General features: G+C 43.8%; 14 protein-coding genes and 1 long non-coding RNA gene across 68 annotated transcripts; 7 read left to right on the forward strand and 8 right to left on the reverse strand.

Annotated features, from left to right (window-relative positions):
• LOC8060475 (late embryogenesis abundant protein 3) lies at window positions 10396–11350 on the forward strand. Its single transcript, XM_002463835.2, has 2 exons — window positions 10396–10844; window positions 11028–11350. The coding sequence occupies exons 1-2, from the start codon at window positions 10431–10433 to the stop codon at window positions 11199–11201; spliced, it is 588 nt and encodes a 195-aa protein (XP_002463880.1). The 5' UTR covers window positions 10396–10430; the 3' UTR covers window positions 11202–11350.
• On the forward strand, window positions 11951–13155 carry LOC8085942 (late embryogenesis abundant protein D-34). The gene is made up of 2 exons (XM_002463836.2): window positions 11951–12673; window positions 12763–13155. The coding sequence occupies exons 1-2, from the start codon at window positions 12035–12037 to the stop codon at window positions 12928–12930; spliced, it is 807 nt and encodes a 268-aa protein (XP_002463881.1). The 5' UTR covers window positions 11951–12034; the 3' UTR covers window positions 12931–13155.
• LOC110431787 lies at window positions 13925–19037 on the reverse strand. Of its 46 annotated transcripts, none has more exons than XR_002449203.1 (10): window positions 17939–19037; window positions 17826–17859; window positions 17218–17457; window positions 16686–16795; window positions 16368–16493; window positions 15836–16035; window positions 15572–15746; window positions 15106–15486; window positions 14105–14874; window positions 13925–13939 (listed from the first exon to the last, which is right to left on the reverse strand). It is a non-coding gene; the product is annotated as an uncharacterized LOC110431787 (long non-coding RNA). The 46 variants fall into 46 exon arrangements; XR_002449216.1 differs by lacking the exon at window positions 13925–13939 and having other exon boundaries at window positions 14606–14874; window positions 17783–17859; window positions 17939–18015; window positions 18209–19030; XR_002449218.1 differs by lacking the exon at window positions 13925–13939 and having other exon boundaries at window positions 14606–14874; window positions 17783–17859; window positions 17935–18015; window positions 18209–19030.
• Window positions 19767–23082, reverse strand: LOC110432062. Of its 2 annotated transcripts, none has more exons than XM_021452060.1 (10): window positions 22911–23082; window positions 22664–22723; window positions 22520–22559; window positions 21933–22111; window positions 21352–21390; window positions 21183–21269; window positions 21004–21064; window positions 20441–20565; window positions 20277–20368; window positions 19767–20192 (listed from the first exon to the last, which is right to left on the reverse strand). In XM_021452060.1, exons 1-10 carry the CDS (start codon window positions 22956–22958, stop codon window positions 20072–20074), a joined length of 852 nt encoding a protein of 283 aa, XP_021307735.1. In that variant the 5' UTR covers window positions 22959–23082; the 3' UTR covers window positions 19767–20071. The 2 variants fall into 2 exon arrangements, with proteins under 2 accessions (XP_021307735.1, XP_021307736.1); XM_021452061.1 differs by having other exon boundaries at window positions 19816–20189; window positions 22911–23081.
• LOC8085943 lies at window positions 38240–44492 on the forward strand. The gene is made up of 7 exons (XM_002463837.2): window positions 38240–38578; window positions 38689–38919; window positions 40311–40513; window positions 40720–40892; window positions 42494–43029; window positions 43221–43293; window positions 43670–44492. Exons 1-7 carry the CDS (start codon window positions 38240–38242, stop codon window positions 44176–44178), a joined length of 2064 nt encoding a protein of 687 aa, XP_002463882.1. The 3' UTR covers window positions 44179–44492.
• Window positions 45130–47914, reverse strand: LOC8085944 (uncharacterized protein DKFZp434B061). Its single transcript, XM_002466421.2, has 4 exons — window positions 47404–47914; window positions 45999–46960; window positions 45759–45911; window positions 45130–45661 (listed from the first exon to the last, which is right to left on the reverse strand). The coding sequence occupies exons 1-4, from the start codon at window positions 47912–47914 to the stop codon at window positions 45395–45397; spliced, it is 1893 nt and encodes a 630-aa protein (XP_002466466.2). The 3' UTR covers window positions 45130–45394.
• LOC8060476 lies at window positions 50166–51177 on the reverse strand. The gene has a single exon (XM_002466422.2). It carries the CDS (start codon window positions 50923–50925, stop codon window positions 50512–50514), a length of 414 nt encoding a protein of 137 aa, XP_002466467.1. The 5' UTR covers window positions 50926–51177; the 3' UTR covers window positions 50166–50511.
• On the forward strand, window positions 56821–58699 carry LOC8060477 (40S ribosomal protein S27). The gene is made up of 4 exons (XM_002463838.2): window positions 56821–56972; window positions 57114–57215; window positions 57897–57925; window positions 58252–58699. The coding sequence occupies exons 1-4, from the start codon at window positions 56970–56972 to the stop codon at window positions 58376–58378; spliced, it is 261 nt and encodes an 86-aa protein (XP_002463883.1). The 5' UTR covers window positions 56821–56969; the 3' UTR covers window positions 58379–58699.
• On the reverse strand, window positions 60048–62641 carry LOC8085945 (40S ribosomal protein S27). The gene is made up of 4 exons (XM_002466423.2): window positions 62482–62641; window positions 62282–62383; window positions 61560–61588; window positions 60048–60415 (listed from the first exon to the last, which is right to left on the reverse strand). Exons 1-4 carry the CDS (start codon window positions 62482–62484, stop codon window positions 60289–60291), a joined length of 261 nt encoding a protein of 86 aa, XP_002466468.1. The 5' UTR covers window positions 62485–62641; the 3' UTR covers window positions 60048–60288.
• Window positions 62819–66252, forward strand: LOC8060478 (tRNA (guanine-N(7)-)-methyltransferase non-catalytic subunit wdr4). Its single transcript, XM_002463839.2, has 10 exons — window positions 62819–63075; window positions 63458–63622; window positions 63845–64025; window positions 64204–64260; window positions 64354–64424; window positions 64586–64661; window positions 64742–64801; window positions 64931–65034; window positions 65122–65182; window positions 65657–66252. The coding sequence occupies exons 1-10, from the start codon at window positions 62942–62944 to the stop codon at window positions 66050–66052; spliced, it is 1305 nt and encodes a 434-aa protein (XP_002463884.1). The 5' UTR covers window positions 62819–62941; the 3' UTR covers window positions 66053–66252.
• On the forward strand, window positions 72451–74193 carry LOC8085946. The gene is made up of 2 exons (XM_002463840.2): window positions 72451–72976; window positions 73109–74193. The coding sequence occupies exon 2, from the start codon at window positions 73150–73152 to the stop codon at window positions 73933–73935; it is 786 nt and encodes a 261-aa protein (XP_002463885.1). The 5' UTR covers window positions 72451–72976; window positions 73109–73149; the 3' UTR covers window positions 73936–74193.
• LOC8085947 (autophagy-related protein 16) lies at window positions 75595–78676 on the reverse strand. The gene is made up of 5 exons (XM_002466424.2): window positions 78456–78676; window positions 78222–78354; window positions 77824–78005; window positions 77545–77740; window positions 75595–77115 (listed from the first exon to the last, which is right to left on the reverse strand). The coding sequence occupies exons 1-5, from the start codon at window positions 78659–78661 to the stop codon at window positions 76105–76107; spliced, it is 1728 nt and encodes a 575-aa protein (XP_002466469.2). The 5' UTR covers window positions 78662–78676; the 3' UTR covers window positions 75595–76104.
• Window positions 78717–87479, forward strand: LOC8060479 (ATP-dependent RNA helicase SUV3, mitochondrial). 6 transcript variants are annotated; one of them, XR_002449086.1, is made up of 18 exons: window positions 78717–79038; window positions 79606–79723; window positions 80176–80297; window positions 80371–80561; window positions 80755–80895; window positions 82138–82260; window positions 82795–82872; window positions 83217–83385; window positions 83519–83631; window positions 83747–83827; window positions 84589–84654; window positions 84891–84955; window positions 85074–85119; window positions 85202–85318; window positions 85672–85763; window positions 85849–85959; window positions 86499–86619; window positions 86844–87479. XR_002449086.1 is itself a non-coding variant. In XM_021450952.1 (18 exons), exons 1-17 carry the CDS (start codon window positions 78969–78971, stop codon window positions 86536–86538), a joined length of 1743 nt encoding a protein of 580 aa, XP_021306627.1. In that variant the 5' UTR covers window positions 78717–78968; the 3' UTR covers window positions 86539–86573; window positions 86844–87479. The 6 variants fall into 6 exon arrangements, 4 of the variants coding, with proteins under 4 accessions (XP_021306627.1, XP_021306628.1, XP_021306630.1 ...); XR_002449085.1 differs by having other exon boundaries at window positions 86864–87479; XM_021450952.1 differs by having other exon boundaries at window positions 86499–86573.
• LOC8060480 (pentatricopeptide repeat-containing protein At3g22670, mitochondrial) lies at window positions 87492–96405 on the reverse strand. Of its 3 annotated transcripts, none has more exons than XM_002466426.2 (9): window positions 96133–96405; window positions 95752–95828; window positions 94819–94965; window positions 94325–94447; window positions 92034–92287; window positions 91798–91908; window positions 89416–91441; window positions 89095–89150; window positions 87492–87785 (listed from the first exon to the last, which is right to left on the reverse strand). In XM_002466426.2, the coding sequence occupies exons 5-7, from the start codon at window positions 92082–92084 to the stop codon at window positions 89768–89770; spliced, it is 1836 nt and encodes a 611-aa protein (XP_002466471.2). In that variant the 5' UTR covers window positions 92085–92287; window positions 94325–94447; window positions 94819–94965; window positions 95752–95828; window positions 96133–96405; the 3' UTR covers window positions 87492–87785; window positions 89095–89150; window positions 89416–89767. The 3 variants fall into 3 exon arrangements, with proteins under 3 accessions (XP_002466471.2, XP_021306625.1, XP_021306626.1); XM_021450950.1 differs by having other exon boundaries at window positions 95966–96405; XM_021450951.1 differs by lacking the exon at window positions 92034–92287 and having other exon boundaries at window positions 95752–96405.
• Window positions 97560–101793, reverse strand: LOC8060481 (serine/threonine-protein kinase HT1). Its single transcript, XM_002466427.2, has 6 exons — window positions 101557–101793; window positions 101005–101364; window positions 99448–99560; window positions 98654–98850; window positions 98214–98520; window positions 97560–98113 (listed from the first exon to the last, which is right to left on the reverse strand). The coding sequence occupies exons 2-6, from the start codon at window positions 101360–101362 to the stop codon at window positions 97898–97900; spliced, it is 1191 nt and encodes a 396-aa protein (XP_002466472.1). The 5' UTR covers window positions 101363–101364; window positions 101557–101793; the 3' UTR covers window positions 97560–97897.

Here is a 102955-nt window from a genome sequence, read left to right on the forward strand (position 1 = left end):
GGCCGCCAATGACCAAGATCCTAGTTGATGGTGGAGCTGCTATTAATATTATGCCGTATGCAGTATATCGGAAGCTTGGGAAAGGGGATCAAGATTTGACCAAGACCGATATGATGCTCAAAGACTTTGAAGGAAACGTGCCTCCAGTCAAGGGGGCGATATGTGCAGAGTTGACCATCGGCAGCAAAACCTTGCCGACAACTTTTTTCGTGATCAGCGGAAAAGGTGCCTACAATTTATTATTGGGGAGATATTGGATTCATGCCAATTGTTGTGTCCCATCTACAATGCATCAGTGCTTGGTTCAGTGGGTAGGTGACAAGATTGAGATCGTCCCAGGAGATTCTTCTTATGTTATCGCATCGGTAGAAGCGGATACTTACGAAAGGACCAGGTGCATTTCAGGAGAAGCTTGGGAGAAAGATTTTCTCAAAGTTGCCGATTATGAGATTCCACCGATCCAAGCAGTCGGTTCTGACGACGGTTTTTAATGGATAGATTCGCCGATGATGGAAAATTAGGCCAGGGATTCACATCGGCCGATGATTTGGTAGAAGTAGATATTGGTAGTGGTGATAAGCCTAGGCCTACTTTTATTAGTGCTAAATTAGATCCTGAGAGTAAGCGACAATTGATTAGTTTGTTAAAGGAATATAAAGATTGCTTTGCTTGGGATTATACAGAGATGCCTGGTTTAGACCGATCAATTGTCGAACATCGGTTACCCATCAAGTCTGGATTTCGGCCACATCAGCAACCAGCCCGCCGATGTAATCCTAACATTCTACCTGATATTAAGGCCGAAATCACTAAACTTATTGAAGCTAAGTTTATTCGGCAGTGTCGGTATGCCGAATGGATTTCCAATGTTGTTCCGGTTTACAAGAAGAACGGGAAGCTTCGGGTGTGCATTGATTTCAGGAATCTCAATAAAGCTACACCGATGGATGGATACCCAATGCCTGTCGCCGATCTACTGGTTGATGCTGCGGCTGGCCATCGGGTCATCAGCTTCATGGATGGTAATGCAGGTTACAATCAAATATTCATGGCAGAGGAGGATATTCCAAAAACCGCATTCAGGTGTCCTGGTCATGTTGGACTATTTGAATGGATAGTCATGACTTTTGGGTTAAAGAATGCTGGTGCTACTTATCAAAGGGCTATGAATTTTATATTTCATGAGTTCATCGGCAAGCTCGTAGAGATTTATATTGATGATGTGGTGGTTAAGTCTGGAGATTTCTCAAAGCATCTTGCCGATTTACGAAAAGTGTTGGAGTGCACAAGGAAGCATGGATTGAAGATGATTCCCAACAAGTGTGCATTTGGCGTATCGGCAGGGCAGTTTCTTGGTTTCATGGTACATCAGAGGGGTATTGAAATTAGTCGAAGATCTATTGATGCCATCAATAAAATAGTGGCCCCTACCAATAAAACCGAGCTCCAATCCTTGATCGGCAAGGTGAATTTTATCAGAAGATTTATATCGAATTTATCTGGGAGGATTCGTGCTTTCAGTCCTCTTCTTAAATTGAAAGCCGATCAAGAGTTTGTTTGGGGAGAAGAACAGCAGCTGGCTCTGGATGAAATCAAGAAGTATCTAGTAAATCCTCCAGTTTTAGTTCCACCTCAACAAGGGAAGCCCTTCAAATTGTATTTATCTACCGATGGATCGGTTATCGGTTCAGCTTTAGTTCAAGAATTTGAAGGGAAAGAGAGGGTAATTTATTATTTGAGTAGGAGGTTGATTGATGCTGAAACCAGGTATTCGGCCATTGAGAAACTGTGCTTATGCTTATATTTTTCATGTATCAAGCTGAGACATTCCCTGTTATCGGCCGAATGTGCTGTTGTTTGCAAAGATGACGTGGTCCGATACATGCTATCTATGCCGATTATGAGTGGTAGGATCGGTAAATGGATTTTAGCGCTGTCGGAGTTCGATTTGCGTTACGAATCGGTTAAGGCAGTCAAGGGGCAGATTATGGCCGATTTTGTGACTCAGCATTGCGGTCTAGTGGAAACCTTGGAAATTGCACCCTGGACGCTCTTCTTTGATGGATCTACCTGTGACCGGGGGGCAGGAATCGGCATTGTATTAGTTTCTCCTAAGGGGAGGAAGTATGAGTTTTCCTTGCCGATTGTTGCTACATCAACAAATAATCAGGCTGAGTATCAAGCTCTGATCAAGGGATTGGAGTTGTTAAGAGAAGTTCGTGCTGATGCTGTTGAAATATTCGGGGATTCTATGTTGGTTATAAATCAATTGGCCGGAAGCTATGAATGCCGAAGTGAAGTTCTCATAACCTATTTCGAGAGAAGTATGCAACTGTTAAAGGAATTCAAGGACTTCCGATTGGAGCATGTTCCCCGATTGCATAATGAAGACGCTAATCGGTTAGCTCAGCATGCCTCGGGATATCAGCCAATGATTAATGCGACATCGGCAGTCGGTGCCGGTGATTGGAGGAAAGAAATTATTGATTATCTAAAAGATCCATCCAAAAAAGTTGAAAGACGGGTTCGATTTCAGGCAACCAAGTATGTGCTCCTTGAAAATGAATTATATTATCGAACTATCGACGGAATTCTTCTCCGATGCTTGGGTGATGATGAAGCCAGAAGTTTGATGGGGGAAATCCATGAAGGAGTGTGTGGAGCGCATCAGTCAGCTTTTAAGATGAAGTGGATGATTCGAAGGAATGGATATTTTTGGCCAACCATACTTGAAGATTGTTTTAAATATTTCAAGGGATGTCAAGGTTGTCAAAAGTTCGGTAATATCCAGAGAGCACCCGCATCGGCTATGAATCCTATAATAAAACCTTGGCCGTTCCGGGGATGGGCCATCGATCTGATCGGCCAGATTTATCCACCATCTAGCAAAGGGCATAAGTTCATTCTAGTTGCCACTGACTATTTCACTAAGTGGGTCGAAGCTATTCCTTTGAAGAAAGTCACATCGGCCAATATGGTTGATTTTGTGAAGGAGCATATTATTTACCGATTTGGGATTCCCCAGACGATTACTACCGATCAGGGCACCATGTTCACGTCGGGGGAGTTCGATGAATTCGCAATCGGTATGGGAATTAAAGTGTTGAATTCTTCTCCTTATTATGCTCAAGCCAATGGGCAGGCCGAAGCGTCTAACAAAGGAATTATCAAGCTTATTAAACGAAAGATTGAAGAAAATCCTAGGCGGTGGCATACATCATTAAATGAAGCATTGTGGTCTTATCGGATGGCTTGTCATGGATCGACCAAGGTATCACCCTATCAATTGGTGTATGGACATGATGCCGTGTTGCCTTGGGAAATTAAGGCTGGATCTAGGCGATTATCTCTTCAAGATCAATTAACTTCCGACAATTATGCCACTTTGATGACCGATGAATTGGATGATCTAGCAGGGCATCGGTTAAAAGCTTTAATGAGTATAGAAGAAAATAAGAAAAGAGTTGCTAGATGGTATGATAAGAAAGTGAAGGCTAAAGAGTTTGCCGATGGGGATTTGGTATGGAAATTAATTTTACCAGTTGGGACCAAGAGCTCGAAGTTTGGAAAGTGGTCTCCTAATTGGGAGGGTCCTTATCGGATAAGTCGATCGGCTCCTGGTAATGCCTACATTCTAGAAACCCTCGAAGGAATTGAATTTCCCAGAGCATTAAACGGCAAATATTTAAAGAAGTACTACCCCAGTATATGGGTCGATGCATAAAAGTTTAGGTGCCGATAACACTCCTATCGGCTGGAGCCAAATGCTTGGGGACAGAACTTGGTGTTTCAAAAGTTTAGGCGCCGATAACAGTCCTATCGGCTAGACTAAAAGTTGAGGATAGCCGATATAGCACGTACCCGAATTTGGTTGGCTGCTTCTATCTCCTTGATGTCGTCATCGGCAGAACCTTCTATCGGCTTTAGCTTCTTCTTCAGTTGGAGTGCCTTGCGACCATGAACATTTCGCTCGTGCTCAAGAAGCCTGATGGTCTCTGGCAATTGGTTCTCTTCCTGTTGGGCTTGGGATAAGGCGTTCTCCACTTCCTTGAGTTCTGCCAACAGGGATTCTCTTCTTGCCGATAGATCGGATATCTTCTGCTTCAGCGCATCTCCTGAAGATTTCAGGATACCGATGTTCTTGTGCTTCTCATCGGTCAGGAGTTTCTCTTTCCTCATTTCATCGGAGAGTTGAGTTTGAGCGGCTCTATCGGCAAGACGCCGAGAAGCTCTCTGGTACTGCAGCTGGCGACTCTCCAGATGAGCGGCTTGGAACAGGATTTCTTCGACGTCGGCTGGGATTTGGCCTCTGAGAGTTCTGAACAGGGTCTTGGTAGGGTCGGAGTCATCGACCAAATGCGCTGTATCCTGGTGAAGGAGAACTGACAATTCTTCCAGCCTGGCCCTGGTCTCTGCCGATGTAATGCCAACTGTCTGGGAAGAACTTGCTTCTTCGCCTTCTTCTTCAGAGAGATCGATGGCGAAGGAAAACAGGCTATCAGGAGAATCTTGTTCCTGGGAGGGAAAGCAAGGTTAGCTCATATTCGGAGAATCGGCAAATGGTGCTGGCGGTAAACAGTGACTTACTTGCTTCAAGGCGATCTCTTGCCTTGGACTGGGAGGTGCTGACGGAGCTGCGGACTGACTGGCCAAAGATGCCGATGGAACTGCAGGTTGATCGGCTAAGGTTGCCGATGGGACGATATCGATTGAAAGAAGACAAGAAAGGTTATGAGACTAAATGAGAATGAGTTCATCGGCAACGGTATTGTTAAAGTGTGTTACCTGGAGGGGGAACAACGGTTGTCTGAATCGGGAGAGCCGCCGGTGATATAATTGGACCCACCGGACCAGTTGCTTGTTCACCCACATCAACTGATGTACTTTCTGTTTGAGGCTCTTCCTGCTGGGATTCTTCCATCTGTGGTGCATCCTGCATTGGTTGGGGAGATGGCACTTGCTGTGTCTGGACTTCTGGAGAAGAAGGAGAAGATTCTACTGGGATTGGAGATACCGGAGGAGGAGGGGGAGCTGCCACTTTTTGGCGTTTCGTTTCGGCCCTGGTGCTCTTGACACCCTTCCTCTTTGGCTGGCTGGACTGGGTGGCATCGGCACCTTGAAGTGTGACCTTTGCCGATGCACTGGTTTGCTGCAATAACGAACAAGGGTTTGTAAGTATAAATAAAGCCGATATAAAGATAGTCAGCGTAAAAAAAATAGAGATTTGACAAATTGCCTTGAAAGCCCGCGCCAGAGTGGGAGCAGCTACCGTTGGTGATGTCTGGGTTCTCCTGGTAGTAACTTTCCTGAGGCGCGCACCCCGATGCACGATGGAAGCCAGAGTGGGAGCATTGTGGCCGATTGAGGAAATCGGGCCTGATGGAAACAAGTCGATCGGTTTGCCACTCCTGCTAACAATGGAGGAATATTGTCAACCTGCAAAAGGAATACAAGGGTAAGCTGCCGATAGAAGTAATAGTGAGAAAATGAAACGTTAGTTTGAGTTACTTACAGTGTCATCGGGAACTTCGTATTCGGGGTCAATCATGCCGCGGTATGAAAGTGCCGATCTGCAGAATAGATGCTCTTTCCATTCTGCCCACCATAACTTGTATGCCTGAGTGATAAAAGCAGCCGGAACCCATTCTGACAGATTTACATCTACATCGGCATTTGGTGGTAGTTGGGCTACTCGGGTCCACTCAAGAAGATTGTTGATGGTTTCTCTGGGTTTTATCACATCGGCATAAGGAAGTGCAATCGGCAACTGGCCGAAAGCTAACTGGCGAGCTAATGCCGATGGATTGTAAAATTCGTAAGTCTGGGGAGAAGTTTTCGTGCTACCGAAGAAATTCACTGGAATGGCTCTGGGAGTCACAATTGCTATCATCGCCTCATTGTCCCTGTCGAGAGCTTCATCAAATGGATTGAAGGTCAGAGGGAGCATGCTATCTGGGTCATCATAAGCCAGCCATGGTCGTTCATCTCTGGCCAGACCCTCATACAGAGTCTCGAAGAATCGGCCGATCTGATCCGGATTGTTCCCTGAACCGGGTAAGACTATAACGGCTTCGCCAAAGTTCAAGGGGGCACGCGTTGCCGATTCCTCTTCACCCAACACATGATTTTCGGCTATATCTCTTGGGAAGTGCTGTGAGAACAAGTTGAAATCAAGGCGCTTATGCAGGTGCAGATTGAGCCACATATTAATAAACCACCAGGGGCCTCCCAAGTTGCCGATGGATTGGCCAAGCAGGAGTTTCTGGGCTACCTGATGAAGAAGGTGGTAAACAACGCTGAGCAAATATCGGCCGAGAGGAAATTGGCCACCGTTAGCCAGTCTTTCTGCTGCCGATAGATAGACAGAAGTCGGTCCTGCCGATCGACCACAGAATACGAACTTGTCCAGCCACATGTTCAGAAAGGTGGTTTGCTCCTTTATGGTGACAGGCCCTCTCCCGCGGTACTTCTGGATGTACCCTGACCAACCGCCGATAGCGCGAGTCTCCACTTTGGCACTGGGGGCAGTATCAAAAAAGTGGGTGCTATCGGCAGAAGATATATCTAGCCCAGTGAGCATGGCTACATCGGCAAGGGTAGGAGAAGCAGGGCCGTGGCCAAAAACAAAAGCATTGAGAGTGTCTGACCAAAAGTAGGATGCAACTATCAGCAGTGATTCGTTCCTGTGCATATCGGCAATGGATAGCCTAATGCATTAGGCTAGCTTCCTCTCACCCCACTGGACTTCATAAGAATTGCTGACCCTCAAGAACCAGTCTTTCCACCCTACGGTAGGACTGGGCCAAGAGCGAAAAGTGTCTTTCCATAGATCTACAGAAAAGTTTTCAGCCCTAAAGGGGATTCTATTGGTTTCTGCGTTGATGAGATTGGTTGGATCTGAATCCCCTAGAGGACCGAGGCATTGAAGGTGTGGTTGATCGGTGGGGATGACAATTTTATTGGACAACTCCTAGTGATTTTGGGGGAATAAAAACACAAAGAAAAAGGAAAAGGAGAATATTCAGTAAGATGAATCGCGGATGAATAGGAATATACACAGAAGATGAGATGGGAGTCTGACCTCAGGGACGACGAAGCCAATGGCCATCTTGTCGTGAAGAGGACGTTGGAGGGCACCGGAGTTGATGAAGAGGAGTGCTTGTCGGAGATCTTGAAGGTTGTAAATGGCGCCGCCGCTGGAAAAGCAAAGTTGGATAGTAGAATGGTGTGATGGGGGAGGAGTACCCAAGAAGGAACTATTTATAGGACAAGATGGGCAAGGGCAAATCCGACTTATCTCTTTGCCGCATCCGAGAAGCCCGAGGGTACTCAGGTGGATATGGTAACTGTTCGCACGGTAATCCAGGGATTGTGCAGGTGATTTGACGGGAAGCGGTCATTATCTGAAGATATTTTACTGTGCGAGATCTCCTGGTCGGTCCATCGGCGATATTCTATAACGGTCATCTTGCCGATGGGCGGATAGAGGGGAGGTAACCGTTTTTACGAATATCCTGGTCAGAGCATCGGCAGATCTTTGTAACGGTATTGTTGCCGATGTACGACCAAGAAAGATGCCCGTTTAGGAAGTTGGGGATTTCGAGGAATCTGCGGAGGATTAGGATCAGAGTTGTCCAGATTGAGGTTGTCGGTTACCAGATTAGGAGCATTAATTGCGGAGAAGGCATCATTACTGCAGAGAATTTCGGAGCATTAATAGTTTTATACTCCGAAACTGGGGGGCATGTGTTGACACCGTTTTTGGGCACGTGTCTAGGATGGCAGGATATGGTGGCAGTACGATGCGGGTTGCTGATGAGGATGGTTGCCGATGAGGGAGAGGTTGAATGTGACTAAGTCCACAGGCAGTAATATGGTGCCGATGGCTGGATAAAAAGGTCTGCCGATGACTATGGCAAGAGGATTGCCGATGATGCAAAGGAGGAGTCCGGAAGCTGCCAGTTGTCATGTGGAGGAGTTTCGGTTTGTCACGAAGGATAGTTTTATTATTTCCTTAATTATTTGCATCGTTTTGTATACGGATTCCGTGTAATTTGGAATTCGAATTCTAATCGTGTCTGGTTGTAGCTCTTTGAGCAGGGTATAAATATAAACCCTAGGACCTTGTAATAATCAATCAAGAAATCAATCAAACACACGTTTTTACTCATATTCCAGCATCTACTTTTCGACGACTTCGTCATACTTTTTTCTTTTTATTACGAGTTCTTAGGAATTCGTCGACTTAAGCTCGGCGTGTTCTCGAGTTCCGCGTGAGTACCTCTTAGCCGTGACATCCGGGCGCATCGCTGTTGTCAGGACTAAAGTATTCGAGTTATCACCTTTGCCGATAGCAAGGTCAAATCGGCTGGCACGCCTTAACGTTTGAATCGGGTATTAGCCCTTTGTGTTTGCAGATCAGTTTTGCATCAACACTCACTCAAAAATTAATGAGTTATGCGGCGAGCATGCATAGGTAGGCAACATATATTGTATGTCTCTCATATCAACTAGCTCAATAGTTGGTGACTCACTTGTGTATTTTAATTAATGAATTTTATGTAGTGGGGTGTGCATAAATGGGCTAGTAAATCAGTAATGATGGTGTCACATGTTAGCTATAGAAAAAAATCACATAAATAGGGTTCAGTTTTAGGGTTGCAAAACATATCTGATTAGCTACTTTGTGCAATTAGTTAGGGGTTAATTATTGTTCCAACATCACATACAAAGGTACATTATCAAATTCAAACTTTACACTAAGAAGTGGTACCAAAGTTGCATAAAATTTATTTATAAAAAGTGATTAAATAAATTCTCAAACATTGAACTCACTAATTGTTATTCACAAAATTACGTAATAGTATGAGTACTGTGAAATATATACATGAAAGTATTTATAAAACATTGAACTCACTCATGTTAGCTATAAAAAGTATTTATAAATCCATAACTATATAAGATCTAATGAGTATGAAATTTTTACTATAGTTTAAACATACAATAATTAGCCCACTACAAAAATTTCACCATAATTAGAACATAGAATCTGCAGCTATAAATTAATTATAGAAATACATAGATCTAAAGCTACAAAAAAATATACTAAAACATACCATAATGTATTCATAGAGTCTAAAAAATAAAATTTCTATATTATGATTTTTAATGATTGTACTATATTTTTTTCAAATATTTCACCAAAATAAATAAAAAATAAAAAAAGACAAAATCGTCTTTGAAAACCACTTATGACGATAAAATGAACAGTTTTAAAAGTTTAGAAGGTGGATTATCTAGTTTTAGATTTTGGAAAAAATAGATTTTCATAAAAAATGAGAGAGATAACCTGAAAGACGTAGACGATGTCTATTCAGCCATGAGCCTCACCAAGCATTACCTTTATTCAGTTGATCCAGTTTCACGTTTTCAATCGATTTTCCCGATTGATTTTTGAATTATTGTTACTCAGTTTTTGATAGCTGACACGCTACGTGGCTTCATCCTATTGGCAAAATTTTACTGACTTGCGAAGCCATTACCACAATAAAACTTTGAGACAGGACTACAGGAGTATAAAAGAAGAAGAAGAAAACGAAAAAAAGCTGCCTTACCCATGGGCCGTGACCGTTTGTGTTGTGGGCCGCTTGGCTGGATTGCTGGCAAAATCTGCTTGGCCATCTGCGTACCAAGTACCGCGAGATATATTCATAGTTCTATACTCCCCTCGTACATCTAAAGAAAATTGTTTTAGACATAGTTTAAGTTTAATATTAAAAATCTAATAAATCATAAATTATTATTAAGTTTAAAAATATAAAAACCATATGAATAGATTTATTCTAAAAATATTTTTATATAAATTTACACATTCTACTTTTTAATAAATATTTTTATAAAAAATAAGAAGTCAACGCATGCCGTTGTTTCTTTAGTATATCATTACAAATTTTTGTTTGTTCCCTATAATTCACTAAAAGTTTTAATTTTCCTTTATTGCCGTTGCTTTAAAAAAAATTATATTTTGTTACGGAGTAGATCGTACGTGATACTATTACACAGAGTACATTCTTAGGGCCTGTTTGGTTTCCCTTGCTAAATTTTAGCTAGCTAAAACTATTTTAGCTACTTTTAGGTGACTAATGAAACTAAACTATTTTAGTTCATTTTAGTGAATGTGTTTAAAACTTTAGCTACTAATCTAGCTAAAATTTTAGAAAAGGAACCAAACACGGCCTTATTGTCTCGGTCGCCTTAAACTACTGTGACGCGTAATGTGGCATGTTGCACTTCTCCACATCTCCACGTGTCATTCTTTCTCCACCGCTGAACTGCTACGTCCTATACGACGATATAAACGCGGTGGCACAGCTCACCGCCGACGACACACACAGCCAAAGCCAAATCATCCCGGGCCTTCAGCTTCAGCGATGGAATCCCGACCCAGCAGGATAGAGTGTTCAGAACTCTCCAAGCAGACCGAGCCGAAGAACCCCGGCCGGGTGTTCCACACCGAGCGCGTCGCCCCGAGGGACGCCGCGGAGTCGGTAACCGAGCAGCTCGCGCACGGCGGTAGCGGCGACGACGGCGTGATCGACGAGACGTACGACAGCAGGGTCAAGATCGGTGAGGCGCTGGAAGGGTCGGCCAGGGCCATCGGGGACAAGCCCGTGGAGCGGTCCGACGCCGCGGCGATACGCGTCGCGGAGGCGAGCGCCCTCGGGGGCGATGCGGAGCGCGGGGCGATCCCGGGCGGGGTGGCCGAGCGCGCGCAGGCCGCGGTGGCGACCAACGCCCGCGCCGTGCGCGACGAGGAGAAAGTCACCATGACCGACGTGCTGACGGTAGGCCGGTGACCATGCCTTTCGCACGGCTGATCCAGCCGCGTTGCGCGGTTGATTTTAAGTGTTTTTTTTATTGGCGTGCAAGTGCCGACCGCCTTGTTCGCAGCATTCAGCTGTGTTTTTTTCTCATAAAGTCAGTAGGCGTAGTACTTATCAGCCAAGACGGTCGTGCTGCCTTTTCAGTGGGAGGCAACGATGAAGCTGCCGACGGGCAAGGCAGTGACTAGCGAGGTCGCTGCGGCGGCGGCAGAGGCGGAGGCGGCGAACGATCCACAAGCGAAGACGAACCCCCGTGGGGTGAGCGCGGCGCTGGACATGGCGGCGAAGCACAATTCTGAACACGAGCCCGCGGCTTGAATAGGACACGGCCTTTCCGGATTTAGCAGCTATAAGCAGGATTAATATTGATCATAGTCCAAACTCTGCCCATGGACTTCCTCAACGCTCGAGTCGGATTGTATACTACCGAATGATGAAGTAATCTTTGCACTATATGCTCGTGGAAAAATGAGTGTTCTACTGTTCTTCGTTCTTGCTGCTATGCATGGAAGATGGAACTCGCACAATCGTGGCGACGAATTTTGTCGCACTAATTCGTACCACGCCTTTGCCTAATCACGACTTATCCACTCTGCTCGATAACTAAAATTACGATCACAGTTCACAACTGCGCTCACACAAACGCAACACGCTGCACTGTAGCGCGTACGCCGAGAGGTAAACATGATGAGGTCTATCCAATGGCCGGCCAAAACGGCGACGCCGCACCGCACCGCACTTATGCAGGGTACTGCCCGCGACACGACGAGGGTCCGGGCGCTCCTTTTCGAACGCATGCCTCCACTCCACCCGTCCACCGCGAGCGTTCCGTAAGGTTCCGCGTGGACGGCACCTGTCGGAGCAAGGGAACAACGGGCATGTCGTGGACGCGTCCCACGAACACCAAACGCCACAGCGCAGGTCCACGCCCCCACGTAGCCCCGCCGGGCTCCCTTGCGTGTCTCCGCTCCACGCCTCCCCTATCCGGCTATCCCTACCCGCCGCTCTAGCACGCACAGCCAAGTAGCCAACGTATATATCTCGCGCCCCAATTCGACCAGAAGCATGCAGGCGGTTCTCAAACACGAGACACTTACTAGCTAGCAGCCCGTACGTGCGTGCTACGTGGTGTTCCGGAGAAATCGATCGACATGAGCCAGGGCCAGCCGAGGAGGCCGCAGCAGGGCGAGGACCTGCAGCAGCACGCGCAGGAGCAGCCCGTCAAGTACAGCGACGTGCTGGACGTGTCAGGCGAGCTGGCCCAGCGGCGCGTGGCTCCCAGGGACGCCGCGCTGCTGCAGGCCGCGGAGCAGTCCGTGCTCGGCGGGACGCAGAGGGGCGGTCCCGCCGCCGTCCTGCAGTCCGCGGCGACGGTCAACGCGCGCGCGGGCCACGTGGGCAGGGCCCAGATCACGGGCCCCGTCGCCGACGCCGGCGCCACCGTCGTCGAGGCCGAGCTCGGAGGCCGCCGCGTCGTCACCGAGTCGGTCGGCGGGCAGGTGGTGTCGAAGATGGTGACCCCGCCGCACGTGGCGATGACGGACCCGCCGGGCGCGCTGGACAAGGACGCCGTCACGATCGGCCGCGCGCTGGAGGCCGTGGTCGCGATGGCTGGGGACAGGCCGGTCGACCAGAGCGACGCGGCGGCCATCCAGGTCGCGGAGACGTGCGCCACCGGGTCCCACGCCACCATCCCCGGCGGCGTGGCCGCGGCGGCGCAGTCGGCGGCTGATCAGAACGCCCGCGCCGTGCGCGACGAGGACAAGGTCAAGCTCCGGAACGTCCTCTCGGTGCGTGCGATCGCTACTCTGCTCTTTGTCATCATTTTGAACTGTCAGTGGTGGTGGTGACCCCGTGAGTTGCGTGGTCGTACGTGCAGAACGCGAGGGAGAGGCTGCCGGCGGACAAGGGGGCGACGCGGGAGGACGCCGAGAGGGTGGTGTCCGCGGAGATACGGAACAAGCTGGACATGACGACCACGCCGGGCGGCGTGGCGGACGCGGTGACTACGGCGGCCCGGCTGAACCAGGAGCGCCCAAGGCCATAGGTCGTGTGGCCTTATCCCAAGTGGAGCACAGGGAACAGCGGAAGAAGCATGCCATGAGAAGACTCTTCTGCGTGCAGACGAGCGCGTGCAGTTGTAATGAGTTTATGACTACTACTACGTTAAGCAACACCACGTCCGCTTTCAAAACTTTCTTGTAAAAATACGCGAATGACACTCTGTCCGCAGTGTGTAGCAATAAAAACGTTGCGAATCAAGTTCTGTAAATTGCGTCTCCGTTTCAGCGCCTACGTGAAAGAAGGAACGAGAAAAAAAAATCGGCAGAAACGGGGTCGAAATTAAAACAGGTTGGATCCCGTATTTCATCGGGGAATTCCTACTCTCTCCTACCTCTCGACTGTCGTCCTCATCTGCTGCCGCTCCTCACTTGCAGCCACATCTTGCAGCATGTAGCTCATCCCGCTTGCGCAGCTCATGCCGAGGGATGATGCACAGGCGGCAACTGCAGGTGCACAGCTCGCAGGCTCGTGCTGCTGCATCTCCGTACTGGAGTCTTGAGCTCGGCCCTCTGCCGCTCAAGTTTGCTGGACGAGGGCACGAGGCTATGGGTGGACGGAGATCCACCACCGGAGATCACCAGTAAACCGTGCCCGAATGGGTTCATGACTTATGGCAGCAAGGAACGGAGGAAGAAGGCGGCCGTAATAACATAAGACAATGACGGCGGACTACTCGCCGTGCCGCTTCCAGCCACCGCCGTGCTTCGACGCGCGCTCCGCCGCGCCGTGTCGAGTCGAAGGTGATTTTGCGGAGGAGGTGTTCTCGACCGGTGGTGACGAAGATGGTCGGCACATCGGGATGCACGGCGCAGGGGGCACCGTGCTCGCGCTTGAAGGGTGGCTCGGGGAGCTCTCGCCACGTCCCTCGTCGCCGTACTCAGGCCGGCGGCAGCGTCTGAGGGTAGAGCAGCGAGAGCAAATGGGGTCGGCAGGGTCGCTCAGACCGAGGGCCAGCCAGCTGCCCATGCAGTCTTCGCCTTGTTTACTTCTACCTAAAATCCAAATTTTTTTTTCAAGATTCTCTATCATATTAAATCTTTAAATACATGTATGAAGTGTTAAATATAAACAAAAATAAAAACTAATTGCACAGTTTGGTCGAAATTTACGAGATAAATTCTTTGAGTCTAGTTAGTCCATAATTAGACAATAATTACCATAAATAAATAAAAGTGCTATATTGTCGGAGAAAAATCCAGCAAGGAACTGTTGGGGGTCGCACTCTGTTGCAAAGGCAAAATCAAACATGGCCTGGGCTGGGGTCGCACTGTTGCAGCTCCTGCTAGGCAAAGGTTGCCTGGAGCCCTCGCCTCGTTTAGTTTCTGAAGAAAAAAAATTTCATTACACTATAACAATTTCGTTTATTTGTGGTAATTATTGTCTAACTATAGACTAACTAGATCAAAAGATTCGTCTCGTTAATTTCGACCAAACTGTACAATTAGTTTTTATTTTTGTCTATATTTAATATTATATATATGTATTTAAAGATTTGATGTAATGGAGAATTTTAAAATTTTTTGGATTTTTAGGTGGACTAGGTAGTATGCCCGTGCGTTGCTACGGGATAACTAACATTTTATACTTAACACATACAGATCGCACACGATAAAATAACAATATTGTGAATTAAATACCGACGCTAAAGTGACATTTAATCGAAAAAACAAAGTTCGTGAAATTAACAAAGAGATAGACCTTTCCGTGAAATGTCAACAAGAAGAAATCTCTAATATTCATTTCTTTCGTGCACCAATAAATTCATGAATAAGTTACGCCAAAGGTATCATCCTGTACATAAGTTCGAGTATATTACCACGTCGTCCGTATGTTGCTGCTAGTAGATAACCCTTGCTATGGTTGGCATTTTCGATGCATGTGAAAACAACGAAGGGGAATCCATATATAGGGCCCGCCCTTCCTCATCCTGCTCGTTGTTTAGGATAACAAAAATTAATTCATAGATATACATACTAATCTCTATGGTTTATGTAAAACAAACAAGTATTGCAGGGCTCTTATCATTTGGAGGAACTAATATCAAAAGAATCGAACGTGTTGATTGCTAAGAAGTATGTCTGTGCTAATGCTATGATAAAACTAAGGGGCTCTCATTTGGAGGGAACTAATATCCTCTCGTAACAGCTCTTTCTCTTACCTGTGGCTTGCCAGCGACCGGGAAGGAGAGGACGAGGCTGTGGTGGAGCTCGCGCCCACCTTCAAAAAAACATATAAACAAACTTCTCGGAAAACTGACACACCTCTTGTAGATGTTTGCAAGAAGTCGGAGATGCACGAAGTACATGTTTCTTTGTTACCATCCAAGCTATGACTTGCACTATGATTTTCATCTGGCGGATAGCTCTCTTTACTTACAAAGACAAATGGTTGTAAAATAATTATCTAATTGTTCTCGACAAACCACTAAGAAAGACAAATACCTTTTGGTATGTCTCTTGATCAGTGATCTTTTTTGCCATTGACTCAGATATGATGACCAAAAAAAATCTTCATAATCTTCATCGGATTTAGATGACGTCTACAAACACAAAGGAAATGCACATCAAGTAAAAACAGTCATGAACACCAAGCCATAATGCCTCAAACAAGGAGCAGATGTGTACCTTCACTTTATCCATGAAAGAGAGTGATTCCTGTAAAGAATGGTGGTCATCCTGGTAGGGATCACCTGCTTCGACAAGGTGACGGAAGCCTTATAGGACATAAGTATGGCCAACAAATACTTGAGATAGGATTTCTTAGAATTTTTGTAGTGTGATTCCACCTTCAGGATTTAAACTGCAATAGAAGAGAAGAACATATGTAACCAGGAACAAAAAAGATGGTTCGTAGAGTGCAGATAACACTATTATACTGCATGTCTATACCTTTGGTCAGCAATGTCCCATGCTGCCTCGATGAGCTCCTTGCAAGCATTGTTGCTCAGTTTGGCCTTTGTAAACATGAGGACCCCCACAGCCTCATGAGTCCTGACCATGCATCTATAGCGCCCTCTTGAGCCAATCTTCATCACCAACTTCCTCCATTGTCAGCAGGCAATGTACCGCCACGGTTTAGCATGCGGCATCTGCAAGTTGAAAGTTCAAAACTCGAAACAGAAAACAACACAAATTCATCCATTTCTCCAAGTACATCTCACGATCTCTTTTGTTATCATGTGAGAAAATGTCTGCAAGTGCCTCTCAAGTTTCAACAGCTCTATAGCAAGTTGATATGCAAGAGCTTAAACAACATATCTGCATTTTCTTTCATTTAAATGGCAATAGCACATGATTGATCACTCATGAAGAAAAAGTTGAGAGCACATAGCTGCCACTCTAGTTCAAACCCAAACGAAAGAAAATAATGGAATCCACCTCAAATTCACTAAAAAGTCATCAAGAAACTAAAACATATTACCTTGAGGGCATTTCAGAGAACACTTCCATCACCTCAGACGCAATACTCTGAACCCCAGCAAAATGACCATCCTTGGCAACCTTGCTAAAATCACCATTCAACCACCTTCTTCCCACATACACATACCTGCAAGATGGAGAAAATAATACAAGAAATTAGCAATACTCTAAACCCATTAACATAAAAGGAGATAGGTCTTACACGAGTTTTGTTAGTGTATTCTAAGACATATATTTAAACATATAATTTTAGGATTAACAAAATCATGGATAAGAATCTGAACCAGAGAATAATAGTGCTTACAATCCAATTCCTTACTTTGGGAAGTCACCAGGCAAGCCCACAGATGTAGTATCACTGCATCACTCTGATCCTACAAGTCACCAGGCAAGCCCACAGATGTAGTAGATCACTGCGCCACTCTGATCCTACAACAACATCAATTTAGACTCCCATATGTGGCCTGACAACAAAATACAAAAAATCCATATCATCTCCTATTATCAATTTTACAGAAAATACATTATTAAAGAGCAGCAGCCTACTATTTTGAGTGTTTGAATATGCAATCCATTATTCTAAGTAAAAACATAACAGGAAGCCAGGATCTGAGAAGCCACACAAGCATCAATGATTCTAGAAATACAATAGAAAGAATTTTGCACCTCAAAAATAATTGGGATTTAAAATAAAGGCAGAACAAACAAAATAAACTGTGCACAAAGTATATTATAGTTACACTTGGAAGTTCATCCATTGCCCCTATTATCATAAACATTAGTTCCCAAGTCCCAGTATCACACAAGTCATTGCATACAAAGAATTAGGAAGGCTGAGCTGAAATGCAAACCTGCAGTAGAAATCGGCAATCTAGGAAGTTTCTTTCAGGTGAGATCCCATCATTTTGAAAGCAAATGAAGATTGCATCATTGAAGAGGATTCAGAAAAGACGTTAGCTTATACCTCGACTAGACACATGGTCACTAAGGTGTTTGTCCTCGAACTAACCTGTTCAGATCTCCATAAAGCCCCACAAAGATTCCAGTCATCCTTGCCTCCCTTTCATCTCTTATAAAGAGATAAGGGCATCCTGCATTTTAATAAAACTAAGATCTTTTAAATTTCTGTTCAGGCTGACGAAAATGAATTTGCTTCGAATTTGAACAATTTAGATACGATAACTAATGAGAAATCACTGAAATTTCTTTTATTATAATTAAAGTTGGCCACAAACATACGCGGCCTCTCAATCTTTATTTCCATCAGTTTGCTAACAGATAAATAAATCATAAGTGTTAATATATTTTTTTACATAATTTTATATTCTGGTTGAGTGACTTAACATATTATTTTTGTTTGGAGACCTTTGGTACTGAATGTTTTTTTTGCCTAAAAATTACTCCAGCATTGCATACCAAAAATCAAAGGAAAAAAACATGGATAAGAATTGGCTCGCACCAAGATTTTCATGTGCTCATCTTGATACCGTTACCTAAATCAAACAACACACTCTTATTAATATTTTCAACAGACAACTTGAGGTTAGAGAAGAATAAAACATACGCACATACATAACTCATGGAGTTGAGAGGCCATGGCTCGGAGAACCTGCAATTGGGAGCCGGCCAGGTGCAGCAACGCAGACCATCTGTCAGGCATGGGCATGGAGCATTAGAAGCCTGGAGGAGGAGGGCCGCTGCTGCCTTTGCCATGTGACTCCATGACTGGCAGACTGTGGCACCTGCTTGGTGCCTGACGGAGCCCGGAGGCTGGAGCTAGCCTATGCCTTGCACTGTGCCGCAAACCATGCCAGGATTGCACGAGGAGGAGGAGTTGCTCACCGGATCTCCTGCCAATGGCAGCAGATTGGGGCACAGCTTCCTCTAGAAGAAGCAGATTGGGGGACCTATCAGCACCTACCAGGGGAGGGGGCGCAGATCCAGCCCACCCCAACCTCCTGGCATGGCCACCGCAGGGACGGGCGAAGGTGTAGGCGCGTAGGCCTGCTCGGTCGCGGCTTGTGCACCCCAACCACAGAAACAGACAGGGGTCACGGGAGAAGATGTAGTCGCCACCACCCTTGATCTGGGCGGCCTCCACCGAATCAGGGCACCTTTCTGCTAGATCTAGGCACCAGGCCGTCAGATCGAGGCACTGGGATACCAGATTGGGACGTCCGCGAGGGCAAGGAGTAGTTGCTGTCGACCACTGACACCCTACCGATGAAGAAGGACGCCAACATGCGAGTGAAAGGAGAGGTGGAGCGCCTTGAACACACGCGCTGGCGCCATGGGGGCTGGGGCTCCGGCGAACGAAGGTGGAGGGCTGTGGTAGGGCGACATCATGATGGAACGCGAAAGGGTGGAGGGGAGAAGCAAAGTGCGGCTGGCGGTGGTGTAGGGTTACGAAAAAACCGAGTCAGGATAGGGGCGAGGCGTGGGGAAAGCGCGGCCATGGCATGGGCACGGTGTCGATCTGTGGAATGGTGGCGGTGTGGGGAGGGCGCGGCGGCGACATGGACGAGCACGTGGAGAGCCATGCGATCGCGGAGAGAGGAGAGGCGCGTGTGCCATGGGAAGGGAGGGCGAGGGCATCGCGGGGACGTGGTCCCACCTGCCGGCGCTTCAAAAGAAGAATAGTCGCGGCATCGCAAGGGAGGAGGCAGACGGACGAATCAACAAATGTTACACCAAAAATTGTCCACACTTTAGTCTTTTTAGTTGTAGGAGAAGTAAACGAGACCCTGGAGGATGGCAGTGGCTGGTGCCGCTTTGCTGCACCACTGCAGCTGGTCATCGGGCCGCCGCTTCGGCATCCTTCTTTGCTGCCTGGAGGCCCCGCAATTCAGATCCGTTGTAAAGGCAAAATCAAACAGGACCTCATTTAGATGTGAAAAAAATTTAGATTTCGCTAATGTAAATATTGTTTAATTATAGACTAACTAGAGTCAAAAGATTCATCTCGCGATTTACAGACAAACTGTGTGATTAGTTTTATTTTTATCTATATTTAATGTTTCATGTACCGCAAAATTTGATGTGACATAGAATCTTGAAAACTTTTTGGTTTTTGGGGTGAACTAAACAAGGCCCAGATCCCCAATGGTATTCTTGTTGCAATTTAACTCGTCAGTCTGAATGGGGGCCAAAAACGAGAACGGAAGAAAACGAAATTACAGTTCCATCCCAGAGAGAGGGCCGCTGGATAGAGGGTAAACAGATTAGATTTTAACCTAATCACCTGACTATAGGTGCTTCTTGCTTCGTCGAGAGCGAAAAGACAAGATCTTAACCTAAACTCAAGCAAGAGGAAAGCATGTCGCCTGCATTGGAGAATGGGAAATCTCGAGATGATACATCACATTCAACATGAATACATGACTGATGAAGAACACACAACTGTCTCCAACCAAATCACCGATTCAACTATTCAAAACGCAGAGCACCAGTTTAGAGGAGGATAAGTTACTGTATATTCACCATATGCTGTGCAACTTGATTTTGCTGTCTTACTCTTTACACGCTAACCAAGAAGAAACCCGCTCTCCCTCCAAACTGTTACAAAAAAAAATTGAAGAACTTTCGGCTAAGGTTTCTAACAACAGTTTGTGAAATTCCTTCTCTTACATCTACATTAACATTGGAGAGGTAGCTTTAACTCTTTGATAACTTGTCTAGGAATACATCAAAAGCTCGCTGAACCGCCTAAACATCTGTCAGAATTATGGATGATACAATCATGACATAGGCCAGGAAGAAGAACATGACAATCTGGATGAAGAACTTCGGGTTGTCCCTCAAACTTGGGCCCGCCACTGATCTACTGCTTGATAATACAAGAATAAACTTTCAGTCATGTACGCTCAGTGGCAAGTAAGAACAACACAACAGATACGTGGCTTTATCATACCTGGCGATCCGCTGTGAGAGTCGATGGAATGGCAGACTCTGAATGAAAACAACACCTGGTCCCGTGAGAGATGTTGTTAGCTGGTTATCACCCTGCATAATATGATGTTTCTTAGGGGTTGAGCATGAACAACTAACAGGGAAACATGAAGGACTGATACTGACCCCAAAGACTGCTCTTCTAAGCTGGTTAGGGTTCTTCAACTGGAAGTTAATGGTGGTTGTCATAGCCACAATACAAGCAGCATCAACAGTAATAACCTCTCGGGGTGCAAGGATTTTCTGCATGACTGAAAATTGAATAGCAAAATATTCCCAGTCACATCCCATCCACATGTTACCAGTCAAGAATAACCAGCTAAAGTGAAAAAGAATGATATGAGATCACGTCTTGTTCATGGAAAACAAACTGAGGTACCAAGTGGCCAGTCTGCTATATTTAAATTAATTGTAGTTATCTAATGATGTACACATAAGCTAAATATATCACTGTACGTGTTTGCCTTGTTAACAACATTCGTATCTGTTAATGCATAATGTGCCAACCTAATGTTGCAGTACAAATCATATAATATTTCAGTGTAAACCATTTACAGCAATGAAGCTCATCTTTTAAGCCCAATACTTTGCATCCGTCCAATTTGAATTGCTACAGTGTAGATGGCATTGCATTCTCATATACTGATATATACTATATCACTATGTGACAAGTGCGAAACAGTCTGTACCTGATCCACCGCCAACAAGAAAAGCCATCCCCTGGCCCCTAAGCTTTTGTTTAAGGATCATCTGGAAAAAAAATTGTAGAGCTTCAAATTCCATAATGCAACTTAGCAAGAAACCATTGATACAAGAACAAAAAAGGTCATATCCAAACTAATAATATAACTCAACAAAGTTAACCAACCTCTGCACCAATCTCAATATTCCGTGGTCTTGGCTCAACTGTACTAGAGACTGAAACTTCATTGACTGAACATAGAAAAGCATCTGCCTGCGATAATAATTAAGCATATGAAGTTCTCTTATTTTTCAAGCAAAGTTCTCTTGATTTTCAAACAAATTAAGACAGTAACCTGGCAAAGAAGTTCTCCACCAAAGTTTGCTAGATCTACCTGTAACAAACACAAGCAACAACGATCAGACTAAGATACAATTCTAGTATTATATCAATGCAATTGTAATGCCAATGCCTCCAATACTGAGCACATTCCATAGCTGCAGGCATGCTTTACATAAATCTGGTAAGAGATAGCTAAATGGCCAATTGTGATGCATTCTTAATACTTTGTAATCATATGTATACGGTCATACAGTTAGGTTAGGGAAGGTTGGTGTTTAATCTAATGAAAAAATGTATTCAAGTGGATGGTTAAAGTTCAACAAGAGGATTAACAAATTCTCACCTGACATAAAAAAGATCACAATTTACAAGTTGTAGAGGAATAACCAAAATCAACAGCTAAGTAGCTAACAAATACAGTTTTGAATTTGTTAGCATAAGAGGACAATAGTGATTCATTTCACATTACAAAATTATCGCATTGTTAGGCAGGGGAGCAAGGTAGGGGGTAGCAGCTCATAGCTACATTGCACAAGAAAGAAAAGGTGATACTAAGAGAAAAGTTAAAACATAGAAGAGAAGCAAAATACTGACCGGCAGTATCCTCCCAGGAAATGGTGCAGCAATCCCAACATATCCATCATCAGATCCAGAATTAAAGAAAACGGTGCTGCTTACACTTTTCCCAAAAATCCACTGCCACACGCCTCCATCATTTTCAGGCAAGTAATTGTTGTCCATCTGCATGTTCCCAGACATGTAGCACATTGTACCTAAAGAAAACAACAGTGATGACTGATGAGATAATCGCTATTCACATGCTAACAATTTCTAGGGCTACATGCCTATATGACAAATTTTTTTTGTTACACAATATATATGTAAGTATGTAACAGATAATTCTCAGTAACTACCAACCATAAGGTTATCATTATCAGTAACTACTGACCAGAAGGTTAATCCGTTCTGAGTTACAGGCAGGGTTACAGCCAAAGGAAAAAGTAGACACTAGAGCTGCATACTTTTGTACGAAGATATAGAAAACATACAATTTGTCAATCCTGCCACATAATGACTAGTTAGCACCCTGTTTACTAGGTTTGGTTTATAGCTGAAGGTCACAAACAAAGATACTTAGTTGAGCAGGTAAGCTGCAGAGCATAAGGACTGAATCCAATTACCTGGTTTGGCAGTCAGCTTCTCCTGAGACTTCAGCATCACCTAATAAAAATCATTTGTCCGCAACAATTCCAGGTGATTGCGTTCAATTCATGTGAAGAAAGAAGCTACAAGTGAGCAGAACAGATTTGAGCACCAGAAACTACCTGCAGGACCTGCACATCTCCACCGGATATCTGAAACGCCGTCACAGATCCTTGCTGGCTCTGAAACCATCCCACACAGTTCAAATCGAATCAGACGTGACAGACACAATCGGAGCCCATGAACAGCGGATCGGATGGATCCAGCCCCGCGAGCTCGAATCCAACCCTAACATCCTACGCCGAGATGAGACCATCACTCGAGAAAAAAAAAAGATCGGATCGTCCAGGGGAGAGCAGGAGCGCGGACCTGGTAGACGTAGGGCTGGAAGGGAGTGGAAAAGAAGGGCGCGGCCATGGCGGTGACCTTCTGGAAGCTTCTGGAAGGGTCACTGGGCGCCGGCTCGGTGAGTCGTCGTGGGGTTCGGGGAGGTTGCCATTCGGCGAGCCGGCGAGCTGCTCTTTTGGGTTCTCTGAGCTTTTTAATTACGAGGAGAACCTTTTTGTTGTTTTTTTTTGGTTGCCACGTTGGTTTATCCAAGCCGTTGATTGTACGATGGTGGTGCATGATGCGCGGAAGGTGGTATGGTGGTGCTCCCGTGGCCTGTCCACGCAGGCTTCCTGTGAACGTGGCGACACGCCATTGGTCTGAGTAACTTGCCACGACGTGTCCAATGTACAAACTGCTGCGTTTTCATGTCAATTTGTGGATCTTTATCATGGCCTGTTTAGTTGCAGAAAATTTTGTAAAATGTTTATTGTAATATTTTTATTTGTATTTAATAATTATTGTTTACATGTAGACTAACTAAGCTCAAAATATTTACCTCGCAGATTATAGGTAAACTATGCGATTAGATATTTTTTACCTATATTTAATACTTTATACATATGTGGTAAGATTTTTGATATGACGAAAATCTTGAAAAAAATATAAATTTTTTGAGAACTAAACAGCTCCTTAGTCTTTTCTCGCTTCTTATTCGTTGTATACGTTATGTTTGTCTCTATTATTGCCTCAATAATGAAAATAATATAAATATAAACGTAGTGGCACATAATGCAAAGAATTTGGTTTCAAAGAAATACAATAGGAAACAAGCACCCTTCAGCATCAATGGGTCAGTAAAAAACTCATATGTTCGCTTGGTTAAAAAGCTATCACGAAAAATATTGTTGCTGATTTGTTATAAGAAAAAATTGCTATTGAATGACTGCCAAATTCAATTAATAAGCTAAAGTAAATAAGACAACCTTCTATTTTAAATTATAAGTTACTTTAATTTCTTATAGAGATTTTGCTATCTATCTAGACATGGCAAATTTGATGTAAAAAGTCAAAACGGCTACTAATTTAGAACAGAGAGTAGTTATTTTTTGCAGGGACTACTAATAATTAGCTCCTTTAAATTTAAACGGTTCCGGCTAATAATCTATCTAATTGTTACTCCCTTCGTACCTGTAAACAAAATTGTATTGGATAAGGTTTGAGTTAAACATTGAGAATATAAATTATGGATAACTTTAAAGTTGATGAGTTTGGAAATAGGAACACCAAATAAATAAATTTATCTTGAAAGATACTTTTATAAAATATACATATATTATTTTTTGATAAATATTTTTAGAAAAAACAATGAATCAAAGTTAGATTTTTAAAGACTGCGTCACTATCCTAAATGACTTTTACAAGTATGAAGGGAGTATCTAATATACCTAACAACTATCTTTTAATTAAACCAAATTAGCTAAAAGAGAATTTATCCAGGTTCGACCATCGTGAGGACATAATACCTAAGGCCTTGTTTAGTTACAAAAAGATTTCGGATTTCGGTAATGTAGCATTTTTATTTTTATTTGATAAATATTATCCAATCATGGACTAACTAGATTCAAAAGATTCATCTCGTGATTTACAGACAAATTGTGCAATTAGTTTTTGTTTTTATCTATATTTAATGCTCCATATATGTACCGCAAGATTCGATGTGACGAAGAATCTTGAAAAAATTTTGGTTTTTGGGGTGAACTAAACAAGACCTAAGTCTTGTGTCTGATTGTTATTGATATGAGTTGTGATGAGATGATCTGTTGTCCCCTAGGGGACCCCTCCTTATATAATGTGAAGGGACAAAGTTACAAATAAAGTATCATGTTTGGTATAACATTGCGGTGCAGGTCGACCAGCGTCGTGCGCACGTCCATCTTGTGAGTCGGGCAACTTCTGATGGTGTGACCTATGTCGAGCCATGAGAGTATAGGGGTTCATACCCCCACGGCTAGTCCCCGAGATCCATGTATTGTGATGCGATACGCCATCTTGAGCTTCTTCGACTAGTGAGGCTTGACGTCTCCGACCAGCAGGGAAGTTGTCTGAGCAGTTGCGATGGTATTTTAGCCAGCTCGAAAGACAGTCGATCACCATTGACACCAAAAAAGTAGGTTGTCCGAATAATGTATAGTGCACTTGAAAAAAAAGATTTCTTGAAGTGTGTTTGCATTACTTTTTTTTAAAAAAAATATAGGGTTTAAAAAAGCAAGCATATTTATAGTAAGGTGAAGTGTGCCCACTTAGTTCCCGAGCCTAGTAGTAGGTGGCGTAGGCACGTGTGCTAGGGTCTAAAAAGAAAAGTCCATGTAGAAATTCTAATACTAAGATGCATCATACTGATATAGTCCCTGAGTTTGCTAGAAGGCGAAGTATGAGCCTTGTAGTAAGGTCAAAAAATTAAAATCGCACCTCAGTGTATATGAGTCTAATTCATATGTAACCAAGGAGAGCAGTCCCCAAATTGTGGTCGGAGAGTGATCGAAACAAGCTCCGAGCACAGCGTAGGAAGTGATTGATGAGTCCTCGAGCACGTTTGAGAATGTAAACGTGCTCGGTGGTCGACACAATCCCAAGCACATCGTAGGGACTGGTCGACGAGTCCCCGAGCGTGGTTGAGAACGCAAACATGCTCGGTGCCTCGGTGGTCAGAGCAGTCTCCGAACACAGCGTAGAGAATGGTCGACAAGTCCCCGAGCGTAGCTTGTTGACTGAGCCAAGCTCCTGAAAAATAAGTATAAAGAATAGATAGTATATGATGTATAAATAAACTATAGAGAGAAAAAATCAGCACTGACATAAGTTTTTAGCTTTTATGTTATATTAAAGTTAGTACGAGTAGTTAATTTATCATAGAGCTTGTATCAGCTCTGGTCTGACCAACAATCTACAGCATGAGGCGCGGAGCCTAGACACGCGTAGGATTACCAGCCTCGCTAGAGAGCTATTGTCGACCACCCAGAACGCAGAGGATAAATCTCATGCACGTGTGGGGAGGAGTCGGAGACAGTACCGGCTCTGAAAAACTTGTGTAGGAGAAAAAACTAGTCGGCTAACTAAAAAGTTGTCTGAAAGATAATTATGTCAAGCACATTATGGAGAATGTTATACCAAAAATAAATAAAATATTAGAAGTGCACTTATGTTTGGACAGAAATCTGGTCGATGGCGATAAAATTATGTGGCCTTCGAGCTCTCCCATATGTTGTCATGACAGTGGTCGCAGTTGTCATAGCGTCGTTCTTCGCGGTGATTATTATTGCAACCCGACAGGTGGTCAGAGCAAGTAGGCCAAACAACTTGATCGATAGGCTGAGCAGATCGGTCGTCGATCTGTCTCTCTTTGTAGTAGGCTAGCGAGCGACGCGTTGTCGACGTAGTCGGGGACGTTGCTAGAGTGGTCGGAGACGTAGCCAGCGTGGTCGGAGCCATAGCCGATGTTGGTAGAGAAGTGATCGCGCAAATTGGATCTGTGCCTCCTACATGGTCGTGGCAACAAAGTTGTTGAGGCTGGTGGTACAGGTGATCTGGCCGACGATGAATGTGAGACAGTATGCCACGGCCGCGAAGTCAGGGATGATAGTCATCTGGTTCATTTGGGGAGCTCTATGCACACCTCCTACCTGGTGCACCACTGTCGATGAATTATGGTCGACAATCTACCTAGGGATACGCCTAAGGTAGTAGATTGTCGGCAAATAGGTGCACAAACTACGAACTAGATAGTGACGCAAGACTGAGGTAACGATTTTATCCAGGTTCGGCCGCCGTGAGGGTGTAATACCTACGTCATGCGTCTGATTGTATTGATATGAGTTATGATGAGATGATCTGTTGCCCCCTAGGGGACCTCTGCCCCTCCTTATATACTATGAAGGGAAAGAGTTACAAATAAAATATCCTATTTAATACAATATCTTCTTGTAGCCTTTCGGTACACGCCAACCAGTGTCGTGCGCCGCACGTCTTATCTTGTGAGCCAGACCACCTCCGATGGTGCGGACCATGTTAGCTATGAGCTATTAACCAGTTTACTATTAGTAGCTAATAGATTCAAACATGATCTTAAAATGTCATCATCTTAGAGTATCTCTAAGGGATTTGACATTTGTTGTTGTTTACCAACTTGCAAAACCAAATGCAAAGTCTAAAAATAGGTCATCTCCAAAAATTTTGGGAAACTGACTTGGCATTTACCTAATTGTGGACCCACTCATGATTTTTGGCCGCCAATTTTTCTTTCCGAGCGTCTTTCTCTCTGTGCGCCTTTCTTTTCTGTGAGTGCGTCGCCGCCACATCTCTTCTATCACTGTAGAATGTTTGTCGTCTGACATTGTCTGTCCAACAGTGTTCCAGAATCAGGTGCAGTTTGACGGCCGGCAGCATCTTCTCTGTCCTACAAGGACTTCGACCAATCAGGCAATGAGCAACAGGCAACAACAATTTATATATTTCTACCGGTGGAGCAAAAGCATGTCACACGTAGAAACACGTCGCTTGCTGTTATGTGTCTGTCACGTCGCCAATGATGAGCAGCAGGAGACCGGGACTCGCGCGGGATGTGCGCCGATCTGCGTTTGCCAAGTCGTTCGGGGTTTGGGAAAAATGCCAAGTTTCCTCTCTCATTTGCCAATTTTACCAAAATACAAAACTATTGGATACATCAATTTGAGTTTTTTGGCAAATTAGTCAAATACAAACCTCAATTGTAAAAATATTGGAGATGCTCTTAAGATCATTAGCTCTATTTTTTATGACTTGTTCTACTACTTATTTAGCCTTCCATATTCGATAAGATGTAAGAGGATTTGTCCACGAGTCCGCAAATACTCACCATGCCATTTTAAAGGTAGTTAATCTACCCTCATCCACATATATCCCATGTTATGTGCGCACTAGAGTATACGGACTGAAAACCATAATTTGTGGAGCCCTATTTGTAGATTCTTTTTTGATATGGGTATTTATAGCTCTAGGAAATCATAGATCTTTTTTAAGAATTACACAATAACGCAAGCATACTTCGGCATTCGGAAGCAGAGGCAACTTGGGAAATGGAGGATGATCTGAGGAAATCCTACTCATATCTGTTCGAGTAAGCACTGTTCAATCTCGAGGACGAGATTCTTTTAAGGAGGTAGAGTTTGTAACACCCAAAATTCGATTTTCAAATAATAGGAATAAATTTGATCTATTTAAGAATTTTTTTTGTGAGCATTTGAATCTAGCAAAATAAATAATTTTGTGCAAATTAAAATTTAACATAAATCTAGAAACCTGCTTTTTGCATTCATGCTGAATATGGCATTTATTTTGTGTTGTGTGTTTCTGTTTTCTCTTTTGTTTTGTTTGTTCCATAAAAAAAATTAAAAATTCTTTAAAAAAGCTTTAGAAAGGAGATTAAAAAAAAGAGAAAAGAACCAGCCAGACTCGGCCTGGTGACCAACTGGCCGTGAGGCCCAACCAAACCCCCGCCCCGGCCCAGTCTTTTCTTTTTTTCCCGCAGCCGAGCGGCCCAGCTCGCCAGGCAGCGGCGCCCTCCCTCCTTTCTGCGACTGACAACGCGGGCCCGCCTGTCGGTGTCCTGTTCTTCTTCCTCGTTCGGAACCGAGCCGGACTCCCATCGCAGCCGCGTTCGATCCCGAAAACGACGGGATTTCCTTGCTTTTTCGCGCAACCGACCCCTATTTAACCCCCTAGCGTCGCTCGCGTGTTTGTTTTCCGTCCCGACGCGAGTCTTTAGCCCTAGCCGCCTGGTTTCCTCGCCGTCGGGATCTTGTCGAAAGCCAAATCCGCCACCGCACGCCGCGCGCCTCTCTCGCTACTCCTCGGCCCTAGCAAAACACTCCAGCGAGTCCGTGGTGAGCTCCTCTATCCCATGGCGTATTCCTTTCGCAGTTTGGTGCGCAGAAGCGAGAAAGCCGCAAGCTCCGGCGAGCACGGGCCCTCCCGCCATGGCGGCCACCGCGCCGGAGAGGAAGAGCCAGGCCGGCCGCCGCCGAAGCCCCCTGGAGGCGATCTCAGCCCTCGGATCGGACATCAACGGCCCCAAACACAACTTACCCTTTTGCCGGCATTTATGTTAAAGAGTCCCTGGATAATTTTACAAATTACCCCGCGGTCCTTGGCGCCCCGAGCAGGTTTACGCTTTCCAAATTCAGAAAGCGTATTCTCTGTCGGTTAAACTAAAATACGTTTTCCAGAAATTACAGAATTGCCACTGATTTTATAATGCTCATAAAATATTCATTTTAACTCCGTTTTTGTCCGTTCAAATTTCGTTGGATTCGTATTTACGAGCACTACATGTTAGAAGTAGTAGTTTATTGTTTTGAAACTTTTTAATTCTGCAGTAGCATTTAATTAATTATTTCTCTATAGGAAATCTTAGAAAATGCATAACTTCTCCGTTTTAAATCCGATTTTCGTGAACTTTACGTTTTTGTGACCGTAGCGCTGCGTAGAACATTTTGATAAACTTTTATATTTGTTTTACCACTGTTGGTGTAATGTTCTAATCATAGCTTGTTTGCTTTGTGTATGATTGTCTACATTGGATTGCGTGTTGTTGATTGATGATTGGGAATAGACGGTGAGCCGTACGTTGGTGACCAAGACCAAGCTTTTGAGGACCAGCGGGCTCAGGAGAGCTTTGAGCAAGGCAAGTATAACTTGGGATCATCCTTGTTACCTATTCACTTAAGTACACATATATATCATATGCATGCTATCACCTTGTCGACCTTAGCAAAATCATAGATGATTGTTACCTATATTCCTTGCTACCTACTTGATATGCATTTGGTGTAGATGTGCTAGTGTTTGATATAATCCATGATCTTGTAAGATGATTAATAGCTATGCAATGAACATAAAAGAATGACAAATAACTGTATGAGATCTTGTCTGTACGTGATCACCCGGGATAACAGTGCAACCATGAGGGCTATAATGGCTCTGGCTTTAGCTCAGTATGAAGACCTTTTCTAGCTTGTTAGAGGTTACTCGAAAGGGCGGAGGGGCTGAACCGTTTTGGGTATAGTGCGAGCCCCTGTCCTTATGTGTATAGGCTGCGCGTCATTGTGCCATTCGGAAGGGGGTATCTATATCTGCGTGCAAAGGAAACCTTGCGGCCCTAACATGTTAGACGAACTTTTGAAAGGCTTCATAGTGATCCCTGCCGACCTCCCTAGGAAGGGGTTAAGAGATTAGCTACCTCGGGCGAAAGGGTAAATCATGACTCATGGGTAAAGATGTACAACCTCTGCATAGTGTAAAACTGGTATACTAGCCGAGCTCACGGTCAGGAGCGGCCTTGGGGACATCTACACTAAGATGATGAGCTTATTATGTTATTATGATCATTTGATTATCGTTTATGCTATGAGTTAATTATGCTTACACTTGATCATGTGATTAATGGATTATTTATGCTACCTTGACAATTGCTATTTAATTATGAACATGCTATCCACCATTAAAAGCTAAATGCAGTCAAACCAGTGTCAGCTATTTGAGCCTCATGAACCCCTGGTTATACTTGTTGAGTACGATATGTGCTCCTCTTGCAATTTCCCAACACCTCAGGATATGATAATGAAGATGACTGGAATGAGGATTATCGTTATGAGTACTAGGTTTGGAGTCAACCAGTCAACAGTGTCTCTGTGTGGAGCTTCCGTCGAGAGCGTTGTTTACTTTATGCTATCATTTTTGTATGAGACTATGTGATATTTTATATTTTCGCTATGTAATAAACACTGCAATAGTACATTTGAGATTTGTCAACTTATGTGTGCGACTGTTTCTGGGGCACATATGAGTCTTTTATGCATCCTATTTTGTTCTTAAAATATGGGTGTGACAGCTGTCGATGGAGATATTGTCTATCACTAAAAGTATGGCGGCATTAAATTCTAAAATAAATTCAGAATAATACGAGCACTCGTGCTAAGTCAAGGACTTAAACCCGAGTGGAGTAGACTCCACCACAAGGAATCTAACCAGATGATCTATGATCAATTTGCAAAAAAGGGGAAAACATGTCAAATTCATGTAACTCATCTAGTTTAATAGATTAAATATATAAATATTTAAACCACTTTATTTCATCCTAGAAATTGTAGATCTAACATGAATGTTGGAGCTAGGGCTATGCCAAACTAACCCTAAATCGACCACAACAAAAAGTAGACATTTTAATAGAGTTAAATACTTAAGTTTTTGTATCAACTATATATGTTGCTTTGGTTGAACCAGAGTATCCACCAATCACAATGTGCAAAATACAGATGACTTAAACTCACTCCATCAGAGTAACATGAGTCACACAAATGTGTATGGAAAATATAGTGTATATTTTGTATACAACTTTATTTCTAACCGAGTTCATAAGAAAAAAATATTGGCTTATTCGCCCAACGAATAGTATTTTCAGTCATGGCTTATGATCTTATCAGCTAAACGAACAGATTATATGACTTTTATGGGGTGTGCAGAAATAGTAAATTACGTCAATTCAAATTGTAGAAGAGAAATCCCACTGATTAAGTTGGAGAAACTAAACCTCACTATTTTAATAGGGAGGAGAATGTTTTATGCATTTTCAGGTAATTCCTTTAAAAAGACAAATTAAATATGCATTTTAGAAACTATTCTTCTTAACAAACATCCCACTCAAGACATGCTATATACTTCGTATAAACCAGCTTGAACCTTTATAGTAAGAGTCGATAAACACGTGAAGAAGAAGATACATTCCATAAGGTTCGTATAGTGAGGACAAGTAAGTAGCAACCGCCACTACACTGCTTCTCGGTTGCTAATTTGTCATTTCCGATGCTGACAAAGCTCCTGTGATGAAGCTCCCAATTCAAAAGTGTTTTTTCCAGGTAATATCATCAAACATTTTATAAACGAAATTGATTTGCTCCAAGCAATGTCATCAATTGTTCCGGATGATTTTTGTTGTGGACTTGTTATCAATTGTTCCACAAGCAAAATTCAATCATACCAGCACGAAGAGAGAGATAGAGAGCCACACAATAAGAAAAAAGTAAGGCCCTTTGGTTCCAAGTGATTTTTTATCACCCATCACATCAGATGTTTTGACATATGTATAAAGTACTAAATATATACTATTTGTAAAACTAAAACAAAGCTAGAGGATAATTTGCGAGATGAATTTTTTTAAGCCTAATTAGTCCATAATTAGACACTAATTATCAAATAAAACAAAAATGTTACAGTCCCTGTTAAATTTTACCACCCCAACCAAACACCCCTAAGTAGGGATGAAACTAAAAAATTATGTCTATAGGCTCATATCAATAAAAGATAATATATTTTATAATTATTTTTTAATCAACATATCTTATATAGAATGCATTTATTGTAATTGCCACTAGATAGTGAATTTAATAAAACTGTTTTTTTCGATCAACTATCAATCGTTCTTATCCCTTCTTTGCAGCGAAGAGTGGTTGTACAAGCATGGAGAAAAAGAGCAACCGCAACGATGCAGAGAAATTAGAGAAAAAGAAGGATAAGTTATATTTACCCTCATCAACCATATTCCTAGTACAATAGTTTTCTCTTTATATGCAAAAACAAATAATAGTTTCCTTAAACTATTGAAACCGCATACAACACTACCTTATTTAGAAGTGGATTTTCAGTCAGATTGAAAAAGATGTGACACTGCAACCAACCAACATATAAAAAACGGACATCACTTCCTTATCAGCACATAGCAAAACCACTTACACATTTAGGCCATGTTAAAGAAAAGAAAATACTTCTAAATAAACGATGTAGTAATTTATGGGATAGTTTGAATAAGATAAATCAATTTTTTGTGTGGAAGAAAAATACGACCTATTGGCCTATTGGCCCATGTGCGAGGAAGAAAAAAAAGATAGATGGAGAGCCGAGGCCTCGGTGATGGCCTTCTTTCTGTCTACGCGGACAGCCGAACACACAATGAATAGTACCCTTCATCGGTCATCGGCGTATCCATCCGTATCCCTTTTCCGTCATCTATACTATATACTCCCTCTATCCATGAAAGCTTTAATTCTTAGAATCTGTGTCAGTCAAATTTGTTTAACTTTAACCAACTTTATAGAAAAGAGCTTCAATATGTATAACATAAAATAAGTATCTTATGAAAATATATTCAATGATAAATCTAATGGTATTAATTTGATACTATAAATCTTATCATTTTTTTCTATAAATTTGGTCAAAGTTTTAAAAGTTTGATTTAGGACAACTTTAGAAGTTGCAGCTTTCAAGGACGGAGAGAGTATTATACATTAAACCTAGGGGCTAGGTGAAAGCCCAAGTTTGGTTTTGGTAATTAATGACACCAAGTTGCTAATGCATTGTGTTTAAGTGATTTGAGTTAGGCATAGCAACACATGTGATGAAGGTGCATGGTGGCATGGAAAGGTGGCCACATGACTACAAAGAGATGAAGCTTGATGTGGAGATCATGATGATAGACGAGGAGCAAAGTTATCAAGGCAAAGGTATAAACATAGGGTTTTACTTTTGCCGGTCTAAGATGAGTAGAGAAGTGATTGACCGGGTTTAGGATAGATAGCCGACTATCAAGAGGGGAAATCACGGTCATCTCTTGAATCAAGTGCTACTAGGTCTACATCTTGAGCATATGCACTAGGATCTAGTAAAGTGCTAACTTAACTCCTTTGGCGAAAATGTTTGTGAAAAGCTAACACACGTGCACTTTAGTGGTGGACACTTGGTGTTAGCACATTTGCAAAGGAGGTGGAGTTCCTAGGGTTGAGAGGGGTTTGGGTTCAAGCTCGGCGGGATTCAGCGTTTTTGAGAAAATTAAGTGTATATTTTCTATTGCGCCGGTGGGAAATTTGGAGAAGTCGCGGGAGTGTTTTCTCACTGAGAAACACTCACCGGACGCTAAGTGAGGAGGCACCGGATGCTGGCCTCAGAGTCCGGTGTGCTGTCAGTGCTTGGCCCGGTTAGGGTTGAGCACCGGACGCACTGCACCGGACGCTGGGTGTTCCCTGTTCATGCGTCCGGTGTGGCCTGACTTAGGCAGAGGGTGTCTCTTTGAGAGCACCGGACGCTCTTTGTGCGTCCGGTGGTGTGCGTTCAGTGTGCGAGCGTTTTGCGACCCACTCTGCGCATGGGTCCGGTGAGCACCGGACGCTACCGGTGCTGAGCGTCCGGTGACTCTGCGGTTTGCGGAACTCTCTACGCATGGGTCCGGTGAGCACCGGACGCTACCGGTGCTTAGCGTCCGGTGACCCTGCGGTTTGCGGAACTCTCTGCGCATGAGTCTGGTGTGCACCGGACGCATCCGGTGCGGACCTGCAGAGCGTTCGGTGTGTTGCAGGTAGCCGTTAGAACCTGACACGCGAGATTCAAAAGGACACGTGGCCAACCTCTGAGCACCGGACGCTGGGAGTCGAGCGTCCGGTGATCACTTGGTAGCGTCCGGTGCCCCCGTTTTCAGCCCAGTGAAAGTGGCCAACGGCTAGTTTCTTTGAGGGGCTTATAAATAGGAGGTGGTCGGCTTTAGGAGGTTCTCTCTGGCACATTTGATTACTTGAGGCATACATTGAGCTAGAGAACACTCCCTCCACTCATCTCCTTGCTTGATTGCTAATTCTAGTGAGATTGAGTGATATTCAAGTGCTTTGCTTTGAGAGTTGCATTTAGTGGCACTTGATTCTTGAGTTTGCTGCGGATTTCTTGTTACTCTTGGGTGTTTCCTGATGCCCTAGACGGCTTGGAGCAGCGGTGGTGTTGAGCTCGTGATTGGAGATGGTTTCGAGCCTCACCAAGTGATTTGTGAGGGGTTCTTGAGCCTTCTCCGCGGGAGATCGCAACTGGCTACTCTAGTGGATTGCTCGTGGCTTGGAGGATCCCCATCTTGTGAGTGGATGTGCAGCACCCACTGAGGGTTTGGCTTTGGATTGCCAATTAGCTCGTGATCCATCAAGTGGGTGTATCGCCATAACGAGCAGTAGCTTGCCGGAAAGCAAGTGAACCTCGGTAAAAAATCTTGTGTCATCTCTTGCCGAGGTATCTTTTGTGATTGTGTACGTGATTGATTGGATATATCTCTTCTCTACAACGTCGGTATAACAATCACTCTCCTCTCTTTACATACTTGTCTACCTTGTTAGTTTAGCTTGTGTAGTCTAGTTCTTGTTAGTTTAGAGTTGTTGTGTTTTAGTGTTTAGCCTTCTTGCTAGACTTGTATAGGTGGCTTGCATAGCTTAGTTGTGCTAGTGCTAGAATAGCTTCGCCACTTATTTTACTAACTCACTTGTTTAGTAAAGTTTGTAGATTTTTAAATAGGCTATTCACCCCCCCTCTAGCCATTTGGACCTTTCACTAGGGCCCTACCAAACAACAACTGACCCTCTCTACTCTCCGCTTCTGCTCTCGAGTAATCCCTCCATTAATACATCCAACTTCGCTCCAGAATTAGATGGTGTCCAATCAACCTTGGCTCTCATCATCACTGATAATACTCTTGAACCTTTACTCTGCAAAATTCTTTATACTCTCTGGTTCATTTGGAAAGCCAGGAACGATTACCACTTCAACAGAAAGGAATGGACGCCGCCTCAGGTTCACCAAGCAGTACAAGCCTATATGACTTACAATGAGCACAACCCTCCTCAGTCATCGACCCAGTCTGCTCAACCTCCAGGTATTCAAATCTCGGTTTTGCAGGAATCCACTCAAAACCAAGAAGCACCCCCGCACTTCTGCCCCTACCCTGCAAGCCTCCAAGACTCAAGATGTTATGTGGATGTTGCTGTGGTACCAGACAACCAGAACATAAACACTAACAATGCATTTGTCAAAAAAAACACTAACAATGCAGGACTATGCATTTTTATTCTCAATTTTCAGGTTCAACCCCCTCAAGCCATCTATGTCAAAGCGCAACTGCACAATTGCCGATCTGTTCTCATGGGTGAAGCAGCAGCTCTCGCTCTTGGAGCAACTATCGTCAAAGCTCTTCAAGTCCAATCCTGCACCTTTCTTTCAGATTCCCAACAACTGGTGCACTTTCTCCATCAGGAGCAACAAGAAAAACCTCCTCAGTGGAGAATCAAACCTTTTACGCAGGCTTACTCTAATATCGCAGCCATCCTTTAGGCCCATCTCTTCAAGATCAACAGAAGACAAAACACAACAGCAGACACTTTGGCTAAACAGGCCCTAAACTTTCCGCTCACAACCCAATATTGTAATTGTACTAGGTCTCATTGTGAACCTATTTGTTCTTTGTTTCAGGCTCAACTCTGTCACTATTATAGCAGCTTCTTGCTATGGGTAATAAATATATCTTGCATGTTGTCAAAAAAAAAAAGAGTCTCACCCGGTCGCCCCAAGCCCCAACTCCGCCAACGCTGAGCACCACCGTTGTCTCCGTCTGGTCCTCCTTCGGCCGCTCCTCAGTCAGTTCCGGATTCTCCCTTGGCTCTGGAGTGGAAATGTGGAATGCCGGTTAATCTGGTAATTGGGCGATTTCCTCTAGACTCGTGAGTAACCGTAGGTTTAGGTGGGGGATTGCTCCAGGGACGCGTTGGTTTTGAATTTTTTTATCTGTGATTTGGTTAAGATTTTCTTCCTCAGGTAGCAGTGGCAGACCCATAAGTTTTTTTTGGAGCCTGAGTAAAACATCATACTAATATTAACAAGATAAACATAATATAAGATTATAAAAGTCATTAAGTGCTAAGCGAGCAATAACTCACCGCCCAAAGTTTAAGCGTGCTTAAGCGTTCCTACTTCCTAATCCCTTGAGTTTTGTGATGTAGTAGATATTTAGAATTTTGATCTTAAATTGAACAAATAAAAAAGATTGAGAAAAAGCAAATGAATCTATAAGTCCTTACCTATCTCCTTTCTTTCCTTTTTATAGAAAATATGTGAGGGGAAATTTTCATAAATTCTCCTAGCGTGGTTTATATTTTTAAAATATTGTTAGAGGTATCATTATCTCACAATATTATGTAATTAGACCCTGGAGACACTAGTATGGCCCCTAATATATAATGCACCTCCAACACAGAACTCAAAGCATCCAAGATACATTGAACTAGATGATTTTTTGCGTGTTTTGCTGTTAGAATTTAGATGATAATAATATCACTTTGGGTCCACATGATTCTTCGATGGTTGTCTAGCCCGCCCATCCATTTTCTAGTTTCACGTATGGTATATAAAGGGGTTTCTTTAACGTCACAAATTTAGGTGCAGTGATTTGATGATTACTCACCAACCTTAACACTAGGATTTCGTAAAAAAAAAACCTTAACACTATGGAAGGAAGTTCACGATCTTTTTGAGGTGATTTTCATCCAATGTTGTTTGGGGACAATCAGGGAGAGGCAATGTCAAGGCCACGAAAGAGAGGGCAATAAGGATCAAAAGTATCGTTACACATTTGACAATAAAATGACATTGATCAAGGTGGGGTAATGTTGACAACTAAGTCACAGTGGTGTAAGTTAGTAGTGAGTTAACGAGTGTTATGATTGGGTTGATGTTTGAGGCGATTGTGTCTTGTAATAAAGAATTGAAACTTTAAAATCTTAAAGAAATCTATCTTTATTCTTCGTCCTTATTTTTGTTTTTCTCCCTAAATCTCTATTTCTCCAGCAATTTGTCTGATTTGTTATGAAACCATAACATGAGCCTAGGAAGCCCAATGGATGTCAGTCGAAATTTAAAATCAGTCTTTTAATAGAGTAAGGAATTTAATTAAAATACATGGGTCAATAAAGAATAACAGAGACCAATGTGGACTCACAAAATTACTGGTAAATATATTATTCTAGATATATAAATATTGATTATATAGGTGCTAATTTGTCAAAAGATGTTAGAAAAAATAAAAGTTACTAAACAAAGAAATAGAAAAAAAAAAGAAAAAAAGAGGTTGTATGTGATTTTATTTAGTGGCTCCATCTACAAATCCATTCAATTAGCACAAACCCTAGCACCGCCGCATAGTTCCTCGGGCCCCCAGCGACGGAGGGGCAGTCCCACGCTCGGCGGCGGCGTCAGCGGCTCCCCCTCCCGCCCTCGCGCCCTCGCCTCCGTACTCCGCGCACCGGCCGGCGACCCTGTGTACGCACCTCCCTCTCCCCTCCCGCCTCTGCTGTACCGTGGGAGCTCGGCCAGCTGCTCAGGGTGGCCGGGCCTTGGCTCCGCCGGTGTCGGGTAGGATCAGCACAGCCGGAGCTCAAAGGCGCCTGCGAAGTTTATTAAAGAATTTTAGGTTCAACGGAATCCCCATGTCCCCCAATAAACCCAGCCATGCTTCAGGCCGGGACGCGGTTTTCTGGTCACAAGGAATGAACGCATATCTTATTGATAGGCTGCTTTACCATCAAGACAATGGGAACAGGGGTGAGTCTAAATTCTCATCGGTGGCATATGATAGCATCATCAATGGTGTCGGTGATAAGTTCGGGGTGACAATTGACCGGAACAATATAAAAAATCGCCTCAAGTATATCAAGGAATCGTTCCATGAGTGTAGGAACCTCCTTGGTGAAGATAGTCGGTTTAAGTGGTGCTCAGAGACCCGAAAATTCAAGGCTGATCCAAATGTTTGGAGGGAGTTGATCCAGGTTTGTGTGTGCTATCAGTCAGTCAAGAATAGGCGTTGACTTATCTGTTCAAGAGGAGAAAGACATTGAAAGCCCCTGACCCACTAAAAATCGTCTGCTTTGTTTTGTAGAGAAAACCGGAAGCAAAAAAATGGATGATGAAGACAATTGACCATTATGATAGGTTAATGCTGTTATTTGGTAAGGATAGGGAGAAACGTCCAGATGTCGAGAATTCAAAAGGTACTGCGAAGAAAAAGGCGCGAACAGAACCACCAAAGGGGAGACTTCATCGTACTCCATTAAATGGCAATGAGTCAGCTGTTGATGAAAGTTTAGATAAGAAGGTGGACAAAATTGAGGTATTGATAATTATTAACCATGTTTAAGTTTATTTTACTTGTTCTCACTGGTTGAGCAAGGAAATTGCTTTGGTAATATTGATCCAGGATGCCTAGTTTTGCCACCTTTAAATTTAGGTGTGCCATGCTTTCTTTGGCAAACGCTTACTTGATTATGAAAATTATTATGGCCCACCATGCTTCATTATCCTGGTGATTCGCTTGCTACAAACTAAGTTTCTTTACCAAGTATGCTACAACTGTGTTTTTGTGGCAAACCATACAGTTTTGCCACACTTGGTTTACTTTATTTGCAACAAGGTTCTATGAGCCAAGTGTCAAAGCAAGTCCTTTTGCTCACTGGATGCTTGTCTGAACACCAAAGCATGTATACTTATAATAACATCATGTATCTGTTCTTGCACCATCGTGGTACTGGTACATAACAAAGTGCTTACTATTTCGTACATGCCAACTTGTCTAGTTCACTTTTATGCACTACTTATTTTGGACGGTTGTGTCTTTTATATACATAAAAGGTAGCACAGCTATTAGTGGTAAGTTAGATACCCTTTTATACCGTTTTATGATGCTTACAGTTTGTTGATGCATGCATTATCGCTAGTTTTACTGTAAACACTAGTAGTTCTGTTCAAACAGATAAGTTATATTAACCACTACCTATATGTCACCTGTTGTTATCTTGCAAAATTTTCCGTTAACAATTTCATTGATATATTCTATATATTAATTGTTCTGTTGATTTCATTCGCTCAACCAATGAAGGATTGATTGAATGCTTCTGTAATTTGTGAAAAGATATTTTTTTTTCTCGAATACAGGCTTTAGAAAGATCATTATGAACCATTGTAGTTACACTTGGTGACTGAAATGAGTTTAAAGTGTGTTTGGTTTGCATCACTGCATGGTCCAGAATCCAAAAACCTAAGCTAGCCATGCTGTTGGGTAAACATAAGCTGTTAAACATGTGTATTTCTGTGACCATCCGGCTCCTCGGAAATCAACGGACAACCAATTCCTCCAAATCAAAGGTCTGTCCAATCCTTGCTAAGGTGAATTCATGAGGGATCAACTTATTCCACACTAGATGATTCCTTAAACAAAACGCGCTGTTAGGGCTCACTTGGTGACTGATATAAGTTTCCTTTTATCCACACTGGTATTATACGTGTAGGATTTTCTAACGAGATATTGACATCATGGGTTTTTTTTTGTTGTATATGAGGCTGTTTCGTTTTAAGCATGTGTCCTGTGATAATTTTGGCCTGATTTCTCACTTGTGAGGATGAAGCCGGATATTTTCTTCCATTATCTAAAAAAAAGTATCACCATGTTGGCTGAATTTAGTGCAATTTTAACCTTGCTCTGATTGAGACTCTTTCTTTGTCCAGATCCCTGATGCGAGTATAACAAATTTGGAACTTGATTTGTCAGAATTGTGCAGAACTGATAATGGCATTGTTGCCATACCTGTTCGTGCCAATTCATATGGTAAAGGTTTGCCCTATGCTCCTGAAAATTGGCCACACTCTGGAGACATATGGCACTGGAAAGTTGGAAGCAGGTCTTCTGGAGCAGGCCATTGGGCTGACAGGTGATGCTCCTATCATGTCTGAATATGTTTGATATGAATTTAAGTAGCACTATGTAAAGAGTAAACATGAATAATATGTATCAATTCCTTATTTTTGCATTAGGACAAGCTAAGATTTGCGGTCAATTTATTTGTTCTATGTTGATTGTGCCAAAAAAAAAACTGTGTCTGCTGTTGACTATTTTGATGGATCCAACTGTGAACAGGTATCTTATGCCACCATCCCGTTTTCGTGACGCTACTCCTAAGAAGTTACGATTTGCAAGTAGAGTACAAGTTGAAGAATTTGTTAAGAGAGAATTTCCGGATGTCGATCCTAGCACATTCTTTTCTATGTTTATCTGGAGGATCCCTGCTGAAGGATACAGGATCCAAAAAGGTTAAACCTTTCTGTTGCATTTTTATGTTGTTCAGTTGTCATGTAATTAGTGTGCTTTAGATAGTAGTTCATTGAGGTTCTGAAAGCTGTTATCAATAGCTGTTTTAGCGAGTATGTACAGTTGTGGGGTTTATAGCAGGACCTGCGGACACTTCTTTGGAAGCCAATTGTTTCATAATTATTTCTTTATACATCTGCGCAATATTAGGTATAGTAGAGGGTGTGTAGATATGTTGCACCAGTTAATATGTAACACTGCTTTCTGAATATGCCCTTCCACTACTTTAATTTGTTGTAGTGGCCTTAGTTTATTAGATCTTATATTATGTTTGTAGGTGTATATGTACATCTTACTAGTCTTAGTGAACTTCGTCTTCCTACAACTGTAGCTACTGTGTTGCACCTAATGCATCACCAATTCACCATAACTCCACCTTACGCATCTGCAGACCATATAACTCAATTCCCCAAGCTAGGTGACCCATTTTGCCAAGTTGGGCATTTGATTTTACAAAGATAAAAACCAGGGGTTGCATATCCAATTGTGCGCGGTAAATAATAAAGTTCATGAGGAAGTGGCCACACAGTCATGTAGTATAACATTTCTTTGCGATACGGCTATTCTCTCACCCTTTCCACATCTGCAGTTGTTGTGAATGGAATCTCCTTTTACTATTACCTTTATTGGTGGATACAATTTAGTGTCCTTGCAACATTTCTATTTAAAATCATGTCTGACTTTGGTCTGTTCAGAAAGCTTTCTGTGTTCGCATCTTATATGGGAAGTATTTTGATATTTAAATCGTTTTTAGATGTGGGCTTGTTTGGGCCCCTGTCATTGTATAAGTTTTGGGCCCATCCTGTATTCTCCGTGTCTTGCATGTTTTCGACACTTTTTTTTTGCATGTATAAGTTTTAAGCCCATACAACATTCCAGTGACCTTGTACTTGTACTCTATATATGGTTGGTCTACAGAGCCCTCCCTTACATCTCCCAATCCTCAAACCCTAGCCGCCAATCCTTCCACCCGCTGCTTCCGACCAACTCTTGCTGCCGATGACGCCCTTCTACCTAGTACCACGCTCCGAAGTGAAGCGGTGCTATCTCCTTCCCCAGCACAGGAGATCATATTTTGCCTGTAGGAAATATCTGATCTGATTTTCTATTTCCCCCCCTTTGTACATCTAGACTAGAAATTGCTTGATGTTACGGCCCTGTTTGGAACTGCGATCTGCGACCGCGCGGTGCGGTATCCCATCCGTGGCTCCAAGGCCGCGATACGGGAAATCAGCGGTATAGTTCATTTCCCGATTTTCCCCCTCACAGGCAGTCGGTAGAATCACAGCCATCATGAGGTGTTTGGTGGGATTTTCCTGATTCTCGCGGTGGGGCGCCCAGGAATCCGATTACAATCGGTTCCAAACAGGGCCGTATATCTGGTGAATGGTGATTTGTGTTTGTGTGCGCGCACACACGCGCGTGGGGTGGGGGTTAATGGATCACAAGATACATCATGTACACAGTTGTTTCTATATGGTTACTGCTATTCTTTTTCAGATTGCTTCCTTTATGCTGCTCGTTAATACCTAAGTATTTTCAGGCACCCAGCAAGTGTGGCACAATGAACCTGAACCTGTGGTGGCTGATCCAGGTGGTCTCTGCAAGGCTAGGAATAGCTTGTGCAACCTTGAAAGAGAAGGTTTTGTTGAATCATCACCAGCACGGGCTTGTAATATCTGCTGCAAAGAGCCTGGTTTCTGTCGTGAGTGCTGCTGCCTTCTCTGTAACAAAACCATTGACTATTCTTTTGGAGGTTACAGTTTCATAAAATGTGAGGCAGTTGTGGAAGAGAACTTAATATGTGGGCATTCTGCACACCTTAATTGTGCTCTTCGAAGTTACATGGCTGGAACTGTTGGGGGAGTTTTTGCCTTGGATGTCCAATATTTATGCAGGCTCTGTGATAACAAAATCAACTTAATGACGCATGTGGAGAAACTCATGGAAACGTGCCAATCTCTTGAATCAAGGGATGAAATCGAACCTATGCTGAATTTGGGCTTATGCCTCTTGCGTGGCTCAAAACAAATGAGAGCAAGAAGCTTGGAGAACCAAATGAGATCAGCAATGGAAAAGGTATACTGTGATATTGTGATCTATTTGATCATCTGTTAATAGCATATTTCCTATTGTCATAATTTAGTGCTCCTTTGATTGTTGATGAACTGGTGATACCACATACAGTCCATTTTGGTCCTAAAATACCCTAGTTGGACTTATCTTAAATAATTTCAAGCCATGGATTGATGTTTTATTACTTAATGCAGCTGGAATGTGGATTTGACCTTGCTGAAGTCTGGAAATTTGAAGGTGACGAGGGCAGGGCAACACTCAGTGCAGGTAAAGTTATTTTAGGAGTGCAACTAACTGTAGGAAGATTGAACTCTATTTAGCCCCAACCATGTTCTAGGACTTAATGTCAACTTTGGCCTTTGGTGTTTAATGTAATTCTTAGAAATTTCAACTATAGATGGTACAGAACTTTGGGATCATATATGCCAAACCTGTCTGAAAATGTCCTGTAGATCTTATATTAGAAGTTGCCATGTATAGCCCCAATTGGTTGACGCCTATGCTAGTCTCAGTGCTGTAGAAATGACTAATATTTGCTATTAATTTAAGTTATGACATAAAGTTGGATAACTAGTGTATTGGCATTGGGATTTGTTCAATTTTTTCTTGTTCATAATTGGGTTATTTTCTTGATATAATGCAGGAGAGAATTCCCCACCTACCAGTGGTGTGACTGTGCTTGGGGCTCACCAAGTTCCTGAAACGGGTGCACTTACAGGGCATCCTGATCTGATAGATCCACTGGGTGATAATGACTTTGAAACAGATATAGAAAATCTTCCAGTGTTCATTACTGGAGATCAGAATGTTGCGTCTGCCAAATTTGAGGATGAGATAGATCTTGCTCTTGAAGAACTGAAGAAATCTCAGGAAATGGAATATAACTTGGCAGAGCAGAAGCTTTACGCTCAGAAAGACCGCATCCTCTGTCTGTACAGGGAGCTTGATACTGAAAGGGCTCAGCTTGCAGATCCCATGCCCTTGTCTGATGCTTCAAATTATGGCGCAATGCTCGCTAATGTTCTACGCCTTGTGGACCAAATCAAGCGTGATGAGGAGAAATTTAAGTCCATGCTGAAAGTTGCTGGTGGATTTGCGAAAGCACCACCAAACGTCATCAAGGAGCTGTTCGGGTTACCTGCTGATAAGTAGTTCTAATATCAGACTTGCTTGGAACTTAGCTATCGGTAGTTTACCATAGAATCGAACTTGGCTATGCTGTTGTATGTAGTTCTAATATCAGACTTGCTTGGAACTTAGCTATCGGTAGTTTACCATAGAATCGAACTCCTATGCTGTTGTAGCTGTTGTAGTTGCATGAGTTGTACATCCTACCAACGGGTTACCCCATAAGTCTGGTTTGGACCTGCTTGTGTTAAGAGTCATTAAATGTGACGTTCTAAATGGACCGAATCTGAACCATATAATCTGCTGTGGATCCAGGCGACCAGGCGATAATTATGTTAGACTTGTCTAGCCTGTGTTTTATATTGTGCATTAACAGGTTGCTGCAATACTTCCTCAGAGCAAAAGCCTGAGCTGGATACTTGCGAATCTAACAGAGGAGGCTGCTGCTGCGCTGCCCAGTGCAAGTTTTTCAGGGATTTTTAGGAACTGCCAGAGGCAGGCGATTTTCCTATTTGCAGTTGTTACTTGTGATTTAGGCTCCCTTTTAGAATGTGTGAATTTCATAGGAATTATAAAGGAATTTCATTCATAGGAAAAACACCGGAAACGTGAGGAAAAAAAAATCCCCCAATCCAAAGGAGCCTTAGTGATGTTTGGAATTGTTGGATTATGGAATGTGTGAATTGTTAAAAGAAATCGTCAATAGAAACATTTTGGGTCTTAGCTTGAGCTGCTCTTTTTTCCTCTCAGCAAAACACCGTATGTGCAGCAGAGCAGGCCTGCTGCAGCAGCAACAGCCAACAGTTTGCTGCCGAACCACACCTTTGCCGCCGAACCACCTGGGACTCGACACAAGCTATTCACTTCGACAGGAATGATTTTATTCCTGAAGGACGAAGAGAACTCTGGTTCAACACAGATGATAGGCGCACGAACAAAAACTTTAACAGGAAATGATTCCATTCCTGCAAGACGTGGGGAAAGAACGAAACGCTGTTGTGCCATAACTTTGTGGCAGAAGAACATATGATAGTCACAATATTTTGTTTATGATCCTAATAACAAGATTAGAATAATTCCAGCGTCCGCCTACACCTCGCTGCAACCATGCAAAAGACACACAGAAGTCATGATCAATCTCACAGGAAATGAGATGAAGCTACTTGTGCTAGCTAGAAGCCATCCTAGAGAGCAATTTGATCTCCAACAATAGAGCAGTTTGATCTCCGGCGACCCTGATTCAGGTTGGATTCGCCTGCGCACCACCAAAAAGCCGCCGCCTGCCCTGCAGTCTGCGCCGCGCTCGCCGCGCCATCGTCGAGCACCTGGACGCGATCAGCTCCGCGGCGGCCGGGAGCAGCCGTGTGCCCTCGAACAGCGCGCTCCTCTGGTACTCCAGCACCCACGTCTCCGGCTCCAGCCGTACCGCCGCCGCGCTCTGCCGCCGGTGGGCCCAGGAGCTGCCGTTGCTCGCCCGCACCGTCGCCCACACCCTCCCGTCGGACCACTGCACGCAAAAGAGACACACGCATGGGGGAGTTTCAGCGAGCTGGCGGTGTTTGGTTACGGCAAAACAAGGGGGCAGGTTCTTGGCGGTTAGTTACCTCGGTGATCTCGCCGGAGAGGAGGGTGAGGTGCCGCGCCGAGAGCGCTCTTGGGAGGAGGCCGGAGGTGCGGAGAGGGCTCCCCCAGACGCTGACCTCCTCCGCCACGGATTTGTACATCGTGCAGCGCCAGTGGAACACCTGGTGATCATTCTGCACAGACAGATTGCAAAAAAAATTTAGTCGTTGATGAACATCAAGAACGAATGAGACAGGGCTAGAACCGCAAGAATGGCGAACCTGTTGGAATCGCCAGACGGAGTCTCGCGAGCTGCAATTAGCGATCCCCTCACCGCCGACAAGCTGGCGGACCCTGCGCTCCAGGATGCGCAGCTTATGTTCCAGGCCGCCAGGCGCGAGGCGCGCATCGGCCCCCACCTGCGCCAAGGCTTCCGGCGACAGCTTGGGCCCGAACCCCCTGGCCGCGGCCTCCGGGACGAGCCCCGTGTCCACCCACAGGAGGAGCAAGAACCCAAGAACTGTGGCCGCGTAGAGCGGCCAGTCGTGCGACCTATGCCCGCCCCTCGCCGCGCGGCTCCTGGCCGGAGCCGGCTCCCGCACTGGCGCCCGCCTGGACTTGGCCGTGGACCGCATCGGCGGCGTCCACGGCGGCTCGGTGGAGTCGGACCCCGTCCCCGCGGCGCGGCCGCCGAATAAGAGCGCGGGCCTCCGGTCCCTGGCGGCGCCGGCGAAGAACCTGCGCGCGGAGGCCGCCTCGGGCGCCCGCACCAGGTCCCGCGTGGCGTCGATGCTGGCGAGGCATATCTCACAGGCGCAGTTGGCGTCCTTGCGGCAGCCGGGGTAGTAGCAGCTGTCCCCCGCGCCCGCGCGCGCCGCCCACTGCACGACGGCGGACGGCGGCGTCCCCGTGCAAGCGGAGGCGGAGGCGGAAGCGGAGGTGTTGGAGTTGGAGGAGCACGAGGAAGGCATGCTGGAGCCGCGCGACGCGGTGGGCGTCCCGCTGGCGGTGGCCGCCCTCCTGGGCGCCCCCGCCCCCGCCGCCGGATCCGGATCCATGTCCCTCCTCTCGTGCGTGGGCTCGTCGGCTGCTGGTTGGTTGGTTTGGTTGGCTGGTGGGGTTTCTCGGGTTGGGATCGGTGTTCTACGGCGGTGGGCCGACGAGGGGTTCGAAATTTGAAGCGGCGTGCCGGCGCAACGGCTTCTGCGGAGCAACGGTCGACTCGGCTCGGCTTCTTCAATTTCTCATTTCCTTGTGGTGATGTGTCAGGCACGGCAGATCTGATCTAGCCATCTGGGCTCCGCCTCCAACGAGCAACGCGAACGTGCAGTGGGCCAGTAATCGAGATGGGCCTTGATCCACTTAGATCTTTGTCGTGATAACCGGCCCGGCCCCTGCACGTGGTGATGGCACCCGGAAATTAACAAGGGCTCTGTTTGTTTTGTGTTTATAGATAATCAAACTCTCGGTGAAAAAAAAAATGTGAGACTCTCACTGAACACCTTAATTAGTTATTTATTTTTCTGACCTCCAGTTTAGAACATTTAAACTAGCACAATCAAGAGTCACGAATATCTCACGGTACGGATGATTATAACCGGAAAATGATTAGAAGAGCACGGTTGCTCAGACTCCATCCAATCACGTGCATCTATATAATCGACCAGTGAAAAATCTAAAATGTACCTATCGCGACGGGCGCACAGCGGACGGACGCGGACGCTTCCCACAGTCTGCGACGGCACGACGGTGACGCGTGGCCGCGAACGCGAGCAGGCACGCGCGTCGGCTCTCCTCTGCTTGATCCTATCGGCGGGAGGCGGGGCAAGGCACCTCGACGCGCGCGTGCAGCCGCGCACGGCAGGCAAAACAGGGGATCTGCCTGCGTGTGTCTGCGCCTCTGCACGTGTGCGTCGAAGCGGAGCACGCGCGACCGGGCTGGTTGTCCAGACCCGACACCGTCGGGCCTCGGCGACGTGCACGCGGCCAGGGCCATAGGCCTCGCATCGCATGGGACACGAGCTGGACCCCCGGCCCGGCCTTCGTGTCTTCCGCCGTGCCTCAGTGACGTCGCGGCGGACACTGGATTGAAGAGAACAACTAGCGCGTGGGCGGCGTATCGCGTCTGGCGATCTGATCTGCACCTGCATACGTGTGGCGCTCCAGCCTCCAGATTAACGCCGACCACGGCAAGCATGTCATTGTCGGCCCAATTATCTTAAACATGCATCTCTCCGATCCTCGGTCTCGTGCCAAAGCTCCGGCTCCTAGGCCTTGTTTAGTTCACCCAAAAAGCAAAAAGTTTTCAAGATTCCCCGTCACATCGAATCTTGCGGCATATGCATGAAGCATTAAATATAGACGAAAGCAAAAACTAATTACACAGTTTAGCTGGAAATCGCGAGACGAATCTTTTAATCCTAGTTAGTCTATAATTGAATAATATTTGTCACAAACAAACGAAAATGCTACAGTACCGAAATCCGAAATCTTTTCGGAACTAAACAAGGCTGTCAGCGGAGATAATCCCTTGGATTTCTTTTATAATCTTTGGAGCTAGCGTCGGTCTGGTTTGCTCCATCACATCGGAAGCTGCTTCTTCTTCTTCTTCTTCTTCTGTATATAATGTATATAATGTGGCTTCTCAAACAAGAGTCTTCTGTCGCTGTCAGTGAGGCACGGTGCAGCTTTTGCTATATGTATCAGTTTGACTGGGATCGGATCACATAATAATAATAATAATAATCACATCCATCCTTTGCTCTGAAGGAAGCGATGACACTCAGGACTCAGAAATGGTTAATTAGCTTCATCGGGCTAAAAAAAATAATGTCGACGTGTTACGCGTGTGCACGTACTACGGCTGTGACCTGCTCTCACTGTCTCCACTCTTTTCAGATCCTTATCTAATTCTGCTACGCTTTCAACTGCAGGCTATAGATTCTTCAGACAGTCGTGTTGCCAATTACAGGTTCTTGGAGGCTTTTCTAAGTAAAGGTAACACTAGCTAGTACTATTATTTTGTGAGTGCTGCAGCTTCTTGTCAAAAGCATTCGATCATTTGAGGGTATGTCTGAGGTATGATTAGTATACGTACTGAGGAGACTTCAAAGCTCAAAAGCATGCGTGCACTTTCTTCAGGCTATTACAGATCAGAAGCATGCCTTGAGTCTTCAGGATCAGACAGGCTTGCCGCACACACATTATCACCTCGGAACCTGCTCGTCTTTTTGGAAATCCACACATTTATCCGATGATGAGTTCACACGGTAGAGTAATAGATAGCACTACAGTGGTGTGAAGTGCAGGAATTCAGAACCGGCACAGCGTTGTGTGGTCAAATTCAGAAGCAGCACAGTCCTGTTGTCAACGTCAAGACGTAAATTTACAGACGCTTGGTTTCCTCGTTGTTAATATCAATCTTGACCATCACTATGTCGTAGTGTGAGTCATAATCAATTCATCAATTGCCCATACCACTCCATCAACTGGTTGATTAATAAACAGCAATCTGTCGCGGAATATATATACTACTAAAGAAAAGTATATATGTTCAGACGTTCTCTTGGACATCACCAAGGCCTTTCCTTGTCTAGCCCATGGCTAACCAGGTGTAGGAAAGCGCGCAGTTGCCACTCATAGTCATAGCAACATGCATGTTGTACCCTAGTACGTCGTGTAGTTATTTCCTTTTCCAAACAATGGAGATGGGTGAGGTGTCATGGCTGCAGACTGGTGGTGGTTGAGAGAACCTAGCCGAGGATAAACCTGTGGAATTTCCGATTTGTTTCAAAAAGATTAGGAGCTAGCAAAAAATGGGGGAAAAAAAGAGATTGGATCTCAGTCTATGGCTCTATATATGCGTGCGTGTCTGTACTTCTCTCCGAGAACGAGGGATCGCCATTTTTCTGCATGTGCGCTGAAAGCGAGAACTCTGAAAACAACCGAGATGAAATTCTCACGAACGAAGAAAAAGCGCCAAGCTCGATCTCTCTCGGCCGGCCGGGGACACAGATTCCCGGATAAAGACCTGGTTCTGCTCAAGCAGTGCGGAAATCGTGGAAGAAGATCCGCAAAAGAACGAAGCACGTTGCATTCAGACGACGAGGTAGGCAGGAAGCGGCCATGGGAGCGACAGAGACAGCACCGGAGAAGGAGCCCAAGCATCCAAGGGCCGATCCAGGACGCTAGATCGCGTGATCCAACGGCCGAGGTTGAGGACGAAGCATGTGCTGGCCGGGAAAAAAAAACGTGCTCACGACGTCGTACCATCTTCCATCGAGAACGGCCACTGTTCGGCGCCGGCGGCCGAAGAAAGCCTCTCGGAAAATCGCGCGCGTTCTAAGGATCGCATCGTCGCCGGAGAAGATCACGACGGCGGTGCTCTAGTTTTTAACTCTTAGCTTATTCGAAAACCAAGAATTAATCACCAGTTCGATCGTTTGATATATCCGATGCATAAACGCCTTTTGATTTCTCAATTGATCAAACTAAGCCATCATATCAAAGGCTTGATTGGTGGTCCGATCCTTACATATATCATATATATACACACTGGATCAAAAAAAAAAAAACTTACATAGAAGCTGCGAAGATCGATCCATGGCGGTCTAGCTAGTACTAGTCAAGAACGCCGGTAGCAGTAGTGCCCTAGGCCGAGTAGCAACAAGTTGTCGATCGAGGAGAGAAAGGAACGCGAAGCTAGCCAGGGTTGCACACCTCAGTCAAAGAGAGCCATGCGCATGCATGCAGCGCCGCCGCCTGCCTCTCGGCCCCGGTCCGCGGCGCGCGCGATCACGATATCAGAGGCCGACGGACAGCGGCGAGGCGGTGGAGGCGCGGTGGTGGGCCGGCCGGGCCCCTCGGCGACGACGCGGCGGCGGACGACGACGACGACGCGGTCTTCTTCCAGGACGCGGTGCGCAGCATCTGGCACATGCCGTCGGCGACGCGGCCCGCGGGCCCGCCGCGGCCCTTGAGCGTCCGGCAGATGGCCATGTGCGCGCGCACGGCCTCCTCCACGTCGGGCGGCGCGGCGGCGCCGGCGCCGGCTCCCCGGGCGCACTTGCCGGCCTCGTACTTGACGGCCTCCGAGCACAGGCCGCACAGCCACCTGCCCCCGAAATAGGCCCGCACGCCGCCGATGTAGTCGCCCGTGCACTCCTCCTCCAGGCCGCAGCACTCGCAGCTGACCGCCTCCACCTCCATGGACACGACGTGTCGGGAGAGGCCGGTTCTTGCTTGCGAGAGGTGCGATCGATCACAGATGAATCGAAGGATCGGCAGGAAATTTTAGAGTCGATCGTTCGATGAGATGTTCTTGCTTGCGAAGCGGAGCTAGCTATATGCGCTGTGGTGCTTCTCCTCTGGGGCTGGCTACCCTTTATATGGTGTTGGCCTCCGTCGTGGGGAAGGAGGGAGAAGAGGGCGGAGGGGCAGCTCTGCTACAGTACCTGACGCCGATGCTTGCATGGCAACCGTCGCTGTCCGGCGACCGGCGCAATTAACCGTATTGTTTTCGACGGCATATTTTTTTGGCACATGGAAGGCGCCATCAGGTGATGATGCTGAGATGCATGGCTGGCCATTTAATCACTCTAGCTCGCAACTATTCTCTCAATCTCACTGCACGTAGCGTAAGTAGTACTGTACGTAGCAGACGAGAGTCGTACGCACAGGACAGGCTGCCGGATCGTCGTGTGGCCTCGGCAACAGGGAGCAGAGAAACACACCAGACTGTTTCGTCTTGGAGTAGTAGGAGTACCTGCTGCTAGTCGTATTAGTCTTTTGATGATCGCGTCATTAAGATTCATTGTCCACGCACGCATGGTTATTGTACATGATGGCACTTTTGTCAAAGCTGAGCTCTAGTAGCTAATAACTTTTGGTCAAAGTATGACGAAATTATGTGGTCGCTGCCCTTGTTCGCAGGAAAAGGGCCGGGCCAGCTGCAGGGTGCTGAAATGTTGTTCTCCCTCCCAAGTCCCAACCCATGCTTGCCCTTGCAGCGTTGCTTGCCGAAAAGGGCATTTTGGCGCGGTGGAATCTAGCTCATCAAAACAATACTAGAAACTTTTGAAAAAGTTTGGCCGACATATCCTCGATTGAAATTCGGAATTGATCGAGCATGCATGCATGCATGCAAATTAAAAGTCTGCTGCAGCAACAATGAAGCACACATCATCGCCGGCCGGGCGGCTATACACCTGCTGAGCTATCAGTATGTACTTCAGTATGGCCAACAAAATGCTGTACCGTGTAGCTGGCAATGGCACCTAGCGCTGCAGGGAGGACAGCAAAACAGGTTCGGTGCCCATGCCCTGAACCGGCCGGGCACGACGATGAGCAGCGGACCGGCCGCCCGGCCGGCGATATGATGGCGGCCACAGGCGCGCGGCATCATTTGTCGGCTGACACTTGGCAGCAGACGCTATAGTATAGACAGTGCAGGTTGGTCGTCGCAACAGTTCACCAAACCCTTTTATCCTTGTACTGTTGTTGTACACGACCTCTGCCGTGCCCCATCTTCGCGTAGGGCTATAGTTGCTGATCGATTCAGTGTATCGGTCTCTAGAGACAGAAGGGAGCTATCGAGATAGGATCGATGGAGGACTCATATATCACTACGTCTCACCGAACCCGCGACGACACGATATATCCTGCAGTGGGCGATGATGTCCACTCGATCGTTCTAGTGATGCTGTGTGCAACAATTAATGGATTTGCTACGAGAGCAACAAGAGGAGGACACATCGTATATCTCTCTCTCACTGGTCGGTCGGCTTCGCCAAGCATCTATCGTATGTATCGATCAGGTGACATGGCGCTGCATCCATATCCATGGGGACGCGGTGCTCATACGCTTAGCCCATCCCTTGAAAGCTAGCGACCGGCATCATCGCCCCTAGCGTCGTCGTCGGGTCCCGGGTCCAGTCGCCGATCGGGGACACGGCCAAGTCCAGCCTCCAGGTGCCGGCCGGTCACTCACTGGTGACAGATGCTTGACCGAGAGCGGCAGAGCCGCCCGCGCACCACCACTCCCCACCAGAAAAAAGGTCGTGCCTGTCTCATGCATTCTATCGTCTCACCATTCTCACGTACTGTACGCCTGTTGTTGATGATCTCCCGCTGTACGTCTCATCAGCGCGGGCGTTCTTGTCAGGACGACGCATGGGTTCGAGTGGATACGGCGCACAGTGGCTGGATGTACGTGACCAAGCCGACAGCACTCTGCGGTGTGCCGCCGAGGCTGCCTACACGCAGCGCGCCGAGTTGTCCCTTGTGGCCTTGAACTGACCGGCCGGCAGACATGCATGGACGGTAGACAACTGAACGGCAGACATGGACGGCCGCCTTCCCCCAGTGGATATCTCGTGCCATGTTGTCACGTACTCGCGCCCAATCTGTCATCTTGCACAGTGCAGCAACTTTTTTTATATATATAGAAAAAAAATGAAACATCTCATTAAGCGAATGAAAAGGTCCCAGTAACCTCTACCGCGCACAGTGCAGGAACTTGTGTGCTGTGTCTACATGTATATCGGTTTAGATAAGTTTTGTGACACACAGATTGTGATTGTGGTTCTCGCACAAGAGTGACTAACCAAGGGGTTGTTTGGATTGTGGCTATAGCTTGCCTCGGCACATTTCGTAAGGCTCCCGTTTGATTTACAGTCTTGATTTACGGGTAGATGAAGACCGCCACAAGAACATCACACTCCGCTTATTTTGCCGCCATACCCTGTGGCGAACGTTTTTGGCGTCACCACCACGAACTCGCCGCAACTTAGTATATAGTGGGGCTCATAACCAAACATCCCCCAAATAATACCAAATTTTATCTGCAATATTTAAATTCAGGTCATCGTTACTCTTCTCCGAAGTTCTTCAATTGAAAACGTCCCAACAAATTCTCATTCAAAATACATTCTCCAAAATGCAAAATTCAAGGATAGAACTGTATAATGAAAATTCACAACAGAATTAATAACACAAAAAAAATGAATAGGGCTTTTCAGTTACATAACGTTAATTACAAAAACGGAATTATTGCAACGGAACAGAAACAGACTCGAAGGCTACAAATACTACAAACTTAGGAGTAGGCGTATCTAAAGACAGTCTCAAGATCAATAGAAGTCAAAATGTAACAGCACACGGTCTTGCCACCCAGGCAAGGTTATCTTCTTCATCTCGACTTCAAGCTTCTCATGCTCTCACCATTTGCATGGCAATCACTGTCCAGTTAGATCTTTCATGCTAGCTGCAACCTGGGGCATTTTGAACTCCTTCATGTAAACTGTTCTTGATTTTATTAGTACATTGTTAGTTATTTCTTAAAAAGAAACTCATGGCAAATCATGAGATAGATAATTAACCATGTCGCAACGCAAATGCAATTGTCCATATATAGAAATTTAAACTAAAAGGTTCAACGTAGACTAAAAATTCAAGTATTCCATTACATGCTAGTCAGTCACATAGCCCAACAGAAAGGCCAAATTTCTGTTAGCTGATCTAATCTTCTTCCTGATCCTGGGAAGGCTAGCTAGATTGCTAGAAGGGCCACCAGCTTTCCTTTTTGTTCTCCAAAACTGGTGACTCTGCAGCAACGGATAGTAACGAAATCAAACCCTCAACAAACCTGATAAAAAATACTAAATGGTGCTCTCTAATATCCCCTTCTGGAAAGATAGAGGTGTAGTGCACCTCATCCCAAAAACTCAATCATATAACTGCAACAGCAAGACTTTAGATAGCCAAAGCATGCTCACTTCTGCCCATCTATAAAAACAACCAAGCAAAAATATGTAAGAAAAAAAGCTTTACTATGCCAGGGCAGCCAGCTAAGTTTCACTGTGAAGTCCGTAAAATATCTGTTGAATCTAGTATACAAACTCGATAACAATCAATTTAGAAATAAGCACTAACTCTTCTGGATTTCTCAACAACAGGAAGAATCTCAATGTAACATATATCTCTGAATGTTGCCAGAATGAAAATCTTTACACTGTACTGCAACACTAGAGTTTCATACAATCTATATAGAATCAAAAGGGACCAGTAGCACACTACGATCCCAGTCCCAGTCCCAGAAAAATAAACAAGCCAGATAGACTCCTTTGAAAAGTTTGTTGTCCGATGAAAGAAATTCTAATATACTCCTACACCAGCCATGCAAAGCAATTCTGACAATGTCCGACCAATCAGCTAGCTTGCAAACACATAACAGAGACAGCATGCTAGCAGAAGAAACCAAACTGTAAAAGATACTTGAAACAACAGGAACGTTGGATAGAAGGATCAACCAATTACATGAGCAGCAACTGTGACATCATCAATAGCTTAATCTTAGTTGCTGATTGTGGCTTCATTGAAATGCACTGCATACAGAAGTTCATATATGGCTGACACAAAACTAGTCTTTTCGAAAATACTAACCTGCTTCAGCACTTGTTGCCAAACAAATCTGTGATGTTTAGAAGTGTGGTAAAATTGATCTGACAGCACTTGAAACTGTTTAAGATACCACACACAACAAATAGATACTGAGAGATAGCATCACACAAAAGCCCCACAGGCCCGGCCCTGGGGCAGGGCGAATGGTGCAGGTGCCCTGGGCTCTAAACGCTAAGGGGCCCACCAGTATGCGCTATGTATAGTATATATACATGTATTACTATATATATGTATAGCAGCTTAGGCTTTGACAAAAACTAAACGGGTAGCGGAAGCAGAACCCTCGTCTGCTAGCGCTCATAATGCCGATGTTGTCTCACCATTCACTGGCATTTAGGCTGAGGTGCCACAAGCCGGCACAAGCACAAGGACGATCACAATTCTCTTTGTATGCAGTAATGACTTTACTCTTCTTAGTTTTTCTCATGCGACTAGCCAGGCTGCCGCGACAGATACCTTCTCTGATGGGTCACAACAAACTGTATGCCGATAGACGCACGCGGCACACCCCATCGCCAGATCACCCACCAAGTCGGCCATTACTGCTAGAGATTGTACTGTACTGTAATTTATTATTAGTTTTAGTTACTAATTGTTCAACTGCACTGACCCTCTTCTTCGAAGTTCTGTAATGTAATTGAAAACATTGCAACAAATTCTTATTCAAATTACATTCTCAAAAGTGCAAAACTCATGGACAGAACTATTTGACGAATATGGTCTTTCAGTTAAATAATGTTCGCGATGGAATTATTGCAATGGAACAGAGTCCAAGAATACAAATACTGCAAACTTAAAGGCCATTGTTTTGGTGTCAATTTTGTTATTCGCAATGACAACAGAAGAGCAGAGTGTGGCTTACATAATAGTCAGGATGCAACGCCACAAATCAGTCTTTCAAACCTTCACAAGTTTGTCATCACCAGCGGACCAGCGGATGCAAACAAAGCTCCACTCACACTGAAGCAAATAGCTCTTATAGTATCTGAATGAGAACGGTCACCACAATCATCTGACGATGAAACTGAATGACCAAAATTCCATCAACTGAAATGCAAAGAAAAGGTGCTCCACTTCTCACTAGAACATGTGAATTCAGGATTCAGCGGTATGAGCGTGTTCGCTTGTTTATAAGCCGTACTTTTTATGTAGAATTAACTTTCAGCCATGGCTTTTTAGACCAGCCACCCAGGACATGATAATTTCATCAGTAACAATTTACACAACCTTACTCACGACTTCCATTGTTTTCGTAAAGAAAAAATTCCATTCCTCTCCGTACAATAGTAAGTTATTATAAGAGAGTACAACTAACAATAAGCAGATAGATTCAAACTCCGCCGCGCCGCTCACCTCGGGCTCTTCAGCCGCCGTGTCCTCCATTGCAGCGGCAGAAGCAGCCGCAAGATAGGGAGCTGGGATTCGAATCAAGCACGATGGAGGAGGCGAGGATGGATTCAGCCCATTCAGGACTAGGTTCACGACCAGTTCGCTCGTGGGGCCCAGAGACCAGTGTCATGACTCACGAAGGAGTTGCAGGCTTGTTGGTATTGGCCTCTTGGGCCTCCACGATGAACGGAGGCTGAGAGCCTACTAGAACTGTCGTACTGCTTGATCCCACGGAAGGCCGAGATGAACGGAGCACCTCGATGAACGCCTGAGATTCGCCAACCCACACCTATAAAGCATCAACCCTCCTCTCTCGCCTCTCACCCTGCCGCCATCTCGCGCTTCTTTGTCCTCTGTCTCCCTTGCTCCATAGCAGGAACGCCCGAGGCGACCGCATCTCCAAGATGGTACGCTTCCTGATCCGGCGGCGTGTTTGTATTTGTCGCTTCCTGATCCGTCCGCGTGTTTGTGTTTCTTTTTCATTTCGGTTTCGTTGATTGCCTTTCGATCTAATTCTGTTCTTGTTGCATTCTTGGAAATCGGAGCAGGTGCTGCAGAACGACATCGACCTGCTCAACCCGCCGGCAGAGCTTGAGAAGTTAAAGCACAAGAAAAAGCGCCTCGTCCAGTCTCCCAACTCTTTCTTCATGGTATACCTTTTTATACCTGTTCATTTATGACCTTTTCTCATTCTGCGTGATAGGATGGTGCAAATCATGGCCCTATGCCAAGAATAAAGCATAAATTTAAACCCTAAAGAGACCCAAGTTTTTGTAAAAAGAAAAAAAAGGAAATTAATAGATTGATTTGGTTTGGAAGATAGTACCATAAGTTTGATTTGGTGACAATACTACAGAAAAAATTACTTCCAACAATTATACTTGTACATGAAGTTAAGTTAGATGCTACAGAAATTAAAATAAATTTTAAAGTTATCTATTAACTTGTATTAATTTGTTAGGGTTTGCTAATATGTTCTTTTAGTACTAACTCAAGTCATTGAAAAGTGATATTACTACATGGTAATTAATGCAAAATTACACATATTATACTATCCCCATGTCATCTTAATCCTATCATGAAACTTTTTATTGGATATGCCTGCCTAATATACAACAATTCTCAGGAGTATGCACAGAATGTTTTCAAAGTAGATTAAAACTACATGATAGAATTTATGGGGACCTGTACAGGGGTACAGCTTGCATCTGCAAAGGGGCGGCCCTAGCCCTTAGTGCAAATCATCTCTGATATATAGGAGACGTGCCTGCTCTTGTGCCATCTGATTTGAGACGACTCTAATCATGTTTTTTTTTGCCCCTCTGGTGCAGGATGTCAAGTGCCAGGGCTGTTTCAGCATGTAAGTTTTCTTGATCCTTGCTGCTTTTTTGTCTTTGGTTACCACAATTGCAATATGCAGTGTCATTCCAAGAGATTGCCCATTTATTTGCTATATTGCTACAATTTTGCAAGTGTAGCTATTTCAATTATATTGTGTATGGTGCATGATTGATTCCATTGAATTCTAATTTACAAATGACCACTAAACTTGACAGTAATTATATCTCTGATCTTTAAATGTTATCCTTTTGGTGAAGGTTATTATTGTTGTATAGCTTTTTGGATTTCAGCATGCTGACCAAACCCAAAAGTTTCTTGTATCTTACTCGGTATTTGTGATTGCAGAACCACTGTGTTCAGCCACTCCCAGACTGTGGTTGTGTGCCCTGGCTGCCAAACTGTTCTCTGCCAACCTACTGGTGGGAAGGCTAGGCTCACCGAGGGTTGCTCCTTCCGCCGCAAGGGTGATTAGATCCTGCTGGTTCTTTAGAGAAGAGAGAATTTTGCTGTTTTGCTACCTTACATATGTACTCGTTGAGGATTTTCTTAATTATGGCTGCTTAGCATGCCCTGTTAATGCTTGTGTAAAAGTGCACTTCTGCTAAGGGGCCCGTTGGTTTAGCTGAAAATCAGTTGCTAGCATTATTTGTTGTGTTTTAAAGTGCCATTTGTTTGGTTGCATTGGTTAGAAATGGCAACCTGTCCTAATCTCCTAGGATCACTGTGTCGAATTTGCCTATTAGTGTATTGGACGGGCCTGATGGCAATTTCAAAAGGTCTCTTTATATTCTCATCTGTTCAGAATAGAGATTTTTGTGGGGGAAAAAAAATCCTTCATTAATTTTAATTATATATTAACATGTGACCATTCTTTTGTTGAACTCTCCACCATGCACAAGATATAGAGAAACTCTTCAACAATTTCTTCAGCTATATCTCCAAATATGACCATTCTTTGATCCTGGTTTCTCACCATGCACAAGATGATACAGAAGAACAAAAAAATCTTAAACAAAATATTAAAAAAAACTCTTTTAACGGCTTCAATTAGATCTCTAAATGGGACAATTCTTTGTTCCTGGTTTCTTACAATCCAAAAGATAAAGAGAAGCTCTTGAAGGGTGATTTCTCACCATGCTGTCGAAGGGTGGAAATGTTTGCCGATACAACTCCTTCAGGCCCTCGCAAGTCGCAATGCAATCTGGGCCTGGCTAGATGCATAAAGCTTTATGTAGGCTAACACTATCCTCAAAGCAGCTTGGACCTGTATCCTACTATCTCCTCAAATCGGTAATATGCAGCTATGCAAGGGCACATTTGCATTCGTAGTGCAGAACCTAACTCTCATCAAGGAATTCTCCGTTGACATCTCTACCTTGGGTAATGGTTTCCATTTAACGGCTAGTAGCAAGCACTGTCGAACTCGACATGGCAAGATTGATGTACAACTTCGTCTGCTCACACTTAACTCCATATTTCGACCTTCGTTCGATTCGGGTAGCTTCGGCTTTCCGTGTCCCGGAGCTACGAATCATCTCTCAAAATGAACTAGCGCTGATGAAGCAACTTTTTTTTTTTTTGGCTTGGTCGACAACTCATGCTCCTTCGCATATTATAGCAAGCAGCCGTAGCAGTTTGGAGTTGTGCCAAACAAGATCTGGACGTGGTGGTTTATGCTTGACTACATATACATATTTAAGATGCGGCAATTTTATTCATGTCTTGTTGAACATTGGGAAAACCTGGCAAAAATTCTGATAGCGTTTTGGATCAGATAGCTTTAGATGCCTTTCTATTTCACCGCTACGAAGCTTGGAATCAGTGAAAGGAACAAAGGTGGCAAGAGCCAAGAGAATAGGCCAAATCTGAAAATTTTTCACTTCAGTCGCCAGTCACCGGAAATTACGCTGCCATAATCAGAATTCTTTTGACCCTAATTTTCGGTTAATATCCGTCAATATAAAGGACTGCCTTAGCCTCTGGTGCAGCAAATCTTTCTTTGAAGGCTGTTATGGAGAAAACTATAGGAAATTTAGCTTCCACCGGAAAAACTACAGGAAATTTAGCTTCCAGTTGGAGTACCTGTCTAGTCAGTACTTAAATGGAAACCATTACCTCCAATGCAACTAAACAAATGGCACTTAGTTAAATCCCATCAAATAACGCCAGCAACTGATTTCATTAACATTTGACACTACCTTAGCAAAACCAAACAGCACCTTAGTAGATGTCACTAAGCTCAAGCAAAGTGCGCGTTTACAAAAGCATTGCCAGGGCACGCTAAATAGCCATAATAATTAACAAAATCTTCGACGAGTGCGGAACATGGTAAGGTAGCAAAACAGCAAAGTTCTCTCTTCTCCCATTAAGAGACAGCAGAATCTAATCGCCCTTGCGACGGAAGGAGCACCCCTCAGTGAGCCTGGCCTTCCCACCAGTAGGTTGGCAGAGAACAGTTTGGCAGCCTGGGCACACAACCACAGTCTGGGAGTGGCTGAACACAGTGGTTCTGCAATTACAAAAACCTAGTAAGATACAGCAAACATTTGATTTGTAGTAAGATACAGAAAACATTTGATTTGTTCAGCATGCTGATATCCGAAAAGCTCTACAATCGTAATAACCATCACCAAAGGATAATAACATTTAAAGATCACAGATACTTGCAGTAGAACACACTCAAATCAATCATGCATCATACAAATATGATCAAACCAGCTACACTTACAAAAATGTAGCAGATAAAGCAACGAGGTGTATCGTTGTACAATTCTCAAAAGAAATACAAGCACAATCTAAATCAACCCACATTTTAAAAAGCAATTGTATTGTACCAGTCAGGTGATAACCAAAAAACAACTGAACTTGTAACAGTCACGTGAGAACAATACCAAAACAGGAGTCTACCTTACCAGTATCCATCTCCCATCTATAAACAATTTTGCTGTCCTATATATCCAGATGCCACAAAACTAGAAAACTTGAAAAAAATCTACCAAATCCAGATCAACATCAAATTATGGATGCAAGCAGGCTAGCCAGCGAACCCACATATAGGCTTAGTTTTGTGGGTTGCTTGTGGTGTAGCCATGTTGTCTAGCATCCCTAACTGTGATTTGCTTCACCCCTGTTAACAAATACTCCCTCCACCCCAAAAAAGAATGCAATTGTAGATTTGGGACAAGTGAAACTTCATTAAGTTTGACCAAGTTATAGAAATGAACATAAGTATTCATATTTTAAAATAGGTTTACTTACAGAAATGTATTTTATAATTAATCTAATGATACTTATTTAGTATCATAATATTAGTAATTATAAAAAATTGGTCAAACATGGATTTGTATAACTTCACGTGAATTGAGAAATGCATTCATTTGGGGACAGGGGATTTGAAATTTTACCAAATCAAGATACAACCTTATATCAAGTTGTTCCACACAATCAAGGATCGTGGAACCACAAAATTTCAATAACAGAACCAAGAATTTTCACATTTTAACTCGCTAGTAGTAATTGCAACCCTACTAGAAACTGAGCTTGCTAAACTGTTAAAGCAAAACTAGCAACACAAGATTAGCAGAACACATCAGCTATCAGCAATGTATAAATGGAATGACACTGCAAAAGGAGCAAGGATCAAGAACACTTACATGCTGAAACAGCCCTGGCACTTGACATCCTGCACACAAATGAGAAGAAAAACGAGCAAAAACATGATTAGAGTCAGTCTCGAACCAGGCACAAGAGCAGACACGACTAATATCAATATTAATATAAGTCGATACATATAACTTTAAGATTCATATTTCATTTCTGTTTCACACTTTAGCTCTACTAAAACACAACTTATTTGATGAATTATGCATACCCTGTGGCATCTAGCTTGACTTCATGTATGTTACATGGCAAACAAGAGCACTTAAGCTGTCTTGTTGCTTTGTTGGAGGCAATTTTTTTATATAGCAAATGATACTAAGGCCTTGTTTACTTCCACCCAAAATCCAAAAACTTTTCAAGATTCCCCATCACATCAAATCTTTAGACACATGCATGGAGTATTAAATATAAACAAAAATAAAAACTAATTTTACAGTTTGGTCGAAATTTACGAGACGAATCTTTTAAGCCTAGTTAGTCCATGATTTGACAATAATTACCACAAACAAACGAAAGCGCTACAGTGCCGCGAAAAAATTTCGCCCAGGCACTAAACAAGGCCTAAATTCTGGTACTCTCTTCCAAACCAAACAAACCTATGAGGTTCAGTTTTTTTCCCCAAAACTAAAAGCAAATGATACATCGTTGGGTCTCTTAAGGGCATGTTTGCACCACCCCATCACGCAGACTTAGATAAGGGCACGAACAGGTATACCATGAAGAAGGAGTTGGGGGACTGGACGAGGCGCTTCTTCTTGTGCTTTAGCTTCTCAAGCTCTGCCGGCGGGTTGAGCAAGTCGATGTCGTTTTGCAGCACCTGCTCCGATTTCCAAGAAAGCATGCGGTACTATCATTAGATCGAAGAGCAAAAAGCAAAACCGAAATGAACAAGTTGATCGGATCAGGGAGCGGTACCATCTTGGAGATGCGGTCGCCTTGGGCGTTCCTGGCCTGCGCCTGCTATGGAGGAAGGGAGACAGAGAGGGGGGCAACGGCGAGCGCGTAGTGGCGGCGGGGAGGAAGCCTAGAGCGGAGGGTGGATGCTTTATATATAGGTGCGGCCGTGTGGGTGGCGAATCTGAGGCGTTCATCGGGGTGCTGGGTTCATCTCGGCCTTCCGTGGGATTGGGCAGTCCAACAGAGAGTGTGTTCGTGGAGGCCCAAGACCAACAGCCCAAAGGCCTTTGCCCTTTGGGCTGCAAGCCCGCAACCTCTCCGGGCTCTTCTTCGTGACACTGGTCTCTGGGCCCCACGTGCGAACTGCCCGTAAACCCTAATCCCTGAATCCCTCCCCGCCTCCTCCGCCTCGCGCTCGATTCGAATCCGAGCTCCCTATCTTGCGGCTGCTGCTCCCGCCTCCCGCTGCAAGCCTGCAATGGAGGACACAGCGGTCGAAGAGCCCGAGGTGAGCGGCGCCGCGGAGTTCGCGCCGGCGCTCGTCGCTGCCCACCCACAAGGCAACTCCGTCGCCGTCGCTATTGGGCCCGAGCTCCGCGCGTTCGATCTCAGGTTTCGAAATTAGAATACACACTCTTCCCTTCCATCGCCGCTTCCTAACTAAACATGGACGTCTTATGCAGAAAGTGCTCGTGTTTGATCACACGATTGGTAGATTTTGACGGAGGTTGTAGTGAACTGAATCTATCTGCTTATCGTTAGTTGTATTCTCTTATAACTTAGTTTCGTGTGGAGGGGAATGGAAATTTTTCTTTAAGAAAAACAATGGAATTCTTGTGAGTCAGGTTGTGTAAATTGTTACTGTCCTGGGTGCTTAACTTTATATTGCTGAATCCTGAATTCACATGTTCCATTGAGAAGTGGAGCGCATTTTCTCTGCATCTCACTTGGTGGAATGTGCAAGTAAATATTTACTCTGGCTCTGTTCCTCCAGTGCTGGTCTGCCAGTTTCATTGTCAGATGATTGTGGTGGCCGTTCTCATTCAGATGCTATAAGAGCTATTTGCTTCAGTGTGAGTGGAGCTTTGTTTGCATCTGCTGGTGACGACAAACTTGTGAAGGTTTGGAAGACTGATTCATGGCGTTGCATCCAGACTATGTAAGCCACACTCTGCTCCTCTGCTCTCGTTGCGAATAACAAAATTGGCACCAAAACGATGGCCTTTAAGTTTGTAGTATCTGTATTCTTGGACCCTGTTGTCTGTTCCATAGCAATGATTCCGTTTTTGCAATTGATGTTATTTATATAGTTCCGCCCATGAATTTCACACTTTGAGAATGTAATTTGAATAAGATTGTGTTGCAATGTTTTCAATTGCAGAACTTCGGAGAAGAGGGTCAGTGCAGTTGCTATTAGCAACGATGACCTGTATGTAACTTTTGCTGATAAATTTGGTGTTGTTTGGTTAGTCACTTTGCGGGAAGATAGTGCAGAGCAGGTTTCAGTTGATAACAAACCTGTGTCAATTCTTGGTCACTATTGCAGTATCATCACTAGCATGGTATGAACAAGTTCTAAATTCTATATTACCTGTGCTATGGATTTGTACGTCCTACATTTATTTAGTAGTGAATGTGTAATCTATTGGCAAACCCACAAAGTCTGCTACACTTCAGTTTTATCTGTTGCTGCTTTCGTGTCATGTGTAACCATGCTTTATCATTTGCTTGGGATTGCAGAAGTTTTCGCCAGATGGACGGTTCATTGCTACTGCTGACAGGGACTTCAAAATACGAGTATGTCTTCTGTTCTCTGCACTGTTTGGCGGCTGTATCATCGGAGCATAAATTTGGACTTATTCTCTTGTTGTGTTGCAATTAATTTTGTAGGTCACATTATTCCCAAAGAATCCTCTAAAAGGGGCCCATGAAATACAGAGCTTTTGCCTTGGGCATACAGAGTATGTTTAGTGTACAATGCCATTGTTTGCAGTTTTTTTTCCTTCTGTTCTTAGGTTCTTTTAATATATTTATAACAATTTGGGTTTATTGGTTACGTTCTGATCATAGGAGTTTCAGAGCTTATTCTATGATTGATAATTTGTCGTGACTCTTCTTGCAGCTTTGTGTCATGCATCACCTTCACTAGCATATCTGAAACCCAGAGCTTTCTTGTATCAGGAGGAGGTGATTCAACTGTGGGTACATAGTCTTTTAAGTGTATTAACATGTACTTTTTTCTCTATAAGCTTCTCCTAACATTGTTTCATCTGTTAAGGTTCGCCTGTGGGACTATGTAAATGGATGTCTCCTTGATACATTTCAAGTCAGAGATAAGGTAGCATCTTGAAGATATCTCTTTGCACCTTTTGTTGGAAGAACACTAATATACATTTTTTCTGTTCTCAGTTTTCAACATTTTCCAAATCATTTTGGTATATATTACATTTCTTAGAACTACTTGCAGATGGGAGAACTCTTAGGACCAAATGAAGCAGATGATAGCAGTCTAGCCATTGCAGATATATGTCCGAGTATTGATGGCTCATTGGTTGCTGTAGCTATTCAAAGGTAAGCTTGACTTATGGGGCAATATATCTCCAAGAAAGTGATAGTATTTATTGTGTTCTAACATGGTCCTCCTTTTTCACTCTGCAGTTTCAGTGGTGTAATGCTTTTAGCATGTGATTTAGTAGGAAAGAAGTTATCTTTCCTAAAGGTATGCCTATTTTGTATACAATTTGGTGGCCTGAGATAACTTGCACAACCTAAGGTCTTGTTTATAAACAAGGGTTACCATTAATTATTTTTTTTGGGTCAGTGCTGATGGGCATACTTTCTAGGACCAGGAAGTTTTTCCATGCTAGGTTTAACCTGGTTTTACTGAATTGGTTTATTAACCAAGAAGCCTATCATGTAGCTTATGCTGTTTATACCATTATAATGACTTGGCTGGTATGCAAATATGTCAGTCTTACGAGCTTGTAGCCTGTCTTACTTAATATCATACCTAATCATAAAACTGAGATGAATATTTGAATATTTGTGGGGCTGAATCGAAGTATAAGTCAAAACTCAGATAAATTTAATAGTATCTGTGGGTCTCAATCGTGTTATGTCTTTCATGTCTCAGTTATTCAACAACATTTACTCTACCCCCGCTAATGAGGCGATACAACTTATCTAATTGCAGGTGATTACGATGGAAAAGAGTTATATTCCTACTAGCTTAGCATCCAGCCTGTCCTCAGAACTCCTATGGACTGTCATGGGCGCATCAAACATGCCCAACCAGGCTTCCTCCCATTTATTAACCCGTTTAAGGATCATACCATGTTTCCAAAAGGACAGATTATCTTCTTCTGATGCCGGTCCTGCGACCCTTGAAGACGGTGAGGTACCACACGGTGAGAAGCTCCTTTTGGCACTGCAAGGAAGCCTCGACGTCACAAAGCAAGAGGAGGTGTTAGCTTCAGTGCTGGCTGCGCTGAAGGTTTCAATGCATAAGATGCTGGTGAAGAAGCACTACTCGGAAGAGAGGAGGGAGCAGAGGAAAAGAGGTAGGAACGACAAGAAGATCAAGAACTAGTGGCTCAGCATGCGGTTTCAAGTTTCCACACTACCGTAGAACGGTTCTCTGTTGCCTTGCTGTACCATTAGTTTGAGAAAAAAAAACACAGAATACTACTGTAGTATCAACAGCCGTAAGAGTAATAATTTGAGATATTGTAACAGTAATTCATGTTGGTTACTCCAGTAAAATTTTTTGCAGCTTTGCGTTTCCTTGTCCTCATCTGTTGTGATCTGTGGGTTTGAACGTTACGGCAAGGGAATAATTGCACGAATTATTACGTGATTCCAGGAGATAGTTCTTGCAAGGAATCAAATTGCGGCTGATTGAAAACTGCGCCGAGTGACTGATTGCCTCTCTGTTTGTCGCGATCTCAGCAGACTGATGCCCCCGGAATGAGCCAATGGGGAGCACGGAGATTATTCTGGCTCCGTTGTCGTCTCTTTCCCGAGTCCTGGCGCACGACATGGTCGCCGACGTGACGCCGGTGAGGACAAGGGTTTCTGTTTCCTTTTTTTGCCTTTGCGAAAGCTTCCGTGACGTGTCTGATGGCCTCGCCGAGCTGGAACGAACGGGCGCCGCACATGCAATGTTTGCCGTGGCAAGAGGAATAAAGATATTATGTTTATATGTACTGTGTACATATAAAGAGTATTTCCAGCCGCTCCAACGGCCTGTTTGTCGCCTATGCCTAGGCTTGAATTGAAGAGAGTAGGCCTTTCATGTATTTCCACTTCTCCAGAGGATTTTTGCATCAGAAAAAAGACGACTAGTTCAGTTCTGGATGTTTCGAAGTTGGCCTTTCATGTATTTCCAGAGAATCGTGCATCAAACGATGCGATAACGATAGGTCTTTCGTGTATTTCTAAAGGATTTTTGCATCAGAAAACACGACTAGCAGTTCAAATAGGTCTTTCATGTATTTCCAGATGATTTTTGCATCAGAAAACACGACTAGTTTAGTTCTAGATGTTTCGGAAGGCCTTTCATGTATTTCAAAAGAATTTTGCATCAAACAACAATAACAATATGTCTTTCATGTATTTCCAGAGGATGAATTTGCATCAGAAAACCTGACTAGTTCAGTTTTGAATGTTTCAAAATATGGTTCCTTTCCTTCTGTGGGATGTGGACAATTGTTCGTTTCATCCATGGACGAAACATGAACACGATGAGGTGACTTGATTACATACATACATAATACATTATTAGGAATCAAATTCTGGACGACGCGGATAAAAAGGGCAGAACAAGAAGAAGGCAAGTTTGGGAACATATTCTTGACCTAAAAAGTAAAAACTCTATCCACTGAAGACGAGAGATGCAAAGCAAAGGCAGGCACGAAATATGGTCAGATTGATTAGAGTTCTCCACAAGAAAGTTAAGTTCCCCCCGGTCAACAGCATGATGGCTGCCTTTTTTTTGCCTTCTTTCCCTTCATCCATGCAAATACACTCTTCTGGCGAAACATGGAACTAGGCCCATCCGTTAACTTCCCAAAGGCGTCTCTAAACAATGTTATCTTATCTTGCTCTGTTTGTTCAGTCGATGGTCAGGTCATCCATCAATTCATGCCGTCATGGAGCCACTGCCCAAGTGCCGTGGTGATTACAGCAGCTACGTGCCAGGTTTTCCATGGCTGCCAACCTTTCTGATGGGCTCTTCAACCATCTGACAAAGTGCAGCTTGGATGTGAACCCCTTCGTGTACTTGCATTGGTGGATGACAAAGGAAGTTCAGTCCAAACCGGATTAGAACAAATACGAAATATCTGATGAACAGTGGCTGCCATTGATCTCCAAATGTCCATACATTGAGAGTACATGACATGACAAATAAAGCATCAAAGTTGAATTCACCGTCGCCTTTTGACGATTCCGGCGACCTGCAATCGAACGCCTTGCACAGGTGCCGGATTGCCTTTTTTTTTTTTGGTCACCCGACAGCTCCACATGAAGCTTCCATTCCATGGCCATGGCCTCTTCTCCGCGGCGCAAAATTGGCCTCTCCTCCGCTCTGCCCTAGTGCTTTCTCCTTTGTGTTGTTTTCTCCGCATTTCGCTGAAGGCGAAAGGGAGGCAAGCGCGCGTGCTGGGTTCGTTTCACTGACCCCTCCGTGACAACAACTGCAAGTTCTTTTTACCTTCTAGGCTTCTAGTACCACAGACACGATGTCAAGGCCACACAAAGTCAGAAACAGCAACAGGTTTTACAAAGGGGCCATGGTTGCTTTCTTCACGGCTATGTGCACAAGGAGGCCTGCTGGCTGCTGTCCAGTCACTGCACTGTTGAAGCATGTGCAGTTGCAACGGCAAGCCATTAGCAATGATGAGTCTGGTATTTCTAGCCTCCATCAGGCCATCACTGAGTTGAGAAATCAGAAATGCATACATCTGTTTTCAGAGAAAAAAAAACGGTTTTGAAATGCAAGTCAGGAGGGCATGTAGGTTAGGTATCCCTCCCTTTCACCCTCTGTACAATGTCAATGGAGAAGAAATAAAGGCACACACTGAAACCCTAGAGAAGGGGAAGGGAAAAAAAGCTTCTCATCTCAGAGATAAAGAGAGAGATGTTTAACTGTTTCTACAATGATGAAGAGCGTTCATGTGGGATGATGGCATGGGGGTTGGTTGGTTGGTTTGTCAATTCGGAGCAAGTGCCAAAGGAGTCTAGGGCAGTTCTTTTTCTTTACACCTGCCGTTCTCTCCCCCTTCCAATGTGCCATTCCATCGCCGCCCACAAGCCCCTGCCTGCCTGACGGCGGTATCAGGACAAGTGCTGAAATTTTTTACTTCATGGGATTGCTTGACCTTAGCAGAAGCAGAAGCTTCCCTCGTGCACCCATGGCTATATATCTTGTTCAACACGTGCATGTATACACGAGAGCCACACGGGGTGACACGGCTGACCTGCATCTAACTCTTGACGGCTGTGTGGTAAAATAGTGTAGTAGAAAACACACTAAAGAAGTCAGATGTTGTGACGCATTAGATGGACTTTTTTTTTTTGTTGTCAAGTGTCAATCCTGATACGTACAGAAAAAAAACAATGTTTATAAGCACAGAAAAACCTTTGAGCCAGACTCAGCTGGTAGGAGTACGTACTACGTGCTGCTACTGAATCCTGATACGATTATTCAAAAAAAAAAAATGATCGTAGGCCGATCCCTTTCTGCTCGATCACGAGTTTGTCGCCGTGCGGGACAAATACTCCCAAAAAGATGCTGTGAAAATCACAGCTGATGCTTCATGTCGTCCAACAACTCAATTGTCAAACATGCAAAACAAATGCCCAGACAAAAAAAAATTGTACAAATAATAATCACGGTGTACGTACTGTATTTTTAGTGATCAGCTCCAATGATTGGCTACGGCAAGCACAGTCTGTGAGATCGGTGCAGCAAAGTCATGGGCGCGAGCGGTGTGCAGACGTGCAGTGCAGGGAACAATCATATATGGTGGCAGGGCATGGAGAAAAAAATTAATTGACTCCGTGTGGGGATTTGAATTTTCAGTCTTTTCAAAAAAAATGGGCATTTGGAATACACATCACAGGCAAATGTGTGTTTCTTCTTTCATAAGAGGGATGCCAGGTTTCACTTGAGGGAATTAGGGAGGGTGAATTTAGATTTACTCTCGCGCATTGTGAACTCTGTTTTGCTTCTGCTCCAAGAATTTTTTTTGATCCAACGTTGTTTTCTTCAAAGCCTTGAAAAGAACGTAACACTCGTCCGGCATCATGCAAAAATAATGACATATATATACATGTTATGTAAATTCATAGCCACATGTCCTCACGATATTTTTTTTGCTAATAATAATTTCCACGGAAATCGTTGGATCATCATGTAACCCTCTCCTTTTATTGGAGCAATTTTCAATAGTTTGAGCCGGGGCCCCACCAGATCTTATTGAATTGAGCCTACAGTTATCCACACAGAATATGATGCTATCACAAAGAAATATTCCCTGGATTTATTTAAGCTACCCTGATTAGGTTCCCAGTTAACTGTCTTATCTTTTTTGCAGCGCCATTAGCCCCCAAATTGGGTAGGGTCAACTGCCTCATGATGCTGCCATTTCTGTCCTTGTAATGTGAGACGTGGCAGGCGAATACTGGAGAAGCCTGCCGCAAGCACGCATTTGTGTGGGCGCTGTGCTGCCTGTGTGAGCAGCAGTGCGATGCAGAAAGGAGATGTAGACGAACGCAACTGCAGGCGTACACACGTCTCGTTGTCTTGTCTCCAGTGGTGGAGAAACGGGCCAAAGAAAAGCAGTAGTATGTTTTTCAAAGTTGAACACAAATGCGGAGGGAATTTTTTCCCCAATCTGGTGATGTTCTAGTTCATTGCGAGGAAAAATGATGGATGAGGTGTATGAGGGATTTATTTTTTAATAGTTGAGTTTTGCTACGGTACTCCTAAATATCTACGGACTGTTTTAATTATCACAAATCCATAGTGGTAGTAGGAAAAACAAGAAATCTAACTTTCCTATTTTTTTCCAAAAGGGAAGGTCATATCTTGTCAATATTTTTGATGTCACATTTTTCTTCAAAGCGAATATATATATATATGATAACAAGATCTAACTAAGGTTGACAACAATGCTTTATCCATGAAATTAGGTTTCCAACATAGTAGCTAGTTTCATCGTGACATTATATAATAGAGGTTAAATGTCAACTCTTCTAAGTTGCTTGAAGTTAAGAGGCAGTCCCAGGTACTTGCAAAGGGAATGATAAGATCAGGCAAGCAACATGGAAGAATGTTGTCCAAATAAAACTTATATACTACAAAAGATCGGATAGAACTTGCTCTTTTGCAAGGTTGGTTAGTAGTCTAGAGGCTCCCCCAAATGCATCCACTAGGGGCAAAAGGCAACAAACACTCTTCTCTTAGGCCTTGTTTAGTTTTCAAAAAATTTCAAGATTTCCCGTCACATCGAATCTTGCGGCACATGCATGAAGTATTAAATTTAAACGAAAACAAAAACTAATTACACAGTTTGCCTATAAATCGCGAGATGAATCTTTTGACCCTAATTAGTCTATGATTGGACAATATTTGCCACAAACAAACGAAAGTGCTACAGTACCCAAAATCCAAAATTTTTGCCAACTAAACAAGGCCTTACTAGATTTAGAAAAATCACGGTGTCAACGATATAGAGACTCACCTTGGAATTAGCTAATCTGTGTTGGATGCGATTGAGCAATTCTTGCTGTGTAGTCAAATCAAACAATCTCTAAAGCGGATAAACTATAAGGACAAAGAGAAGAGGAGGAACAAGGTTTCTTATTCCAGTCCCCTCACATGCTATAACCATTTGTCTCTTAATAAAAGTAGACATATATGTTGTTAATGGCACTTCTTCTCTTACTAGATTTAGAAAAATCACGGTGTCAACGATACAGAGACTCACCTTGGAATTAGCCGATCTGTGTTGGATGGGATTGAGCAATTCTTGCTGTGCAGTCAAATCAAACAATCTCTAAAGCGGATAAACTATAAGGACAAAGAGAAGAGGAGGAAGAGGGTCTCCTTATTCCAGTCCCCTCACATGTTACAACCATTTGTCTCTTAATAAAAATAGACGTTTAGGTTGTTAATGACAGAGTTGTCATCTGTGATCATCATAGGTTTTCAAAACCAAGATGTAGAGGTCTAATAAAATAGTCCTAGCACACTAAATCAAATGCTTTTGCAATATCAAGATTGAGGAACAATGTAGGACACTTGGCCTTTTATGTAAATCTGTGATTGAATTCTGTGTAGGTATGCTTCGCCACTTTATGAAGGCACTCTGGCTTCTTGAGACTAGCTGGTTGATGTCTTTTTCGATAGAGCTTCTAGAGGAGCTTCATGTGTGAAAACGGTTTATCAAGCTAAAAACCAAACAAAAAGTGATGAAGCTAAAGTCATTTTGGTCTAAAAAACATTTGACCTTTTCCGGCTTCACCATTTTTGGAGAAACCAAAATCCTGCCAAAGATGACGGAAGGCAACCTGCCTGCCTACTGGACATGATCTTTGAGATTAATTTAGCAGCACTATGTGTTAGGCTGATCAGTTCTATGTGTTTCAGGCTCCTTAAAAAGTTCCCTTGTTTCTTACTGATACCACTAGTTCCTTGGCCGTACATTGGCAGGCGTCAGGCGATTTAACCAGTTGCATGATCTACCTGCGCTTGAGGGTTTCTCTGTGCTCATGTTGATCTCTTTGATCTTTTTGGAGAAAAAGATGCGTTTGCTCCTGCAAGAAAAAGACGAACCCGTTCAACTCAATCATTGGATCAGTGCTGAGCTTGAGCAGGACGACAAGATTTTGCTGCTGCGCCTGCCAAGCACTGGTCGACAGCAAATCTACCCCAACGGGCCCGGAATCTACCGCTTGCCGTGCATGGCATGGGCTCCAATGCCAGAGCAGCGGACGGTAACACACAACACAAGGAGCTTGCGATCGAGCTGATGAAGATAAGGACCTGCCCTTTGGAAGCACACACACACAAACCAACACTGACATCACAGCGGGGTCAGGGGAAGAGAGGAGAGGGAGAGCCTTCTTTAAGATCACACCACAACCTCCCCTCCCCCCTCCTCCTCATTGCTTCTCTCTCTCTCTCTCTCTCTCTCTCTCTCTCTCTCTCTCTCTCTCTCTCCAGTCTCCATTGAGCTCTTAGATTCTTGCTTGAGGTGCAGTGGCAAGGCGCACTACTACAAACAAGCTGATCAGCTGATGCTCGGTGGCTTCAGGATCTTGCCAAGGTTTTCGAGGTCCCATTTTGCTTCTCCCCTGGGCTTGCAGTTGCGTTTGAGTGCACCTCTGAGGCTTTGATTGGCCCACGCGCTCCGTACTTAAGCTCTCCGCCTCGTCCATGGCGTTGCAGCTCTCAAGACTTGCTGTCTCCTGCTAGCTGCTGCTTCTACTCCATCTAGCTGAAAAGGTAGAACCGAGATCAGTCTTGGAATTCGTTAAAGATCACTCTTCCTCTGCAATCCGATCACATCGATCAGCTCTCAAAACGAACATCGCGAATTGACGCTTGTTTTGTGCCACCTCCTGTCTGTCCGTGCAGAGTGTAGTTGGTCTTGAATTCTTGGTCCGGTGCTGTTGGAAATGTTCTTGAGGTCGAAGATCCAGGAGGTGATCCTGCGCAGGAGATCGAGGTCAATGAACAGCGCCGGCGCGCAGAGGAGCCACGTCCCCGATCAGGCCGCGAGCTCGTCGACCGTTCCATGCGACGGCGACAGTGGCGGGGCCGGGGCAGACGCCGCCGGCAGCAAGAGTGCCGCTGCACGTGCCCTGTTCGCCTCCCCGAGGCTGCTGCACTCATCCTCCCTGCCCGCCGGCACCCTCGCCTTCGCCAAGAGCCCCGCGCGGGACGCCGAGTCCGACACGGCCTTCCTCATGAGCCCGACGTCCGTGCTCGACGCGGCTGCGGCGTTCGCGCCAGGCACGGACGGCGTCGGCAAGCGCCGACGGCCGTGGCGGGCGCGGGACAACAACGGCCTCGCGGACGCGCTGGACTGCAGCGACCAGCAGCAGGAGCGGATCGTCCTCGCGGCGACGTCGTCCTCGTCCTCGCTGGTCAGGTCGTGCTCCCTGGACCGCCGCGTCGAGTTCGGCGTCAAGAACAAGAGCTCGTGGCTGCCCCTCCACGCCTGCAGCGGCAGCGAGGCCACGTCGCCGGCGCCGGCCGACCCGCGGGATATAATAGAGCCGTCGTCGGAGGACTACACGTGCGTCATCTCCCGCGGGCCCAACCCAAGGACGGTGCACATCTTCGGCGATCGCGTCGTGGAAGGCAGCGCCGGCGCCGGCGCTGCGGCGGAGAGGGAGGAGAGCTCGCCGCGGCCGATCAATCTGCCGGCGCGCGGCGACCGGGGCTTCTTCAGCCTCTGAATGATCCATCCATTCGCGCGTAGCCTGATGATGCCTAGTAGGTAAAGAAATTGAGTTTGCTGAGTGCTATTATTAAGATCAGCCATATTGTTGCTGTATTGTATTGGTTGTTCCATTTCCATCTGATCAGATAGATGATCATAGATGTTTTTCTTGATCAGATGATGTACTAGACGTTTTGTCCAGGTTGAGCTGAAGCTGTGATATAAATTTCATTATGTGGTTATTACTAGAAAAAAACTGCAAATTTAGCTCCCAGTGGTTGAACTACTCTGAGATAAATTTTGTCTCCAAACTCGTTTCTGCAACCAGCACAATCGGAATGTCAGATCAACCCTGATGACTTCAGAGCACTACGAGTTTCTGACAGTAGCTCAGAACATCTCATCTCCCCAATCCTGACAAAAACTCAGACCATTTCCCAACGAACTCCAGCATTAACCATACCAATCTTTCATAGCATGAGATGAGAGCATGCTATTGCTGCATGCCCTTGGTGAGGCGAGTCCACAATCATTGGTGAGAGGGTTTCTTGCGGCATGAACCCATGGAAAAGAGCTCAATGATTGATGTCTCTTGTGGCGAGGCCCTGCCTGCCCTGCTCACCCAGACCAGACGATCGGGCGCCGGGGCTGTGGGGCGGATGCGCCCAGCGCCCACTTGAGCGGTGCCTCGTCGCCGTCAGGGGCCCCGCCGCGGTGGACACGGGTCTCTCTGCCCCGTGGGGCCTGATTCCTTCCCCGCTCGGCCATTTGTGGTCTCATCTGATCTCATCCCCGAGAGTGTTTCGGTTTCTCTGTCAAGCTCCCTTTCCGTGACGCCGACTGGTTTGAAACCGACGCCCATTTGCTTCCTTATTTTTCTAGTGACTGTTACGCATCACGCTGTCAGCTCCACAGCTGATGATCGGCCTGGTGTGACGGGCATTGCCCGAGCATTGAAATCTCTCTCTTTCTTGCAGGCCATCATATTCATGATGATGAGTTTGAGCACCAGGCCTTTTTTTTGTGTGTGATGATGAGTTTTAGCTTCGGTTGTGCTGGATAATTCTTGTAAAATAAAAGGGTGGTTTGGCTCGCTTAGTAGAGTGCCTTTTCAAGGGGTTTGGTGACACGGCGGTGCAATTGTTTTTCTTTTCTTTTCTTTTGGTCTTTATAAGGATATATAATTTGTGGCAACAGCAGCCATCACAGATTCACAAATACTGCACATGTCATTATCACGCACTGCTATCGACCAATTTTTTAAGTATGCAGTTCTTTAGTACTTGCTCTTCTGAACCTTTTTGTCATGTTGTAAATTTGGAGTTTGGAACATAGCTCATGTTCTCCGAAATCAATGTTGTGCGCCTAGAACAGGTACAAACATATTTGGCTGCGCACGTCCAGTGCATGAACTCAACAGCACATGATGTACACATTTTGACCTGCTTCAGGGCCTCCTGCCTTCCTGTCTCCACAACTCATCCTCTATTGAAGTCAATTGAAACGAACAAGTACAGTACAGGTGGCTTAATTGATCTCTCTCCTGAATCAAAGTGCAGGTGGAAGACTACACACTAAGCTTCTTTGTATACAGCTTCAAGTAAACTAAACCTGACTTTCAGCCCCCTCCTCACACAAACAGACCAAAAGAAAATGATGAAGAGCAAGTGCATAATTTTCAGCAGATATGCCATTAGCACCCTGACGTAACTTTACAGATAGGAACTACTGTCAGGTTACACTCAGAATGCCACAGAAGTTAGCCCAGAATTTCTTAACTGAATAAATTAATTGGAGCAAAATTAACAAACACATTCAAATTAGAAGTGCTATGGAGAAACTATTCCTATGTCAATGTCATTTTCCTTAATGCTGGACGATGTTTGCCAAGCTGACTGGTGTTTCAAAAGTTCAGCCTTAAAGTAGCACCAAACTGAACCACAAATATCAAGAAATTTCAGCCATCAAAACCTCGCAAACCATTACACAGGCGGCGAACTGAAGCAGTCATCAGTATGATGAACAATCACTTCTGGTATTTACAACGTTCAGAAACCAGTTAATCCATTCACATGAAAACTAGTGTCATCAAGAATTAAAGAGAGCACATATTAGCATACTGATGAAGTGAAACCCTCCAGTGTCCAGATCTTGGATGGGATGCCTTTATAAAATTGTACATCTCTCAAGACCAGAGATAAATATGATTCCTGTCCGAGGTAGCAAGAGGTCCTAGTCCGCACCATGCACTTGCGAGAACAGGTGAAGAATGACCCTCTAGGATGGTTGGTGTTCCATTCTTCAGTCTCGACCATATGTAAACAGATCCATCAGAAGAACCAGCAGCGATGCAATTTTCATCAGGGCTAATACAAGGTTTGCTCCAGCTGCCCACCACTTTGTTACCCATGGCCCTGAATGTTCCACAAATCTCCAATGTTCTAACATCAAAAAGGTTGTGCACATTATCTCTCCCACTTGTAAGAATAAAATTTTTGCTCCGTGACACGCAGACCGAGGTGACATCTAGATGAGCAGCTATCTGTGTAGTGCATTTCCCACTACGGACATCCCATAGCCGAAGATTTCCATCCCTATGGCCCGAACAAATGATGTCACCATCAATGAAAGCTAGTGAGTTGGGGTTGCTTGCAGACATTATGGTGCTTTTGCAGAAACCTGTCTGTAGATCCCAAGTCTTGATAGTACGATCATTGGATGAACTAGCAACAACAAAGCTCTTCACCCAGCTTGCATCAACAGATGAAACATTTTTTGTGTGACCAGTCAGAGTGTGACGAGGACGTCCCCCATTAACTTCCCACACAAACAGCTTATTGGAGCTACAGGCAGCGACCACAAACTTGTTATCATTGGTCACGGCAAGATCATTAACAGACCCCAAGCAACCATGTAGGGTGGAGGTCAAGGCACCAGTAGATGCACTCCATATCTTAAGAGTTTGATCCTGGCCCCCACTAATTAGCTTGTCTGAGTTATGCTCAAACATCAAAGATCCACACCCACCATCATGAGCACGAATAGTTACTGTGCATGTTGATGGGATTGATGTTTCCATGTAACCAGCTTCAGAACGCCGTATGATGCCATCAGCTTCTTGCTGTGCGTTAAGTTGTATACCACCAACTCCAGCTGTCTTTAGCTTTAGAACCATCTCCTCATACATTGCATTGGCCTAGACAATTATTGTAGAACCATTAAAGCAGCAACATATACATGCAAGTGTTATGGGTACAGTTTTTAGCTAAATATGGGGCAGATATTTCAAGACTGGTCTAAGAAGGTCACTTACAAGGATACACTTTGGCAATCAATGCAAATTATAGAACCAAACTAATAAAATTCTACCAAAGAGAAAATTATACTGTTGCTTGCACCATTATGGTACGATAAGCATCCTTGTTTTGATGTATCTCCAATTCTCCATTGGTTATAATAGGATCATTGCAACTATGATAAAGGAATATACATTGCTAATAGGTAAAGTTACTTTGTCTATCATGCTCAATAGGCAAGCCACAAGCATAATGCTTGGACAATCCCTGATTTCAGATATCGCATATTGCAAATGTGCATTTTAAGCAACAAAAGGAAAATAAGGTACCTCGTTGAGCTTCTCTGCGTCCTTCATCTTCTCTAGCATCCATCGATCGATCAGACTTTGGTTCTCATCCTCTGCAGCTTTTAGTTTCGTCAATGCTTGTTCATGTTCGGCTTTCACTGTCTGATGCTCTTGAATGAGAAGATCTAAGGCTTTTGTTTTTTCGTCAAGTGACTGCTTCAGTTGTACATTCTCTTCGCTGTAAAAGTTTTGCACAAGTGCTAAGTACCATGTTCTCCACAACTGTTACCAAGCTTAGCAAAAATAAAGCACATTTAATACCTTGACTTCTCAAGTTCAGCCTGCAAACTTGTAACCATCGCTTCTTTCTCTTTGAGCAGTGCTTTTGATGCTTTACCTTCTTCTATCTCGGTTACAAGCTGCTCAGAGAGCCGGGATTGTGCCTTGTAGCAGTGCTGCAGCTCCACCTCATGCTTCTCAGCCTTCTCTTTCCACTCCAAAGCCTATAAGGAGTTAACAAAACAAGCTCTCCTTCACTAAACACCCAAGTTATCGTCCAAAATTCTCGAAAAAAAAAAACTGGGAAGTTCCGGCGATACAAACAGTTGAATCCAGTAGACTCACATTCGTTTGCAGACTTCAAAGTACGATAAAAAGGGGAAAGAGTAAACTGCAAGATTGGGAAAAGTAGGGAGAGGAAAATTAGAGATTGGCCTCACGTGAGCGGCGAAGGGACGGGTTAGCGCCTCGATGGCCGGGCTGTGCGCCCCTTCCTCGGCGAGGTGCCTCCGTTTCAGCGACCGCAGGGCGCGCCGGATCGCCGCCCTACCAGCCTCGGCCTCGGCCATCGTCCTGCCCACACCCGGCAACAACAACAAAGCGTCCCCCTCGTGTCAGGCAAACAGCAAACAAAAAATAAACTGGGTTAGCTGCCGAGTTGAAGGATTCCTCACATTCTCCCGTGGATTTCGGCAGCAGCAGGGGAGATGGAGGCCGCGCGTCCGGTGGCTTCAGTTCTCAGCCACGGCCAGGGCGCCTCGGTTGGGTCTTCGTTGAAGACTAGCCGAAACCAGAAGAAAGAGGAAGACGAAGAAGCGGAGGCGGCGCCCGGGCCCGCAAGTGGACTCGGACTCGTGCTGGATAGCGTGGGCCCGAACATGGGCCTTTGGCTCAAGCCCAATAAGTGATCTGGGCCGATAGGAGAAATGAATATTCCGGGCTTGGGGGCCACGCATGGTTTTCTTCTCCGCTTCCTCCGCTGCCCCGCTTCCCGGCGAAAGCGTCGACCGCCGCCTCCTCCACCCCCACCCTACACGAGCGCATTGGTTGGCTGTTTCCCTCTCCCCAGACTCTTGCCGTCCTGCGCGATCAAGGTTGCCTGGGCGCCTCGCTGTCGTCGGGTCTGAACCGTGCTGCGCCGCGGAGGGAAGTGAGATAGAGAGAGGGGGAAAGGAAGATCAGATATAATGGCGGTTGCCGTCCTGCTGCGCCAGAGGGCGCTCTCGTCGCCCCACGCGGCCTCCTCGTGCCGAAATGGTTCGTACTACCTTGGGCGGTTGGATCCTTGGGCGTTTCGTGTGGTGGCTGGTCGGTTTGTTTGTTCTTTTGGTTGGGTCCGGTGCCATGTGTTCGGTAGAATGCCAAAACCAAGCGCGCCCTCTGCAGACATTACCGACCAGTGGTGGCATACTATCAGTGGTAGTCTCTATTTCCAGGTTATCAGTAGCATCACTGTGTTATGTTTCATGTTTGATTGGAGAAATGAGCATAGCAGTCGGAAAAGGCAGTAATTTTCCTGTTCGGTCGTGATTGTTGTTTTCTTTTCTCCTCTGATGATTAAAGCATAGTTTTGGAGAAATTTATCATACTAGGAACAAGAAATTGTGGTCTCAATTTTGGTGTATATGGCATGCATGGAATGGACCGCACAGTGCTGTATCGTGGTTATGCTATTATTTCATACTTCTTTGCCTTGTGCTTTAAATTTGCTTTAGTATTTCACTTTGTTCCAGTGTCAAAGCCACCGGTGGTTCTATCCATCATACATTGTTCTTAAATATCTAAAATTGCTTTTCTGTCTAACAAGCCCCATACTCTGTACAGTTGTATATACGAGTGGCCTTTTTTCCAATTCTGATCTACACTCAATGGTGAATTCTACTAATTTGAGATTTTGGAGGACCTACCATAACTCTGCGAAGTTTGATTTGACTGATTTGACGTAAGATTCAATACATATCCTATTGAATTGTGTAAAATTCAAGTTTTTTCCTTGCATATTCAAGTTTGGGTGTATAATTTCATGCATTTTGTACCATACCTTCAACACAACCTGACATTCCATTCCTTGACTCCTAAAGCAACCTTCCAGTACGGGATGCTGTTACCCAGCATTATTCACCACAACAACAAAAAAATGAAGTCCATATATGTTAAGTTATTACAGTGGCTTGAATTATGAGTACAGTTCAAAATAATCGGGATGCACTTATGTTTTAGTTTGTTTAGTTCTCCCTAGCAATAATCATGCCTTGGAATTGGAATGGTCCAATGTTTATACTGAAAGGTAATGTGAACCTAAGGGTTATTTGCATGCTAGCATGTAGCGGCCCATCTTCTCATTTATTTTCCCATGCAAATTTCAATTAAGCTATGTGCTACCTCGGACAACAGGCATCCTCATATCTGGTACCCTAAAGCCCGAGAAAAGAAGCGCAATGTGTTTTTACATGTTGGCCCTACAAACAGTGGGAAAACTTATAGTGCTCTCAAGAGACTAGAAGCAAGCTCTTCAGGTACTATTTTGATTAACCTGTACTAAAGAACATACTGTTACCATGGTTGCTGAGTTCTCTTCAAATTTTGTAGGTGTGTACTGTGGACCTCTGAGATTGTTAGCAAGAGAGATAGCCCAAAGGTTAAACAAAGTTAACGTCCCTTGTAACTTGATTACTGGACAAGAAAGGGATGAAATTGAAGGTGCAAAGCATAGCTCAGTGACAGTTGAGATGGCTGATGTGACAACCGACTATCAATGTGCTGTTATTGATGAAATTCAGGTACTTAAAAGTAACACTCATTTGTTGACTGCTAGGATGGGATATCAGAGATGTCTATAAATAGTAAGCTAGAGGCTTGTGTATTTGATTTTATTTTTAATAAATGATCAAAACTGTTGTGTTTCTCACTGTCAATAAAGAGTTATTTGGAATATCCCCCATCATTCTAATTTTGTCTTATTCCATGGAATAGATGGTTGGCTGTAAATCAAGGGGTTATTCGTTCACACGTGCACTTCTGGGGCTTTGTTCAGATGAACTTCATGTCTGTGGTGACCCAGCTGCTGTTCCCCTTATTCAGCGAATTCTTGAAGCTACTGGTGATGTAGTTACGGTAATCTAGATGAACTAACCAAATGGACAGTACTGCTACAGCGGACATATATTATTTATTTTTTATCCACATATCGTAGTTGTGAATTTGAAGTGTGTTAAGGTTGCCAACAATGTTACTCTGCCAGTATACTGCCATTATGAAGTTGGATTTCTTGACATGGACAGACAGTTTTTTTTTGTACAAGAAAGAGATATGATGTAGTTACCTATTACGTGATGAAATATCAACAATATCTGTATCTTGCAAGCCTTAGCTGACTTTAAGCTTAAGTATTTCAAATTCTCTCCACTCTGGTTTAAGATATACAGCACTTTTCTGGCACTGTCACATACTCAAATATGGCTTTGTTCACATTTATATATGTTGAATATCATATTTTGTGGATAACACCATCTGTCATACTACTCAATTAGGCCCTTGCCCTACTTAGGGCATGTTTGGATCTCATTCTCATAGTGATTCTGGATAGTGATATGGAATCTGGATTCTAGATTAAACAAATGAGGGGTTTTTTAATCTCATTCTCATAATGATTATTGCCTTCGCATAGTGAAAATCTCTAAATAGTAAGGTTTGGATAGATAGTTAAGTGTTTGGATCTCATTCTCATTTTTCTTAGGAGATCCAAACAGGGCCTTAGATTGTAACTATCTTGTCTAGTACCTCCTGTGATCACATATGAGTGGCATGGACATTGCCGCATTCTCCAAAATACAAGTTCTAACCACTATTATCAATTTTAATATGTATAAATCTTTCTAAGAAAATATTTATCAATGCAGTAATTTTGTGTGCCTGATCTAACGCTAATAAATGTTGACCGTTGTAAAAAATCACGACTATAGAGTAAACCCATCTGGGAACCTCCTTATGGGAAGATAACGTGCAGTCTTATGCAGCTCTGGTTGGTGATATGCTATTATGCTGCTGTTTTGTATATGCAAAGAATATCCAAGTGGATTTGCAAGGGCTTTGTCCTTGCCCAAATGAATCTGTTGTTCTGCATAATACTCCCTCCGTTCCAAATTATAAGTCGTTCTGGCTTTTCTAGATGTATCTAGACATAAGGGTTGATCTATAAGTAGCAAATTTATGTATATAGAAAAGCAAGAATGAATTATAATTTGGAATGGAGGGAGTAATTTTCTTTTCCTTGATAATGCTAAAGTACTGATGCATGCATATAATGAATGCTATGAGGCAAATATCCAAATTTACAGATCCTATGTTGTTGAGCAGGTTCAATATTATGAGAGACTATCTCCTTTGGTTCCTCTGAAGTCTCCACTTGGGTCTTTCTCTAACATCAAGGCAGGAGATTGTTTAGTAACATTTTCAAGACGTGGAATTTATACTCTCAAGGTTGGTATTGGTTCAACTGGCCATTGCAGGATTGCTTCATATATCAAGCATGTGCATGATGTACTCCACATATCTAAGAAATAAACATAAAATGTCCTTAAAAGTTCTTGAAAAACATAAAACAAATACAGTAAAGCATAGGAAATGAGCAAAATCAGACATCTGAGGATAGTTGTTTCTATTTAACAACCATCAAAGTATGTTTGTGTTTCTTATGCTTTTCATAAGCCTTGCCAATTGAATACTCCATGTAAACTGAAGTCTTTGAAACAGATAATTCAAATCCACAACCATAAAAAAAGTGGACCCCTTAAACCAAGGGCAGATCCAACACACAAAGATCAAGGACCAGCAATGGAGTTACCCCGACAACACCTGCTAAATTTTTTTCCCATTAAAACCCTGAAAACACACCCTGGTATTGATCTACAGATAACAGATTAGAATTCATTATCATTAAAAAGATATCCAGTAGATGAAGTGAACATGAAGTTTCTGGCACCTTTCTTATTTTGCAAATTTTCATGCATTCAGAAAAGAATTGAAAGGGAGGGAAAGCATCTTTGCTCTGTGGTCTATGGTTCATTGCCACCAGAAACTCGAACAAAGCAGGTATTTGCTTACATCTGGGTATTTACTGTCATACTATACTATTATACTTTTGCCTCATTGATGCCACATGTTCCATATGTTAAGATGAATAGCAGCATGTGTAAGATGTTACTTGGGTAATACTCAAGGATAATCATACTTTGGTCATCCTGTATTGATGCTGGACTTTAAAGTACACAGCCAACCAGCTTTTTCTTGGTTTGCGCAATTAATGCCATAACCCACAACCTCATAATTTAGCCAGGATTTCAAGATTTTGTTAGTTATGTTTGTAGTCTTTTTTTTGGTTAAAAGTAACCTTGCTGGTGGTCATGCGTGAATTAACGTATTCCTTAAGCTTGCAGGCGACAATGTTCAATGATGATACCAGTGACCTTGATGTGCTAGTAGCTAGTGATGCTATTGGAATGGGTCTTAATCTGAACATTTCCAGAATTATTTTCTCTACAATGATGAAGTTTGACGGTTTCTGCAACAGGGAACTAACTGTGGCCGAAATCAAACAGATCGCTGGTATTGAATTTTCTTCTTATGTTTTACCTCCAGAAGTTTCCTTTTCGCCCTTTTGTTTTCCCTTGATTCACAGGCTGTTGAGCATCAGTTTGGGCACATCTTACATGTTTTAACTTTTGCCTTTCTTCTGTAGGCAGGGCTGGGAGATATGGGTCTAAGTTCCCTGTTGGAGAAGTGACCTGTGTAGATGCTGAAGATCTCCCATTGCTGCACTCGTCTCTGAAATCAGCTTCCCCCATTATAGAGGTACTCTCTTTACTGCACACTAAATTACTTTCCAGCAATATGAATGCAGCAAGAAGCTTTGTATAGTTCATAATTAGCACAAACAACCACAAATGCTGACTTTGTTTCTCTGCAGCGTGCTGGACTTTTCCCCACATTTGATTTATTATCTTTGTATTCACGATTACATGGAACTGACTTTTTTCACCCTGTACTGGTAAGCTAAACAAACCATCTCTCATGCTATGTGTAAAATGCCTCAATACAAATACATACTTTGGATTCTATAACTGATTGTCAACAGCAAAGTTACATGTATTACTTGACAAACAACTTAGTGGCGATACTGTGATAACCATTTAGCTGGGATACTATAAGTTCCTGTGCTATTTTTCAATATCCATCAGAAGTTTCTAGAACTATAACTATAAAAGCTCAGTCCTGAGGGAAGAATTCCCCTGGGTTTTGCACTAAACGAAACAACTCGTCAGCAGGACTGAGAAAACCGCTTACATCCCAGATACCATTAGTTTCTAGCACTATAGCTGCTTCATAATTCTTTAGGTGGTTGGTTCAAACAAATATGTCACGATCTTTTGCACATATTTGTTCAAACTTCTGCTTCTTAGCTTGAGTTGACTTGCTCAGAATATTGAATTAGAGTTGCCTTCTGTCTATCTACATTGTATAGGAGGAATAGAATTTGTGGAATAGGCGATTGTATTTCTGAGTCTCATGGGCAGATTATATAGGTGTACATTGCTTAGGAGACAAGAAGGCTCCCTTAGAGATAAGATAAGGCTGACCGGAACCGGAATTACATGATCCTAATCTACCATATTTGGAGATATCATCTCTTGAATAGCTTGTTATCAATATTTAGTTTTCTCCCACTAAATGTATATCAGTGCTTTCTGGCTCTTTGCAGCTACTTATGGTCAGAAAATGTGTATTAGTTTTCATTTTGTTGGGCTGCAGGAACGTTTCTTGGAGAAGGCTAAACTATCGCCAGACTATTTTATTGCTGATTGTGAAGATATGTTGGTAAATTTTTCCATAAGTACCTTTTCTTTATTGGGTCAAATTTTCTACAAGGAACATTGTATAAATCAAGATGAAATCATTTGGGTAGAAATAGACTGAATGCCTGCTGAAAAAACAATGACATTGCATTATCCTTAAATTTATAACAATAGCGAACTTTCCTAGGTAGAGTATGTTTTCTGTAAGCTGCAAGTATAATATTTCTTTAAGTATTATTTCTTTTGTTGTTTTAACAGAAGGTTGCTGCTATTGTTGATGATTTCCCTCTCGGATTGTATGATAAATACCTCTTCTGTATCAGGTGATCTATAGTACTGTGATACTGTAGCATCTGTCCTCTTGTATGTCTTTTTGAATTGGCTTGCTTCACAACTCTTGTGAACTACTGTTATCTAATTACTTTAAAACTCATATTGCAGTCCAGTGGACATACGTGATGATATATCTGTCCAAGGACTAGTTCAGGCAAGCATTTCTATCTTATTATTTTTCTTTGCTATATTTTTGTGTAACTAGGACACATGTTTCTAATTTCTTCAATATGCAGTTTGCAGAAAATTATGCAAGGAAAGGCATTGTTCGACTTAAAGAGATATTCACACCTGGAACATTACAGGTTCCTAAAACAGACAATCAACTCAAGGAGCTTGAATCAGTTCACAAGGTTATTTATTTGCACCTAAATTCTTACTGCTAGTAACTTCACATGCCTGAACCATGAGCGAGCTTTACATCCCCGAAGAATATCACAATCATTGATGCCTTATATATATTTATTTTATTATTCTTTCTTGTTTTTTTTTGTTGGTATCTCATGTTGGGTTTCAACTCTAGCCTACTGCAACTAGCCTGAGACTAAAAGGCTTTGTTGTTGTTGTAGTAGTAACTTAGTAGCTTGTCAGTTCATAGCCATTTACTGTATATATTGTCTAACATTCTTCTGAATACAAATTCTTCTCGGTACTCTAAAATTGTTGCATTGAGATTAAGCATTATTTATTATGGTGATCACTTCAGGTCCTAGAGTTATATGTGTGGTTAAGCTTCAGAATGGATGATTCCTTTCCAGACCGTGAAGTGGCTGCCTCTCAAAAGTCAATCTGTAGCATGTAAGTTCTTAGATCCATCTAGAACTCTTTTTTTTGGCCATTCTGTAGATCAATTCAGTAGAGTTTTTGTCTCTGGTAATATCAGGTTGATCGAAGAATATCTAGAGAGGTCGGGATGGCGACCACAAGGCCGAAGAAAGTTTTTGCGTGGACCGCAACCGCAAAAGCTGCTCCAAGAATACGATGAATCGCAATTGTATGATCTCTTTAATCTCCAATAATGTCTGGTATTGTTTTCAATGTTTGGGATAACCGTGCAAACCTCTTCTACACAAAATAGACTTTTCATCTTCAATTAACTCCACAAAATGTATATTACTCCCTCCATTCCAAATTGTAAGTCATTCTGGCTTTTCTAGTTTTGCTATGCACCTAGAAATGTATATCTAGTGCACATCAAAAGCTATATATCTAGAAAAGCCAAAACAATTTACAATTTGTAACATAGGGAGTATTATGGGAGGAGTGCATTAAAGCTTGAACCTTGAAGAACAGTGCTAGATTCCCTAGAGCTACACATCGAAAGCTGTATTGCTACACTGCATCATGTATGGAACCATTATCTGTCTCGACGGCAGCTTGACCTTTTGATATATTCGTTGAAAGCTGTTCGTGCTATTTTTTTTTTATATTTCTCTCCACCAATAGAATGTTCCTGCATTCAATTTTAATCATCGTTCTCTCTGTAGTGTTTTTTTTTAATCTTCAAGTAACCATCTTGGTGTTAATGAACAGGCGCAAATATTTTCAAGAAGTCAACCCAGGACCAAAGTAGAAGGCTTTAATGCACTCCTCCCATAATACAGGAAAGTGAGTCCCACCACTTTTCAGTCCAGATTTGAGGAACCATCCAGAGGTCTTGTTTAGATGCGAAATCTTTTTCGATTTCGCTACTGTAGCACTTTCGTTTGTTTGTGGCAAATATTGTCCAATCATAGATTAATTAGGATTAAAATATTCATCTCGTGATTTACAGACAAACTGTGTAATTAGTTTTTATTTTCGTTTATATTTAATGTTTCATACATGTACCGCAAGATTCGATGTGACGGGAAATCTTGAAAACTTTTTGGTTTTCAGGGTGAACTAAACAAGGCCAGAGCATTTGAGGAACAGGCACAAAGTCAAACGACATTTCGGATAACAGAAGAGATACGTGGACTCATCTCAAAACCGTGATCATCTAGATTGATTTGGCAGCACCCATTCCCATCAACCAGATTCTGTTCGACCAGTAGCACTTTTATACCCCAAATGAAACTACACTCAGTGTAAAGTCATAAGGAAAATAGAGCCATGAGCCCATGACAGGGCCACTAGTGAGACAGAGATTGCTTCTTAACAGGACAGTACTTGCAAGCTAACCTGAGTTCCATGAGCAGCAGCAATGGCGGCTCTAATCCTGTATATAAAGAGGACAATAATATTGCTTGTGCTGTTATTCAGTGCAAAATCTGAATGTTTATGTATCCATTGACACTTTAGTAGACATTTTATATGCACTAACTAATAGCTAATGGCCCGTGTGTAGCTTTGTACATAAATTCTTCAGTTTTTTTTGAAGTGCCCCGATGTTGAGGGCAAAAAAAATTCTAAATAATGGTTCTCTCCCAAAACAACCGTTATCATGCCTCTTAATCCATTCCAGTATCTGCTCAGAAAGGGCCCAAAAAATGCTTTAATCCATTCCAGTGTTTGCCCAGAAAGGGCCAAAAATTGCTCAGGAAGGGCAAAAAAAAAAGCCTTAATCCATTCCAGTATTTGCACAGAAAGGTCCAAAAAAAGAAAAGAAAAAAAGAGTGAGTATCAACACAAAGAACCGGTATCCACGGTTACTATTAAGTCACAGATCCTCGATTAGGGGCAGATCCAGCCCGTTACGTGAGAGTAATGAAGAGGGGTGGCTCTGCCCCTGCTAGCCTCGACGCTGCATTCATCGTCTTTCCAAATCAGTGCCACCGTACTAAGTCTTGGCCCATTTGTTGTATTGCAGCGGAGAAGCTCCCCTTCGTGTCTCCGTACCTGACACCGTCAAGGGAGGAAAGGGTTAATAAAAATCCTGTACACTGTACAGTTATCATGTGGTTTTTAAACACAAAGATCACAGTTAAAGAGATAGATGCAGATGCTGTTATAGCAAAATTATCAAACTAAACCAGAATATTAGCTTGGTGAGGCACAAGGATGTACAAGAACACAAGAATGCCTTAAACAGAGAATGGAAAATAGCCCCATGTTGCTTGTCAAAGGCTCAAAGCAGTTAAAGTAAATCAAAGACAGTCATGGTAGTGCATTGATATACTCCCCTCACTATGGGCACCACCTCTGTGAAACAATAGCACGTGTGCAACCCAATGCACCAATGGTGCACCAGCTGATTTCAACAATGGAACACCAAGAAATTGAATTCAACACATTGGTTTGTTTGTTACAATAACATACTACAGTGGCAATTAACCTTAATATTATAGGTCTGGGCAATGCAAGCAGAGTGAACATCATTTCCAAACCTACGCATTGCAAGAAAATGATTAACTGTTACGGGAATCTATACAGATGGCTTTAAATATAAAGGTGAAATCTTTAGTGAGCAAGCCCTGCCTCTAGATCAGTCTAACGAAAAACTGTGCACATCTATGTATATACTATTATATATGGAAATGAAATGGTCGATAGGAGACAGCAAAGCTACCAAAGCAGTAAAATCATTCTATATCCATCTTTATATTAGTAAAATAACCGTGTCAATTGATCCAGTCCCAATATGTAAGTTCATATGACTGTCCAATAGTATAAAACCCTAACCATTGCTATGTTCCAAAACAAATCCGAATCAGGCTAGGCATAAACGAATATATTTGGATAGGTAGGAATGCACACAAGTGAGACAACATCAGTGGATCAGAAGAAAAGCAGCTATAACCCCGGACAGGGTCTATCACCACTCATCAAGGTACCCACTATTAGGATTGCAGAATTAGCAAATTCCGCAATGCATATTAATATATCATTGACGCAACATCCTCAAAGTTCTGAGATAGTTTCACGCATACTCTTTCATTAGATAATGAAGGATTCAGCAGAACAAAGCAGCATGCTAAAAAATACTCAACAAGATGGTTAAATGGTTGCAATGTGCATATACATAGATTCTTATTATAAAAGAGAAAAAAACCTACAATGAGAAGTACAATATTCAAAGACCAGGCTCATGTTTCAAAGTATACTACTTAATGCATAATAATAAGAAAACATTTGTACTGTTCCAAAAGCTATATTGCCCTTGCAATACCATTGCGTTGGAGCATATGAAAGTAACATGAGTACTTACAGAGATTAAGCATGCCAATTTCCCAACCGTTGGCTTTTCCATATAATTAATATTACCTGTACAAACATTTATTTAAGATCAGCGTCACTTGCTCTTGCCTGCACTATTTTCATGTCACTATGCATGGTTATTCATATCACTGTCGAATCCATACCAGCATACATTTTTATTTATCACAAGTGTATTATTCAAGATACCTTTGCAGTGTTGATTAAACATTTAAGTCTACAAATTGCAGCATATAGTAAAACATTTAAGTCTATAAATCCATAAAATAATGTTTCAGTAAATTAGAGCCTATGTTGGTGCATACTTGCTTACCTAGAGAGTTTGTGATACATATGGAGCTCTATGTTACACAGGAGGCTGGAGCTTATCCAGAGAGTATCGACATTGGGACACCTCGAGGTGAGTAGAGGTTGAGCAGGAGGGGGGCATGTCCAGTAACGGCCAACACATGGAGGCTAACTGCCAACACCCTAGGGTTAGGATTAGGCAACTGTAGCTCATGACGTGACAATGGTCTCCGGCACTGAACACTGGAGGTATCGGTCAACTGGAAGCCAGCAAAAGGGACGATTGGATCCAGCTTTTTTATGGCAGGGTGGTGTGTTTAAATAGATCAACAGTAGTTTTTACAGTGTACGCTACGCACAGCTCTGGGTACCTTTTTTCATCTATTCCAAGATTCAGCTTCACTAGTGTTTGACAATACAGCATAACACTGTCTACCGTGACCATCCTCTCTCAAATAAGATGGAACACCGCTCCTACACCTAGTACCTTCTGTATGCATCCTGAGAAGCTGAATCTTTCTCACTGCTGAAAGCATGTTCATCTTCTTAAGCTTGTCCAGCACAAGATCAAAGGTCTCCTGCTGTGGAGCAAAGCCCTTCAGCACCATCTCCTCTAAGAATAAGCAGGACTGGGTGAGCCTCCCGTTCCGGCATAGCCAGCTCACCAGCAACGTGTATGTGCTGAAATCAGGGGTGATGTCTTTCCGGAACATATGGCATATCAGGAACAGAAGCGTCTTCACCCATTGCCTTCTGCAGCATAGCTTCAGCAAGGGGGTGTACGTCTTGATGTCTGGCTTGCATGACTGTTCCTCCATCCGAACCAACAATTTAAGTGCATTCTCAGCCTGAGAGTGATCACAGGCAGCAGAAATCAGGGTGTTAAAGGTAGTCAAGTTTGGGGATATTCCGGTTCGGTGCATTTCTTCGACCAAAAAATTTGCATCTTGCAACCTCCCAGATCTGCAGAGTATGTATATCAGAGAGTTGTAGAAGGAAGCATCTAGGGCACAGCCATCTTGCTTCACCTTGTCAAAAGTATCCAGAGCTTCTTGTGTCCTCCCAGCCTTCCCTAGCGCGTGCATCATAATTGTGTATGTGACAATATTTGGTGTGCATCCTTTTGTGTGCATCTCATCCAAGATATCATCAACCGTCTGAAAATCTTTCTCCATGCAGTACGCTTCTATCAAGCTGGTGTAAGTTATTACTGAAGGACTAAAACCATGCCGCTCCATCTCCTTCATTGTTTCACGAGCCTCCTTCAGCATCCTCGCTTTGCACCAGCCATGAACCAATGTGTTGAAGCTACTCTCATCGGGAGGAATTGTCCCCTTCAAAGCTTGGAAGGCACCTCTTGCACGCTTCACACTCCTCTCCTTGCACAACGTGTCCAAGAGCACATTCATGGCCTTTGTGTCCTTCGCCACCCCAAAGCGGTCCATTTTATGGAAAGCATCAATGGCGTCACTCCATCGGTTGGCCCCACAGAGCCTCCTCATCACCTTCATCATGGTCGCTAGCGACACCAACCCCCCAATCTCATGCATCTGGCTGATCAGACCGCACATCAAATCAAACTGCTTGAACTTGCCCAATATGTCTACCATCATGTCATATAAATCAGCAGAATGACAGTAGCCTGCCTGAGTTCCCGCCCACGTGAAGAACCCAAATGCGGCCACCCAATCATTGCTGAACCTGCTCAGGACCTTGTTGACAAGACGTGCTGACACCCTGACAGGGCAGCAGTCCATGGAGATCACAATGGCCTCTGGAGAAGCAAACCGGGATCTCAAAATCCTGCTGACCTCATCCACGTCGGCCTCAAATTCGGCGTCTTCATGGGATGCAGGGCAGCTGGCAAGGATCGACAGTGGTCTGGATCCTCCATTGGTAGCAGGGCAGCCTTGTTCTTCTGAGAAGTCTGATTTGGCTGGGAGCACAAAGTCTTCATCGCCATTGCCATCCAACCTGGAACAGGGTTCACCATCCTTCGGGTTCAGGAACCAGTCGGGCAGGTCGAAACCCACGGTAGAGAAGGATGCTTTCTGAAAACAACCATTTTATTTCTAGTTAACAATTCAGCAGATAATACACATAAGCATAAATGATACAATGTTTTTTGAAGGAATATTGCCAGGACGCTGCCAATTCATTTAGCAGATAATAAGGAGTTTAATATACAGAGTTTAAACCTCAAGGATTCTCCCAGTCCCAGCAGGCCATGAGGTTTAGCGTTGATCTTACACTTAACTACATAAAAGATGGGTAACTCCGATCTATATCATTATCATTATCCAAAAGAAGCCAACAGGTAATTTGCAAATTTTGCATCATAACAATTAAGTGTCGTTAGGTTTTCTTTCTCCTTCGATATTCAACCAAATACAGGAGAGTGAATCACCTTATGCTTGCAAGCAGATTCCTCGAGCTGTGACCGAAACGTCGCAAGCTGCTCCTTCATGACATCGGTCCTGACATTGGCCACATTCTCCCCGACCAGCCGGCGATGGTTCTGAAAGTTCCCAGCAATAATCTCATCTCATCTTCCAAACAGGGAAGCAAGAACTCTTTTCAAAAAAAACAGGGAAGCAAGAACACAGATCTCTCATTTAAAACAAGTGTAAGAACTGCACATACGCGAGTAGCCGCCGCATACTCTAAGCCAGCGATCCCAGGCCGCCTCCTCATGCTTCCCAGTGGCGACCACGGGAGCGAGGACGACAAGTTCGAGGCGCCGGGATGTGGGGCGGGGATGGAGGGCGAGCTCGGCGCCGTCTTGGGGGGAGAGAGGGGGGGGGGGGGGGGGGGTGCAGGGTAGCCTGCGGAAACGGCCGCCTAGAAGGTCAGTGGCGACAGCCGACTCCCTGTCCATCTTGTCGAAGCTGTATAGCCTGCGTATCTTTTTTTTTTTTGAGTGGATATAGCCTGCGTATCTTTAAAGCCCAGAAAAGCCCATCTAGCATTTTTCGGACCGGGCCGTGAAAAAAAATTGTCCACGTTGTCCGATTTCCCTCCTTGTCAAACTGTAAAACCGGATATCCTTTACACATGGCGTCAATCGTCATATTATAACATCGGATAGATCATACTCCTGGCTAGTTTTGAAGATAGTTTTAGTTTACACATGGCGTCATATTAGACTCGAGGTGCAATACAAAATCATAAATTTGTATCTTAAAAACATAAGAAATCAGTTTCAGATTTCCCCTAAATTATATTCAATCTTTTGGCGTCTAACTTGGATTATTTGAATCTTCTATGGTCTTAATATTACTCCCTTATTCCAAAATAAGTGTACTTCTAGCATTTGAAATTTGTTCCAAAATAAGTGCATGGTCCACCTAGTTGTAATAGGCTTTTTTTTAGTTTCTCTACTTTCAAAGCACAATCACTACATGATAAAATAGCTTATACCTCCAAGAATCATGTATTTATTTTGGGACAAAGACAATATTTTCTAGTAGATGCACTCCTTATCTATTACAAAAGACAATATTTTCTAGTAGATGCACTCCTTATCTATTACAATTAGCCAAAGTTGATGTCCTAGACTACATAGAAGGACAAATGACTTCAACGACAATACAAACATCACTTGATCATGTTATTGTCACCTTATTGTCAAGTAATATATTTTGTGTTCATTCTAAAAAGGTAGACGGTAGTTACATGACGCGTGTGTTTTCGCTGAAGTTTCCATTCTCTCATAGTACGAGTTGTCATCCTTAACCGATTAACAAACAATAAGAACAACAATTACCAACTAAACACTAAAATAATATACCATAGACGATTCAAATAACAGTGTTGTTCTAAATGCTAAATAGTAGGTCACTTACCACCTAGCTTTGTTCAGGCTGAATAGCCACTTAAACAGGATAAATGGTTGATTAAATGGAAATAGTGTATTATTGTGTTTCGTGTAGCGCTTAAATCATGGGTAAAGAAGCTAAATATCCATTAAGTGAGCAGTGTCAAATAACTCTAGGCACTCGAAGATAGAGTACCATTTTGAAACAAAAACATAAAACTTGTTTAATATATTTTTTTTGAGACAATTGTAACCTATTTTGGTTCCAATCGCGTCTAAGGGCAAATTTTCTATGATTATAAACTAGATTTCAGGATTTTTTTTGTTAATTTCATAAAGTTTCTAAAAAATATTTTGATACTTTTTAAAAAAAACTATTTATATAACTATTGGTAAAATTCATTTAACCCTAAAAGTCAAATTTATTTACCATCAAGATGTAGACTAAACCATCATCAAAACTAGTTAGAGTCTTAGATGTGATTTATCCCCTAACTTATCTATTACAATGTGCCAAAGTTGATGTCCTAGATTACATAGAAGGACAAGTGACTTCAGTGACAATACAAACATCACTTGATCATGTTTATATCACTTTATTGTTAAGTAACATATTTTGTGTTCATACTAAAGGCGGTAGTTACATGGCATGTGTGTTTCATTGAAGTTGTTTGCCATTCTCACGTAGTACGAGTTGTCATCCTTGACTGATTATAATAAATACTGAGAACATCAACTAGCAAATAAACACAAAAAATGGACCATAAAAGATTCAAATAATATTGTTATTCTAAATGCTAAATGGTAAATAGCTACTCACTTACCATTTAGCTTTGTTGGCGCTAAAAGTCCACTTAAATAAGACTAGTATAGTGCCCGTGCTAACGCCACGGGTTCATCTCACGGATGCACAACCAAATGACGATAATTTTTTTATATAGTTTAATCCGAAAACACTCGTGCATAGCAAGACATAATAGATCATGTTATCACTCAATCTATCAAGTGTCCAATTTCATCAAGGAGATCAATAAGCATCTATATTCAGGAGCTTTAATTACGCAAACTAAAGCATGATTCACCAAAATGTTCAAACCAAATCAGTAAAGCTACATACCTTGCAAACGCCCAGCACTGACACACACGCAAGCAGGTGCTGGCCGTCTCAGAAGCCTGACCCGAATGGATAAAGTCTCTTGTCGTCCAACATACGTGCTAGTACTAAAAAATACTGCAGATCCTGTCAGATGATTTCAAATTTAGTTATTCCTTAGGATCGTGATTGCTATGAATTTTATCTGAAACATAAGGATCGAAGCATTCTCTATCTCAGCTATTGTCAAGATCATATTCACATATGTTGTAAAAAAGGTGAGCAAGTTTAGAGTTTTAGACAAAAAGGTGAGCAAGGCAAAAGAAATTTAGAGAAAAAATTGAGACCACAGGTACAATCACCATTCTCTATCTCATATATAGGGTGTGTTGTGTGTTCATATTACCATTTACATATTTCAATGGATTTAAGTAATCCATCTATGAACCATAGTAGGCCACCACAAATTAATCCTTCTTAAAATAAGCATCCTAGGAGGGTGGGTCAGAGAGCATCACCTGGTCCTCCTGCCTGAAATCCACACATGATGATGCCTTCTAGCTCTTATCCGCCACACAACCATGACTCTTAGTTCCAGCTTATCTGAACAACACCAGTTCTCGATACCAGCATCTGCCACAACAACACCTCCTGGCTGGTCGCTCCTGTAAAGCGATCTATATTACATATACTTTTCTATTACTCCTAGTGCTACCTAAATGGAACAATAGAGCATCCATTCTGATTCATGCATACTCGTTTATTAATTAGAACAAATAATTTGGCCAATTCACATTCAGGTTCAACCCTATCTTTTGCACAGAGACTATCCGATTTGGCTCCAGCCAAAAGTTTCACATTCAGGTTCAGATAGCCAAAAGTTAATTGGTCTCGTATGCCTACCTCAACTTTCTTTAAATGATGAAAACACAGAAAGCCAATAATAGTAAAACAAATGGCAATGGGCATATCCTTCATTGTCAAAAACAACTCCTTGCCTTTCTTTAAAGGATGAAATAGAGGAAGCTATGAGTTTGTAACATCCTCTCTAACTGGTACGAGAAACTTGCATAACTGTTCAATACATTGAGGGCAAGGGATCATTAAAATTTCCAGGCTGTGAACTAATAGTTGAAGCAAACTTGGAATAAATTCCCATCAAATTAATGTATTATATAAATATTCATATTTAGGCACCAAAAGAAACGTTTCTGATTTATGCATCTTTCAGGGTAAACCAATCAACCACTTTATTTTTTTCATTATCAATTCAGATTCAGAAGGTCTTATTAGACTCAGCTAGCTAGAAATCAAGCTCTGGAACCTCAGACTTGAACAAGTCCCTCACTAACATCACAAACAAAATCACATAGACTTGCAGAAAGTACACATAAATCTCCTATGCAACAATGACATGAAAGGATAACAAAACAAGCATAGACTACGTTCACCTCTATAAATGTTGAGAACTCCAAATTGGATTTCCCCTTCTTCCTTCTCCCTTCACGTGTCTGGTATTGTGAAATCCCTGAATCAAAACACAAAAAATTCAGAAAAGCTGACCAACACCTGCGTCCTGCTCTGATGCTCCATTGGTGTCGTGGGACGGTGGGCATGCAGAGTGCGTGCATGATCGCGGATCGGGGCTGGGGCTAGGAGAACAACGTCGGCCGTCAGAGATGTCACAGTACGTGAATCCGATCCTCTCGCTACTCCGGCTTCTGCGCGCCGCCCATTGACCACCGCCGCCGCCGCCCCTCAATCGGAGATCCTCATCCACGCAACGCCCTCGTCATGGTCGTTGGTGACATCGCTACAAACGTCCTGCTCACCTCTAGCAGTACGCTGCCACTTCTTTGTCGCCAAAACCGTAGCAGCAGTGCTGGCCCCTCGCACGCGAACCTCCGGAGGTATAAGGAAGAAGAAGAGGGCGAGGGAGGTAGAGGAGAACCAGATTCGCCCTATCACTGGCTGGCGAGCCAGCGGAGCTTGCCGCTGGCGTAGGATGCGGCGGCGGATGTCGAGAGGCGTGCAGCTTTTGTCGCTCAAGCAGAGTTCGATGTACCCTTCATTTTTTCCCCGAGAAAAAAAAGATAGGGTGCACGGGATCGAACCCTGGAGGGAGGAGTGTGGTCTTGGCGAGGTTGGGTGCGGAGGGAAGCCTCGCGCGATGAGGTGAAGGGCGCGGGGTGAGAAGCGTGGCTTCCCACATCCAATCCTAACCGTTGGATTTAGTTGGTGTGTTTTATTAGTCTTTGATTTTAATGGAGACAAATTCTTGTGTGTGTTTTTTGGGGTACACAATAGTTGAGAACTCTCACCGGGGGACGTTTTACTGGGTGGACTAAGTATAATTTGAGTATTCTATTATAGTAGAGATAAATGGTTGATTAAATGGAAATAGTGTATTATTGTGTTTCGTGTAGCGCTTAAATCATAGAAAGAAGCTAAATGTCCGTTTAAGTGATCAGTGTCAAATAAAGGAAGCCCACCAACAAGGTGACAGCATAGACTGTAGAAGTCGGCCCAGGTGGCAAAGGTTGGCCTGCAAAATCACGCGGGTTCATTTTTCTTTTTTTCTTCCCTTTGCGATTAACTCACTGTAGCTTCGTGCTTATACAATAATATTAAATAGCTAGAATAAAAATTATCAAAATCTCATTAAAATATCTGAAAAAATACTTCAAAATTATATGAAAAATTATAAAACAATGTAAGAAAATTTAGATTTTATCTTCTATAGTAGAATTTTCAAATAAATAATAATAATGTTCTCAGAGCTTTCTAACCTTTTAGCGTCCACTACAGCAGCCAGGGGCTTCCTCGAGTGCAGGTGTACTTGGGAAGCCTTCCCCGAGTGCAACACTCGGATAAGAGTTTTCAGGGGTATCGTCCCACGGGAAAGGCGTCTTCCCCGAGAGCTGAAAATCATGTACTCGGAGAAGCCTTTTTCGAGAGTCATGCTGACACTCGAGGAAGAATTGACACCGTTGATGGCCGGCCGACTTCTTCTTTTTTTAAAAAAAAATATCTTCCCCGAGTGCCAGGTACACTACAGCACTCAGGAAAGCCTCTCTTCTCCGAGTGCAATTTTTCCCTGAGTGCAACACTCAGGAAAGATTGGCTTCTCCGAATGCTCAATTTTTGACATTCGGAAAAGCCTGCGACACTCAACACTCGGGAAAGATTGGTTTTTTCGAGTGCCTAAATTTTAACATTCGAGAATTTTACCTCTCCCGTAGTGGTTAGTCAAGAAATGTCCAAACCGATCGAATAAAATTGCCAAGGCCACCCTCTCGTTGCAGTCGTGAAGATTGTGTGATGCCAACACAGATTCCATGTCGGACCACAGTACACACAAAGACAAATTACAGGTTACGCAAGTCCATGGCGCGGCGCTTCAAACACATTCGCACAATGATGGGGTGCGACAGCAGACAGCGCTGCAAAGAAGACGATCGATCGATGCCCGCCAGCCGACTAGTTTTGAGGCATCATGGCCGCCGCCGGCCGTAGTTAGGTGTGTACTACACTAGCTTATTATTAACTTAATAACTGAGGTCTTAATTAACTGGCGAGAGCTAGCTTAGCCTGCTACTAGGCGACGCTGCGGTTGAAGCCGAAGCAGGAGCACCCCTGCGCGACTTCGTCGATGGGGGTCATGCCGCCCTTGCCGCTGCTGGTGTCGATCTTCTCTAGCAGCGCCACCACCTCTGCCATCTCCGGCCGGTTGTCTGGGTTCCCGTCCCAACACCGCGTCATGATGTCCGCCATCGCCCGTGGACAGCACCTCGGAATGTCCGGCCGGATGCCCTACACACACGCAATGCATATATATATGTCCACTGATCAGAGCTAGAGCTCACCCGCGGTGACGACGTACGTACGGTGCACGACAAGCTAGCTAGCGCACCAGCTTGACGACGTGGTAGGAGATGTCGGCGAGGCTGTAGTTGGGGTAGGCCATGGCGCAGCAGTAGGTCTCCCACAGCACGATGCCGAAACTGTACACGTCGCACTTGTGGTCGTACGGCTTCCCCTGCAGCACCTCCGGCGCCATGTAGCCCAGCGTGCCTGTCTGCCCCGTCACCTCGCAGCTCTGCGCCTCCACGCGCGCCACGCCGAAGTCGGCGATCTTCAGTGTCCGCTTCCGGTCTAGCAGCATGTTCTCCGCCTTCACGTCGCGGTGCATGATCTTCTTCGAGTGCAGGTAGCTCAGCCTGTGCATGCGTGCGTGCATATATATATATCCCGTAATGAGACCGCTCACCATCGATCAGCAATCGTGGACTATACCAAATGGATATATCCGTGGTTTTTCTCTAATCTAACTTAATGAACTGGTGTACTCACCCTCTGGCGAGATCGAGCGCGAGCCGGACGACCTTCTTGTAGGAAAGCTTCTTGTCCCGGTGGTTGTACATCAGGGTCTTGAGCGTGCCGCCGTGCTGGAACTCGACCACGACAACGCAGCACTCGTTCGCCCTGAAGGAGCTCGACCCCTTCTTGGGGATCTTCAGATGCGACGTCCCCATCGACGCGCCCACGAACTGCATGCCGTCGGCAAGTTAATTTTCAGTGATGATATTCAGGCCTTGTTTAGTTGGCAAAATTTTGGTTTTTTGGCTACTGTAGCACTTTCGTTTTTATTTGACAAACATTGTCCAATCACGGAGCAACTAGGCTCAAAAGATTCATCTCACAAATTTCAAGTAAACTGTGTAATTAGTTTTTATTTTTATCTTTATTTAATGCTCCATGCATGTGACCAAAAGATTCGATGTGACGAGAAATTTTGAAAATTTTTGTGAACTAAACAAGGCCTCAGAACAGTGCACGGTGCAGTGAACTCCAACTCCAACAACACGAAGGCCTTGTTTACTTCCGAAATTTTTTTCGGATTTCGACACTGTAGCATTTTGTTTTTATTTGACAAATATTATCCAATCATGTACTAATTAGGCTCAAAAGATTCATCTTATGATTTATAGACAAACTGTGTAATTAGTTTTTATTTTCATCTATATCTAATGCTTCATGCATTTGCTCTAAGATTTGATGTGACGGGGAATCTTGAAAAGTTTTTAGTTTTCGGAGTCAACTAAACAAGGCCGAAGATGCATGGCCGTGAATTTTGCTTACGTAACCTTAGTGACGTTGGGGTGGTCAAGCTTCTGCCAGACGGCGACCTCCTTCTCGAAGGCCTCGCGGTGTTTCGCCGCTGTGTCCTGTCCATCACGCCCCCAGTCCAGAACCTTCACTGCATCCCGAATACAATGCAATGTGTCAGGAATACATACAATGTTAAAGATAAAATATCAAACGACTTTACTCCCTCAGTGTCATTTTTTCAGAAATCATTTTTTTAATTTAGATAGATGTATAGAAAATATTGTCAGCATTTGTTATCTCTTAACATAATTATTATAAAATATAATTTACTATTAAACTAATGGTATTTATTACAGATCATAACTATTACAGTATTTTAATATATTTATTCAAGTTTGAAAAATGATTCCTTGAAAAAACTAGATATTAGAGTTATTTAGAATGGAGGATCTATATAACTCAGTCAGAAAACCGGAGAAATTCAGTGTGGACCGTGGAGTGTTGATCCTTCCTGGGCATTTCTCCCTTCTCATGCCAAAATTTTAGGCTCTTGAATTGAAAAAAAATCCTACAGTTGCTCTATCTTCCTTCTTTTTCTGATTTAATTTGCTCCACACACCAGCAAGCTTCCTCAGCACTATCTCAAGTGGCCTCACATCAGTTGCCATTCCCCACCACCCGCTAACTCATTCAAGTAAGCGTGTGTTTGGAGCAGGTTTCTTAGGGTTCGGTCAATTTAATTTTTTTAGAGGAAAATTAAGTAAAAACAGCTCCCCATGGTAAATAGAAAAAAGATAAAATGTTCATAGTGCTTTTTATCTTTCTCTTTTATGTTTTTCTTCTCTCCTATTTCTCCATTCACATCCTTTTCTTCCTTTCTTATCCGCTCACACCGCGTTGCCTTTCCTCCAAGTCGCCCGCCCGCTTCATATGTTTTTGCCCTGGCGCCTTTGTCCACCTCCACCTCTGCGTCACCATTCACTCTCTCCGCACTTTCTCATGCGGAGGAGGGATGTTTCAGGGCAGGGGCATGTGTGCCTAGGTGAAGGAGTCTAGTGAAATCACTATTTTTTGGCTTCCACGGAGGTTTCCCCTCTTAAAAGCGTGAATCATGGATTGGTGCGTAAACCGTTGATCTCCTTTGGTTGGTGGAGTCATGGAGTTGCTCGTGAAGCTACTCCGCAAGCGCTACCAAATTGGACCTAAGTTGCCCTTGAGTTAACCTTTTCCATTGGCCATTTTCCACCACCTTTGGTTGTTGGTACCTCTTCCTCCACCACCATAGATTTATTAGTAAGATCATGTTTTTCTCTTTTTTCTATTTCTACAAATTTTTGTTAATATTGAACATGGATCCTTGCATTGTCTGTTATTCATATTTTTGGCTGAATCTTTTTGGAACTTTTGATGTTTTTTTTAAAAAAAGAAGCACCTAATGGCATATTGTAGTTTTCTATCTACTCTCTTCTCCCTCCCTTCGAAGGGTGTGGTGCAGCCTCTCGCCGGGCTAATATATACCCATGGATACTCACGTGCGTCGCCGGTGAGGCCGTGAGGACGAGACGTGATTATGGCCGTATGAACGGACGTACCTGCGACGTCGTGGCCGTCGTAGGTGCCGCGGTAGACGACGCCGAAGGTGCCATGCGCGATCTGGTTCTGGATGTCGAGCTTGGCGAGGTCGATCTCCCACTCGAGCAGCGGTGTCTCCGGCCGCGGCGACGCCGACCGCTGCGACCGCTGGTGCTCCAGCCACACGTGCGACCGCGTCTTCTCCAGCTGCACGTCCAGGTTCTTGAAGTCGATCTTGTCCGCCCGCACGTACATCTCGTTGTCGGCCCCCGCCCTCACGAACATCCCGGCGCCATTGCCGTCGGCCCCGTTGCTGCTGCGGCTCCCGAAGCTGCGGCTGCGGCCGCGAGCAGCGCCGCCGCGGGCGGTGGAAGACATGGCTGCACACGACACGTATATACGCCCGATAATTCTGCCAAAAAAAAAGACCGAAGCTAGGTAAATGAAAATGCATGGTCAGATCGATCCGAATAGAGCATTGCATGCATTAGGGTTTGGAGTGCTCGATGATGATTATTTCTCACAGCAGGGGGCAGGGTTGGGAATGGCCGACGATCGATGAGTGGGCATACCTGGCGGATGCTCGTCGCCGGCGAAGCGCCCCGACGAAGACCTGGCCAAGGGCGGCGCCGCTCGATCTGACGTGTCGTCGCTGCTAGAAAAGAGAGGCCGAGGGAGAAAGAGAGAGGGAAGGCGTGGAGCGGTACGCCGGGCGACGCGCTCGGGATTTCCGGGACTCCATATGGCTGATCTTTTCTTTTTTTCCTTCTTCGATCGAAATGGCAAAACTATCTTGCAAGATAAATACGTTTCAGATTATTTTTTCACACATCGAATTTCTTTTAAAAGTTATTCTCTCTATTATAAATTATAGTTTGTTTGATTTTTTTACTCTAATTTTGACTACTCATCTTATTCAAAAAATTTATATAAATATAGTTAAGTTTAAGTTATTTTTAAAAAAAACTTTTGTTAATATAATTTTTGAATAAGACAGGTGGTCAAACTTAGAATTGAAAAGGTTAAACAAACAGATTTAGTAGATCAGATGCTATTATTAGGAGCCTCATCATCAGTATCTTTTTAAAAACTATAATTGACATCATGATCTTGCACAAAAGAGATGGGATCATAAGGAAGAAGCTTTGGTGTTGTCTTCTCGTCAGTCTCAGTGGAGAGTTTCATAGCGTTGTTTTCAAGGTTACCATGTCATGTGAAATGAAATGAAACTTGAATGAAACACTCACTCTGAATGGAGAGTTTCATTCTATGATTTCATAGGCATTTAATTTCAAGACTCATAGAGAGTTGGTAATCGTGTCAAGAGAGTTTCATCTAGATGAAACTTATTTCTTCTCTCTCTTCTTAAATACGTTGTCATGTCATCCAAAATGCCTATGTAGCAGCCTATTTAATGTGAATGAAACTCAGATGAAACTCCCAATGGCCTTAGATTGAAAATTAATAATGTATGCAGATAAATCTACGGGACCAAATAACATCAAAATGGATGTGATGCATTCAAACAGTTCTCAGCAAGGATACACGGAACTTATTGGACGTGCTTGGAACCTTTGTTCTTGGCATTGTGGCGCCTTGCCGAGCGATTAGTGCACAAGGATGTGCATTTGCTTCCCTCGCTCAAGCTCCTCGGAGGCTGCGCTGGCAAGTTTTGCCTCGCTCGCGTGGTAGAGCAGGATCGGCTCGCCCAAGCGAGCAAGGTTCTCGTTTTGTGCGCTGGGCAAGGCAGAGAGGCAAGGCGTTGCTGCAACATTATCACCCATGTCGCTCCAAATGTCGACCATAATGAGAAAAGTAGCTGCATATACATACTAGGCCTTGTTTAATTTCGATTTTTTTAGCATTATAGCACTTTTATTTTTATTTGATAAATATTGTCTAATTATGGACTAACTAGATTTAAAAGATTCATCTCACGATTTACAGTAAACTGTACAGTTAGTTTTGTTT

Source organism: Sorghum bicolor, chromosome 1 (assembly GCF_000003195.3).
Source record: "Sorghum bicolor cultivar BTx623 chromosome 1, Sorghum_bicolor_NCBIv3, whole genome shotgun sequence".
NCBI lineage: Eukaryota > Viridiplantae > Streptophyta > Magnoliopsida > Poales > Poaceae > Sorghum > Sorghum bicolor.

Bases quoted from the DNA above. Each gene is read 5' to 3' on its own strand.
- LOC8060475 (XM_002463835.2), top strand. From the start codon at position 10,431: ATGGAATCCCGACCCAGCAGGATAGAGTGTTCAGAACTCTCCAAGCAG. The intron at 10,845-11,027 runs GTAGGCCGGTGA...CTGCCTTTTCAG, and splicing joins CCATGACCGACGTGCTGACG to TGGGAGGCAACGATGAAGCT.
- LOC8085942 (XM_002463836.2), top strand. From the start codon at position 12,035: ATGAGCCAGGGCCAGCCGAGGAGGCCGCAGCAGGGCGAGGACCTGCAG. The intron at 12,674-12,762 runs GTGCGTGCGATC...TCGTACGTGCAG, and splicing joins AGCTCCGGAACGTCCTCTCG to AACGCGAGGGAGAGGCTGCC.
- LOC110432062 (XM_021452060.1), bottom strand. From the start codon at position 22,958: ATGGCCGCGCCCTTCTTTTCCACTCCCTTCCAGCCCTACGTCTACCAG. The intron at 22,724-22,910 runs GTCCGCGCTCCT...GGATGGTTTCAG, and splicing joins TCCAGCCCTACGTCTACCAG to AGCCAGCAAGGATCTGTGAC. The intron at 22,560-22,663 runs GTAGTTTCTGGT...GATTTTTATTAG, and splicing joins GAGATGTGCAGGTCCTGCAG to GTGATGCTGAAGTCTCAGGA.
- LOC8085943 (XM_002463837.2), top strand. From the start codon at position 38,240: ATGTCCCCCAATAAACCCAGCCATGCTTCAGGCCGGGACGCGGTTTTC. The intron at 40,893-42,493 runs GTTAAACCTTTC...AAGTATTTTCAG, and splicing joins AGGATACAGGATCCAAAAAG to GCACCCAGCAAGTGTGGCAC. The intron at 43,030-43,220 runs GTATACTGTGAT...TACTTAATGCAG, and splicing joins TGAGATCAGCAATGGAAAAG to CTGGAATGTGGATTTGACCT.
- LOC8085944 (XM_002466421.2), bottom strand. From the start codon at position 47,914: ATGCTTGCCGTGGTCGGCGTTAATCTGGAGGCTGGAGCGCCACACGTA. The intron at 46,961-47,403 runs GTACATTTTAGA...CAAGGAAATGAG, and splicing joins CTGTGCGCCCGTCGCGATAG to AAATTGAAGAAGCCGAGCCG. The intron at 45,662-45,758 runs GTAACTAACCGC...TTTTGCGTGCAG, and splicing joins TCTCCGGCGAGATCACCGAG to TGGTCCGACGGGAGGGTGTG.
- LOC8060476 (XM_002466422.2), bottom strand. From the start codon at position 50,925: ATGGAGGTGGAGGCGGTCAGCTGCGAGTGCTGCGGCCTGGAGGAGGAG.
- LOC8060477 (XM_002463838.2), top strand. The intron at 57,216-57,896 runs GTATACCTTTTT...CCTCTGGTGCAG, and splicing joins CTCCCAACTCTTTCTTCATG to GATGTCAAGTGCCAGGGCTG. The intron at 57,926-58,251 runs GTAAGTTTTCTT...TTGTGATTGCAG, and splicing joins TGCCAGGGCTGTTTCAGCAT to AACCACTGTGTTCAGCCACT.
- LOC8085945 (XM_002466423.2), bottom strand. The intron at 61,589-62,281 runs GTATACCTGTTC...ATTTGTGTGCAG, and splicing joins CCCCCAACTCCTTCTTCATG to GATGTCAAGTGCCAGGGCTG. The intron at 60,416-61,559 runs GTAAGTGTTCTT...TTGTAATTGCAG, and splicing joins TGCCAGGGCTGTTTCAGCAT to AACCACTGTGTTCAGCCACT.
- LOC8060478 (XM_002463839.2), top strand. From the start codon at position 62,942: ATGGAGGACACAGCGGTCGAAGAGCCCGAGGTGAGCGGCGCCGCGGAG. The intron at 63,623-63,844 runs GTAAGCCACACT...TTTCAATTGCAG, and splicing joins TGGCGTTGCATCCAGACTAT to AACTTCGGAGAAGAGGGTCA. The intron at 64,662-64,741 runs GTGGGTACATAG...TCATCTGTTAAG, and splicing joins CAGGAGGAGGTGATTCAACT to GTTCGCCTGTGGGACTATGT.
- LOC8085946 (XM_002463840.2), top strand. From the start codon at position 73,150: ATGTTCTTGAGGTCGAAGATCCAGGAGGTGATCCTGCGCAGGAGATCG.
- LOC8085947 (XM_002466424.2), bottom strand. From the start codon at position 78,661: ATGTTCGGGCCCACGCTATCCAGCACGAGTCCGAGTCCACTTGCGGGC. The intron at 78,006-78,221 runs GTGAGGCCAATC...AACTCCTTATAG, and splicing joins CCCGTCCCTTCGCCGCTCAC to GCTTTGGAGTGGAAAGAGAA. The intron at 77,741-77,823 runs GTATTAAATGTG...AAACTTTTACAG, and splicing joins GCTGAACTTGAGAAGTCAAG to CGAAGAGAATGTACAACTGA.
- LOC8060479 (XM_021450952.1), top strand. From the start codon at position 78,969: ATGGCGGTTGCCGTCCTGCTGCGCCAGAGGGCGCTCTCGTCGCCCCAC. The intron at 79,039-79,605 runs GTTCGTACTACC...TACTCTGTACAG, and splicing joins GGCCTCCTCGTGCCGAAATG to TTGTATATACGAGTGGCCTT. The intron at 83,386-83,518 runs GTATTGAATTTT...TTTCTTCTGTAG, and splicing joins CGAAATCAAACAGATCGCTG to GCAGGGCTGGGAGATATGGG.
- LOC8060480 (XM_002466426.2), bottom strand. From the start codon at position 92,084: ATGAGGAGGCGGCCTGGGATCGCTGGCTTAGAGTATGCGGCGGCTACT. The intron at 91,909-92,033 runs GTATGTGCAGTT...GGGAACTTTCAG, and splicing joins AGTATGCGGCGGCTACTCGC to AACCATCGCCGGCTGGTCGG. The intron at 91,442-91,797 runs GTGATTCACTCT...GGTTGTTTTCAG, and splicing joins AATCTGCTTGCAAGCATAAG to AAAGCATCCTTCTCTACCGT.
- LOC8060481 (XM_002466427.2), bottom strand. From the start codon at position 101,362: ATGTCTTCCACCGCCCGCGGCGGCGCTGCTCGCGGCCGCAGCCGCAGC. The intron at 99,561-101,004 runs GTACGTCCGTTC...TTCGGGATGCAG, and splicing joins CGACGGCCACGACGTCGCAG to TGAAGGTTCTGGACTGGGGG. The intron at 98,114-98,213 runs GTGCGCTAGCTA...GCGTGTGTGTAG, and splicing joins CCTACCACGTCGTCAAGCTG to GGCATCCGGCCGGACATTCC.